The sequence below is a fragment of the Muscardinus avellanarius genome (genome assembly GCF_963383645.1).
Source record: "Muscardinus avellanarius genome assembly, chromosome: 3".
NCBI lineage: Eukaryota > Metazoa > Chordata > Mammalia > Rodentia > Gliridae > Muscardinus > Muscardinus avellanarius.
In genome coordinates, this window is record NC_137788.1 from 90,341,133 (window position 1) to 90,463,847 (window position 122,715).

General features: G+C 37.9%; 2 protein-coding genes across 2 annotated transcripts; one reads left to right on the top strand and one right to left on the bottom strand.

Annotated features, from left to right (window-relative positions):
- Positions 1-2,007: 2,007 nt before the first annotated feature.
- On the bottom strand, positions 2,008-6,351 carry EXTL2 (exostosin like glycosyltransferase 2; the record flags this gene model as incomplete). Its single annotated transcript, XM_080690489.1, has 3 exons — positions 5,922-6,351; positions 5,213-5,283; positions 2,008-2,496 (listed from the first exon to the last, which is right to left on the bottom strand). Exons 1-3 carry the CDS (start codon positions 6,313-6,315, stop codon positions 2,008-2,010), a joined length of 954 nt encoding a protein of 317 aa, XP_080546615.1. The 5' UTR covers positions 6,316-6,351.
- Positions 6,352-20,935: 14,584 nt separating this feature from the next.
- SLC30A7 (solute carrier family 30 member 7) lies at positions 20,936-104,581 on the top strand (the record flags this gene model as incomplete). The annotated part of the gene is made up of 11 exons (XM_080691826.1): positions 20,936-21,015; positions 21,194-21,295; positions 37,090-37,203; positions 42,614-42,701; positions 43,340-43,466; positions 48,534-48,677; positions 55,024-55,074; positions 60,535-60,670; positions 89,753-89,843; positions 93,896-94,045; positions 104,534-104,581. 11 exons carry the CDS (start codon positions 20,936-20,938, stop codon positions 104,579-104,581), a joined length of 1,131 nt encoding a protein of 376 aa, XP_080547952.1.
- Between the last annotated feature and the right edge of the window lie 18,134 nt (positions 104,582-122,715).

A 122,715-nucleotide genomic window follows, 5' to 3' on the forward strand; every position in this document is an offset into this window, starting at 1 on the left:
TTTTTAAAATTTGAAAACAGGGCTCTTAAGCCAGCGTGGCTGATTTCGAACCTGCGCGATCCTCCTGTCTCCACCTCCCAAGCGCGGGGATTACAAGCGTGCGCCGCCACGCCCAGCTTCATATGCATTTTTTTAAGCTTGAGCAACACTTTTCTGGTTCAGGTAGGGCAAGAGTAAAAGGTGATCAGGAAAAGAGTATTCTAGTAGGCATCTAGACAATGCATGAGTCTTTGTAATACGCACTGAACTACATTTTGGTTTTGTATTTGCCCTATAATTATCTAAAATCATGATATAACTTATGTCATGCTGAAGGTAAGTTTAAAAACACAAAATGGGAAATGATATCTAGGAATACTTTCCTAATTGGAAGTTTCCTCATGGAATACATTCTTGGCGATATAGTAGAGTATACAGAAATATGTAAAAAGCACTCACCACAAAAACATGAGTATATTACATAGAACACCTAGACGGTTAAAGTTTATTTTATTTATCTGAGAGTGGAGTACCAGGAGGCAAGAGTATTACCATGGCTGGAGGAAGCAGATAATTGACATTGATTTTCAGTGAGGTTCCAAGGTCTTGTTTTTTTTTTTTTTTTAATCTGTATTGTTACATATATACACTCCAATGTAAAGAAATGACATATACTGAACTAAGTGCACACGACCTCATTATTCGAACAGTAGGCATAACTATTTTAATATTCTCATAGCTTTGCAATTTTGATACTATACAGGCATTATGTAAAGAAAAGGAGAAGCAGCAGGTGGAAGGGTAGGAGGTGCAGGAGGAGGTGCAGGAGGAGGAAAAAGTAATGAGAGGCCCAAGTGAGTATTCCTTGCCAGCAGTAGTGAACGACAATTACACGCAGCACTGGTGGGACACACTCGGCTAATTCATGTAAGAGAGAAGGCAACCTTAACAATGATCCGATGTGGATCTGTACAGAATTCCTCTGCTATGACTCAGTTCTCATTTTTTTCTGGCATGATTGAAATTTCATCAAGATAAATAGTGCTTTGGATCTTTTTTGAAAAAAAAAAAAAAACAACACAACTCAGGTTTTGAATGCAAGCATTTGTGTGTAATATACACAGCTACTTAGTATCCATGAGATAGCCTATGCTTTAATAATAAAGATCTTTTGATGCCAAGGGTTTTAACTTCTGCTAGTTCCTACTTATGCATTCTTTCAGAAGTTGTTTTATACATGTTTCTTAAATGCATACTTCAGGTAAAATCCAAGAACGAATGTACATTCTCCAGGTCAGATTCGGTCTCAAAATGTATAACATATTTAGTCCTTGTGACATATAAGAAACATAGGCTGCAGTTTTTGGTTATCCATGCAGTAAATGCTTACAAAAAACAAGCAACTAGATACCCATTTACTAAAACTTGCTTTCCCGGTCACAACAAAGTTAACAACCCTCAAAGTTGCATCTAAACCATTAGGGCAGAGTTTAATTCTACTTGAAAGAACCATTAATTCGTGGCACTAGTAGCCATGAATTTCCCTTGTTGTCACATGGAACTGAGACTCTTCTCTCTTTACATAGGTTTCCCCTACTCTGCAGGCTTTTGCTTAAAGAGGTATTTCAGCAATCAACCTTTAGTGAAAAAGCTGAGAAATGCCTTTCTTGAGTTCCCAATCCTGGAAACAGCTTGCTATAGGTCCTTAAGGCAAATGCCAGGAATCAAAGGAATTGAAGAACAGTGTCATGATGTAAACAATAAAATTACTGACCAAGGAGTTATCGCCTTGGACGAAAACTCTCCATGAGAAGTACTAGTGGATAAGGCCAGTCTCTTTCTGTGTTTCTGTGTTATTGGGAACTTTATATCCTAGAAGCACTGCCTTTTTTTTTTTCTTTTTCCTACTGTAGAGATTTCTGGAATAGATCAAAGTTCATGATGTTGCTTAAAAACAAAAGTTACATAGCATGAAGAAGCTAGTCAAATATGAAGCAGTTTTCAAGCTTGTTTTTGTTTGTTTTACCTTCACATTTTACTTCTGTGGTTAGCATATGGAAACCCAAACTGTGAAATCATAATGTTGGAGTATTTTAAGGGCATGCTGTCATAGATATTAACGAGCTTATTTATACAATAAGACCTCTGCAGAAAATGCTCAGCTCGATGCCACATTCCAGAATAACCACTATTGGTTTCTTTTTCCATATTGGCTATAGTTACAGGTTTCACAAAGACCCCTGACGTCTTCCCAATGTGCTTGGAGATGATAAAATTCATAGCAATATCATCACAGTTTTGAGTTTCGTCTATCAGAGCATGGACGGCTGCAGGTTGTCTCTGAAAGAGTTCAAGGTATTTGCTATTGAAGAATGAGGCTCCAATCAGCACCATAGAGTACTGGTCGCCATTTTCAGACCCCGGTGTTTGTAGTTCGAAACCTCCATAGCTGTAGATACCTGATGAAGTAGACACATGCTTTCTAGGAATAAATCCTACAATTTGATCAGGAAATTGCTGAAAAGAGGGAAAAGGAACAATTGAGTATGGCATTTCTTTAGAGCAGACATGGTGAAAAGGGGTATTTACTATAGAGAGAATGCACTGACTAGTCAGCTTTTCCTTACTACCCATTTCTACTTTTTTTTTTTTTTGTACAAGGGATTTAACCCAGAGTCATTCTACCTCCAAGCTATACCTCAACCCTTTTCTTAATTTTTCTTTTGAAGCAAGGTCTCACTAAGTTGCTGAGGCAGGCCTTGAACCTGTGATCTTACTGTCTCAGCCTCTCAAGTACTGGATTTACGAGGATTGGGCCACGCCCGGCTCCATTTCTACATCTTAATTTCATCTAGCTGCAGGCAACTTAATATATCAGTGTCCTGACAAGTTACAGGCCAAATTCTATCACAACCCAAATCTTTCTGAAAAACAAAAATATTCTAACTTCACAAAATGTTTTCTAATCTTCACAAATTCCTATCATCAAAGAGCCTCGTCCTTTAAAGCTTGCTGCAAGGAAAGTCGATTGCATGATGCTCTTTATTGTAGGAGAGGAGATACAATAAAAGCATTTGGAAAAACTGTTCTCTTAGGAGTATATAAAATTATAGACCTATATGTATGGTTTTGCTGCTTTTCCATGCTGACTTTATGTTCATGGATGTCACTGTTGATTTTAAACAATGTAACATTTAATTCTTTAGACTCCACTTGAATATTTCCTTTTAAAAATATGAGGTAATATAAGTAAATAAAAATATAAAATTAAATATATTTAAATGAGAGATGTGTCAAGATCTTTGAAGAATAGAAATGCTTGAATACAAAGAAGAGACGGTAGTAAATAAAAGTGAGAATAATATTACGGTGAGGATGAATAATAGCAAAACAAAAATCAGCAAAAAAAAAAAAAAAAAAAGCTAGGCATGGGGAAGAGATAAGACTTTACAGGGTTGGAAAGTTTAGTTCAGCTGGGCATGGTGGTGCACGCTTGCAATCCCAGCATTTGAGAGGTTGAGACTAGAGGATTACGGTTTGAAGCTAGTCTCAGCTACTTAGTGAGGAGGCCCTTTGCAACTCAGTTGGACCCTGTTTTAAAATAAAGAATAAAAAATAGGGCTGGGGGTGTAGCTCGGAGGTAGAATGCCCCTGCGTTCCATCCCCAGTACTGCAAAAAAAAAAAAAAAAAAAAAAAGTTCATTCTTACAAATAATTAGTTTTATTCATGTATTGGACAGACACTAACTCAGGGCCATACACACGGCTGAGTTGAATATCATTTTGAGGCGCTCACAGTCTAGGGAGGGCATGACATGGATATGTGAACAAGGACAGGAGTGCTGCGAGGAACAGAGCGAGGCTGTGCGGCAGGAGCCGAGTGGTAGGTCCGGGTTGGGGTGAAGTTCCAGACAACTAGAGAGGGAACGGAAAAGCACCGGAAGTGCAGGCGGGGCACCTGCAGAGGTCAGCTGACTCTCAATAGTTTTACAAAGAAAACAAGAAAACTTAAGATCACATTTGTAACTATGGTTTCCTTGGATTGTTCTAATTAACCACAATCCTCTGCCTGCCCCTACCTTTACATTTTGGGTGAATTGATTTTTTTTTTTTTACGTTAAATAGGAATCTCGCAGCTGAAGTATTACTTTAGAACTTTTTGCCTAGAAGTTTTTACTTTCAGGGCTGGAAATAACTGCTGACATATCAGGAAAAAAGTTCAGTCAGTACACTAGGCATGGAGTTAAACACTGCGTCTTTTATAAGGCTAGTATCTGCAGATCCTGAGAGCACTCACCACCAATATCTAATGGTATATCCAAAGTAGCTAATGAAGGAGGGTTACCACAGTGCAAATTAAAGCATTTCTTAGTAGCACAGAGTTTTTTGTTGTTTTGTGTTTGTGGTGCTAGGGATTGAACCCAGGAGCATTCTACCTCCTAGGTACACCTTCTGCCCTATTTTATTTTTATTTTGAAACAAGATCTCGCTAGGTTGATGAGCCTCACTACTTGCTGTGACTGTCCTTGAACCTGTGAGCCTCTTATCTCAGCCTCCCACGACTAGGATCACAGGCGTGTGGCACCCCACCCGGCTATAGCACTGTGTTGAATCACTTTATAGGGCTCCATAGAATTTGTAGGCAATTCTGGTTGTAGATCATTGTGGCACAACTTGTAAAACCTATTCAGTAGGAAAGTTAGTGAGCAATAAATGCATGCTCATCAAGCTAGGATTCAGGAAAAACACAACACAAATAAAAAATGCCATCCTAAGGGTACATGCAGAATTATTCACTGCACAATTTCTAAATGATAATCTCAGAACCAGGATTAAATTTTGTTGAGGCAATAAACATACTATTTTCCAAAACTTTATATATATAGTATTACTACAGAAATACATTTCTCATTTGAGATACAGTTCTGCAGCCTATAGAAAATGCCTCTGCACTCTAGTCTTTGCTGTACCAGATAATTTTCTCAGTGTTCTCTGAAAAGGAATACTGGTTCTTCCCAGTATCCTAAAATAAAAATTAAATGTTGATAAAAGATACCATAACTTCCAGGAAATCTAAATAGGCTCAGGAAATCTAAACCCACAACAAATTTATCTATCTTTGAAATAAATATTGTCTACACTGTGTTAAGTAACTCCCGTGTTAAGCCTTGTTGTCTTGGTTTAGCACTAGGTAAAACTTAAACAGAAGGTTTCATAAAGGATATAACATTACCTGCCAAACTGAGAAAGCAAAAACAAGGTCCTGAGCACTAATGAGTGTGTCGTCATCTACCATTAACACCGCTGAAATAAAAAGAAAAAAAATTTATATTCGGAAATGAACACAAAATCAGTAAAACAATTGTGCCTCTATAGATCATTTAAGTGAGGCATTTTCTGACCCAATTAGTAAATAAGAAATGTATTCTTGAAGAGATTTGTCTTGCAGAAAAAAGCTTTTTGAATTATAATTGATTTTATAACTGCCTGAGGGGAAAATAATCATGTAATTTTTATCCATTATCCTAGAAAGTAATAACGCTATTAATAAATAAAGCCAAAGTTGTTTTAAACAACTTCATGAAGCTACTGCAAAAATGAGAAGAAAAAGTGACAAAATTACATTCCGTATAAGCTAAATGGCACTTCCGTACTTTTTGGAATGCAACTATATATATATGTATTACAAAATATCCTTTTTTTAAAAAAAAATGACTATATCTTATTATTACTGAAAGATGTATGTGATTTTTTTCCCTAGGAAACTGCTTCTTGACATCTTGGAAACTGCTCCTTAAGCTTTTCTAAGTGCTTTCTTATGATTAACTTCCCCTATTTTTCTCCAGGCAGTTAAGACAAGTAGAAAGCTAGAAATATACGTACCCACCCCCACCCCTGGTTAGCCACAACCCTTCCAGGCTTAGAATCCAGCTTCAACTCACCACTGGTTTCCAGCTCAGGGAAGACCTGGAGTCGATTTCTCATCCTGTTTGCTGTTTGTAGCTTGAAGATTACAGGGACAGGGTGAGGCCCTAGAGAATTCCATAACTCATCTGGTCCCTTCTCCCCGACGTTGTTCCACACCACAATCACTTTGTGCAGATGTGGCACTGCCTGATAATGATTTAGAAGTCTCAGTAAGAGATCCGTTCTGTTGTACGTCTGCATGATGAGAGTAAAAGAATCTAGGGTAGACTTGCCCTGCGATTTTATTTCCCTACGCAAAGTGAGCATCTTGTCTTCTTTGATACTGGGAAGTAAATTGGTCAAAGCTGCAGCTACCAGCAGTAACACGAGGATGACCACCAAAGAGAGACGAAGCACTCGAATCTCCATCACTCTCCCAGAAAATTTGCAGATGTGGCAACACCTGGAGTGGAAATGGGAATAAAATACCAAATGTCAGCATTCTGGCCAGTCATCATGTCTTTTATGTTTTATCAGTGAAAGAAATCATCTTTTAGTTGATTCAAACTTAATTCTCTCTTCCTGTGTGATAAGGTGATTTGAACTAAAAGATACAACATATGTTTAATATTAATATTCCTTTCCTTTGGTTGGTCCCACTTTCTTGGTTGTGTGTGTGTGTGTGTGTGTGTGTGTGTGTGTGTGTGTGTGTGTCTGAGGATGAACCCAGGGGCATTCAACTTCTGAGCTACACCTCCTGCCTTATTATTTTTATTATTATTATTGCAGGTCTGGGGATGGGACCCAGACCTTCAAGTTACATCCCCTGCCCTATTTTTTATTCTTTATTTTGAAACAAGGTCTCACTAAGTTGCGGAGGGCCTCACTAAGTAGCTGAGGCTGTCCACAAACCGCGATCCTCCCTTCTCAGCCTCCTGAATGCTGGGGTTACAAGGGTGCGCCACCACGCCCTGCAGTTGTTGCTAAAAGATTGTATACACATCATGTAGGAAGAAGTGCATATTTTAAAATTTATCCTTATCTTATTACTAAGAATCATGATCTGAGATTAAGTGATATGTTGTAATACATTAATTAATACAATAATTACTAGTAATACATTAATTTTAAAGTTACATTTTTGTAGACTTTTTTTTCTCAAATAAAACTACATGTAGAACCATAATATATAAAGCAGATACTAACGGTAACAACAGCAGCAAGCAATTACGGTGGGTTCATTACTTACTAGCCCTGTACTGTGTGCTTTGCATGCTGCCTTTTTTCATTCAGTAAATTAAACAGATACTGAGGGCTTACTTTGTGGCAGGCACTGTTCTACATTCTGTGGATACAGCAATAAATAGTGTAGATAAGGTGTTTGCAGAGGAGATGGTAGGGAGAGACAGACAAAATAAGCAAACCCAAAGATAATTTAGGAGAGTGATTATGAATACAATTCTGTTTATGAGGAGAATAAATTAAAGTGATGTGACAGAGCTAGGGCCAGGTTATGTGGGGCCTTCCCAGCCTCAATACAGAGTCTGGCTTTTATTCTGAGTGAGATGGAAAGCCTTTGGAGAGTTGTGATCAGGACACTCATGGCATCTGATTTATCTTTTCTTCTTCTTATTCTCAGTTAATAGTTTCGGGGCTTACCAAGACTAAATAACGTCCCCAAGATAACCAGGCAATTGAAGTAGAGGAGCTTAGGATTTGTTTTGGGAAAATGTGTGATAAGAGCCCAGGCTCTTTGTCATTTTGGGCTGTCCTCCTGAACCTCACAGTACAGATCACAAGGTATTGTACCCAGCTCTGGAGTCTCCCATCTTCCTCCCAAAGTCTAAGATGGCCAGAGACTAGCAAACCAAGAGAAGTGTGGCTTAGATATTCACTAGTCAATCAAATCTCTCAGTTACATATGTGAGAAGAGATTGAGTCTCACAGTTTTGCAGACCTAGAACTGATTTCCTGCCTTTTATATAATTTCATTTTCATGTTCACTGCCTCCTACGACAGCACTATGGCCTTGAAATGGCTTCTGTTCTTTTATTCTTTTGCTATTTCTGCTTCTGATTCCAGACTACTTACTCTGCCATAAGCCTTTCAGGTATGTCCTTGTGTTGTGTTTGAATCTTTACATACTTTTTAGCAATGTATGGGAGAAGCTTGGCATGACAGCAGCTATCTTGAGTTGTAACCACTATGATTTCCCCAGAGTAACCTTCGCTGGTTTCCCTGCATGATTTCCCAGCAAAACATATTAAAAAAAAAAAAACATTAAAGTGGTAGACTGAGCTTCTTAACAAGACCCTGGTCCAGGTTTATGCCTGGCTCTCTGATATTAGCTTAAGGTAAACGAGGTACATGACATGTTCTAACCCATAAGTACACCCTTCACTCTGACTAAAATTGTGAAATCTGTCTGGTCTTGCTGCCACCCAGGACCACACTTGTGAAGAAGTTCCCCCAATAAACTGCTCTGAGCAATCCTGGCTCTGTCTGTCTCTCTAAATCTGGCTCCTGGAAGTGGGCCTTCATACAGTAGGACCCGTGAATCTATTCAAGTACAAAAGCCAGAAATGATGAAAATGAATTATTAAAAAATTTACTTATAAAAATACTGGAAACAAAAGCCAACCAGAAGTATCTAACCAATATTTTAAAAATACCTTCTTGGAGTCAGTCTACCTCTCTTTGCTTCTTTTAAAACAATTTATCTTCCTTTTTTTTTTTGGAATGATACATCTTTATTCATGAATCCATATGTTCTTTTTTCTGCAAAATTATTTTTTTTATCAGTGCACTATATTCATACATCCTATTGGGGTAAAAATCTTGTGTGTACATACATGTACACATCACCGATTTATCCCCTACCCCATTTCCACCCCATTCCTTCTCCATCCCTCCTTCCCTTGCTTGGCTTAGTGGTTGACTTCGATATGTTTAAGTACATTCAATTTCTCTTCTTAACCTACACAGTAAACATATACTCTCATTTATTGCTTAAAACTGGCAAAAATGATGAAGCTGGAAAAGACTTCTCTCTGCTAACTGTACACAGCCACTGTCACTGTTCTCCTTGGTATAACACTGCTTCTGTGCATCTTATTTTTGGTTCTCTGCCTTCCTGAAAAAGTGCAGTGTGTGTATATTTACACAGAAATATCTAAGCTCTTGATTTCACATCTTGCGGTTGAAGTCATGCAATTACAGCTAAGCCATCATTCCATAGGCAATCCTGAGAATATGATATTGCAACTCAATCTCACTTTGCTTCCATATGACTTCTAATCAACCTTTTGATTTCCACGGAGACTTGGTAGTTGTTGGATTAAAGAGATCATCATATTCCCATGATCCTTTGAGGTACGTTTTATAACAGTAGCAAGTCTTCTCTCTACTTGCTACAGGACATAGACCAAATAGACCAACCCTTTACTGTCTTCCACTGAAGCTTATGTGAATGGTTCTCTTATAAGAATTACAAGAGGGCGTGACATACATGCCACAGTGGAACATGGGCTGGGGTACACACAAGAAGAGAAGTGTGGCTTAGATATTTCTTATTCACAGGGATAGGAAATGGTCATGATCACACCAGTGCGCACTTGGGCGGGCGCGCTTCTCTCTCCCTCTCCTCTCCTCTCCTCTCCCCTCCCCTCCCCTCCCCTCCCCTCCCCTCCCCTCCCCTCCCCTCCTCTCTCTCTCTCTCTCTCTCTCTCTCTCTCTCTCTCTCTCTCTCTCTCTCTCTCTCTCTCTCTCTCTCTCTCCTGGGATTGAACGAAGCAGCATTCTACCTCTGAGATACACTCCTAGGCCTATTTTTAATTTTTATTTTGAAACAGGGTCTCGCTGGGTTGATAAGTGAAGATAGATAGATGAAGGATTTTTCTCTTAGAAAAGAACAGTAGAAAGCTATAAACTGTGAAATCCAGATAACAATAAAATCGTTATGACTCTGCAAACCACATTAGAGCTGTTTTGAATGGGCCCACAACAGAGCCCTAGATCACCACTCTTCTTAATGTAGTAAGTCACTTCACAGAGGTCTGTAATAAAGTCCTTGCTTTCTTGACCTTTCATACAAACTAAAAGAATTTACATAATTTTATTGAGCTGCATTATTTAACAAATAACAAATGAAATATTTATACTATGTTTCTAAAAACATAAATCATTCATATCTCCTAAAACCATTCTCTTATAGCTAAAGTAGGGAATTAAAAGCTATCTGAAAAAAATTCTATGTGACAGGGAATAAACTTTTGTTTAAGAATATAGATAAAATTGAAGTCAAGCATGGTGTTCACATTACAGGTTCACACCTGTAATCTTAGTACTTGAAAGGCCGAGACAGAAGAATTGCAAACTCAGGGCCAGCCTAGGCAACTTAGGGAGACCTTATTTTGAAATAAAAAATATTTCAAAAAGCCTGGGGCTATAGCTCAGTGGTGGGGTACCCCTGGGTTTGGTCCCCAGTAACACACACACACACACACACACACACACACACACACACACTCTAGTTAAAAAAGAAGTAGTCACTTAGTAGTGTTTTGACATTGTATGTTTACAGTAATCTATAGTAATTAATCTTTATTACTGTCTCTAAATTGCCACATAGTAAGCTATTATTGTTTGTCTTAGAGAGTAGATACTCCTATATAAGTTTTACAACATGCTATTCTTACTTAGCTGCAGAAAATGAATACGAAGCTCTTGTCCAGGTATGTTTTAGTGCAGTTGTTGTCAGAACGGTTCTTTATTCTGTTTACAACTGGCCATTTTTGTGCAGAACTGAAAATACGTCTTCTGAGACCTGCTTTTGATTCAATATTAAAAGGATTCTAGAGGCCTTTAAATCAAGATTACTGATTCATATGATTTGTCTTGGGTTGACTATATTAACAGTAGATGTTGTTTCAGTAAGAGGGTACATAAAATGAAACTGCTGTACTCTAAAGCCTTAAATTACTGTCCTTGAAAAATAATTACATTAAAGCTGAGGTTGCTTAAAAAATAATTTGTCGGATTCATATCTTAAAGTGAGGCCATGATAGAAGAGGAAACATAAAATTGCTTTTCTTAATAGAACAAACCTCAGAAAAAGTCCAGGAGAGTAATACCCCTGCAAGCTTTCCAGAAAGCTTGCTATAAATGTAACACTGCTATGTACATCTAAACTATTTCAAATCTAATCACAAGAAGTCGGCTGTGGTGGTGGCACACGCCTGTAATCCCAGTATTTGGGAGACTGGAGACTCACAGGTTCAAGGACAGGCTCAGCAATTAGTGAAACTCTCATAAACCTATTGAGTTTCAAAAATAAAAATAAAAATAAAATAGGGCTGGGGGTATAGCTTGGAGGTAGAATGCCCCCGAGTTCAATCTCTAATACCAAAAACAAACAACAACAATAACAAAAAAAACCTTGATCTACACTGTAAATGTCAGCAAAACAAAAATCCTGTCTCTTTTCCTCATCTGAAAAAAATCAAAGATTCTTCCAATGGTACTTTTTAAAATCTTTATTAGGTCTTCACAGGTAGAGAATACATCCTTTAAATCATTTTTACACATTTTTATTCCAGCATCTTCCATGCCAGAGTTTTTCAACCAGGGATGACTATGCCCTTCAGAGGACATCTGGTAAAGTTTAAGACTTCTCTGACTGTCACAACTGGTGGGGAGATACTATTGCTATCTAGGTAGAGACCAAGACTGTTGTTAAAATATCATACAAAGCACAGGATGCCCCCCCACAGCAAAGAATTATCTGATCTTATATGCTGATAATGCCAAGGCTGGGAGACTCTGCTCCAGATAATAGTTGTCTAAGAAAACACGCTTACATAGGATGGTGAAGACTATTGGTAAAGTAGCCTCCGAAAACCCCAATGCTACTTGTTATACTCAAAACAATGAGAACACAAAGCCCTGTCTCTAAAACTGCCCCAATAATTATATGTCTCACTATACAAACACAAAAACTCAGAGAGCTGGAAGGGACCCAGGAGCCCTCCTAAGCCAACTACCTTGTTTCCCAAATAAAGAACTCAGGATTCAGTGCTAAGAAATTTGCCTAAGGTCACGCAGTTGCATTTAGCCTATCAGCAGCAGAGCCAGGAGAGAATTTCCTGACAGCAAAGACTGTAACTCTTTCTACTATGTTCTAGTAAATTCTGCAAGGATGTATCAAAATACGGATACACAGGACTGTCACTAAAGTACCTGTCACTTGGTCTGTTGAAAATTTTTTATAGCTTTGATGACATTTCACATGCCATAAAATTCACCCAGTTACACATCAACACAATTTAAAAGACATTTCCAATACCCCCACACCCAGGTCCATTAGCAGTCACTTCCTCTTGCCATTATTCCCAATTCTCGACTCCTCACCAGCCCCAGGAAACCACTAACTTACTTTCTGTCTCAATAGACTTCACTCTCCTAGTCATTTCATATGAATGGAATAATAAAATATGTGGCCTTTAGCCGGGCGTGGTGGTGCACGTTCCAGATAATGTTCCATTGTATGGATATATGACATTTTGTTTGTTCATCAGGTGCTGGTTATTTAGGTTGGGTCCACATTTTAGCTTTATGAATGTGGTTGCTAAAACTAAGAACATTCACATACAAATTTTTATGTGAACATACATTATTATTTATCTTGGATATATGCAATTGCTGGGAGATTATGTCGGAGCATTTAAATATTGAAGTAGTTTCTGTAAGAGCATTATTTGAAATTATAAGAAATTTTCTTCCTTTTTTTTTTGGTGATGGGGATTGAACCTAGGAACATTCTATCTCTGAGCTACACCCCAGCCCTATTTTATTTATTTTGAAACAGGGTCTCGCTAAGTTGCAGAGGGCCTCACAAAGTGGCTGAGGCTGGCTAAGAACCTGTGATCTCCCTGTGTCAGCCTCCCAAGTACTGGTATTACAAGCATGTGCCACCATGCCTGACGAGATTTTCTTGAATGTGGACATAGGGTAAGAAAATAAATAATGCATAATCTATACTGCAACAACTATACATTCTCTCATGTATGTCTTTGAATAACAATTTGAATTTTCACAGACCTGCTCTTGAGTTATTTGCTACATCATCTACCAAAGTTCCCTAGAAGAAACAATTGAAGAATTCTTTTCTCAGGGCTAGTTTCTTCAGATTGAAAGAGCAATAATTATTCTGAGGAAAGTTATAAACAAATATGCCAGAGCACAGCATGAACAAAAATTAGTTGTGTCCTCTGACTCATAAGACAGAAAAGCAATGAGCATCTTGGCATAGCACGACGAGAAACCATCATTATTATTTTGATGCCACAGATGGTAGAATGATAGCTATTCTACCATTTCACTATGAGATCCGTCTTCGAGTGTACAGATTGTTTCTCCTCTGGCTCATCCTCCAGGGTGTGTACTTGATTAAAAACTGATGATTATAGAATATAAATACTCAGAAAAGGCCTGCAGCTGCCAAGAGATTAAGAAACCATGCCAAGGTAGAAATTCAGAGGTCATTCAGAACCTGGGTTGTCTATGAACATGCAAGATGAGGGCTGGAAGAGACAGCTGTACAGCTGAGGAGCAGTTTCTGGACAGGTCTATTCCATGCAGATGATGGGGCTGTCCAAAATGAAGCAAAGCAATGTGTGGTGCTAAGTTCCAAAAGGACTTTCTCCTCTCTCATGATACCTACATATGGCAAGCTGATCTGTGACTTCCAGTACTGGCGTGTGCTATTTTCTCTGCCTTCAAAGTCCTTCCCTCTTTCCGTCTGACAAACTTCTCCTTCTCGCTCTGAGGTCCCGTTCATACATCACCTCATTTTTGAAAGTTGCCCTCATTGATTTCTATCCACAGTGCTCCTCTGAGCTTTGAACACAGTGCTACTAGACCTTATTTCCCAGGGATGAAAAGTGTGCCTCTCACTCCTTTTTCAGGTTGAATATTTTGTTACTAGGGATTGAATTCAGGGGCATTCTACCTCTGAGCTACATTCCTAGTCCTTTTTACTTTTTATTTTGAAGCAGAGTCTTGTTAAGTTGATAAGGCTGACCTCAAAACTTACAATCCTCTGGTCTCAGCCTTCTAAATACTGGAATTACAGGCATGTGCCACTGTGTCTGGCTTTCAGTTTAAATGTATCTTGAGGTGGCTTTTGCTGGTATTTATTTATTTATTTGTGGGTCTGGGGATGGAACCCAGGGGCATTCGACCTCCGAGCTACACCCTCTGCCCTGTTTTCTATTCTTTTATTTTTGAAACAGGGTCTCACTAAGTTGCAGAGGGCCTCACTAAGTAGTAGCTGAGGCTGTCTGTGAACTGCGATCCTCCAATCTCAGCCTCCGAATGCTGGGGTTACAAGCGTGCGCCTCCACGCCTGGCTCTGCTGGTCTTTATAATCCAGATCAGTGGTCCATTATGTCTGGGCCATTTTTTGAGTAAGTGCTCATAAATCATGGTATTGAATAGAGTGAGGGAATTTTTGTTTAAATTGTCCTAAGTTTCAAAACATTAACAGAATAAAGTAAAAGTAAATGCAAATTAGGACCCAATTAAGACTAAACAGGCACAAGTAGTGCAACAGATTTATCTTGTCATCTTGTGTTTATGATCAATTAATTACAAAGTGATATGAATGGATCATCAAAATCTGGATCAACTATGTTATGGACTATAGTGTTAAAGTGATCTATATTTTCTAATAGCAGTATAACTGAATACACACACACACACACACACACACACACACACACACACGAGTCATTGATAACCACTTTAAATTCTGTCATTTAGAGGGCCTAGCCTATCTTTACTGTATTTTTGAAACAAAAATAATGAAATAGAATGACTAATATAATGAGAAATAGCTCATTCAGTACAGTATCCCATTTGAATACATAGATGCTGCAGAAGTAACAACAGCATAGATGCTGAGAAGTAACAACAGGTTACTTCTCAGATCAGGCTGTGAAAAAAGCATTTCTGTGCTGATTACATTACACATCAAGTCCTCCTGCTGCCAGCCAGGTCAAGCGAACCAGGGATAAGTCAGGTTAGGATGAATAACAAGGACAACATTGAACGCAAGGATATCAGTAAATAGCCATGTCCCATCCCCTATCCACAGCAAAAGTTGCTCATCAGTCCTGATGTTTTCTATTTTTTCTCTTCCCTTTCCAGTACAAAGCATCAGATTCTTTTTCAACAATGCTTCAGGCAACTACTATCAATTAATTGGAGTTTGCTTTATTATCATTGTTCAAGGGGGAAATAACATATAAATACTATGTACAAAGTGTTTGTAAAGCACCCTCTGCCTCCTTCAATCTAGTCATTTGTTAAGAGACAGACAACGAGGTCCTCTCTACTCGCAGAGTGTGCAGGTATGAATTATGTAAGATGGAAGTTCTTTCTAGCCTTGCACTTTTCTCCTGAAATTGTCAATGAACTGTAGCTACTGATGATAATGATGATGATGTTTGAAGACAAACAACAATGGACATTAGTAGAGCAGGATTAAGAGTGGTTTTATTCCTAAAAGAAACATCGATGACTTGTAAGGATCCAAAAGTGTATGCGTTATAAGAAGAAAAGTAGAAATAGAAAACATTTTTAGCTTAGTACTGTCCAATGTAAAATTAGTTCCAGAAATGGGTCAAAAAGAATTTAAGTACATCTGCAAACACACTACTTTTACCATTCCAAGATAATGGAGAATTTCATTTGAACCTCTACCTGTTTTAGTCACAGTAAAATGAAAGTGTGGGTGTCGGGGGGAGACTGTTTGGCAACAGATCTTCAGAGTAGTCTATGGGCTCTCTCTTTTTTAAATCCAGTATTTATTTTTAGCACCTTCCAAAATAATTTCTCTAAGAGAAACAGATTTCAAACATCTGAATGATGGCTTAAAATAGTCTCAGATATCAAACCTAAGATGGAAGCAATCCCAATTCATTCATAGGTACGTTCTCATCTTCTTAGGGGAAAGTCAATTATCCCTGAAGTCCCTCAGTCAGCAAACACCATGCACTTAGTGTGGCGATGAAGCACAATGAGCAGGGAGGTGTGGTCCTACCCTCACTGAGCTCAGCCACAGAAAGCAGCGTTCAGAGCGCTCTTCCCTTTATAAAACACAGTAACTCAAAATCATAATGTTTTAAAATTTTAGAAGGAAAATTTAAAATGTAGAAGAAGAGAAATAAAATATATCCATTCTACTTTGTAGAAGGGGCTGCTGAGCCTGAGAATATTAAAAGAATCTTCTAAGTCAAAGAAAGACAGGTGGGTCGGAGCTAAACTTCTGACTCAAACACTTGAGCCATTCTATAGTAGTCATAAAAATATGATTCCATTTATATGAGGTATCCAGGATAGTCAAAGTCATAAAAACAGAAAACAGTCATCTGCCTGGTCTCTATTTTCAACTTTATTCTTATAGATAACAGAGGCAAAGCTCATATGTACTGACATTAAGTTTTCATCAGATCAGTTCTAAAAGAGGCCTTATAGTATTTTTTCCCCCCCTTTGGACAGGCCCTGGCTCAAGTAAGAACTCTTATTTTCAAAAAAACAAAAATACCTCTATAGAAAATATTTTTTTTTCTGCCGGGCGTTGTGGTGCATGTTTGTAATCCCAATACTTGGGAGGCTGAGAGAGGAGGATCTCAGTTCGCGGCCAGCCTCAGCTACTTAGTGAGGCCCTTCGAAACTTAGCGAGGCCCTGTTTCAAAATAAAGAATAAGAAATAGGGCTGGGGGTATAGCTCGGAGGTAGAATGCTCCTGAGTTCAATCCCCAGTACCATAAAAAAAAGGGAAAATATTTCTTTTCACCCAAATTTATAGAAGCATCATTTACAATAGCCAAAACGCAGGAGCAACATAAATGTCCATCAATAAAAGTATAAACTATTTTAAAAGTGGTATACATATATAATCAAATAGTACTCAGCCTTAAAAGGGAATTCTGATGTGTGATATAACATGCATATACCCTGAGGCTATTATGCTATGTGAGATAAGCCTAGTCATAAAAAGGAAAAATATGATTCCATTTATATGAGGTATCCAGGATAGTCAAAGTCATAAAAACAAAAAACAGACTTGTGGTTACCACTAAAGGTAGAAGTGGACGATTGTTGTTTAGGAGGTGCAAAGTTTCAGTTTTGCAAGATGAAAATGTTCTGCTACTTACCTCATTGTGCTATCAATTTTTTAAAAAACTTTCAAAACTGGCTTCAGTTACTGATATGAACAGGCTCGTTTGGCACTATTAAGGAAAATAAAAAGAGTTTTCTGTGATGTTTTTGTCAATCAGCAGACAATTTAAAAGACACAATGTTTTAAATGTCATTGTCCATAGCCTTTGAATTATTTTTAAACTAGAATTTGCTCTGTGTTTAAATCATTACATAGGCAATAAGGTAGGTTAGTGGCTTCCTGTTGGTTGGTGCTAACACTGTTACATTTAAAAAAATTTTCTCTTGGGGGTCCAGAAGCAGAATAAACCGACATCATCCCAACTATCTACACTTACACATTTGTCCAGAGCATATATGTCTCAGAGTAAAATCTCTGAACACTTAAGAAATTTGCACTCATATTTGCTTTCTAGATTTCTCGATCTGTACTCTTAACCCACAATCACAACTCCTTTTTTCACTATTTGTTCTTAGGCCATTTAACTTAATGCACCAAAACCCCCATGGGGTCTAAAATAGTGTTGCAGATAAATGCCAGGGTAGATTACGGAGGATGAGAGATGGCATCCTTCCCATTCTTGCTGACCGTTGCTGGAAAGGAGCTGGAATCATGGCTGGAGATGAGCTGCTACCCTCAATTTTCTCTGCTTTCATCACTCACAGTCTTCAATCATGTGCCTGAGCAGCTGCCCTCCCTACAGAATATACATAGCTAGCCTAATGCAATGAATTGCTAATATCAATAAATATCTTAAAAGCTCGTAGTAGAAACATGTTTATTAGTTTAAAATATTCATTACTGTATGTATATATTATATAGCAATACAAATCCACTGAATCTTGCAACATATGATGGAACCAAGAATTCTGACTGGAGACTTTCAAGATACTGCAACTGAATACAGACTTGCAAGATACTGACCACCTAAGTAGAGTTGATGAATCATTTTTAATTTTCCAAAATTACGTTCCTTCGTGATAAAAAAAAATATTGCAGGGACAAAAGAAATACCTTAGTGTACAAACTGAGTGATGGATGTCCCCTTCACTCTTCCAAGAACATTACGTAGTTCTAAAATACTGGACTGATCTGATCTATTGCCACCTCCCTCTAATATCAACTTTTTCTCTCCATAAAAAATTCTTCTGGGGAAAGAACTTTAAACTTATTTGGGTTTGCACTTCCAGTGCCCAATCCAGAGCCTAACACATAGTAGAAACTCATTAAATGATTTTTGAATGAATGAAAAAGTTAAACTGTGGCATAGCATACCAACATTTATAAGGGTTAACATGTGTGGGCCAAATACAATTTCAAGATAACAAAATAAATGAGGCAAAGAAGAATATTTTTCTTTTCCTTCCCTTTTGTGTGTGTGTGTGTGTGTGTGTGTGTGTGTGTGTGTGTGGTACTGGGGGTTGAACCCAGGGACATTTTATCTCTGAGCTACATTCCCAGCCTTATTATTATTATTTTTTAAATTTTGAAACAGCATCTCACTAGGTGGTTGAGAGTCTATTTGGCGAGGCTGACCTCGAACCTCTGATCCTCCTGTTTCAGCCTCTCAAGTACTGAGATTACATAAGTGTGTCACTAAGCCCAGTAGGAACATTTTTATTTTCACTCATAGAACTTTTCTTGATTTTTATAGTGTCCATATACACTTTATATGGCACATAAAAATACCTTTAGTATTGAATTTGGCCAGTATGCTGTCCAAGACGGAAAGATGTCAAAGAGCATTGCCACTTTTTGAAAGGAGAAAGTCCACCTGGAGATACTTATCTTAAATCTTTGAAAGTGGGATGTGGGGAAATTTGAAAGTCTCTGGAAACTGATATAACTAAAATTAAACTTCAATTTCTCTATTTCAAAATAGTTCGAGAAAGATTAGTGTAGTTTTCTCCATTAAACCTGCTGAACAATTTCAGATTTATAGCAGTACAGGTAAAATGCAGAATTTACTCTTAAAGGCAGAAAACAAAAACACAGGCTCAAATTGCAGCTGACCTTGATGAGTTAAGCAAAGGCTAGAAATCAGTTACCAAAATCTGATTATTTCTATATTTCCTCCCAGTAACATTATCATACTAAATACAACAATTGGAGAAATAGCCAATTGCAGTGGGGCTATTTGCCATTAAACTATCTAGTTTGCACCTTATTAAATTTCCCCAGCAGTGCAGTAGAGTAAAATTCCGTCTACTGCAAACATGGACTTCCTAAAAAAAAAAGCTACGAATTAAAAATATTTTGTTTAAATTAAAATGACGAAATATATGCGACCAAAAGCAAAGACAAAATACTCTCCCCAGAACTTAATTTGTGCAACCTAGCTGCATTTTACACAGCAATTTGAAATTATAAACAGTTTTTTTTTAAATGCAGAACTACATTGTATTTCGAAAATCAAACCACCGAAATAGTACCTCACACAACGCAAAGTTCCAAGAACGAGAGCAAAGCAAGCACATTCCCTCCCTGGAAAAACAATAACAACAAGAAAAATAAAACTGAAAACGAGAAGCATTTTGCTGTCTCCTCACCTCGAGTGCAGAAGCTTGCGGTCTGGCCAGCCGAGTTATCTGCCTGCAGTTTGGTTAGCATACAACAGAAGGGGAGTCTCGCTTGCTCATTAAAAAAAAAAAAAAAAAAAAAAAAAAAAAATCTCGTATCTCCTCTCTCTAAACCGAGCAGCATGCATCCACCCTGCCTCCGAGCATAACCTAGGTAACGCGCCGCCCGCAAAGTGAGCGCCGGGAGCTGGGCTCAGCCCCCAGCGGCCGCCCCTCCCCGTCGGTGACGCCCCACTTCCTGTTAGGCCAAAGGCATTCCCAAGAAGCTCGGTTTTGTAGTCTCCAGTCCACCTCCGAAAGCCAGTCCTTCTTTTCCCCATTTCTTCTCCAAGGTGACAACTTTTGGTTGTTCACGTGACGGACCACCTGACCTTACCCAAAAAGGCGCCTGATGGAGCTCGAGTCCGCACCGCCCGGGAATGGCCGGGAGCTTGTAGCCATCCCTGCCTGCGCCCGGGGATGACATGGAAGCGAAAGGGACGTGGATGAAATGGAGAGTTTCGGGGGGTCTCAGGGCATTGACACCTGAGTGCCGGGAAGCCAGGCACTACCCGAGCCTCAGTTCAGGCTCATAGGACCGCTCTGCAAAGGGCTCCTTTAGGAAGGCGCTGAGGGCTCGCCTCCCGCGCACTGGGAGGGCCAGGCATTGTTTTCGGGGACCAGATGCATGACAAGGGCTCAGGTCCCCAGAGGTTCACCCAGCACCACCATCACTCGCGCTTCCTGCGCACTGGCGGCAGAACGCGCGGCCGCCTGCTTCTCCAGCACCACCTGGCGCACCCGGACTTAAGGCCCGCAGCGGGTTAATGGCGGAGGGGCCGGCGCCGTCCCCAGCGCATCCCGGAAAACTAGAGGTGGGCGCTCGGGGCGGGCGCAACCGCTCAGCCAGCCCGTCCGCATCTCCCTCCAAAGTCCAGGTGACCCGACTCCACCCACAGCTGGTCCAGAGACGCCTCCACGTCGCCTCGGCTTTTGCCGCCTCTGGGCAGCTCAGGCCCCGCCCCGACGCAGGCCGCGCCCACCGATAGGCCACGCCCACTCCGGTTCCCGTCCCAGGACGCGTTGCGCGGCTCGGGCCGGAAGTGGGCGAGTTCCCGGGCGTGTGTCTGTCTGTCTGGGTCTCGCGGCGGCGGCGGCTGCAGTCTGGCGCTGGGGGTTCCCGTCCGAGGTCACCGCTGTCACTGCCGCCACCCCACGGAGCCACTTCTAGAAGAGAAAAGGCCCGGCCCTTCGCCGGGCGGAGAAGATGTTGCCTCTGTCCATCAAGGATGACGAATACAAACCACCCAAGTTCAATCTGTTCGGCAAGATCTCGGGCTGGTTTAGGTGCGGGTGCTGTTTGCTGGGAGAGGGTGTCCATAGGAGGAGAGAAAGCCCAGACCTGAGGACGGTCCACGGTGCTGGGAGGAAGTGTCAGGGACTGGGAGTGTCTTGGAAGGGGGATCCAGTTTCGGGGTCCCGGCTCCCCTTTGACTCCATCCTCTTCCCCATTTGTCATGCCCAGGTCTATCCTGTCGGACAAGACGTCCCGAAACCTGTTTTTCTTCCTGTGTCTGAACCTCTCTTTCGCTTTTGTGGAACTACTCTACGGCATCTGGAGCAACTGGTAACCAAAGGGAAAATGGTTGGGGCGGAAGCAGGGAATGGGGGAAGATCTAGCACTATTTGCTTAATGCCACGTAGCTCCTCACCTAGAGGTACAGGTCTTGCTTGCCCTTGCCGCCACCTCTGCTGCTTTCTCATACGCACACCGATCAGGCAGGACGATTTTCTATGATCCAGGGCCTATCTTTTTTTTTTCATCCCCATCCTCTTCCGCACAACTCAAACAAGACTGAGAAGCCAAGCTTATTTTGGCAGATGGAGAAAGTATTCCCTTTTTAACTCAGCATACTTTAGCTTTTTCCACTTGGACCTGGGAGATATCTGTTCCAAGCCCCTCTGGGGGCGTGGCATTTGGATATCACCCTTAAAATTCTGAGAGTGAATATCTGAGATTCTGCTTAGTTTGTTAGTAGGTCTTTGGTGACCTGTGAAGAGGTTCCTAAAAATGATATACAGGAATATGTATGCCATTCTCTTCTCTCTTTATGCTGAAACGGTTTCATGATTTTTCTGTGCTCTTGACTGCAGTAGTTATCTAAAAACATCTCTTCATTTGAGGGTTTTTGTTGTTACAGTTTTATGGGGGGGAGGGTTGAGAAAAGTCCAGTGTAACTCTATGGGAAAGAAATTGCTATTATGTAGATATTTTCTGTTGACTAACTTAAGGTTGTGTGAAATTGTTCTACCAAGATCCTCACACTTCTCCTAACTTCATACTTATTTATTTTTGTAGTACTGGGGATTGAACCCAGGAGCATCCTACCTCTGAGCTATACCCCCCCCCCCTCTATTTTTTATTCTGGGTCTCACTTAGTTGTGAAGGGCCTCACTAAGTAGTGGAGCCTGGCTTTGAACGTGCAGTCATCCTGTCTCAGCCTCCCAAGTACTGAGCTTACAAATGTCCCCCGCCGCCATCATGCCTGGCCTAACTTCACCTTTAGATTTTATACCCATTTACAAATCTGATTAAAGTCAACGCTTAAAATTTTGCTTAAGCGTCATGGTGTTCTTGTGATCCCTGATATAGATCTTCTACCTTGGATTGAGAACCTGTGCCATTTGTACTGTTTTTCTAGTGAGTAAACTTGTCTCTGCCATTTTATGGCTCATTTTCAAAGATAATATCTGTCTGATATTATCTCTATCAAGATTCAGTAATGATTCTATCACTGGGTTTTTTGACAACTATATATTTATGTGAAAAAAGGGCTTTTCAATTTAGTTTTATCAAAAATATTAAACAATCATCAGATATAAATGTTATTGGCTTAGTCACCATTTGGTTATAAAAGGCATATTGGCACAATGAAATTTTTATATATTTAATAACTGTTTTGGATCCTCTGGGAATCAGGTTTGTATAAGTGTTCGTATGTGTTTGTTTATGAAAGATGTACCATCATAGATTGTTTTATTTAATCCCATAAAATTAATACCCTTCAGTATTATAGATGGTAAAAGCACTATGTGATTTTAACTTTTTAAAATTATACTTTAATCATGAATGTACAATATTTACAATATATTTATGTGCCTATAGGTTCACTTAGCTTTTAAGTTCCTTGAGTGTACCCGAGCATGGTGGCACATGCCTGTAATTTAAGTACTTGGGAGGCTCAGACAGGAGCATCACAGGTACAAGGCCAGCCTCAGCAACTTAAATTTCTCAAGTTAATTTCTCACTAAACTCCACTTTGTCATAGTCATTTCTGCGTTCAACTTCATTCTATAAAAATAAGTTTCGCCGGGCTTGGTGGCGCACGCTTGTAATCCCCGCACTTGGGAGGCGGAGATAGGAGGATCGCGCAGGTTCGAAGCCAGCCGTGCGCGCTGGTTTAGGAGACCCTGTTTCTAAATAAAATAAAAACCTAAAAATAGGTCTGGGGGTGTAGCCCGGAGGTAGAAGGGCTTCCAGGAACCCCAGTACCACACACACAAAAAAAAGTTTCACGCTGTTGAGGGCATGAAGCACTCACTTCACAAATGAAGTTTCATAGAAATAGTGGATGTAGCTGAGACAAATATTAAGTTGTTTTGGTTCTTTTTCAGAGCTTTCATTTTAAAGAAAGAACTTAATTATAGTTGCTTTATATTTCTGATGCTGAGAAGGTGTTTTTAGTGGAAGAATAGCTAAGTTCTTTGTGTATTTTCCCCCACTAAATATCCACTTTCATATTTCAGCTAGAAAAAGTAAACTTTATTAAGATAGAGAGATCCTTAGCCAGGCGTGGTGGCGCACCCTTGTAATCCCAGCATTTGGGAGGCTGAGGCAGGAGGATCGTGATTCTCAGCCAGCCTCAGCTACTTAGGCCTTCTGCAACTTAGTGAGACCCTGTTTCAAAATAAAGAATAAAAGTTAGGGCTGGAAGTTGGGCATGGTGGCTCATGCTTGTAATCTAAGCATTTGGGAGGCTGAGACAGGAAGATTGCGGTTCGTGGTCAACCTCAGCTACTCAGAGGCCCTTTACAACTTAGTGAGACGCTGTTTCAAACTATAGAATAAAAAATAGGGCTGGAGTGTAGCTCAAAGGTAAAATGCCCCTGGGTTCCATCCCCATTATATATATATATATATCTCACACACACACACACACAGGTTGGGATCCTTGTCTGTCTTATTTAGTATGTGGCATATAGTAGGTGCTTGATGCATATTTGCTGAATAAAAGAATGAGGGAAGGATGAGTGTATGAAATTTATCTAAACTTAAACATGCTAATTACCCCTGTTAGAGAAAAAGCACTGTAAAACATTAAATTCCTTCTTTCTCTCATTCTTAGAGGTTGGGGGGGGAATGGTAGGAATATTGATGTGTGTTTTATTATCTATATAGTACTTTTTCTTTTGATATTTTTCATTTTTTATGTTAAGTAACTGTATAATTTCAAGATAATATAAGAATGTGGTTTTGTACTATTGAGGATTTCTTTCCAAAGTTACAGAAAAACTTTCAAATAGTTGTTTAAATAAGGTAATATTTCCCCTGGGGGTGTTGGCCCACGTCTACTAATTCCAGTTACTTGGGAGGCTGAGATAGGAGGATTGCAGATAGATTCAAGACCAGCCTCGGCAACTTAGGCTCTTAGCAACTTAGTGGGACCCTCTTTCAAAACAGAACAAAAGAAATAAAATAAAATAAAATAAAATAAAATAAAAAGGGCTGATGGTGTAACTTGGAGGTAGAATGCCCCTGGATTCAATCCCCAGTGCCACAATCAGTTGATTGATCAATCAATCAGTAAATAAAACTTTATTTCTAAGATGGCTGATAGAGTTCCAGCCATTCTACAACTGACTTTTTGCAGTGCAGAGATAAAAAAGGCAAAAGTTGTACATATTGTCTTTTAAAGAGTTGGATGGATGTCATACAGTGCTTTCACTAAAACTTTATCATTATCTATTGAAAATTTTATGTCAGTTATATTATTTAACAAAGCTGTTGAAACCATTTTTTCCCTTAGGCACAAAAGAAACTTGGGGAACTCTAAAGGTCAATGCTTCTGTATTAAGAAAGTAAATATTTGTTCATGAAATGTTTAAGGTAATACTGGATATTCATTTGGTCCTACTTCTGTATAATATGTCATAGGAGATGTCTATAAAGTAATTGCTGGGTAGAGAAAATTTCATTAATCATATATTTTTCTATTAAAGTAAAATTTTTATATGCCGTAGTCTTTTATCAACCTTTCCCTTTTTAAAAGATAGTATTACTTATTGGATATGGTGATGCTTTTCCCTTCCTGTAGATTTATTTTTTACCTTAAAAATTTAGATAAGCGTTCCATTTTGCTGAGGATTTTTAAGTGAGAGTTATGTAATGGAATGGAGTTGTGAGTTGTTATTTCACTGCGGTTCATGTTTATTTACTTTACTTATTTTGGAATTCTAAAGATTTTCTAATTTCTTGTTAATAACTTGATATATAATATTCCCTCCTCTTTATCTTATGGAAATCAGCTGGTAAGGAATTTGTGAATTATGATGATCCATTGTCTTCAATTTTGAATTGGTGTTTAACAACCAATATGAATATTAGCTTTGTTACCGTTACCAATCAACCCTTAAAAAAACATTTTTATCCTAGAAAACTTTTAAACATATATAAAAGTAGAGTGCTTTGTGGATCTCATGTGTCCACCACACAGATTTAACATTTACCAACACTTGGCCTGCCTATTTCATTTTATCTGTCATTCCTGCCCTATCATCGGATTGGTTTAAGCAGATACAAGATGTAAGTTTTTCTGTAACTACTTCAAGATGATCATCTAAAAGATAAGAGCCCCCCTCCTTTTAACATAATCCCCAAACCATTAACAGCTATAAAACTAATGACTTGTTAATCTAAAATGTCCAGTTCCTAAGTGTTCACATGCCTTTCATTGTCTTATAAATTCTTTAAATTTGGTTTATAGATCAGAATCCAGATAAAATCTATACACAGTGTGTGACTATTTGATATGTCAGGATCTTAAGTCTCTCATAATGTATTGGTTCTCTTTTTCCTTTTCTTTATTTTTGCCTCTGGACAATCTTAAATGAAATGCTTTTCAAAAGTTTTCTTTTGCCATATGGCCTGTTCACATTCATTCTATTTTGCTTCAGTGTTCTCATCTCTACTTTACACCCTAAGCTGTTTCTCATAAATGTCTTTAGACAGTAGTCACTAAAATAAATTTAGAAATATTTTAAAGAAACTAGTGCTTTAATGCCAGGCGTGGTGGCCCACGTTTGTAATCCCAGCGCTTGGGAGGCTGAGACAGGAGGATCACACAGGTTCGAAGCCAGCCTCAGCTACTTAGTGAGGCTCTCAGCAACTTAGTGAGAGCCTGTTTCCAAATAAAGTATAAAATAGGTCTGGGAGTATAGCCCAGAGGTAGAAAAGTCCCTGGGTTCCACCCTCAGTACCAGGAAGAAAAAAAAAAAAAAAAGAAAGAAAGAAACTAGTGCTTTAAAAAGGGCCAAACCCAAATGTGCTGGTTTTAGCAACTAGTTTTTCTTTATGGTGATTGACTGAAGTTTTGTTAGTATAAAAGTCATGTAATCTTCAATATTATCTTTGCTACTATTTTATTTTCTGTTAGTGCATTGCAATTATACAACCCAGTGAGGTTTAAAGTGATGAAAACATACATGCACGCACATTTAGTATGTTACCTTCTGGATCCCACCCTGCTCCTTTGACCCCTGCCCCAAATGTTAGTGAGATTGGTGTGATACCTTCATATATGGACATAGCATTATTTGAACTGTTTTCCTTATCAATTCTAATTTTCCCCTTCCCCAGTCCCCTTCCACCATTCTACTAGTATCTCTCCTTATTTATCTGAAGTGTGTTTTGTTTCCCATTTTTTCTCCAGCTTCCACATATTAAAGAAAACATATAACTCTCGACTTGAAGAGACTGACTGGTCTTACTTAGCACAATATTTTCTAGTTCCATCCATTCTGTTGCAGATAACATAGTTTTGTTCTTCTTTATGGCTGAGTAAAACCCCATTGTGTGCATATACTACATATTCTTTGCTCATCAACTACATATTCATTTGTTGATGGCCACCTAGGCTGGTACCATAATTTGGCTATTGTGAATTGTGTTGCTATAAATATGGATATGATGTATCACTATAGTATTCCGATTTTAATTCCTTTGGAAAGATAGTGAAGCGTGGTATAGATGGGTCATTTGTTGGTTCCATTCCTAGTCTGTTAAGGAACCTTCATACTGATTTCCATAGTGATTGCACTGATTTACAATCCCACCTACAGTATTTAAGAGTTCCTACTTCCCCAAGTCCTTGCTGGCATTTATTATTGTTTGTATTCTTGGTTCTTGCCATTCTAAGTGAATAGATGGGATCTCTGAAGTTTTGATCTGTATCTCCCTAATTGCTAGTGATATTGAGAACATTTTTTTTTTTTTTTTTTTGGTGGTACTGGGGTTCCTGGAAACCCTTCTACCTCCGGGCTATACTCCCAGACCTATTTTTATCCTTTTTTAAATTTGGAAACAGGGTCTCCTAAGCCAGCATGGCTGGCTTCGAACCTGCGCGATCCTCCTGTCTCCGCCTCCCAAGAGCGGGGATTACAAGCGTGCGCCACCACACCCGGCCGAGAGAACATTTTTTAAAATACTTATTGGCCACAGGCCGGGCGTGGTGGCGCACGCTTGTAATCCCCGCACTTGGGAGGCAGAGACAGGAGGATCGCGCAGGTTCGAAGCCAGCCGCGCCCTGGCTTAGGAGACCCTGTTTCCAAAACGAAAATGTAAAAAATAGGTCTGGGAGTGTAGCCCGGAGGAAGAAGGGCTTCCAGGAACCCCAGTACCACAAAAAAAAAAAAAAAAAAAAAAAAAACTTATTGGCCACTTGTATTCCTTCTTTTGAGAATTATCTATTCAATTCACTTGCCTATTTTTATTGGGTTGTTTGTTCTTTTAATGTTTAGCATTTTAAGTTCTTTGTATATTCTAGATAGAAGTCCTCTATCAGAGAAGTAGCTGGCCTAGACGCTCTCCCATTCTGTAGACTCTTCAGACTCTTGTTTCCTTTGCTGTGTGGAAGCATTTTAATTTGATGCATCCCAATTATTGATTCTCAGTTTTATTTCTTGACATGAAAGGAGGCCATCTTAATTTTTAAAGGAAACTTATGCCATGAAGTTCAAATTATTCATAATTGGGAACATTTGCTAATATTAAAGATGGGCAATCAAAATGGCATTCATCTAAGCATCATGTTTACAGTCATGGGTGAAGAGAGAACTAGAAGTAGGGTTTTTTCACATGAGTCTACATATTTGGAGCTGAGTAATTTTCAAATCATGATTATCAGGTTTAAGTGAAAAGATCTTATATCACACTGCTTTAACAGAACATGATGTTCTTCTATCTCAAAAGAGGGAGTAGTTTTTCAGGTAGGATCACATTTTATTTAATGCTAAAAGTCAGATAGTACTTTAATGAAGATAAAGTGTAGCTAAAATTCATATAAAATTTAAATTTTTATTTTGGTGAGTATTAAAATTGCCATGCTTTATCTCTACCTCTTTAACAGGGAACTGTATTTCTGTAGTATGCAGAAGGATTTACCTTTGTTCTTTTCCCTTTAAGGCAGCATTTGGCATCCACTGAATGTATATAAAATACATTCTTTGAAAAAACATTTTGTTAGGGTTACTGTAACAAAACACTGGCTTAGACAATAGAAATGTATTCTCTCACATTTCTGGAGGCAAGAGGTCTGGGTGTCAACAGGGTTGGTTCCTTCTGAGCACTACAGGAGGAATCTGTTCCAAGCACTTCCCCAAGCGTCTGCTGGTTTGAGAGTAATTTCTGACATTCCTTGGCTTGTAGAAACATCACCGTATCTTTGCCTTATCATCATATAGTAATCTCTTGTGTGTGTGTGTGTGTGTGTGTGTGTGTGTGTGTGTGTTCCTCTAGATTCTGTTTTTAATATGGATATAAGAGTTGGGGATTGTGGTACACATTGTAATCCTAGTACTTGGGAGGCTGATTCAGGAGAATAACAGGTTCGAGGGCAGCCTCAACAAGCAGTGAGACTCTCATCAACCTAGCAACACCGTTTCAAAATAAAAATAGAATAGAGCCAGGCGTAGTGGCGCACGTTTGTAACCCCAGTGCTTGGGAGGCTGAGAAAGGAGGATTGCACAGGTTCAAAGCTAGCCTCAGCTACTTAATGAGACCCTGTTTCCAAATAAAGTATAAAAATAAGTCTGGGAGTATAGCCTGGAGGTAGAAAAGCTCCTGGGTTTCACCCCCAGTACCACAAAAATAAATAAATAAAAATAGAATAGGGCTGGGGGTATAGCTCTGAGGTAGAATGCTCTTGGGTACAATCCTCAAAATTCCCCAAATAAGTAAAATATAGTAAGGGTTCAATTCCCAGTGCCGAAAAGCAAGCAAGCAAGCAAGCAAGCAAGCCAGCCAGCCAGCCAGCCAGCCAGCCAGCCAGCCAGCCAGCCAGCCATGCCTCTATAACTGATTTATAATCATTTAAAATTTAAAAATCACATAATAGGATAAACTCATATTTTAAGAAATAAAAACTTTTTTTTTTTAATGATGTTAGAGATTGAGCCCAGAGGCATTCTACCTCTAAGCTACACCCCAACCTTGTTTTATTTTTATTTTGAAACAGGGTCTTACTAGATTGATGAGAGCCTCACTATTTGCTAAAGCTATCCTCAAACTTGTGATCTTCCTATTTCTGCCTCCCAAGTACTGGGATTACAAGCATGCACCACCACACCTGGATGAAATAAAAACATTTAAAACCATGCCTAGGAAGGAAAGTTAACCTTTTAAATGTGTAGGCTAATGTAGTTACTGAAGTTGGCTTTTTAAATTAAAATTTCACAGTATCAGCTGGGTGTGATGGTGCACACTTTTAATCCTAGTACTTGGGAAGCTAAAACACGAGAATCACAGGTTTGCAGCCAGCCTTAGCAACTTAGTGAGGCCCTCCTCAACTTAGTGAGACCCTATTTCAAAACAAAGAATTAAAAATGGGTCTAGGGTGTAGGTCAGAGGTGGAATGCCCCTGGGTTCAATCCCTAGTACCTACAAAAAAAAAAAAAAAATCATAGTATCAACATTGTGTTTATAACTGTTTTATCAGAAAAGAAAAATAATTTTCTAGCCAAGCATGGTAGTGCATGCTTGTAATCCCGGTAGTTGGTAAGCTGAGACAGGAGGATTGCAGGTTCAAGATCAGCCTCAAAACTTAGTCTCTCAGCTCAGCAATTTAGCAAGACCCTATTTCCAAATAAAAATAAAACTGATTATGTATGTCTCGGTATGTAGCCTGGAGGTTGAAGGCCCTGGATTCCATTCCAGGTACAAAAAAAAAAAAAAAGAAAAGTGATTTGCTGAAACCAAATTTTAATGGTGTTTTGCCATACTAATTCTTTATCAGAGGATAGAAAACAAAATCATAGATAATGTCCTTATTAATGCTTCCATAACACAGTATAGAGAAATTCTTCAAATGGGTCTTTCATACTTTAAAATATAATAAAGTTGAATCATTATTTTCAGTGTTATATAGCCTCTGTGGTTCGAGTATGTAGTTTTTTTTTTGGCTATAACTATCCAAGAACCTATCTTAAAATATCAACTTTTGAAAGAATTGCATGAATAATTCCCATACCTTGTCTTCAGGTTTCAGCTTTTTTCTCTGGTAACTCAATTTCATTATGCATGGAGTTAGGTATCAAATGAGATGGTTAAAATACTGTATGCACTTAAACTTTCTAATTCATTTATGCCTGAATGAAATATAGCTAATGTTTATGATAAAATTTAAGATAGTTTACAAAATGTTTTGCAATGATTTGGGAGAGGCTTACAATTACTGTACTTTTTCTTGTGGGTAAAAAATGTTTTGACATCAGTTTCCAATCTATAATTATTTTAATAACTATCTTATATGAAGAAATTTAAAAATAGGCTCTCTCATGGTCTTGGTCTTTCCTACCCAAGTTATTCACTGCTATTTTGCTTGTTATCAGTGTTGCGTTTGTGTTGGGAGCAGCAGGGTGTTCTTTAACGTGACCCAATCTTAGACTTAGGCAGACACCAGAAGTCTGGACCTTAGGGGTAACTTAACATCAACCTTTTTACCCTTCTCTTTTGATGGCAAAACTCTACCGTATATGTGTGTGTAGTCTTGGGTGGTGACCTGCTCCTTCCTCGGTGGTAGTAGAACTGGATTTCCTTCCCCTGCTTAAGTGACTTTTTTGTAATTGTTTGGAGTGTATACTATGAACTGTTAAATTATCACATATTATTTCGTGTATCTTGTAAGAATCGTATAATAATACACTTTGATTTTCGTTTCATCCTGAGTGCTAGTATTGTCATACATTTCACCTTTACATGTTATAAATCCTATAATAACTGTTTCTATTTTTGCTTTATACCAGAGGTTAGCTAATTTGTATGTCAAAAGAATATAGTAAATATTTTAGACTTTAAGGGGAATACTATCTCTATCACAACTATGCCACTTGGCTTTTGTAGCACAGAAGCATCTGTAGATAGTATATATACTAATGGGGCATAACTGTATTCCAGTAAAACTTATAAAAATAGTGGCCTGGATTTTGTATGTAACCATCAAATCTTTCAAATCTCAGCTTTAGACAAATTTATCTTTAAAATAAACAATTGAAACTTTATTAAGATATAATTTATACATCATACAAATTGCTTTAAAGTGTAGAATTTAGTGGCTTTTAGTATATTTAACAGAGTTGTAAAGTCATCATACAATGTTAGAACATTTTATTACCCCCAAAGGAAATTATCTTTAGCTAGCATCCTCTGATTTCCTTGTCAGATCCTTTATTCCCTGACCTGCCCCAATTCTAGACAACCAGTCTACTGTCCCTATGGATTTGCCTATTCAGGTTCTTTTATGTAAATGGAATTATAAAGTAGATGACCTGTCCACATTAGTTTTTTCACTTAGTGTAATGTTTTCAAGGTTCATCCATGTTATGCATGTATACATATTTCATTTACTCTTATCAAGTAACATTCTAGCAGTGTATAAAGGGTTCTAATTTCTCTGCATTTTGGACAAAACTTGTTATTAATCTGTTTTTTATTATAGCCATGCTGGTGGGTGTTAAATTATTTTTCATTGTGGTTTTGATTTGCATTTTCCTGCAATTAATGATACTAAGTAACTTTTCATGTGCTTATTGGCCATTTGTTTATTTTTAGTTTTTTTATTGATATATACATCTTAATGGAGTACAAGATGGTAGAGGCATACATGCACACATCACTCATTCAGCCCTTCCCCAACTCCCACCCCATTTCTGCCTCCCTTCCTCCTTCTCATGTTTGGCTTAGTGATTGACTTTGATATGATTGTGAATATACCTGATGTACATTAGGGAATTTCCCTCTTCTCCCCTCCCATTATCCCCAGTTAGGTCTCCTTATTTGCTCATCTGTTTGCTCATCTTTCATATTAAGGAGAGCATCTGATTTCTTATTTTTGTGACTGCCTAATCTCACTTAGCATAATGTTCCCCAGTTCTATCCATTTCCCCACAAATGAAGTAATTTTGTTCTTCTTTAAGGCTGAGTAAAATTCCATTGTGTACATATCCCAGTTTTGTAATCAATTCACCTGTTGATAGACATCTTGGCTGTTTCTATAATTTGCCACTTGTGAATTGTGCGGCTAGATATGCATGCTTTAGTTTGATAGTTTGGTTTCCCTTCTTTTGGGTAGACACCCAGAAGTGGTATTGCTGGATTATGTGGCAGGTTCATTCCTATTCTGAGGATCCTTATACTGTTTTCCAAAGTGGTTATACTAATATCAGCCATTTGTATATCTTCTTTGAGAAAAGTCTGTTTAGATCTTTTGTCTATTTTTAGTTTTGGGTTGTTTATCTTTTTCTGAGTTTTAAGAGTTCTTCATATGCTCTGAGTACAAGCCCCTTGTCAAATATAGAATTAGGAAATATTTTTTCCCATTTTGTGCATTGCCTTCTCTTTTACGTAGCTGTCCTTTGAAGCAAACAGGTTTTAGAATTTCAATAACATCTATACTGTGCTATCTTTCTTTTCCTTTTGTTGCTTATGCTTTTTTATAAGTAAGAAACTATTACCTAATCCAGTGTTGTGAATATTTACTTCTACGTTTTATTCTAATGGTTTTATATAGTTTTAGCTTTTAAGTTTAGTAAGCCTTTGTCCATTTTTAGTTAACCTTTATATATGATGTGAAAGATCTATAATTTTTTTGCATGTGGATATTCAGTTGTACGAGTGCTATTGTGTTAAAATAATATTTGTTGAAAACACTGTGCTTTTTACCATTGAATTGCTTGGACATTTCTATACAGCATATAGTATCTAATATCTAGTTTATAGTATAGTATAAAGAGAAATATAGTCTATTTTGATACGTTGATCTTATATCCTTTGTTTCTGAATTCATTTATTAGTTTTAATAGCTATATAGTGTATTCCTTTACAGTGGTGTGTGTGTCTGTGTGTGTTACTGGGGATTAAACCCAGGGTCTTTCTACCTCTCAGCTACATTCCTAGCCCTTTTTAATTTTGTTTTGTTTTGAAACAGATTCTCACTAGTTGTTGAGGGCCTTGCTAAGTTGCTGAGGCTGGCTTCAAAACTGTGATTCTCCTGTTTCAGCCTCTTCTCAAGTACTGGGAGTATGCCCAGCCCCTTAATATTTTTATATACACAAATAGAGATAATTTGACATCTTTCCCTCTAATCTGGGTACTTCTTAATTTAGTTCCTGCTTAATTGCCTTGGTTAGACCCTTGAGTAAAATAGTAGAACTGTTGAGAAGTAACATCCTTGTCTTGTTTCAGATTTTTGGGGAAAGCAGTATTTCCCCCATTGATGATGGTGATGTGAGTTTTTTGTAGATGTCTCTCAAGTTCCTTCTATTTCAAATTTGTGGGGTATTTTTTTTATCGTGAAGAGGTGTTGGATTTTGGAAAATTCTTTTCATCCTTTATTGAAATGACTATGTAATTTTGTCCTTTATTCTACTGATAAAATTGCTTTTGATATATTAACTTTTCATATATTAACTCTTGTATTGTTGGGTTAAATTCCACATGGTCATTGTATATACTTATTCATGGTATATATGTAAATTTGTATATATTTCTCAGTTTGGTTTGCAAGTGTTTTATTGAGAATTTTTGCATGCATATTTACAAGAAATTATTAGTCTAGTTTCTTGTGATACTTCGTCTTGTTTTTGTATTAGAGTAATACTGGTCTTATCTTTGGGAAGTATTCTTTCATATTCTGTTGTGTGGAAGATTATAAAAGATTGGTATTTATTATTCTTTTAAATATTTGATAGAATTTGCTAGTAAAACCAGCATTGCGCTTGTTTTTGATTGGATGTTTTAAAATTACTAATTCAGTCCTTTTTTCTTATAATTGGTATTTATTTATTTATTTATTTATTTATTTATTTAATTTTATTTTTGGTGGTGCTGGGGTTCCTGGAAACCCTTCTACCTCCCGGCTACACTCCCAGACCTATTTTTATACTTTTTTTTTTTTTTTTGGGAAACAGGGTCTCTTAAACCAGCAAAGCTGGCTTAAAACCTGCGCAATCCTCCTGTCTCTGCCTCCCAAGCGCAGGGATTACAAGCGTGCGCCACCACGCCTGGCTATAATTGGTATTTAGATGATTACTTTTTAGTTTTCTAGATTGATTGTTTTTAGTTATTGTCTATTTTGGCTACATTATCTGATTTGTTGGCATATAATATTTTCTTATAATTCTTTTTAGTTTTTAAATTCTGTAATATAATAATTTCTGATTTTTACTAATTTGAGTATTCTTTTTTTTTTTTTTTGGTGGTACTGGGGTTCCTGGAAGCCCTTCTACTTCCGGGCTACACTCCCAGACCTATTTTTACATTTTTATTTGGAAACAGGGTCTCCTAAGCCAGGGCGCGCGGCTGGCTTCGAACCTGCGCGATCCTCCTGTCTCTGCCTCCCAAGCGCGGGGATTACAAGCGTGCTCCACCACACCCGGCGAGTATTCTTTTTTTTTTCCTCTTTTTTTCTCCATCATTCCAAGTAAAGGTTACTGATTTTGTTGATCTCTTGATATAGCCAACTTTTCGCTTTATTGATTTTTTTTCCATTTTTCTTTGCTCAGTTATCTTTAACAGATAGTAAAAGTAAGAAAAATTATCTTTTATAACCTGCAATCATCCTGTCTCAGCCTCCCAAGTACTGGGATTACAATTGCGTGCCACCACACCTGGCTAGGATGGTTTTTTTTTTTTTTTTTTTTTCTGTACTGGGGATGGAACCCAGGGGGCATTGTACCTCCGAGCTATACCTCCAGCCCTATATTTTAGTCTTTTTAGTTCTGAAACGGGGTCTCACTGAGTTGTGAAGGGCCTCACTAAGTAGCTGAGGCTGTCCACGAATGGTGATCCTCTGGTCTCCACCTCCCGAATGCTGGGATTATAAGCTTGCGCCACCATGCCCAAATGGATGGGTATTCTTAAAATTTTTTAAATTTTTTTGTGGTACTGGGGTGGAACCCAGGGGCTTTTCTACCTCCAGGCTATACTCCCAGACATATTTTATACTTTATTTGGAAACAGGGTCTCATTAACTTGCTAAGAGCCTCACTAAGTAGCTGAGGCTGGCTTCGAACCTGTGCGATCCTCCTGTCTCAGCCTCCCAAACTCTCTGGTATTACAAGCGTGCGCCACCACGCCCAGCTGGATGGGTATTCTTAATGCTGCTATGTCTCCTCTTCTCCTCAGCCTTGTATCAAGAGGGAGGTACAGGATATCTAATAATAGCAGACAGTTGCTTTGCATCAGTGTGAGATCCCAAGCCCAAGCAGGTTTCAGCCTTGCCCCCAGTAGCAGATGACTTTTTTTTTTTCTCTCTTTCTTACTGACAGCTGACCTTTGCTAGTGACTGGATTGGGCAGATTCCTACCTCTCATCCAGCAGCAGATGGCTTTAGCAGAAGGCTTTTTATACCCTTCTCAGAAGCAGTTGGGTTTTTCTTTGTGCATGGAGTAGGAAGGTTTTCTTTTTGTTGCTCAAATTTTTTTTTGTTTTTTATTTTTTGTTTTTTTGTTTTTTGGTGGTACTGGGGTTCCTGGAAGCCCTTCTACCTCTGGGCTACACTCCCAGACCTATTTTATACTTTTTTTTTGGAAACAGGGTCTCTTAAGCCAGAGCGGCTGGCTTCGAACCTGCGCGATCCTCCTATCTCCACCTCCCAAGCGCGGGGATTACAAGTGTGTGCCACCATGCCTGGCTTAGGTTTTCTTTTTGTATGTTTAAAAATTATCCTTGATATCTTTCTGTATGTCATACTTAAATATTATCTTTTTAGAAGGCAATTCATTTTTTTAATGTAGCATGGTTAAAAAATCTTTTATTTTTTTTTTTTTTGTAATCATACATCACTTTGGAATACAAGACTTGAGAGGATATACAAGCACATATCATCCAATCCCCATCCCATTCCCTCCCCCTTCCTCGATTCCATGCTTAATTGGTGATTATCTTTAATATAATTGTTTACGTACCTCCTGAGTTTTAGAGATTCCATCCTCCCCCATCCCCTCCCCTCTGATTGGTCACCTTAATTGCTTTTCAATAGGGCCCTTTCTACTACTCCACCTCCTCCTGTTACCCCTTTCCTCCTAGTTCTTGCTAATTAGGGGAAGCATCTGGATTTTATTTTCTGTGCTATTTCTCTGTGCATGCCGCATTGCAAGTTCCGATCCCACTCTTGACGGCCCCAGTAGTGGTTGGCCACCCGGAGGGCTCTGATCCCGACCTCTCTGGCTCTAGCACTGGCCTTGCCTCATGGGAGGCCCCGATCCTGGCCTCGCTGGCCCCCACACTGAACTAACCCCTTGACTGGCTCCTCTCCTGGCCTCAGAGGCTCCAGTACCGGCCTAGCCTCATGGCAGGCTCCGATCCCAGCCTCGCTGACCCTGGCACCAGCCTAACCCCTCGGCAGGCTTCTGTCCTGGTCTCGTAAGTCCCAGCTCCATCCTTGCCTCACAGCCGTTTCCGATCCCAGCCTCACTGGCCCTGGCACTGGCCTTACCCCTTGGCAGAGTCCGATCCCGGCCTCATAGATCCCAGCACCAGTCTTGTAGAAGGCAATTCTTGATGAACAGAGGCTGACCTAGTATTTTTAGAGGAGGATGCCTACTGTTTGTTTTTTATTGTAATATGCCAATGTATTTGCTCTTTTCCAGCTTAGGGTTGATCTCCGACTCTTTTCACATGTTTTTCGATAGCACTGCCATTTTGGCTGGATTGGCAGCTTCTGTTATTTCAAAATGGAGAGATAATGATGCTTTCTCCTATGGGTAAGACTTTTTTTTTTAAATGAATACCTGGATTTTATTTATATTGGAATGCATAAAAAGAAGTGGCTTTTATTGTACCTCTCATGTCTTTTAAGTATACCACAGTGCAAATTTAGTAAGTATGAACACTAAATATTAGAAGGAAATATTACAAAAATACAAATTTAACCCTAATTATACCTGGAAAAAGCTTAGGAAAAAAATAGAATCTATCTCTTATGCAATTATATTAATTTCTAGAACACAATAGGAACTTGGAAAATAAAAATTCTCAACTAGCTTTTTTGGTTGATTAGAATATAAGAACTATAAAACTAGGTTGTGAAAATAAACCAGGCACTACATATTTATTCTCACACCTAGACACTTTCTTTTTTTAAATTTTTTATTGGTGCATTATAGTCATACATCTTAATGGGATAAAACATAGTGGAGACATATATGCACACATCACCCAATTAGCCTTATCCAATTCCCACTCTATTCCCTCCTCCTCCCTCCTTCCCATGCTTGGCTTAGTGATTTACAAGAGAATGGGAGAAGATTTTTGCCACCTACCCCTCCGATAGAGGATTTATATCTAGAATATGCAGAGAACTCAAGAAACTCAGCACTAAGAAAACAAACAACCCAATCAAACTATGGACAAGTGAATTAAATAGACACTTCATGAAGGAAGAAATTCAAATGACCAGTAAATGCATGAAAAGATGCTCAATATCACTGGCAGTCAGAGAGATGCAGATCAAAACTACCCTGAGATTTCGCGTAACTACAACTAGAATGCCAGTCATTCAAAATACAAACAACAACAAATGCTGGCGATGATGTGGAGAAGTGGGAACTCTAAAATATTGTTGGTGGGATTGCAAATTATTGCAACCACTTTGGAAATGAGTATGGAGGATCCTCAGAAGAATGGGAAAGAACTTACCATAGGATCCAGCAATACTACTTCTGGGTATCTACTCAAAAGAAAGGAAACCAAACTACCAAACTAATGCATACGTATCTATGTTCATAGCCACACAATTCAAAATTGCCAAACTATGGAAGCAGCCAAGATGTCCATCAACAGATGAATGGATTACAAAACTGGGATATGTACACAATGGAATTTTACTCGGCCGTAAAGAAAAACACAGTTACATCATTTACAGGGAAATGGATGAAACTGGAGAACATTATGCTAAGTGAGATTAGTCAGTCACAAAAAATAAGAAATTGGATGTTTTTCTTAATATGTGAAAGCTAGGGAGAAATAGTTAACAGGGGGAACTCTAGATGAAGAAAGAGATTCTCTAGAGGAGCAAATAAGGTGACCTAACTGAGGGGATGGGAGGGGGAAGAGGGAAACTGTAAAGCACATGATGTAGTTAAACAAACATATCAAAAGCAATCACTAAGCCAAGCATGGGTAAAACTTTAAAAATCTTTTTCTTGAGGCTTTAAGATCTACACAGAAAAATACACAAATCTTTAGGTCAATTGAGTTTTTGCAAATCAAATACCCTTGTGTAACTCGAATCCCTGAAACATTCCTCCCACACCTCTTCTAGTTCCTTCCTTGCTCCTTCTTGAGGGTAACTATTTCCTTAACTACATGGATTAGTTTTGCCTGTTTTCAAACCATATATAATTGGAATCTGTAATATGTAATTTTATTTGCATCTAAATTTTTTTGCTGTTGAGCGGCCGCTAGGATAATCCAACATAGGCCCTTAGCATAAAAATAATCTCCAAATATTTTGTTAATTGTTCAAGTAAACAAGAATATAAAAGCAGAGCTGAAGAAGATAAAGCCTTATTTTGAAATGATTTTAAATAGTCAGCAAAGTATCCCTTCAATAAGAAGAAGAAACGTGACCATTTTCGTACGTGGAAACTTTTTCTTTTTCCTTTTAATAAGAAAAATAGGCTATAAAAATTTTCCCTATATAGTAGCATTCTCATTTAACTTAAAATTTTTTGGTAGGACCAAGTGCCTGCTCACAGGTAAGAGAATTTAGATGCAAACAAAATTGCCAATTCCCTCTTCCCCCTCTGAGTAACTCTTTCATAGCCTCTCCTTCCATGTGTGTTTTTTCCTTCCTCTCTGTCTCTCATTCTTGTTCCTGTCCTACTCATTTTCTCCTATCCTCTCCTAAACTTCCCTCGCCCCCTCAAGCCTATACTGTATCATGATCTGTGGATCGTCTCCCTTTCTCTCTCCCTCCCTTCTCTCCTCCATACCTTTTCTCTCTTATTTTTCTTTTCCCCTGCTCATCTTCTCTACTTTTTGCCACTGTATCTCTCATGCTGTTTCTTTTTTTTTTTTTTTTTTTTTTTTTTTGGTGGTACTGGGGTTCCTGGAAGCCCTTCTACCTCCGGGCTACACTCCCAGACCTATTTTTTTTTATATTTTTATTTAGAAACAGGGTCTCCTAAGCCAGCGCGCGTGGCTGGCTTCGAACCTGCGCGATTCTCCTGTCTCTGCCTCCCAAGCGCGGGGATTACAAGCGTGCGCCACCACGCCCGGCTCATGCTGTTTCTAACTCTCCTTCTCCCCCCTTAACCTCTCCTGCCCAGTTTCCTTTTTCCCGCATGTTCTAAAGATCCTTCATAATTTCCCTTCCCTGACTTCCCTTGCTGTTTCTCTCATTCATCCCTCTCCTGTTCGCCCACCCTCCTATAAGCTTTCTCTGTGTCTCTTGCTCTCTGTCTCTCCTTCACTGCTCTTCTCTCCCTCCAGCGCTGGTTTGCTCTTAGTGAGTATGCACACCCCTCAAGTATTTAGAGAGCGTCCACTAGGAGTTTAATATTTGTCTAGTTCTACTAAAGTGCAGATGAATACAACATGGCTCCTGCTTTGAAAGAACTTGTGATCTGATGGGAAAACAATTATATAAAAATATCACGATAGCTTACATTGTGACCAGTGCTAAAAAAGAGATACGAAGTTCTGTGATAGAATTTGCTGATTTTAATGACTAAAGGAATATGATTATTTGTAAAATGAGAAGTGACAAAAAAGCTAATTATATTATTTTTGTAGTTTAAAGCAAGAGATCTGTATACCTAGAAATTTAGACAGCTTGAAAGTACAGATAAGAGTATTTTCCATGGCACTATGTTTTTGGTGTTCAAATAATCTTGACCTATAGTTGCTAAGAGACTCTTAAGTATATCATCAAAAGAAGATTAAATCTAAAGTTATAATTTTTGCTGGAAAATAGTAATTAATATATCTCAAAAATCTAATTAGAACATCTTAGTTGGCAATCTTTTTGAGTAAAACAACAGGTGACTATTAAAACTCTTCAGTTCTTAATGTTATCTTTTGCTTTCTATTTAAAATGCATTGGCTCTCTCTGTGGGGTGGATTTTATGAGTAGCTTTGAATACCTTCAGTACCATAGCAGATTTTAATATGCAACTTTAGCTAGTTGATATAAAAGAGTAATATTCTTACCACTTTTTTCTTTTTTTCTTTTTTTTTACTTGTGTTTTTTGGGGGTAAGGTTAAGGAAAAAAAGCTTGTGCATATTTGAAACTGAATAATTGCTATTATAGTAACAACAGCAGTAAGCTACTGGTGCCATTACATAAAAACAACACTGAATAGGCTAAGGCCAGAGATGACTCCCTATAAGCTCCCAATCAAGGTGATCGTGATAGCAGACTGACTCTGTAATAGAAGAAACTGAGGTCAAGCGAAGTCTTTTCAGGATTTCTTTACACAGTCAACTTTATGTCTCCTTGGGTTTTTACATAGCACAGGCAACAGAAAAGTAATTTATATTCAATAGCTAATAGCTGGACAGAGACCATATACATACTTATAAACTCACTTTTACCCCCCACCCCCTCCAGCTGAAAAATTCAGACACCAGCCATACTTAATTAGGCAGTTGCACTTTCACAAATTACATGTTCTGATTCCACACCTTGCCTGTTCCAGTGAACATAGTCATTTGTAAAGGCAAGTGTGTCTAGTTCTTATAGGTTTTTCATTTTAAACCTTCAACCAAGTATAGATGATATATTAAAACGAATTATATGATGAGTGTAACAATTTATCAGCATTTATGGCACACCTCTTCTAAGCTATAAATTAGGGATAAAAAGACGCTTAAAAACATTCTCGCCTTTGATCACGAAATCTAGAGGAATGCAAGGACAAAAGGCTTTCAATCAAACATTAGCTATGGGAATAGAAGGGTAGGTTAAAAGAAAATACTTTTTATTTTTTGGACAGCAATCCTGCTGATTTATTATGTATTTCTAAGCATTGGCAATGGAAAGCTGGCTGCAAATTACTTTGAGTTTAATGAACATTTCTCCACAAAAAAAGGATATATGCTTTGACAAATAGTATAGTAATTTAATTTGCTTATAGGTACTAGAAAGTACTAGAAAGTAGAAATATGCATTGTTTCTGAGTATAAAAACATATGCTGTACTGGAATGTACTTGTTGGGACAAACTCCCAATATAACTGGCTTAGTGTATATTTAAAGAATTTGTTCTTCTTTACTTTAAAAATATTTGTATAATAAAAACTGTATTGTTTAGAAGCTGATAATAGGAAGCTAGGATGACCAGAGTGATGAACTGGTGTCAGCACACTTTAATAAAATATGAACACTAAAAATGCCAGGTTGAAGTTGTTTCTATGACTTAAGCCAGATATACCTTGCGGAAAAATAAAATCTTTCCCCAATGCTTCACACAGGTAGGAAGCAGAGAGTTTCAGAAGTCCATGGAGAAAAAGACAGGTATTTTGAATATAGTTTAATTAGAATTATTTGAAGCTAGAGATGATTCTGAAAATAGGCAATTGAAATTTTATGCTAAATTTATTAATCTTAGAAAAGCAGTGATAGAAATAGAAATCTCAAGTTGTCTCTGGGATAATTTAGGAATAATTTTATTTTGCTTGAGATCAGAGCTCTACGTTGCCAAAGATTTGAAAACTGAAAGATACAAAGCAGACCATATAAGAAGTTCTTTGAAAGGGAAGACTAAATAAGTTCTAAAACTCATTTTTCTAGACTTTTTCTTCTACTTTTTATCTTTAGATCTTTTCTTCTTGGCCCACTTGTCTGGTTCTGTTCTTTCTCCAATGGCAACTTGAGTTTTTTCATTTCTGTGACCAACCTTTCTAAACCTACTTACTCTATAAAGGTCTTTGGATTGACTTGTAGAAATCTTGAATTTTGTGGAATTTTGCTATTAAACATAATTCATAATGATTAAATTTATTTCCTCATTTATTTCCACAAAATATATAAAATAAATTGTACTTCTCTAAATACTAGGACATTGATAGCTCTTATAACCCCATAGGGTTCAGGATCTCTGAAATATGTAACTTTGTGATTTGAATTTAAGAAATAATAATTCAGTTGTTTGCTTTGCTCCTCTTTAGGTATGTAAGAGCGGAAGTTCTGGCTGGCTTTGTCAATGGCCTGTTTCTGATCTTCACTGCTTTTTTTATTTTCTCAGAAGGAGTCGAGGTATAGTAGATGATGATTAGAGTCAGTAAATTACATTTCTATAATGAAAATGTTTATTCATTAATGACATAATAGAATTTTTCTTAACTATTGTTTATTGAGGACAGTCTTTAATTGGACAAATATTAAGTTTGTATAGAAAAGGAGCTTATAAAATAGTTGAAAAAATTAATGTATGTGAATTTCCTGAAACGGAAAGCAATGAAATGACTGCTTAACAAGTCATGAGTAAAGTAATGACACTATGTAAAGGTATAATCTGCGTAGTAAGGTCTGTTGAAGTTTCGTAAAGGAAATAAAACCCTTGAGTTTTGATAGTGAATCTTTAATATTTGGTGTATTTCTTAATAATGAAAATGTAAAGATCAATGAACTTAGGAAAGCTACTATTTTAATATACCAAAGAGGAACGGGTTTGGGGCCCAATATGCATACTTATATTTATAATACATTTAAAAATTAGTAATTGCTATTTTTCTGCAGTGTGTGGGTACTGATTTCATTCCCTAACTGCTTTAGCAAAATAGTTTGCTTTTAATTCTTAAAGTGATTAAAACTTTTTATTATTGCTTTGTTTTTACCATTTGAGCAATCAGAAGTTATATCAATGCTATTTGTTTGTATTATGTGTTTTCTAGAGAGCATTAGCCCCTCCTGACGTACACCATGAGAGACTGCTACTTGTTTCAATTCTTGGGTTTGTGGTAAACCTAATAGGAATATTTGTTTTCAAACATGGAGGTCATGGACATTCTCATGGCTCTGGTATGATGGTTAGGACCCTTTGTTTCTTCATTTTCTACCAGGGTTTCTGTCATAATTATTTGCTATAGAAAGTTGATAATTTAAAAAATTAAACTATATATTTTTATTTTTAATTGCAAAAGTAATAGCATAAGACTCTTGTTAATGTCTTCCTGAACCATCCTTTCTACTTTTCATGCTCTTCTTTCAAGTGCCCTCTCAGAGGCATTTTACTAGTTTGGTGTGTGTCAGACTTTTGTAGCTCATCTGTTTCATATTATGCCATTCAGTTAAAGACAAATATACCAAGAAACCACAAAAGTAATCTAGTTACTAAAACAAATTATGTGTGTATGTTTTTGAGATCCTTCCATGTGACATACATCATTTTACCTTGACTTGTTAATAGCTGTAAAAAACTGATCATGATTTATTTAACCAGTGTATTATGGAGAGACCTCGAGTTTTTTCCATTTTTTTTTTACTAATCTACATACAGCTTATCCTTGTGAACACATATAAGTGTTTTATCAGAGGTTTGTTGTCCTGTAGTGTACCTATTAAGCACATAGGTATTTAAATTTACATTTTAGTTAATTAAAATTGAAGGTAAAATTTCAGTTCCTCGCTTGCACTACTGACCTTTTGAGGCTACCATTATTGAATAAGGCAGATACAGAAGAGTTCCATTATTACAGAAAGTTTTTTGAATTCAGTGTGCTAGAGCATAAGTAGTATTGCTGTAACAGGACATATACACTTTTAGTTTCAATAGACTTTTGCAAATTGTCTTCTAAAATGACTGTCATTTACATTTACTCCCAGAAATAGATGCAAATGTCCCCTCACCCAGATAAACACTTAGTATTGTGGGTTTAAGACTTTTTAGCTAATAACTAGATACAAATGGTTTCTAATTTTATTTGGTGTTTCTCTGATTAGTAATGAAGTTAAGCATATTTCTGGTATGTTTTTAGGTTATTTAGGCTTTTCTCCTAGAACTAGTCGTTCATATGTTTTGTCTATTTTTTGTTGTCATTTTTTAATCCATCTGTAAATATAAGTAAAATGCTCCTCTAGTTCTTTATTTTATGTGTTGCAGACATCATTTTTCAGTCTATGGCTTTTCTTTAAGCTTTTATATAGGGACTTTTAATTTGGATATATTCTAGTTTTCATCCTATACTTTTTCTTTAGGGCATTTTTTACTCAAGGGACATAACATAGTCTTTTTTATTTCAGTGTTCTTATTTTTGGTTTGATGGCTTTTTTCTACCCACTTTACACCTTCAATCTGTATATATTTATTCGTTAAAATAGGTGAGTTGGGGCTTAACTTTTATCTTCTCTTAGTACAAGTAAGCTGTTTTCTGATTAATTGGCCCTTTATTTTTCTTAAACAAACAAACAAACAAACAAACCTTTAAAGGTTGTCCTGGTCACAAGTATCATTTTAAAACAATTTAGTTAAGATGAATAGTAGGTTAATTCAGTAACACTGTATAATTATGTTCCTTCCCTTCCTTTGTATTTTTTATAAATACATGTTAATGCAAGACCATTAGCACAGTTTTATAATTATTGGTTTATGCAACTTTCAGATGGGAGAAGAAATAAAAATATGTGTATCCTTTTCTTCATACTTCTTTTGAAGTTCTCTTTACTGGTACTTTATATTTTTTCTTTGTGTGGGCTTGAACTACTACTTAGTCATTTTACCATAAAAGACTATCTTTACTATTTTCTCGGGGTGGGGGGGAGTTTTGTTCATCTGGAAATCTTCATTGGTTAGTTATTTTAAAGGAGAACTTAGTAAAATGTAGAATTCTTAGTGGAGTGTTTTTTGGTCAGCATTTTGCTGTCCTCCTCCTTTTCTTTTGGCCTCCATTCTTTTGAAAGTCAACTGTTAATGTTATTGAAGTTCCCATGTTCAGAAGTTATTTTTCTCCTGCTGCACAACTTTCAAACTTTTCTCTTTGTATTCTACTTTTATCAGTTTGACTGTGCTTTCTTTTTATTTATTTTTTATTTTTATGTGGATTGACTGTGCTCTTTCTAAATAATGGCTATGTTTGAAATCACTTGTAGTTTGATGAATCCTTCAGTATATTTTCATCAAATTGGAGTAGTTTGTAGCCATTACTTCTTCAAAAAATTTTTTGGTTTTTTTTTTTTTTAATCTCTTTCTCTTCTCTTAAGATTCCTGTATTCTTAGTTTGGTACATTGATGTTTCTCTAGTGCTCTGTAATTCTGTTCACTTTGCTTTCCTTTCTGCTTTTTGGAGTAGATCATCTCTATTGAATTATCTTCAAATCTACTATTATTGCAGCTCAGAACTATTGCTGATCCTCTCTAGTGAATTTTGGTTATTGTACTTTTAACTTCAGAATTTCTATATGGTTCTTTTTGCATAATTTTTATATATCTTTATTGATACCTCTATTTGATGACTCATCAGTGCAACACTTTCATTCTTAGGTATCCTTAGTTCTTTGAAGGTGTTTGTAAAAGCTGATTTAAAGTCCGTCTATTAAGTTGAAAATCTGAGTCTGCTCAGAGAAAAGCAGGTAGCTGCTTTTTTGTTCATATATGGCATAGTTTCCTGTTTATTTTTATGCCTCAGAATTTTCTGATGAAAATTGGACATTGTAGAGAATGTAACAACTCTTCCAATGTTTGTTGTTTTGGGTGGTTTTATTGCGCTATTTTTCTTTTTGGAAGGCTTTCCTGGGCTAATGTGGCAGATTATGTTTCTTGCAGTATGTGACCATTGAGTTCTCTGCTATTTTTTAAAAATTTTAAGATTTTGGGTGTATTCATTCGAGTCATCCCTCCATGCCAGTCTGGTATGGAGCTGTACCTATCCTCTGTATTTCTTTTAATAAACTTCTTTAAATCTTCAAAAAAAATTTTTAAGATTTTGGTTTTCTTTTTAACCTTGCTTCCAAGCAGTTACCGGTGAGCCAGTATAATTTAGTAGTCAGCCAATAATTAGTCAGAGATTGCCTTAAGTACGTTGCTTATAAATCTTCTACTTTCACCAACCAATCTCTGAAAAAAGCACACATTTGTACACTAGGCAGTTTGCCAAACATATAGTATTAGCTTTTCTTTTCTTTCTTTTTTTTAAAATTATTTTTTGTTTTGAGACAGGGTCTTGCCAGGTTACTGAGGGTCTCCCTAAGTTACTGAGGCTCTTCTTAAACATGCAATCCTCCTATCTCAGCCTCCTCAGTACTGGGATTACATAGGTGTGTGCCACCATGCCGACCCAGCAGCCTTACCTTTTCACTTTCTGCTTTTGTTGGGTCTCAGGGTCAGTGAGATCAGTGGTGATTTCTCGTTTCTCAGATCCTTCTTAGAACGTACGCAGCTGCATGCAGTCTATTATTCCCAGGAATATGCTGGTGCTTTTCAGAGTTCTTTGTGATTGGCTATGCCTGTAATACTAGTACTTGGGAGGCTGAAGCAAGAGGAACACAGGTTCCAGGCCAGCCTTAGCTACTTAGGCCCATAGCAACTCAACGAGACCTTGTACCAAAATAAAAATAAAAGGCCAGGTGTGGTGGCGCACGTTTGTAATCCCAACATTTGGGAGGCTGAAACAGGAGGATCTGGGTTTGCCAACAGCCTCAGCTACTTACCCTTTGCAACTTAGTGAGGTCCTGTTTCCAAATAAAGAATAAAAAATAGGGCTGGGGGTGTATCTTGGAGGTAGAATGCCCTGAATTCTATCCCCAGTACTGCACACAAAAATAAATAAATAAAAATTAACATTAAAAAAATAAAAATAAAATAAAAAATAAAAATAAAGCCTGGCATGGTGGTACATGCCTGTAATTTCAGTGTGTGGAAGGCTGAGACAGGAGGAGGATAGGAGATTTGCCACCAGCCTCAGTGACTTTTAACAGAATACCAAAAATGGTTTATCTCTAGCCGGGCCCTGGCGCACACTTGTAATCCCTGTGCTTGGGAGGCTGAGACAAGAGGATTGCGCAGGTTCGAAGCCATCCTCAGCAACTTAGTGAAACCCAGTTTCTAAATAAAATATAAAATAGGTCTGGGAGTATAGCCCAGAGGTAAAAAGCCTCTGGATTCCACCCGCAATACCACAAAAATAAATAAATAAATAAATAAATAAATAAATAAATAAATATGTAAGTAAGTAAAATAAAATTATCTATCTCTCCATTGCCTACAATCCTGATGGCATTTCTGGCTTTTGGCTACTTTACTCGTGGACTAGGGAGGGAGGTAAAATGGTAATAGCGCTAAGGTATAATGCTGTCTTAACAAAGGTCACTAATTTTTCTTGGATACACGATTTTCAGTTTGTTTGCCAAATAATTAATTGCCAGAGTTCTAAAATGGTTGCTTTGCAGTTGTTTTCTACATGTTTTTGTTGTTTTAGAATAGAGATAGTTTACCAAGGTCCTGTTCGTCATTCTAGAAGTTAATGTTCTTTCATATAACTTAGTGCTGGATTTGCTTTTCTGGTGTCTAGAATTTTTGTACATGTAAGTGATAATTTTAATTGTTTTTTTCTGTGCTTTTGAATAGCATTAATATAAGGTAGTTCTTAATGGTTTGTAGTTATGCTATGGAAAGAGGATTCTGCATTCTTTTGTATTGGGCTTTGTCTATATGCTTTGATGTAATTTTACTGCTCCTCTTATCAAAGGTAACGGCTTTCCTGCTTCTCCTTCACTGTGGTGCCTGTATCTTGTTTAATCTATATTAGTGGATATAATACTATTTTGCATTTTTACGGATTCATCTCCATTGTCTATCACATAGTATGTTTATTCCAAATAAGTATTTTTTAGATAGATAGCATTATTCTAAATATTTTTCTGTATTTCTCATCAGTATTTATTTTAATTCCCATTAAAGTCTGTCACTTTCCTCTGATCTTTTATTTATTTTCTATACTACTTAGCAGAAACTCAGGATCCTTTTAATAAACTTGTAACACTTTTCACCAGTAAATGTTTATTGCAATGAATCTGGGCTTAGAGCTGATTACTATTACTAGTATCTTACTGTTGTAATCATGCACACATTTTTGCATACTCTTCTTCTTTTAGGCCATGGACACAGTCATTCCCTCTTTAATGGTGCTCTAGATTCCGCACATGGCCACGGGGATCATCACCATAGTCATGAAGTGAAACCCGGTGGTGTACATAGCCATGATCATGCTCATGGACATGGGCACTTCCATTCCCACGGTGAGTACAGCCAAGACAGTTTCATTCAGATGGACAGCTGTCTAAATAAACAAGAATTGGGTAGATTACTTTTACTAGTTGAAATGGTCTATCAAAACAGTTGCCAGATGTGGTAGTGTATGCTTGTAATTCCAGTATTTGGGAGGCTGAGACAGGAGGATCACAGTTTTAAGGTCAATCTCAGAAACTTAGTGAGACTTTCAGCAACGTAGAAAGACCCTGATTCAAAACAAATAATAAAAAAAGGCTTGTGTTAGGAAGGCCGACACAGGAGGTTCTCAGTTCACGGACAGCCTCAGCTACTTAGTGAGGCCCTTTGCAACTCACTGAGACCCTGTTTTAAAATAAAGAATAAAAAATAGGGCTGGGGTTTAGCTCAGAGATAGAATGCCTCTGGGTTCCATCTCTAGTACCATACACAAAAAAATAATAAATTAAATAAAAAAAAAATAAGGCTTGTGGTGTAGCTCAGAGGTAAAATGCCCTGGGCTCAATTCCTAGTCCCACACCACACACAAAAACTATAGTCAACTTCCTTTCTAATAAATAAGTGTAAATAGTTGCCAGGGTTGATTCATTTTTAGCATATCATGAAAGTAATTCAGTACAAGGTAATGGATATAGGGTTTTCCCCAGGGATTTTATCATAATAAAATGTCACTATTTTTTTTTTTTTTTTTTTTGGTGGTACTGGGGTTCCTGGAAGCCCTTCTACCTCCAGGCTACACTCCCAGACCTATTTTTTACTTTTTTATGTGGAAACAGGGTCTCTTAAGCCAGCGCGGCTGGTTTCGAACCTGCGCGATCCTCCTGTCTCCGCCTCCCAAGCGTGGGATTACAAGCGTGCGCCACCACGCCCGGCAATGTCACTATTTTAATTGTATGTCAGTGGACAAGAAATAATTTCAATTTAGTAAATGAAAATCATAATTGTTTTAAGGATGATGAGGCCTTTTGTGCTATATAGTCCTATAAAATTATAGTCATTTTTATTTTTTACATTTTTATTCTAATTTTTATGTTTATTGCCTGACACTTACCTCCATCTTCCTTTAGAACTCTGTATATGCTAACTTGTATATAATTAAAGACTAAGTTATAAGGTATTTATCACCTTAGTATTTTATTTCAAATATTTCATTTATGAATAGCAGAATATAGATTAATAAAATTGCTTCAATGACACAGTTTGACTCATCTTTAATGCTCAAATATTTCCTGTATTTGCCATATATATGACCGAAGTCTTAGAGATTGAACATTTTATTTTAGCAGTCTTTAAATTTTTTAAACAATCGAGACACAATTGATAAACAAAAAGGTGTATATATTAAATGTATACAACTTGATTAGTTTGAAAAAAGTATATACTTAGGAAAGTATTGCTACAGGTCAAGCCCTAAGTGTTTCCATCACCACCAAAAGTTTCCTCCTGTTCCCTTTATTCTTATTCCAATTAATTATTTATTGTGATAAGAACACTTAACATGCCAGGGCGCATAGACGCATGCCTGTAATCCCAGTACTTGAGAGGCTGAGACAGGGATATCATGGTCGAAGCCAGCCTTTGCAGTTTATTGAGACTCTCAGCAACTTAGTGAGATCCTGTTTAAAAATAAAAATCGAAAGGTAGGGCGTAGCTTAGAGGTAGAATGCCGCTGGATTTAGTACCCAGAATTCCCTCAAAAAAAAAGAAAAAAGAAAGAAAAAGATTACTTGACAAAATCTACTCTCTTGGCAATTTTTTACTCATACTCTACAGTACTAACTATAACTACTACTATGCTGTAAAGATCTCTAGGACTTATCTAGAAAGTTACAAAGGTTATAACTGAAATTTTGTATCCTTTGATTAATATTTCTCCATCTCTACCTCCCTCCAGCCCCTAGCAATCACCATCCTGGCCTGTTTCTGTGAGTTTGATTCTTTAGATTTCTCAGATAAGGGGTATCATGTAGTACTGGTTATTCTGTGTCTGGCTTATTCACTTATCAGAATGTCTTCCCAGTACAACCACTTTGTCCCAAATGGCAGGATTTCCTTCTTTTATAAGGCTGAATAATATGCCATTGTGCGTGTATGCGCGCGTGCGTGCGTGTGTACCAGATTTTCTCTATCCATTCATCCGTGGGTGCGCACTTAGGTTGCTTCCATGTCTTGGCTATGGTGACTAATGCTGCGCTGAACGTGAAGTACGGATGCATCTTTGAGATCCTGATTTCAGTTCTTTTGGATATATACCAAGTGTGGGCTTGCTTATCATATGTCAGTTCTATTTTAATTTGTTTGAGGAACCTCCATACTATTTTTCATGGTGACTGCACCAATTTGCATTTCTACCAACAATATACAAGGGTTTTCTCTTCTCATTCTTGCCAATACTTGTCTTGTTTTTAAAATAGCCATCCTAACAGGTATGAGATAATTATCTCTTTGTGGTTTTGATTTGACTCTCCCTCCTGAAATTAATGATGTTGGATGTCTTTTAAAATGCCTGTTAGCCATTTGGGAATCCTGTTGGGAGAAATTTCGGTTCAGTTCCTTTGACCATTTTTTATCAAGTAATTTTTTTCTTTTTTTGCTCTTGAGTTCTGCATGTATTTTGGGTATCAGTGATCAGATGTTTGGTTTGCAGATATGTTCTGCCATTTCATAGGTTACCTTTTCCTCCCATTGTTTGTTTTCCTCGCTGTGCGGAAGCTTTTCAGTTGGATGTAGCAATCCCAGTGGTCTGTGTTTGCTCTTGTTCCCCGTGTTAGTCTCTAAAACTTGCTGTTTGGCATCTATCACACTGGAATGCTTTCAAACCTGGCTTTACGACTTTTTTTTTCACATACGTCAGTCCAGAATAATTTTGAAAAACTTCATTCCCTTTATACATTTATAAAGTGATTTCTAAATAATTTCTGGTTCAGTAGTTATAAAGAATATAATTTCAGAGCTGGGCGTGGTGGCGCATGTTTGTAATCCCACCCAGCATTTGGGAGGCTGAGACAGGAGGATCGTGGTTCCCGGACAGCCTCAGCTACTTAGTGAGGCCCTTTGAAATTCAATGAGAACCTGTTTCAAAATAAAGAATAAAAAATAGGGCTGGGGGCATAACTCAGAGGTAGAATGCCTCTGGGTTTTACGTCGTTTGGTTTCTCCTTGAAGTTTTACTTCCTTTTTTGATAGTAACAGACCATGTTTGTATTGAGTCTTCGGGGTGAAGAAAAAAGAAGATTTGACATGGCATTGGGCCATTCTCAGACAGATCAGTTTTAGAAAAGCTTTTGAATTTTGTGAATCTAGAAACTGAGTCACTTACATGTATTCCTTCTCCACATTCTTAGGCTTTGTGGAATCAATGACTGTATAAGGTACACCGTAGCATATATGACTCTAGAATTAGTCTAAAGAGAGTTTCAACTGATTGTTTATAGAATTCAACATAGACAAAATTGAAATTAAAAAGAAGAAACTGTTAATGCAACTATTTCATCTTCAGTGGACTGTGAGTTCCTTGAGCTCAGTGGCTATGCCTTACTGCCCTTTTTATAAACATGAAATTATTCCTGGCATATAGGAACAACTCGTTAAATATTTACTGGGTTCAAAAGTGTATGTGTGCTATATTTATATTTTTTTGTAAGTCTTTTGGTGAAATAAATTTTCTCCAGATTTCACTCCTTTCTTCTTTTCATTCCTTATTCAAAATGCTTGGGACCAGAAATGTTTCAGATTTCAGATTTTTTTGTGTTTTGTAATATTTACATAGGTAAAGGATGCTCATAGGTTGAACATCCTTAATCTGAAAACTGAATTCTTTTATAGATAAATCTGGAGAATTTGGAGTGCTTTGGATTTTGGATTAGGGATTCTTATCATTAAAAAAAATTTAAGTCTGTTTTTAATTATTATGATTACTCGGTGAAGTAAACAAGGAGGATTCTTAAAAATTTACTAGAGCTGGGTGTGGTGGTTCATACTTGTAATTCCAGTATTTGGGAGGCTGAGACAGGAGGATTGCAGGTTCATGGCCTGCCGCATCTACTTAGGCCCTCTACAACTTAGGGAGACCCTGTTTCAAAATTAGAATAAAAATTAAAAAATAGGGCTGGGATATATCTTGGAGGTAGAATGCCCCTGGTTCAATCTCTAGTACTATAAAAATTTTTTTTATTTATTTAAAAAAATTTTATTGGTGCATGAAATGACATATTTTAAGGCAGGCATGGTGTTGCACACTTGTAATCCCAGCATTTGAGAAGCTGAGACCGGTGGATCGCGGTTGTGGACAGCCTCAGCTACTTAGTGAGGCCCTCTGCAACTCAGTGAGACCTTGTTTCAAAATAAAGAATAAAAAATTGGGCAGGGGGTGGAGCTCGGAGGTCAAATGCCTCTGGGTTCTATCCCCAGACCCGCGAAAGAAAGAAAGAAAGAAAGGGAAAAAGAAAGAAAGAGGGAAGGGAAAGAGAAAGAAAGAAAGAGAAAGAGAGAAAAGAAAATACATATTTTGTGTTTAGGGTTTTTTTTTTTTAAATAACTTTATTGATGAGCTAGGTGTGGTGGTGCACACTTGTAATCCCAACATTTGGGAGGCTGAGACAGGAGGATCACAGTTCCTAGACAGTCTCAGCTACTTAGTCAGGCCCTTTGTAACTCAGTGAGACCCTGTTTTAAAATGAAGAATAAAAAATAGGGCTGGGGGTGTAGTTCAATGGTAGAATGCCCCTGGGTTCCATCCCCAGTACTGCAAAATAATAATAATAATAATAATAATAATAATAACAACAACAACAACAACAACAACAACAACAACAACAACTACTACTTTATTGGTGTGTTACAGTTATACTTCAGTGAGATTGAAAGTGATACATACATATGCACACATCACTTAATGTAGTTTCCTCTGTATATGTTTAAGTTTTAATAAAATATATTTTGTTAAATGGGAAGCAAATGTTTTAATAATTCATATATACTTTGGGGGAGTTAAACAAGTATTTATGGTAACTTTATATAATATTTTAGCAATCTTGGTAATAAGCAATACTGATTATTGCCAGGTATTTTGAATGTTTAACGTGTACCAGATGTATTCTAAGCACTTTCCATGCATTCGTTTTTTTAACTTTTCTCACAGGGTAATGAGGTAGGTACATCTATTGTTCCCATGAATTGAGGCACAAAGAAGTTATAGTAACTAGCAAATTAAAAAGCTAGCACAGGAATTTGAACACAGGGAATCTGACTTCAAAATCTCTGCTCTTAACTTATTAACTCTTATTTTGCTTTAGTATTGTGTAAGCCAGTCAGGGCATACAAAAAGTACAAGTGTCATGATTTCATTGTACTCATAAGAGAGAGTTCATACTCCTTTGTTGGTAGTTCAGCCTTAGAGCACCACTTAATCTAAGGGAGCCTAGGAAGTATAGTTTAGTTGTATACCCAAGAGAAGAATGGCAATGAGTTTGGAAGGCAACTAGCCACTCTGCAACAGATAATAAAGTATATATACATGACATGTAATTTCAATTTTTAACTTTAGATTTCATATAGGTGGTGGGAGTTATGCTGTCTTTAGTACAGGAGACCATATCTTTCAAGATACTGAAGTTAAAGTAACAGTTTTGTTTACATATATTCCATATAGACAAATCTGGTACCTTGATTAAGAGCTGGATTTTTAAAATAGTTCTACTTTGGACTATCTTTAAACAAATGTTGCTCATCTTTTGTTTATATTTTCTTTTTCAACGTGAAGCTTATTAATAATTTTCAAAGTATTTAAGTATAGGAATTTTAGTATTCTTATCTTTTAATCATAAAAACAAAAAAGTTTTCATCTCTGCTATACAGAAAGCTTGCCACATCCATCTAGAAGCTATTGAATAACTACTATTTATTATTTTGTGTTTTGTCCCTGCTTCATTTCATGGACTTCTTTTACCTTCAACCAGTATATTTAGTTTTATCTGAATTTTCCAATTGTAAAATTATCAATGAGAACTGTATTATGATGTGAGACTATTATGTACCAATAAAGGTATAAAAATGTATTAGAATGTATTTTATGATTATTAGCAGATCTTGACAGTGTTTTGAGTTTCGAGTGCTTTTTATTTTTTAGTACAATTATTTCCAAAATACTCTGACCCTGCATGCATTTTAAAATTGCCTCCACTAAATTTACCTCTATTCAGTCACTTTATTAAATACTAAAAATAATTTCATAGGTCTGATGTGGCTATACAGTCACATATCCTTCAGGATACATTTGAATGAAAAGATTCTTAGTTGCAAAATTTGAATCAGAAATTGAGGACGTATTTTAAAATCATTTAATTTAATTTTCTACAGATGGCCCCCCCTTGAAAGAAACAGCAGGACCCAGCAGACAGATTTTACAAGGTATGAGAAACAATTTGTATGATTCTCAATTTTATGAAACTGGTTTCGTAGTTTTCAGTTGTCTGAAGTTTTTCTTTCAGAAAAATTCATGATACAATATTTATTTTAAAAACGCTAGCCTTCTCACGGGTTATTTTATGTATATTATTAGGTATATTAGCAGATATGCTTTTGTCACTTGACTCTTAAGGAAAACAAAATATTCAGAAGCTGGGATATTTAAATAAAAGTAATACTCAGGCCTATGACTGTAGTAACCTATAATGGTATGCTTTTCTTCATAGGATGTTTCCCTTACACAGTCCTTCCAGGAATAACAATCAGTATGTTTTTATGTTGTGGGAAAATGTAGAGGTAAAAGTGTAATACAGAGTGAGATGCCTGTAGTATTTGTAGGCATCAATTGATGATACCTAAACAGGAGCTTACTTGACATATAAAATGATCCATCAGGAAGCTTTACAAGCAAGAGAGCATCAGTCTTGTCAATGAACTATCATAATTTCCTTTTTTTGGGATTTGAACCAGCCTTCTGCTGTGAATATCCACTTAGGTGTTATTGTCAGGATTTCCCCACTGTCTATGTTCTTGCTTTTGTTAACCTTTGACTTCGGCCCGGCTTTTTCAGTAGGTTCTGACTCAGTCTCTGCCGCACCTGTTTTCCTCACTGTTTCTTCATCTAATCCTGGTTTTTGTTTCTTTCCTGAGAATATGCAATATGTTCCTCTATACTGAGGAATTATCTTTAGAAGGCATAAATATGAGCTGGCCATGGTGGCGCACGCCTGTAATCCTCGCGCTTGGGAGGCAGAGACAGGAGGATCACGCAGGTTCGAAGCCAGCCGCGCGCGCTGGCTTAGGAGACCCTGTTTCCAAATAAAAATGTAAAAATAGGTCTGGGAGTGTAGCCCGGAGGTAGAAGGGCTTCCAGGAACCCCAGTACCACCAAAAAAAAGAAGGCATATATATGCCTTTCAGTCTCAAATTTTATATGTACAAAGTATATAGAATTATTTTAAAGTAGACTTTGTGGAATTAGCTAGTAATTATGCATTTTTATTACAGCTATACTATTTGCTATAAGTTTACCTTTCATATCAAGAATTTACTTTTCAAGAAATAGTTTTGAAAATCATTGCAAGTGAGAGGAAGGAAGTTAGATCTGGCCTTCTAACTTTTATCTTTTATACAAGTTATTATAGAAATAAGTTTATATTTTCTGAATATCAATTTAGTGTACGTGAAGCAGGCTAGTAGATAGCTAAAGGAAAGAAATAAATGTCTGCTTCAAATGTTCTTGCAAAAACTACCATGTAGGTGCTCACATGTGAAAAACTGAGTTATCTGAAATTTTCAATTATTTGTTAATCTTGATTTGGATTCCTGGCTACTAAATTTTGAGGGAGTTAGATTATGAGTATCCTACCAAGTCTTCCAAGGTTTGAACTTTATATAAGTTAAACATACTGTTTAAATGTCTTTCTTCAGTGATATTTATTCCTTCTGTAAAGTAAGATGTTAATGGCACTTGCTAATAAAACCAGTTTTCAGGTTAACAAATAACATGTGGGTGGAGACTTTCCAAACTATGAAAAATCAAGGATAAATCATTCTTGTCTTTTTCCTTTTAGTGTCTAAGACTGTTTTTTATTTCTGAATTTTTCAGAACACTGACTAAAGAGTATTAAGAGCCTGGCATGGTGGTTCATGTGTACAATCCCAGTACTTGAGAGGCTGAAACAGGAGGATCACAGGTTCAAGGCCAACCTCACTAACTTAGTGAGACCCTGTTTCAAAATAAAAAACAAAATAGGGTTGGGATTGAGGTTGTAGATAGAACACCTTTGGGTTCAGCTAGGCATGCTGGTGCATACTTGTAATCTCAGTTTTTGGGAGACTGAGACAGGAGGATTACAGGTTTGAAGCCAACCTCACATACTTAGGCCCTCCACAACTCAGTGAGATCTGCCTTAAAGAATAAAAAATAGGGCTGGGGGTGTAGCTCGGAGGTAGAATGCCCCTGGGTTCAAGCCCCAGTACCACAAAAACAAAACAAAGGTTTAAAATCATGTACTGCATATAAATTTGTTGTTTAGGGACCTTCAATCCACTTGGAAGTTAAAGTGGTTCTTTTGGCCAGGTGTGGTGGCGCACGCTTGTAATCCCAGCATTTGGGAGGCTGACACCGGAGGATCACGGTTCGCAGACAGCCTCAGCTACTTAGTGAGACCCTCTGCAACTTAGTGAAACCCTGTTTCAAAATAAAGAATAAATAGCCGGACATGGTGGCGCAAGCTTGTAATCCCCGCGCTTGGGAGGCGGAGACAGGAGGATTGCAGAGGTTCAAAGCCAGCTACGCTGGCTTAAGAGACCCTATTTCCAAATAAAAAATGTATAAAATAGGTCTGGGAGTGTAGCCTGGAGGTAGAAGGGTTTCCAGGAACCCCAGTGCTACCAAAATATAAATAAATAAAATTAAATGAAAAATTAAAAACAATAGGGCAGGGGGTGTAGCTCAGAGGTTGAATGCCCCTGGGTAACATCCCCAGACACGCAAACAAACATACATACATACATACATACATACATACATACATACATATATACATACATACATAAATAAAGTGGTTCCTTTTTTTCCCGTGTGTGTGTGTGTGTGTGTGTGTGTGTGTGTGTGTGTGTGTGTGTTTTACTGGGTATTGAACCCAGACAGATACATTCTATTTTGAGCTACACACCCAGCCCAATTTTATTTCTTTTTGGAAACAAGGTCTCACTAGGTTGATGAGAGTCACTACTTAAGTGCTGAGGCTGTCCTCGAACTTGCAATCCTTCTGTCTCAGCCTCCCAAGTACTGGGGTTACAAGCATGTGCCACCAGGCCTGGCTCTTAAAGTGGCTCTTAGGCCAGGTGTCATGGCACATACCTGTAATCCCAGTACTTGGGAGGCTAAGACAGGAGAATTACAGGTAGAGGACAGCAAGTAGAGAGACTGTCATCAACCTATCAAGATCTGTTTCAAAATAAAAAATAAAATAGGGCTGGATGTGTAGCTTAGCGGTAGAATGCCCTGAGGTTCAATCCTCAGTACCACACAAAATAAAAACAAAGTGGTTTTTATACTTAGTAATCTATTTAATTATTTTCCATTTGAAATAATGTTAGAGAAACAATATTCTATTTCTCTGACCAAATTTTTTATGGAAAAATGTCTCTTAAGGTGCCAGGTGCTAAGGCTCATGCCTATAATCCTAGTAGTAGGCAGGCTGAGACAGGAGAATCACAGGTTCAAGGATAGTACATGTAACTTAGTGAGTCTCTATTTCAAAATAAAATAGGAGCTGGGCGTGGTGGCGCACGCTTGTAATCCCAGCATTTGCGAGGCTGAGACAGGAGGGTCACAGTTTGCGGACAGCCTCAGCTACTATTTAGGCCCTTTGCAACTCAGTGAGACCCTGTTTCAAAAAAATAAAGAATAAAAAAGAGGGCTGGGGTTATGGATCGGAGATAGAATGCCCCTGGGTTCCATTCCCAGAACCACAAAAAAATAAAATAGGGCTCAGGGTGGAGCTCAGAGGTAGAACAGAAAGAAAAAAAGAGAGATACAGGAAGAGAGAAAGAAAAAAAGAAAGAAGTGAATTAGCTTTCTGAAGAATGACTAATAATTCAAAACTATGCAAATGAAAAGATATATGTAGGTAGCGAAGGATTTTATATTTAGTATAATGCTTGATGTAAAATTCCACAATATATAATTACTTTGCACACATTAGATTTAATTGGACTTAATAGTGGTCAGTTTTTAAATTATTAGAAACTTTTTCAAGTTGAAGTTAAATCTGTTTCTAGACCTAAAAATAATTATATTTTACCTTTTATTCAGGAATAATAAAATTTTTTAGTGGTACTGGGGTTCCTGGAAGCCTTTCTACCTCCAGGCTACACTCCCAGACCTATTTTATACTTCTTTTTCTTTTAATTTGGAAACAGGGTCTCTTAAGCCAGTGTTGCTGGCTTCAAACCTGGGCCACAAGCGTGTGCCAACACACCCATGGTATCTGAGTTCTTGAGCAGTAAGAATATCAGTATGAGTCCTACCAATTTTGTATTATTAAAAGTTCAACATGTATTTTACATTCATTAAAAAAAAATTAAGTTCCTGCTTTTTTTCACATTGAGTTTGAGCATACTGTGTAACTAATTTAAAGAAAAGAACCTTTAGTATAATTGAGAAGCATATCAAGATAAGCAGAATTAGGGTCCATAAGAAATTCTAGTTCCAAATGATAAAATTTTTATACCAGCAGAGGGCTCTGTGTATACGTTATTTTAACGTTTTTTCTGAACCAGTTCTTTTAGCTTATTAATTTGAGCATAGTATGTAGCTAGTTTAGGTTATGAAACCTTTAGTAGTATTAATAAATATATCAGGATAAGGATAATTCCATAGTAAATCTTAATCTCATGGTAATAATTTTAATCACCAGCAGAGGGCAGTGTGTACACATGTATTCATAATTATGAACTTTTCTTGACCAGTTCTTTTAGCCTAATGCAGTTTCTTTCCCCAAATTATTAATGTACTTTTGTACTCTTTCCAGCCAGCGTTGAATGCTTACAATTTAAAAAATCAATTTCTCTATTTTTCATTTATATGTATATATGAATGATTTTTTTTTGGTGATACTGGGCATTGAACCCAAGGGCATTCTCCCTCCAAGCTGTACCTCCAGCCCTTTCTCAATTTTTTGTTTTGAAACAGGATCTGCTAGGTTACTGAGAGTCTCATTAAGTTTGCTGAGGCTGACCTCAAACCTGCGATCCTCCTGTCTCAGCCTTTCAAGTACTGAGATTACAGTTATACACAACCATGCCCGGCTCCTCTTCATTTATGTATTATCATTAAGAACAAGACTGATTTACCAGTCAGATGGTTTAACCTCTTGATTTGAAAAGGAGTACTCTAATTCATAAATGTGCCATTACATAGTTATTAGACAGTGGATATACTTGCTTGTTGATCGTTCAAATTTAGTTTTTACACATAAAATTGAGTCTAGTTCTAAGTTTTTGTGTGTGTGTGGTGCTGGGGTTTGAACTCGGGGGCATTCAACCTCTGAGCTACACCCCCATCCCTACTTTTAGTCTTTATTTTGAAATGGGGTCTCAATAAGTTCCAAGGCCCTCACTAAGTAGATGAGGCTGGCTGCAAACCTGTGATCCTCCTGTCTCAGCCTCCCAAGTACTGGGATTACAAGCGCTGGCTTAGGAGACCCTATTTCCAAATTTAAAAAAAAATGTAAAAATAGGTCTGGGAGTATAGCCCGGAGGTAAAAGGGCTTCCAGGAACCCCAGTAACACCAAAAAAAAAAAAAAAAAAAAACCAGAACAAAACTTCTAAAAAGTATTTAAAATTAACCAGAAGATATGATACTTATTTTTATTATGCTTTATCTCTAGGTGTATTTTTACACATTCTAGCAGATACACTTGGGAGCATTGGTGTAATAGCCTCTGCCATCATGATGCAGAATTTTGGTTTGATGATAGCAGATCCTATCTGTTCGATCCTTATAGCCATACTCATAGTTGTAAGGTAAGTATTATGATATTACTTTCAAATATTAAAATGAGAAATAAGCAATAAATATACTACTTAAATTATAGATCTAAAATACAAGCTATTATGTCAGCTTTCCTTTGGTCTTCAAGAAATCTTTATGTGAATTCTCTTTTTTCATTTTCATATATATATATATATATATATATATATATATATATATATATATTATATATATATGTTGTTGTTGTTGTTGTTGTTGCTTGTTTGTTTCCCATTTATTTCTTGTCTGGAGTTTGAACTCAGGGGCCCATACATGCTAGGCAAGCATTTTACCACTGGGCTACATTTCCACCTCTTTTTAAGAATCTGTCTCTTAGCTCTTCATCTTATTTATTTATTTATTTATTTGGTGATACTGGGGTTCCTGGAAGCCCTTCTACCTCCGGGCTACACTCCCAGACCTATTTTATTTTTGGAAACAGGGTCTCCTAAGCCAGCGTGGCTGGCTTTGAACCTGCGCGATCCTCCTGTCTCCGCCTCCCAAGCGCGGGGATTACAAGCGTGTGCCACCACGCCCGGCTGCTCTTCATCTTTTTTATTCCTTACCATAGTGTCAGTACACATATGAAGGTATTTTTGTCATAGGTGTATACATTCTTAATCAATGTTTGCTGAATTAGGTTGTATAGTTATTATCTAAGTTTCTCTCATCCTTGAGATATATTTAAAATTTGCATATGTCTCTTGGAGTGTTTCTTATTTTTTCCTTTGATTTTACTCTGAGCAATTTTTTTATAATGATAACAAAGGCCTACTAGAGGTGAGAGTATGATTTTTTATAGCTTGTAGTTGACTAGAGTAGGTTTAATAGATTGTGATAAAATTATAATGTTAAAATTAGTCACAAATGGTCATTTTCAAGTTTCTGCCTAAAAAATATAGGACATATATTTTAAACATGCAGATTGTTTTTAAATTTCATCAAATTACGTATGTAAGGAAGCAGCTCTGCTATATACAATTCTTTCTAAAGTAGGGAATGCTTTTTATTCATCCTTTGTAATTTTACTATACTTCTTTGAAAGTTCAGCTTAGATGTTGTGTATTCTATAAAATCCAACTCCTGATAAATTTGGTAACTCTTAAATCTATACCTCTTTATGAGTGCTTCCACTGTGTGTGTGTGTGTGTGTGTGTGTGTGTGTGTGTGTGTGTGTTACTGGGGATTCAATCCAGGGGAATTCTACTTGTGAGCTACCCCTAGCCCAGTTTTACTTTTTATTTTGAAGCAGGGTCTAAGTTGCAGAGGGCCTTGCTATGTTGCTGAAGCTGGCCATGAACCTGCGATCCTTCTGTCTCAGTCTCCCAGGTATTGGGATTACACCAGGCTGGTTGCCTCTAATACTTCTTAGAATAGCCTTTTAATATTTACTTTTCTTTGTCTGCAGACCAACACTGCCCTCATTATGGCTATGGTTATATCTTGCTTGGAAACTACAATAGTCTCCAGTCTCTAACCTCTTCATACTGGCTAAAATGATTTTTTTTTTTTTTTTTGGTGGTACTGGGGTTCTTGGAAGCCCTTCTACCTCCAGGCTACACTCCCAGACCTATTATTACATTTTTTTATTTGGAAACAGGGTCTCTTAAGCCAGCAAGGCTGGTTTCGAACCTGCACGATCCTCCTGTCTCTGCCTCCCAAGTACGGGGATTACAAGTGTGCGCCACCATGCCCGGCTGATTTTTCTTTAATGAAGATTATGTAACATGTGAAAATTATCTTGCTTTAAATCCTTCAGTGACTCTTTCCCTCAAGATAAAGCCCAAGGTCCTTAGCCGGGCTTCACCATGTCGTTTGCCCCTATTTACCTCTGTAGTCCCTCTTCAATACTTGTAAATTCATGCTTTGTGCTCCAGCTACAGTAAATTACTTTCATTTCCCTAGATATGCTTGGAGTTCTGGATTCCAGGCTTTGATCATATTATCTCTATTCAGAATACACTTTTTCATTCCTCCCATCCCCAGGACACAGGCCAAACTTATATCCTTCAGATCAGATTCAGTTTCAAGTGGTGCCTATTCAGGAAACTTTTCCTGATCGTCTACCTTCTGCTTGGTGTAGTAGATCTCACTAGCACCTTCTAGCACTGTACCATTTCATGACGTTTAGTTACTAATACAGATAATCTATTTTCTTGTCTTTCAAGCTCTGTGGCGATAAACTGGTTTTCCATTGTTTTAAAGGGAACATCTAAGCATCTAATTCTGCCCGGTGAAAAAGTTGGCATGCTTGGAATTTGAATGAAATAATTTTATGTTTTTATAACATGTCGGAAATTATTTTCTTTAACTCTCAATAGGGAATCCTGACTTAATTTTGTTCTCAATTTGCAAATATAAATAAATACACAGAGAAAAGCTTTTTTTTTTTTTTACTAAAATGTAACACACATTTTTTTTTTTTTAAAACTGCACAAGCCGGGCCTGGTGGTAGCTGTAATCCCAGTATTTGGGAGGCTGACACAGAAAGATTATAGGCTTGAGGCCAATCTTAGTAATTTAGTAAGACTCTGAGTAACTTAGTGAGACCCTGTTTCAAAACAAAACAAAACAAAAGGGCTGGGGTGCAGGTCAGATGTAGAATGTCCCTGGGTTCAATCTTCAGTAACAACAACAAATATATATAGCACAAGTCATGTTCAACAAATACTTATTATGTAGCCCCTTTCGGCAAGTAGTGAAAAAGACAAAATCTCTACTGTTTTGATATTACATTATAATGAAGGAAAGAGACAAATTACTATATGAATCACTGAAGTATCAAATAGCTATTTTTGTTGTGCAGAGATTTAAGGTAGCATAATGTTATGGTGACTGAGTTGGCACTTTAAGTTGAATGATAAGGGAAGGTTTCTGAAGGGCCTATGGGTTGAGATCTGAATGTTACAAGTGAGCTTGTCAGAGGAAGAACCTTTTAAATATAAAAAAGCCTCATCACAAAAACAATGTTGGTACTGAAAGGAGGCCAGTATGGCCAAAGCATAGTGCGTAAGAGATGAGAAAAGTTAGAAAAATAGGCCGGGGGATCCTCTGCATGGTTAGGAGTTTGGATTTTAAGTACAAGGGGGAAATCACTAAGGAGTGGTAATATTTGATTTTTATTTTAAAAATCATTCCTACTAAGGGGTCATTAATGGAATTAGTGGGATCACAAATACAAACAGGCAGACCAGCTAGAAAAAGATTGCAGTGGACCAGGTAAGAGGCCATGGTAGCTTGGACTAAGCTACTTACTGATCTAGGAAATGGAGAGACGTGGATAGAATTAGACAGTGTTTTTGAGGTAGAGCTGACAAGATTTACTCATGGATATGAATATATGGGTCCAGTTGAGTGAACAGGGAGTCAGGGGTAATGCCTAGAGTTTTCACCTGAGTAATTGGGTGAATAAAGGTGTCATTACTGAAAGAAAGAAGACTGACTGAATAGTGCTTCTGTTTGTTAGTGTTTTGAATGTGGCTCCTTTTTCAGAAGTTCTGATTTGGTTGTTGTAAGTTTAAGATCACATTAGACATTTAAATGGAGATTACAAGTAGGTAGTAAGTGTACAAATATGGAATTCTTGGTAACAGTAACTGAACATAAAGTCATGGGGTGGCATCATTCCCACTCCTCCTGTTTTCCTTGAAAATACCTCTCAATATAGCACTTCTTCCTGCTGAAACCAATTTAACTTCAGGATCTCTTTCAGTGTGATGCTTTTAGCTGCCACAACCAGCCAACTATACTTGGCTTCCACAGTGAAACCTATTTGTCATCTTTGTCTGGGTCCTACTAATCTCTATATAAAAGTTTTTGTAGTATGCATAGATATTACATATGTGCATATGTAAATATATAAGTATACACACATACAGTTTCAGGTCCTAAAATTGGATTTCTTTTCATTATTGTAGCTTCCTTTTCATTACCTTTAAGCTTTAATATATTTATTTATTTTTTAATCTGAAAAACAAATACATGAGGATTGTAAAAAAAAATTATTGCTGAAATGTATGGCATAGCTATTAAAATGCTTCATAATCCTACCTTCCAATATAACAGATAACTTAATGTATTTAAAATTATTCATCAAATGCTGTGGCGCCCACCCGGTGCCAGGCAATCAACAACATAGGCAAATACACCATCATGGAGCTTACATTTTAAAGGGGGAGATAGTATAAAGCAAATGAACATGCAGACAGATAATGTAGTTGCAATTGGTGACAAGTGCTGTGAAGCAGGGTAAGGAGAGGCTGTTTTAATGGGCCTGAGAAGTCTGTTGCATAAAATGACATTGGAGCAGAGAACTGAGAGGTGGAGGGACATGGAGTGTTCAGAGGAAGAACATTCCTGGTGGGGGCCTTCCTTCTGAGCACACTGAGGCCGGAGCGTGCCTGGCATGTTTAAGGAACAGTGAGTGGGGCAGTGTAGATGGAGCACAATGAAAGCAGAGCGGCGGATCTATTTCTAGACTTCAGGGAACAGGTTGAGGTGGAAAATAGGAATGTGGGTGTCATCTGCTTACACATGGTTTTCAAAGCCATGAGATTGGCTGTGTTCGCTCAGAGCAGGAGGAGAGAGGCCCTGAGGTCTGGGGGAGGTGAGGAACGGGCAGCAAAGAAGAGTTTGGTTCTGGGGGGTGGAGGGAGGACTGGAATGCACGTTATTTTAGATGCCACATGTAGAAAGTGTTTCAAAGGGAAGGGATAATCAACCCTGCTGAATACTCCTGGGATTAATTGGTAATTTAGGCCATACACTCAGAAGAGTGGCGAGGAGGAAGGCCTGATCAGTGCAGCTTTGAGAGAAAGGGAGAGTAAGAAACTGAAATAGCAACCACAGTCAACTCTTTTCAAAGTCTTTTGCTATAGAGAGAGCAGTGTGATTGCCTGGTAGCACTGAGGACCCAGTTTGAGGTTTGTGGTCATGAATTTAAAGTGAAAACAACTAGCACCCTTGCATGTACTTCTCCAGCCTCGTTCAGCTATGATAAAAGCTGTTGAATAGTGTTGGATTAAACAGGTTTGCAGTTTTGTTAGGTGAAAAAGGGGCAGGGCAAGGAATAAGTTGGCAGGAAATTAAGATTTAAAAGTTAGAGTGGAAGCCGGGCTCATGCTTGTAATCCCAGCATTTGAGAGGCTGAGACCAGAGGATCACGGTTTGTGGACAGCCTCAGCTACCTAGTGAGGCTCTCCATAACTTAGTGAGACCCTGTTTCAAAATTAAGAATAAAAATAGGGCAGGGGGTGTATCTCGGAGGTCGAATGCCCCTGGGTCCCATCCCCAGACCCACACACACAACAACAACAACAAAAAAGAGTGGAGCTACTGAGGGAAGTAAGTGATCCAGAAATAGACAGGATTATTCATTTTGTGAAATGCTTAAAATCCAGGTCTTAAGGCCCACGGTATAACCATCAGAGTGGAGGATAAGATTATCCTATTGAAGCCAGAGGTGGGATAAGAAGGGGTAGAGGTAGAAAGATAATGAGCCCATTGGTTAAAATCTTCTTAGATGGTAGAGGAATGATCAAGAATGATAGTGCTAGTTACAAGGTGGTTAGAGGGTGGGACAGTTAGATGGGTGTGGACCTGAAGGAACTGTGCTGGGGGTGGGAGGATGTGGGAGGAACTTTGATCTGAAAGTAGTAGAAATAAGCAAGTAGGACATCTCTCTGATCATACGTTCCAGTAGTACTCAGGATGTAGGAGAGAAAAATAGCACTTAACAATGCTCGAGGGAAATAGTACCCTCAGGTTATAGCCAGTCTTTACGTACAATTTTCTCTGCATAGAAGGAAAAAGGCAGAGGACTTAATTTATAACATTTAAAGATATTTTTAATTATAGAAATTCAGGCTGATAAAGAATATTGGTAAAATATAGAAAAATATGAGGAAAATTTAGCCATGGTTCTTCCAGTGAAGTGACCCAGACTACTATTTGTGTGGATTTGCTATTAGATTTTTTTTTCTTTTTTACTCTGAGCCTCCTTAAGATATTTTTTATTTTGTTTTTGTATTATTTAAATCAAATTATACTTTAGTAAGATTATTTTAGCTTTTCCAAATTATAAAAGTAACATAATTATGGAAACTTTGGAAAACATTATAAAGTATAAAAAGTAAACCTATCAGGATCATAATGCTCAGAGGACACATAACCACTGGTGACATGATTTCTTTTGTTCTTTTTTTTAATGATTGGTTTGTTTTGCTGGGAATCAAGCCCGGGTATGAGAAAAGCAGTCTACTTCATATAAATAGTCCTGACATTATTTTTTTACAATTATATAAAGGCATAGTTTTAAAAATTATTGAGCTTCAAATATAATCATTAATTGTTCAGTTTGGTCTCCATCAGAACATTCACAGGATTCAGATGAATCTGAACTGTACACTCATTTTTTTTTGTGTGTGTGTGTGTGTGTGTGTGGTACTGGGGGTAGACCCAGGGGTTTTTCTACCTCTGGGCTATACTCCCAAATCTATTTTATATTTTATTTGGAAACAGGGTGTCACTAAGTTGCTGAGGCTGGCTTCGGACCTGTGCGGTCCTCCTGTCTCAGCCTCCCAAGTGCTGGGATTACAAGCTTGTGCCACCACACCCGGCCACTCAGAATGTTTTAGTAGGTAGTAAAGTGTGTGTGTGTGTGTGTGTGTGTGTGTGTTTTGCCGAGAATTAAACCAACAGGCATTCTACCTTTGAGCTACACTCCCAGCCCTATTTTATGACTTTTTAAAATACTTTTTTACTTTTTAAAATTTATTATTTTTTTATTGGTGCAATCTTAATTTAGAACAAGATGGTAGAGGCATACCTGTATACATCACTCATTTAGAATTTTCCCAATTCTCACCCCATTTTTTCCCTGTCCCTTCTTCTCAGGTTTGGGTTAGTGATTTACTTTGATGAGTTTTATTTTGAACAGTCTCACTAAGTTGCTGAGAGCCTCACTGAGTTGCTGAGGCTGACTTCAAACCTGTGATCCTCCTGTGTCAGCCTCTCACACCCTGCAGTATTTTTTAAATTATGCATATTTTCTTATTTCCTTAAGATAAACCAATATTTCTGACTCATGCTTTAAAAGCTTAAGTTTTTTAAATGTATTTTTTTTAAAGTAGGTCCAAAGCCAGTGATGCTTGTAATCCCAGGACTTGGGAGGCTGAGACAGGAGGATTGCAGGTTCAAGGATAGCCTCAGCCAATAGTGAGACTCTCATTAATCTAGCAAGACCCTGTTTCAAAATAAAAACAAAATATGGCTGAGTATAACTTGAAGATAGAATACCCCTGGGTTCAATCCCCAGTTCCACAAAAGAAATTAAAAATTAAAAAAATAAAATAGCTCCAAAGTACAAAATAAACCTCAGCTATATTTTTCTGTTAAGAACACAAACTTGCCGGGTTTTGTGTTTGTGGTGCACACTTGTAATCCCAGCATTTGGGAGGTTGGGACAGGAGGGTCACAGGTTCATGGACAGGCTCAGCTACTTAGTGAGGCCCTTTGCAACTCAATTAGACCCTGTTTCAAAATAAAGAGTAAAAAATAGGGCTGGGGGGTGTAGCTCAAAGGTAGACTGCCCCTGGGTTCCATCCCCAGTACCGCAAAAAAAAACAAAAACAAAAAAAAACAAGAACAAAAACAAACAAACAAAAAATACAAACTTAATTTAGTTGACTGTTCACAAGATAATGAAATATTTATAGAAAGATTACCCTGCGATGTTTATCAAATTGGTTAAGAATTTGTCTGAGTAGCCAAAATGAACTTTAAGAAATGCATGAAAACAGCCAGGCGTGGTGGCTCACGTTTTAATCCCCGCGCTTGGGAGGCTGAGACAGGAGGATCGCACAGGTTCGAAACCAGCCTCAGCTACTTAGTGAGGCTCTCAGCAACTTAGTGAGACCCTGTTTCCAAATAAAATATAAAATGGGTCTGGGAGTATAGCCTGGAGGTAGAAAGCCTCTGGGTTCCACCCCCAGTACCATCAAAAAAAAAAAAAAAAAAAAGGCATGAAAACTATTAAAGAACTCAACAAAGTAGAGTACAAAAAGTGATTTTCTCTACCTTTGAAAGCAAAATGATGACATTTTTATATATTCTCTGAGTGTGATATTGCTCACTTGAAAACATGCCATGGAAATCTGTGTATTTCCCTTCGAGGCTGCCTGACGTTTCATTTTCACTCCCACAGTGAAAGTGATTTCTAGAGAAAAAAGTTTTCTCTCAGCTGGCATGGCAGCTCACGCTTGTAATCCCAGTACTTGGAGGCTGACACAAGAGGATTGCAGGTTCAAGGATAGCCTCAGCAAGCAGTGAGACTCTCATCAACCTAGGGAGACTCCATTTCAAAATAAAAATAGAATAGGGCTGGGAGTATAGCTTGGAGTAGAATGTCTTTGGGTTCAATCCTCAGTATCAAAATAAATAAATAAATAAAGTTTTCTTACACAGAAGAAAGGTGATAAAAATTTCTAGGTAAAGTTGCTTTGTATTGTGATGCATTTTGTTTCCCTGTTAAGCAATAGGAGATAGAAGATCAAGTGTAACAATATAATTTTTTATTTTCTGAAAAGACATCTCCGATAAGAGATTTCAAAAATGGTTTTGCTTCTTTTCTTCCATTATTAAAATGAGTTGGAATTGAAAATGAATTCATAATCTCAAATACAGAATCTGAGCAATTAGTTTTGGCTTTGAATCATGCTCTAATTTTAAAATGATACTATTTACATAAATCTGTAGTTTGATTTTTTTACTCATATGAATAAAAGGTGGAACCTGTGCATGAGTAAAATAAAAATGTAAACCAGACATAGAGAGTGGCTTTGTTGCTAGTGTGATATTTCTGAAACCTTGTTGGATTTTTTTTAAAATTGATTTTCTGAAAGCGATTCACCAGTTATATCTTGTGGTACTTTGTACGATTTTACTGTAACCATTTGAATATACAAAGAAAAAGCTTTCTAACCAAAAAGGTTTTTAAATAATATACTTATTTCTTTATCATATTGAAAAAATACCATTTTTAAAAGCAGACTGCACAATTTTTAGAAATGACAAATAATGGTCATAGAGGCATGAAATATAAAGAATATGCATTAATGAAAACAAAATTATAAATTTGACATGCTAAATCATAAGTGATCACCGTTGTTTATGCACATAGATACTGATTGAACAAGATACTTATTTTGATAAATCGTATGGATTCCTAATTATTTGTGGCCTATATTAAGTAAAATATAAGCATTTTTTTTAACATGTAGAAAGCTGTCAGATCTTCAAAGAGTAGTCATATAGGATTATTTTTTTCAAAAATGTTTTTGGGTGTTCCCTAACAATTTCCGCTGTGGTTTGTCTTTCAAGTGGTTAAATTTATGAACTATACTTTTGGGAACTAAGATAATGGTAAACAGTTTGTCAGAGTTTTAACTTGCTTCTTATATTTCTATGCATATTATAAAATTGAACATATTGGAACATTATTGCCTAGTAATTATATTTTTAAATAATATATGAAGCCATTTTAGTGAGAACATTTATAGTGACTAGTCTCACAGCCATTTTCTTTTTTAAAATTTTTAAATTTTTTTAAAATTTTTTATTTTTTTAATTGGTGCATTGTAATCATATGTCACATTGGAATACAAGACTTGAGAGGATATACAAGCACACATCATCCATTTAGCCCTCATCCAGCCCCCACCTCATTCCCTCCCCCTCCCTCCATCCCATGCTTGTTTGGTGAATAACTTTGATACATTTGTTTATGTACCTCCTGCGTTTTAAAGAGGCTCCATCCTCCCCTATTCCATACCCTCTGATTGGTCACCTTAGTTGCTTTACTGTAGGGCCCTTTCTATAGCTCGACCTCTTCCTGTTGCCCTTTTCCTCCTAGTTTTTGCTGATTAGGGGAAGCATCTGATTTTTATTTTCTGCGATATTTCTCTGTGCATGACGCGTTACAAGTACTGATCCCACTCTTGACGGCCCCAGTAGTGGCCTGGCTACCTGGTGGACTGATCCAGACCTTGCTGGCTCAAGCAGCGGCCTTGCCTCATGGGAGGCCCCGATTCTGGTCTCGCTGGCCCTGATACCAGCCTCACCCCTCAGCTGGCTCCGATCCCGGTCTCGGAGGCCTCAGTAGCGGCCTTGCCTCCTGTCAGGCTCCATTGCCAGCCATTGGCCCCGGCACCGGCCTAACCCCTCGGCAGGCTCCGATCCCGGCCTCGGAGGCCCCAGCACCAGTCTAGCCTCACGGAGGGTCCGATTCCGGCCTCGCTGGCCCCAGCACCAGCCTAACCCCTCGGCAGACTCCGATCCCAGCTTCGGAAGCCCCAGTATCAGCCTTGCCTCCTGTCAGGCTCAGATGCTGGCCGTTGGCCCCGGCATTGGCCTAACCTCTCGGCAGGCTCCAATCCCGGCCTTGGAGGCCCCAGCACCAGCCTTGCCTTACGGTGAGCTCCAATCCCGGCCTTGCTGGCCCCGGCACCGGCCTAACCCCTCGGCAGCCTCCGATCCCTGCCTCGGAGGCCCCAGCACCGGCCTTGCCTCACGGCAGGCTCCGATGACGGCCTTGCTGGCCCCAGCACCGGTCTAACCCCTCGGCAGGCTCCGATCCGGCCTCAGAGGCCTCAGTAGCGGCCTTGCCTCACGGCAGGCTCCAATGCTGGCCGTAACAGCCATTTTCAACTAGCATTCTGGGAGAAATGTCCTAAGCGTTCATTTGTATATAATTACTAACTTCTCACCTAGAAAAGTACTCGTGTCCCTTATCGTTAAAGGAATTGAGGAGGAGGCTCCCAAATCCTGTGTGTGTTTCATGGTTCACATGAAGAACCCTAATTAAGAAAGGCTGGTAAAGGGTCTTTGAAATATTAGAACGAACAGAGCACCACAGCAGTGCCCAAAAGAACTTTAAACCTAAGAACCTAAGTATGTAAGAATATCATTTAACCAAACGTTCAGTAGTTCTTATTGAACCACATGCTTTATCCCCTGCACTTTCTTAGGTTTTAAGGATACAATACCATGAATTAATTCAATTTTTGCCACCACCAAAAAGCCATAATAAATATTTTTAGAGTCTCCTGACTTAAGCAAAATCTTTTTTTCCTCCCATCTGCATTACTACAACACACACACACACACACACACACACACACACACACACACACACACCATAAATATGCCTTGTTAGTGTGTTCCAAGGATTGCAGCTGCTGGTTTTATGAGGAGGCTCTCTAGGGGTGGAGTTATCTCCTGCACTGAAGAAGGAACAGGCTTTTGGTTGCAAGGATTATTGTACTGGAGCAGATCGTTTTTCATGTTCTCATTTGAAAGTCCTTGAATTTTTTTTTCTTTAAAAAGATTGTTTCTAGTTCAGTTACCAGAGTTTTATACAAGAGTTTAGCACTGTACTCTGATTAAGATATCCACCCTAGAACCTAACTGCTTCTTGTATTGGGGTGGGGGTGGGGAGGAAATAGCTTTCCATCAACTTAAAATACCTTAACATGTAGCCAATTTGTAGATTAAAAGTCACCTTAACCATAGTTAATGTGTTTAGTCATTATTGAGGGAAGCACTTTATTACAAAACTTAAAGTGGTTGCTTGGATGCAAAGAGAAAAGATCCTTCTGAGATAACCGTCTTCTAGTCCATGTTATTTAAGATCCACTGTTGCCATTCATTTATTACCTTTTTAAGCATCAAGCACAGTATATTTTTCCCCTTTATCATAAAACCAAAAAAGTTCACAAAATGTCATGTGAATTCTAATTCAAGAAACAGAAGTATAACATCAGACTTTATAAATCAGGTCTTAAAAGCAGTAGCTATGGTAAGATAATTTATACTTGATTACTTTATTTAAAGTAGTATTTGTGGACATAGAGAATGCTATTTCCAGTTTTAGTCTAATACTGTTTTTTTGTTTTTTGTATATTTTAACTGTAGCTTTTCTGAGGAGCTATTATATATTTCATTATTGATTTTATTGAGGTATAAAAGGTAAAATGAAGGAAGACATTCATAATTAGAACGTTAGTCTTTTACCTACAAAAGTCTTAGAACTATAATCCAATAAGAAACTGTTTAATGTAACTGTTTCATGGCTTGCAATTTGTATATCTATTACGAAGAAAGAAAACAATTTGATATAATAGAACTAGGCATATGTAGTGGTTTAACATATAATGGTGGTATACATATACAGTTCTTTTTTTAAACATCAAACCCAAACATTTTTTTCTATTTTCTTTTATCGATACTATATCTTGTAATGTAGAATGACTTGGTTTGGGAAGTTTTACTTCTGAATTAAGGAAACTTATTTGGGAGCATGGTACAGTGTTCTAGAACTGTAGAATACAAATATCTGACCAATTAGTGGAAGAGACTTGTATTTGAAGGAAAACAACTAGAGGGACTCCAGATACTGGAGAAGAAACCTCAGCGAAGCCAGGGAAGAAGGGGAGGGAAGGAAGAAGGCTGAGGCTTATTAATGGAGATGCTACATGCGACTATGTGTTTACATGTGAATATAACATTGTTAACCTGGGCACTCAGTATCGGGAGGGAGGGAAATGGGGAAGTGGGGGGACCAAGTACTGTGTGAATATATACCATTGTCAACGTGATCTACATTATGATATGAGACTATAGTATACCAATAAAATATATATATACATATATTCATACATACATACACATAAAAACATACAGAGCTAGACTTTAAGAATGAGTAAGTGCTGTAGTATGGATCTTAACCCTCTTTAACATGTTTGTGGTAAAGGCTTGGTTCCCAGTGTGGCACTATTGGGTAATAGTGGCCTTTAAGACATGAAGCCTGTTGAGGTGTCCTTACATCACTGGGGGTTGTGTCCTTGCAGAAGTAATGGGACCCCCCCCCCCGCCTCTTCTTCCTCTCTTTTGCTCAGAGCTCACCATGAAATGAGTAGTTTTGCTCCACCAATCACTTTCTGCCATGACGTGCTGTCTTACCGCAGGCCCAAAAGCAATGGTTTGTGTGATTGTGAACTGAAACCCCCAATACAATGAGCCAGAATAAACCTTTATTTTCTTTATATGTTGATTATCTCAGGATATTTGTTGCAGTGTCAGAAAGCTCACACATCAAGGCATAGTATAAGTATAAATGGTAATTTGATTAAGGGACTCCTAAAACTTTTGGTATCTTACTGCTGCTTACACAGTAAATCTCTTATGATCAAAGTGCTCTGTTATCTGCTCTTACCTGCCTTTCAAACTTATTATTTTTTATGTATCTCTTGTATATCATTCCATTCTTTACTTGTTATTTGTGGGGGATACCCTAGACTTTGTAGTCCCTGCTATGCTTTTGCTCATAATATTCTGATCTGGAATTCCTTTCTTCTGCATTTATCTCCCATCACAGTCTTAATATTCTTTAATGTTCAACTCTGTTGCCCTCACCCTTCTGTTTCTAAACTATTTATACCTATAAACTTATCAAGTTATTGTTTTCTAAAACAACGGTACTATATAGAGCTCTGTGTCTTCCACATACATATACCTCCCAGTGCGTTTAAATAGGACTGGGTTCTATTCAGCTTTGCAGTGTTGTGCTTTGGGCACAGTGATGCTTATTGCATTCTGGTGGTCTAGATTGGGAATCCGGAGGCCTGGGTTATGTTTCTGTCTCTGTAACACTTAATTCTCTGGACCCTGTATCTCATCAAGTGTAGATTTTTAAACTCTTCTAATTTCAGTGAGTGTGTGCTTTACGTACCTCTTTATGGAGTGTTTACATGTGATACTTTTAACATGTTAAAAGCCTAGAATTCACAGAATATAAACTACTTTAAGAATGTGGAGTTTGTGGGCCGGGCCTGGTGGCGCACGCTTGTAATCCCCACGCTTGGGAGGCAGAGACAGGAGGATCGCGCAGGTTCGAAGCCAGCCACGCTGGCTTAAGAGACCCTGTTTCCAAAAATAAAATAGGTCTGGGAGTGTAGCCCGTAGGTAGAAGGGCTTCCAGGAACCCCAGTACCACCAAAAAAAAAAAAAAAAAAAGTGTGGAGTTTGTGATTTATCGGCACCAGAGAACAGAGATTAGTAGAACACAGGAACTAATTAGACATCGAAGATTTAAAGAGAAACAAGAGCCATCTGTAAGCATGCAGAAATCTCTTCTTTCCTCTTTAAACTAGATTGAAAGTTTAGATATCTTCATATCATAAATAAGGAAGTCAGAGACTACATCTTGTTAAATGTGTCAAGAAAATATTTTAAGTTGACACTTTGTTAAACTATCTCATCGTATAAATGGAAGGAGTAGCACCCATTCAGTAAGGAGATTTGTAGAACGCACACACTGTGTGAATGCTTGTGTAGCTCTTCACTGTCGTTCAACATTTTACATGTCTTGTAATTTATAGGCCTTCCCAGTATTGCTGGGGAGAAATTAATCAATGTTAAAAGCTAATAAAAATCTGCTACTACTGCTTTCAGAATCTGATGATATACTCATGCATTAAATTGCTCAGTTATAAACTCTGCCTATTATTCAGAATATTGAATGTTAAGATTTTTTATTTGTAGCTCATATTTAAAATTTTAAAACTTTGTGTTTCATATGTTTTAATCAAAACCTTCAGAATGTAGATCATTTGATTTATGGAAATATCTTCTGTGTAAACTAGTGGTCAAAGCTGGTCATTATTGTCAACCCAGTTGGTCAAATCAAACGTCAGCAAAATTCTTTACCGTGTGAGAAAGTCTTATTTTTAAAATTTATTTTATTTTATTTTATTTTACTGTACTGGGGATGGAATCCAGGGGCACATACCTGTAATCCCAGAATTTAGGAGGCTAAGACAGGATTGCAGGTTTGAGTCCAGCCTCAGCAACTTAGATCTTTAGCCTCTTAGGGAGACCATTTCAAAATAAATAAAAAGGGCTGGGGGTTTAGCTAAGAAGTAGAATACCCCTGGGTTCAAGTCCCAGCATATATACATATATACATATATGTATATACATGCAATAATTTTATAACTATGTATATAACTTTTGGAACAATACTTCATATATTGGAAATAATATTTCATGTTTACTTTGGGTTCATTCTAAGGCACAGAGATAATTTGGTATCACAGAGTTCATGGATATTTTTCATCACATTAAATCATTTAGAGAGAAAACTGTCATCATTGCTGTGGATTCTAAAGAGGCATTTGAAAAAAAAAAATGCTAGGCCCATTTCTGGTTTTTTAAAAATATCAAATAAAGTTGGAACTCAGTGGATTTGTCTGTAACATGACAAGTTGACAAATGACATGCATTACATACATTGCATTTCCAGTCATTCTCTTTCCTAATGGGGTGACATTAGAGGCATTCCCACCAAAATCAGTAATGAAACAACAGTTCTGTTTCCTCTGCTATTTGGTCATTATCTAATAAAATTAGGTAAAAGAGAAGGTATTTGAGGCTTGAAATTTTAAAAGAAGTTTTCTTCTTTTATTTTATTTTATTTTTCTTTGTGGTACTGGGGATGGAAACAAGGGGCATTCTATCTCCAAGCTACGCTCCCAACCCTATTTTTTTATCCTTTATTTTGGAACAGGGTCTCACTAAGTAACTCAGGCTATCTGCGAACTACAATCCTCCTGTTTCAGCTTCCCAAATGCTGGGATTACAAGCTTTGCACCACAACGCCAAGCAAAAGAAGAATTTTCTTCTTTTGTAAATCTGTAAAATTCATGGGAATTGAGAGAAAAATTGTTGTACAAAAATCAATGCCCATTATATATAAGCAAAGTACAGTTGAATGATATATTTGTGAAAAAGTTTCAGTAGCAACAACAAAGATAATAGATACTTCTAAAAAAAAAACACCCTAAAGTAGATTTGAACAGAGCCTTCTTTGTCAACTGTGATACTAAAGAATCAATGTCATAAATATGTCAAATATTCTTTTATTTATTTAGGTTTAAAGCCATCCTAATAAAATGCTATCAAGCCCTTTTTTTCTGGGGAGAAGGTAGTAAAAATTATTTGTAGAGTTGGTAAAGAAAAACAAGCAGGAGGAATAACCAAGAGGAAAAAAAAATATGAAATATAAAGCTTTTATAACTAAAAATACCACTCATGGAGCAGATTAGAAAATCCAGAAATAGAGTTAGGTATATATGGACATTTAGTAGTGTTAAAGGCAATATCTCAAATCAGTGGGTAAAAGAAGACTTTCTAATAACTGGATAGCCATTTGGAAAAAAAGATAAAATTTGAATTATATCTAATTCTGTATCCCTGAAGAAATTCCAAGTGGATTCAAGATTTAAAAGTAAAACATGAAGCTGTGTGTGGTGACACATTGCCTATAATCCCAGTACTTTCGAGTCTGAAACAAGAGGATCACAGGTTCCAGGTTAGCCTTAGCAATTTAATGATGCCCTCAGTAACTTAGTGAGACCCTGTTTTAAACTAAAAAACTAAAAAGGATCTGGGCGTGGTGGCACAGACTTGTGATCCCAGCATTTGAGAGGCTGAGACAGGAGGATCGCGGTGCGAGGACAGCCTCAGCTACTACTTAGGCCCTTTGCAGCTCAGTGAGACCCTGTTTCAAAATAAAGCAACAAAAATAGGGTTGGGGATGTAGCTCAAAGGTAGAATGCCCCTGGAATTCCATCCCCAGTACTGCGAAAAAAAAAAAAAACCCCAAAAAACTAAAAAATGACCGGGGGGGGGGGTTATAGCTCAGAGGTAGAATGCTCTTGGGTTCAAAATCTAGCCCCCCCACACACACACACACTATGAATGACGGCATTTTAGTACTGGTACCAGAAGGCAGCAAAGCTATATGACGTAACAATTTAAACAGAGAACTTTGGCACAGGAATAGAAGGACCATAAAGAAAGTAAAAAGCATAATAAACTCAGATAAGCATAATAAGCATAATAAACTAAGCTTCCTATAGAGAGAGCTCATAAAAATAAAACTGAATTAGGAGCTGGAGGTGTAGCTCAGTGGTGAGCACTTAGAGAGCATGCACAAGGCCCTGTGTCCCATCCCACAGTACTTCAGCAAGAACAACAAAATAGACCAACATCCTGATAGAGAAAACAGAAGTGTAAGTTTATGTCGTTCACAGGAATGACTTTCAGACATACAAAAGTAGTTCAGTGTCAGTGTAAATTAAAACTACATTGCGGCATACTTCACACCCATCCGCTGGGTAAAAATCCAAGAGTGAGCCGGGCGTGGTGGCGCAAGCTCATAATCCCTGTGCGTGGGAGGCTGAGACAGAAGGACCGCACGGGTTCGAAGCCAGCCTCAGCTACTAAGTGAGGCTCTCAGCAACTTAGTGAGACCCGTTTCCAAATAAAATATTTTAAAAAATAGGGCTGGGGGTATAGCCTGGGGGTAGAAACCTCTGGGTTCCACCCCAGTACCACTCCCCCCCAAAAAAAAATCCAAAATAAACATCTTTTGGCAAAGCTATGGGCAAAATAGATACTCTCATACTTTGGCAATAGAGAATGGTGTTGTCTCTGTGGAGAGAAATTAAATATGCATTTACTTTTGATTGTGCAGTCCTGTTTCTAGGGTAGATTGGCAAAAACAAGAAAGGGCATATTTATAAGGTTATTCTTTGTGTCTTTATTTGTAATGGCAGAAGCTTGGAAGGAATACAGATGTCCATCATTAAGGGAGTTCTATGTAACTCTAAAAATAGAAGAATGATCTTTATGTGGTAATGTGATTATTATTACATGATTAATAGAGATACATTATTAAGAAACAAGATAGTATTTGATAAGCACTTAATATGTACTGCATGATATATAGCTAACAAAGTTATATAAAAGCATTGCTAGTTTTTATATAAGAGGGATATACATATTTTCATATAATTTTTTAAAGAACCACCATAAGAATAATCAAGATAAAATGTAATAAATATAGTTACCTCTAGGCAGAGGGGAAGGAGATTAGAAGTCAGACTTTGAATATATTTTTAATATACTTTGACTTTGGAATTAACAACTTTAGCCTTTCTTTTTTTTCTCTCTCTCTCTTTTTTTTTTGGTGGTACTGGGGTTCCTGAAAACCCTTCTACCTCCGGGCTACACTCCCAGACACCTATTTTTTATATATTTATTTGGAAACAGGGTCTCTTAAGCCAGCGAGGCTGACTTTAAACCTGCGTGATCCTCCTGTCTCCGCCTCCCAAGCGCGGGGATTACAAGCATGCAGCACCATGCCTGGCCAACTTTAGCCTTTCTAAAAATAAGTAAAAAAATGTGGAAAGAATATAAAGACTTTTCAACGTTTTTACTAGCTACAAAAAGAAAAAAATATCAGTCCTGTTTGGTTCTTCAATGTTAATGTTCATTGTTAAGTTGTGTTTAATTAATTTCAAACTTTCTACCACTAGGTATAGTCTAGACTTAGTTATTTACTCTTTTGCTTAATTAATCCTTTTAAAACATGACTTCTCCTATCTCAATAACTAAATGTTTCAATGTAGTCAGCATCCAATGTAATTTAACAATTAAGAACCTACTTTGAGATCATATATAAGCATACACACACACACACACACACACACACACACACACACACACACATATGTTCTCACAGTGATTTGGAGGGGAGTGTTGGGGATTGAACCCAGGGGCATCCTACCTTCAAGCTATATTCCTGCCCTATTTTTAATTTTTACTTTGAAACAGAGTCTCACTTGGTTGATGGGAGTCTCACTACTTACTGAGGCTGTCTTTGAATCTATGATCCTCCTGTCTCAGCCTCCCAAGTACTGGGGTTACAGGCATGTGCCACCATACCTGGTTCTCACAGTGATTTTTTAAAAATGTGTGTGTGTGTGTGTGTGTGTGTGTGTGTGTGTGTGTGTGTGTACTCTGATCTTTTTGTAAAAAAAAAAACTTTAGGTAAAGTTTTAAAAAGATTATTTTATTTTGTACTTTATTTCATAGGTTTTGTGCTAGCAATCATGCAGCTTTAGAAGTCAGCACAGAGTGTGGACCCATAGTGGAAATGGGGTGTCTGGGATTGATACTGGGTCAGACTTACCATATCGGGCTGCTTGCAGATGGTGGAGAACTTGCACATTGTTAGCTGTCACTGCCTGTTGCCAAGGTCCTCTTGGGTCGTGTTTACTGTTCATATTTTTGTGAGCTTTTCCCCTTCTTTTTGTGGTTCAGGCTTCCTGTAAGTTCTGAAGACAGGCTTCTCAAAAGTCAGGACTTTGCTGCAGGCAGAGGTGCACTAAAAGCCGGAAAGGCCGCGTCCTGGCTGCATTGGGGCAGGATCAGAGTGGGTACCGTGCTCCCTAGGGAGCCATGCTGCCCAAGTTCAGGTCCTGCTTTTCCCATTTAGCTGTGTGACCTTGAGCAAGTCACTGAGTTGCTACATGCCTCACTATTTCATCCTTAAAGTAGGGGTGCTAATAATGCCTGCATCACAATTTGTTGAATTATATATACATTAAGTGGGTTAATTTATATAAAGTCTTATATAGTACCTGCCATAAAAGAAGTTATGTGCTAATTGCCTACTTGTCTGCATGATGCACCTAAATGCAGTCTTTGCTGCTTACTACTGTGACATGGTCTTTGTCTTGTTAACTGACTTACATTCACTCATCAAATGAGGCAGAAGGTAGAGGGACAGATGCATCTCATTTAACCGACTTGTTCTGATTGTGATGGACCAGAGACAGAGTAAACCAAACCCTAAATAGGTTGTTCCACCTCTATCATTTAGGAGGAAAAAGTGGTTGCCACGCTCACTGATGCCCATTTCTACTTTCTCCCATGCCCCCCCTCCTCTTCCTCTTCCTCTTCCTCTTCCTCTTCCTCTTCCTCTTCCTCTTCCTTTTCTTCTTCCTCCTCCTCTTCCTCCTCCTCCTCCTCTTCCTCTTTCTCCTCCTCCTCCTCCTCCTCCTCCTCCTCCGCAGTACTGGGATTGGAACCCAGGGGTATTCTCCCACTGAGCTGCACCCCCAGCCCTGTTTTTTTATTCTTTATTTTGAAACAGGTCTCACTGAGTTGCAAAGGGCCTCACTAAGTAGGTGAGGCTGTCCGTGAGCCAGAGTCCTCCTGCCTCAGCCTCCCGAATGCTGGGATTACAAGTGTGCATCACCAAGCCTGGCTCCTACTTCTTTACTTGTATACTTTCTAAAATGCAGATTTTCATACAGAACTTCATTTCCGTCTGTTTCCATCCTAGTGTATCCTCTGCTTTCATTAAGTTACAGGATAGTGGGGCTGTTCTTCCAGGTCTCATTATCTTGTCAATGAAAATGTGAACATATTTAATACACATAATGGGAGTTTATTCATAATAGGAATTTATTCCTGTCTGATTTTCTCACATGGCTATGTACATTTTGGTTCTGGGCTAAAATTTTGTGAGGCTTTTTGCTCTCTTCATCGACTCCATTGTCTATCTCCATTTTAAGATTATTTTAAACTTATATTGCTAGTGTGATTATTTCTTATTCATAAAAGTAAAGAAATTTTATTAACATAATAAGTTGCACATTAAGGTTTGAGAATGCTAATTTGACTCACCTAGCTGAGTAAAGATAAGATACTTTGCCTGTTTTATTGGAGGGATGGGTTTTGGTAATTGAACCTACGGGCATTCTACCACTGAGCAAATCCTCACCTGTATTTTATTTTATTTTTGAAACAGGGTTTTGCTAAATTCTGAGGACTTCGCAGTGTTGCTAAGGCTTGACTGAAGCCTGTCATCTTCCTTGTCTCCGCCTCCTCAGTTCTGGGGTTGCAGGCATACACACCATGCCCCGCTTACTTTGCCTGTTTATTACAAGTCCCTCTGTCCTCCCTCCCTCCTTAAGATTATTTTAAACTTACATTGCTAGTGTGATTATTTTTTATTCTCTCTTCCTTCCCTCTTTCCTTGGTAGTCAGGATTGAACCCAGGAGCATTCTACCCCAGAGCTTTTTTTGTTTTTGTTTTTGAAACAAGGTCTCACCAAGTTTCTGAGTCTTACTGTGCTGCTGAGGCTGTCCTCTAATCCGTGATCCTCTTGTCTCAGCCTCCCAAGTACTGGGATTAAAGGTCTACATCATCATGCCTTGTGACTCTTTTTTAGGAATGACTTGATTGGGAACTTTTGACTCTTTTTCTATTTAGTTATTGTTGAAAGTCATGTGAATGGGGGCTGTTGTATATTCCAATAGTTTCCATTAGCATTGAAAATTTTTAGATAGTACATTCAGCAGATGTGTGTTAAGTGCTTTTTATGTTCCCAAATACTGTGCTGGCCATTGGGAATAAAGTGAGTGTGCCGCAACCTTGACTGTGATGGTGCGTACACAGAGGGCTTCAGTCTTGGCATTGTCACACCAAGCTGCTTCCTACCCAGGTAGAACACATAAAGTAGCTGTGAATTCTGAATTGGTTTTCTCAGCAGTAAAGTTTATCCTAAATGACCTTATATTTATTTATTTATTTATTTATTTATTTTTATTTATTTATTATTATTATTATTATTATTATTATTATTATTATTATTTTTTGTGGCACTGGGGTTCCTGGAAGCCCTTCTATCTCCGGGCTACTCTCCCAGACCTATTTTATACTTTTTATTTGGAAACAGGGTCTCTTAAGCCAACACAACTGACTTTGAACCTGCGTGATCCTCCTGTCTCCGCCTCCCAAGTGCGGGGATTACAAGCGTGCGCCACCACGCCCGGCAATTTTAAAGGGTCTCACTAAGTTGCTGAAGGTCTTCACTGGCCTTGATCCTCCTGTCTCAGCCTCCCAAGTGCTAAGATTACAGACGTGCACCACCACGCCAAGCCCTAACTGACCTTTTAGGATCTTGCCTCTTTTTAATAATATGCTGTGATTCCATCTTTTTTCTTGTGTGTGTGTATATAACGCTAGGGATTGAACCCAGAGGTATTTTACCTCTGAGCTATACTCCGCAGCCCTTTTTATTTTTTATTTTGAGACAGGGTCTGAGTTACCCCATGCTGTTTTCGAACCTGCAATCCTCCTGTCTCTACACACCAAGAACTGGAATTAACAGACATGTGCTACCATACGCTGCTCCAACATTTTCTTAAGGTTACTTAAGGCCGTTGTGAGGATCCAAATAGAAAAATTGTATGAGAACATTTTAAAAGCTATGAAGTGCTATCTAAACAAAAACATTGTTAATTATTTTCTTATTTGATATTATATACTGATAATTTTGTTCCAAAGACCAGATATATTAGGTGTTATAACTAAGTTCCAGAAGCGTAAGGAAAGGAGCAACTTTTTCATGACTTTGGCTCCAACTTCTAGAGATACTGTAGGATATCTTATTATCCCCATTATTGAGCAAAGTAGGTACTTTGTAAATATGCATAGATTTAAACCATATATTTCAGGCACTCAGTATAATTGTAGAGTAAACCACATTCCCAGGTAGTATGGTTTTGGGCTATTTGTTCTCTACTTTGCTTATGAAATTCTGGATTAAAAGGGTTAATTGGATTTCCTAAAATGTGACTGCACATTCAAAATTTAAATATAAATTGGATTATAATTATAGATCAGTTTTCTTTTTGTCTGTTAAAAGTTTTTTTAATATATGACATATACTAGACCTTCATATTGATATGTTATTATTTAAAACACAGGTTTTTCCCCCTCTGTTTATAGATTAAGGAATACTCCTGACAATATGCAAGGGGGCTTTAGCCCATAAGCAAGTTCACAGAGTTGAATCAGTAATCATCTTTTATTTATTATTACTGGACGTTTATTCTCAGACCTAAGAAGTATTTTTTTATTTGGTTTAATTTGGTAGTAGGGATTGAACTCAGGAGCATCCTACCTCCAGTCTATATTCCTAACCCTTTTTATCTTTTACTTTGAAACAGGGTCATACTAAGTTACCCAGGCTGGCCTCAAATCTGCAGTCCTTCTGTCTCAGCCTCTCAAGTACTGGCATTATAGATGTACGTCACCACACCCAGTTTTTAAATAATAGTTTTAACTCTGAAAATTTTTATTAAACATTATGCTTGTCCACTAGCCTAGTTTTTCTTCAAAAGTTTTCATAATGCATAGCCTTTTGTTTGCTTTCTTTACAATTACTGCTAAATAATTTTATTTACTGTTGAAATGGTGTCTTTCCCTTCTAAAAAGCCACTTCTGAGATCTGAATATATTTTTATTTGCAAAGTTCCTGACATAAAGAGTAGAACTATTGTCCATTTAATTTTTATAATTTAAGATTAAAAGTTTTCAAAGTAATTTTATGATGATATGATTATAAATTTGATTTACCTTCACCTTTTGAAGAATAAAATCATTACCTATTTTACTGGCAAAGTTGCACCTAATGACTCATTCTTTTTTGTATATGATAGGAAAATAGTGTTTCATTGTAAAAGCTGGAACTGAGTTAGTCGGCCAGAAGTGAACCTCTAATTGTTTCCAAATGCCTATTTTTGGGGTTTGGATACAGCTCTAATTCTTAGCTCAGTTAGCTCAGTTAGGAATTTGCAAACTTTGTCTTTTTCTACATATCCTTTCATTATGGCTAGATAGACCCATGCTAAAATTTATTTTATGATTCTCTATTACTATACTTAATCTGAAAAATGTGGACACAAACTCCTGAGCTAAACACAATTTTAAAAGGCAAAAACTAGAGTTTCTCCAGGTTTCTTTTACATTTCTATGACTTTGAAATTATTATAGAAGTTGCCCTTGGTTCTAAATTGCTATCACCATGTAATTAAGCAAGTACTTTTTTCCCTACCACAATTTTATGACCTACTAACAGTACCTACAGCTGAAATTCTTACATTATTTTAAAACTGCTATTGAAGAAAATTAGTGTGATATATCCATATGCTTTGGGACATGCTTGCTGCTGTTGAAAAGAAAATTTTATTTAACTTCTACTTAAGAAGGCAGCTATTCCAAATATCAAACAGAAGCCACTTCAGTAAGATCAGTTGACTCTTCCTTTACAAATATACTCTCAAATTTATTACCCCTGCTTTGCACCTTTTTCCCATAGTCTTATTTCTGGATATTGCTATGTTTATTTCAAGTAACGTTCTACTTGCTTTTTGATATGTGTATAGTTTATTGATACTCTTTCCTCTCAAACAACAGCTCCATTAAACAAATATCTATTGAATACCTGCTCGGTGCAGAGCAATGGATCGTCTATAGCAGGGGCATAAAGAATGAGGGACAAAGAATGGGAGGCGGCTTATGGCATGATTTAAATGAAGGAAGAACAGAAATATATTATTTGAGTTTCTTAAAATTCACAAATATTGCTACTCCGTATGAACTTACCTCTTTGAAAATCATCATTTTTGAGAGCAGATATACGCAGAAAACATTTTTTTGGATTTTCAGCCAGCTGTCTCAGATCAAACTCATAGGACCCAATCTTCACGTATTTTTAAAGAAAGTGCCCAGTGTTGTATTTTTCTGACGTAGACTATACCTATCTTTTATATTTAGGTCAAGGAGCTTTAGTCTAATTACCAAAGGAATGCCTCTATCTTTTAATGATAGAGAAAGTAAGAGAAAAGAACCGTGGTTCACATCTCACAGTGAGGTATTGATGAAGCTGAGGCCTGGACTCAGGTTTCTTGACTCTTATGAGAACATCCTCACCAAATCATTTCCGCCTGGCCAATGCCTTCTGCCATCTCAGAAATGGGAGAATTAAGTCTAGTCCCATTATCTGTGCAAGCCTTTACCTTGTTTAATTACAGAGGAAAGGTCAACTATCAAATGGACTCAAAAACTGAACTCCATGGCTTTGCCTTTATACATAAAAAGGAAAAATATTTTGACTCACTTAGATCTACTTAAAAAATGAAAGGTCAAGCCTCACTCAAGAAGTGAAACACAGATTGTTCTAATATTCTTTCTCTATAGTGAAATTCTCAAATATAAGTATATTAAAGTGGCAATAAAGGAAAGGTTTGAGATTAAAAAAATAAAAAATATGCTCTCAAAGGAGCCTGGGGGAAGCTTACCAGGTGCTATGTGCATGTATGTTACTATTGTTTTGAACTACATTATAATGCAGACTACAGTGCACCAATAAAAGTAAATAAGACAAATGCACTCTCAATCTTATTTTCTTATATTACAGTGTCTAATGTTTAGTTATTTTAAAATAAATATTTGAACCATTGATCTCCAAATCCTTAATAAGGTATTATCAATTACCATGTAACATCTTTTTTTTCCCCCTGGTGGTACCTCCAGGCCACACTCCCAGACCTATTTTATATTTTATTTGGAAACAGGGTCTCTTACACCAGCGCGGCTGGCTTCGAACCTGCGCCATCCTCCTGTCTCTGCCTCCCAAGCGCGGGGATCACAAGCGTGCGCCACCACGCCCGGCTACCATGTAACATCTTAACCAATTCTAGAACCTCAAACTAAGGGCTTCATTTAAAGTAAAATTTAGGAGAAAAAGTGAAGCCCTAGATCCCTTTCTAGAAGTAGAAGACTTTGGGAAGCAGTACTCATGAAATATACACATTAGAAAGCAGACTGAATTTGGATAACTCTATAGCTGGTGGTTCTGGTGACTCAGGAAGAGATTAGGACTATATGGGAATACTCAATGTTTTCAGGCTGATCTTGCTGGGTAGTATAGATTGGACTCACCATCGCTTATTATATTTTAGCTTCTTGGAGGAAACATTAAACTAAGGGTTTTTTTTGTTTTTGTTTTTGTTTTTTGTAGTACTAGGGGTGGAACCCAGAGGCTTTCTACCTCCGGGCTATACTCCTAGACCTATTTTTATATTTTATTTGGAAATAGGGTCTCACTAAGTTGCTGAGAGCCTCACTCAGTAGCTGAGGCTGGCTTCGAACCCGTGCGATCCTCCTGTCTCAGCCTCCCAAGCGCGGGGATTACAAGCGTGCGCCACCACGCCCGGCTAATCTAAGGGTTCTAAAACAGTAACGGTTTTTAAAATTGCATGCAAAAAGACATTTCATGTCTGTTGCATGAGTGAGTTCTCTGCCCATTCTGTGTGTCTTCTGTTACAGTCAAGTCCATTTCCTTTTCTGCTCTTTTATTTGTAAAAGAGCATGTAAAAGTTGTCAACATTATCATAAAGAAAACTGTTCACCAAAAGCTCATTTGAGCTCATATGTGCTCTCTTCTAAATGGTGGGGCCTAAATCAGTGTCTGTTGCCTGATTTCCATCGCCCTCTTTATAGACCTTTTTTTTAAAGTTATGGATTTCTTTGAAGTATTGTGTATTTTTTTATTTCCCATACTTAGCACATGGTAGGCATATAATAAATATTTGTTGATCTGAACTTCTTTTCAAAAGTGAACTTGACGTCAAAAAACCTGGTCTGTTGTAGCTCTTCTGCTCACAAGCTGTGTTCTTTGGCAAGTTACTTTGGTGCTCTAGGCCTCTTATTCTGAAACAGCTAGGTCTTAACATATGAGAACTGGCTTCGAGGTACTGGGAGATTGAAGAGAGGTAGACATCCAGGGGACTCACTAACTGACAGAAACTTGGTCTCAAGTGGCAGCAAGACCATTTGGATCCCTACACTTTGAGTGTAGAAAATGATATATTTGTGAATAAGTTCACAGTCACTTTATTCTGGCTAGAAGGTACCTGGTTTATCTTTTTTTCTTTGTGAAACAGGGTCTCCCTAAATTGTTGAGAGTCTTGCTTAGTTACTGAGGCTGGCCATGAATCTGTGCTATCCTTGTCTCAGCCTCCCAAGTACTAGGATTACTGCCATGCACCACCACACTGGGCAATACCTGGTATAACTTAAAATAGGATCAGAGAGTCATATGCATCTCTGGAAGCAGGGTCTGATTGTGTTGTAAAGGTCTGATGTGTTGTAAAGCAACACATTTGACTCTAATGGTTTTATCTGTTTATGCTTTGCTGGGAAACTCTTTAGGAAAAACCAGCTGGAGTTACTCAGGGGTAGTCACAGTGGTTATGACTCAAGATGGCTTCACTCATGTCAAATTGTATTCATACAACTTTAGAATAAGATCCCATCTGGTTCTAGAAAATCTGATGCTAACTATATAAGAGGTGCTTGATAATAGCTTGCTTTATATTGATTAATACAATTAATTTGTGGCATAACTTAAGTAGCATAGAGTAAATGGGTTTTCCAACTATTTCTTTTTTTAATTTTTTATTGGTGCAATAGTCATGCATCTTAATGGGGTACAAGATGGTGGAGGCACACATGCACATATCACCCAATTAGCCCTACCCAACTCCTTCCCCATTCCCTCCCCCTCCCTCCTTCTCATGTTTGGCTTAGTGATTGATGTTGATATGTTTATTAAAATATATCACGTCAGCTGGGCATGGTGGCGCATACTTGTAATCCCTGCGCTTAGGAGGCGGAGACAGGAGGACTGCATAGGTTTGAAGTCAGACGCACTGGCTTAAGAGACCCTGCTTCAAAAAAAAAAAAAGTATAAAATAAGTCTGGGAGTGGTAGCCCGGAGGTAGAAGGGCTTCCAGGAACCCCAGTACCACCAAAAATTAATTAATTAATTAAAATAAAATGCATCATGTCCATTAGAGAATTTCCCTTTTCCCCTCTCCCATCTTCTCAGGTCGACTTATATTTGCTCATCTGTAGTATCTCCTTCGTCATCTAGAGTTCCTCCTATGATCGATTTTCTCTCCCTAGCTTCTTAATATTAGGGAGAGCATCCAATTTCTTATTTTTTGTGCCTGACTGATATCACTTTAGCATAATGTCCTCCAGTTCCATCCATTTCCCTGTAAATGATGTAATCGTTTTTTTCTTTATGACTGAGTAGAATTCCATTGTGTACATATCCTATAGTTTTGTAATTCATTCATCAGTTGATGGGTATCTTGGCTGGTTCCATAGTTTGGCAATGGTGAATTGTGCAGCTATGAATATAGATACACATGCATTAGTTTGGTAGTTTTTTTCCCATTCTTTTGGGTAGATACCCAGAAGTGGTATTGCTGGATCATATGATAAGTTCGTTTTCATTCTTCTGAGGATCCTCCATATTGTTTTCCAAAGTAGTTGCAATAATTTACAATCCCACCAATAGTGTATTAGAGTTCCCACTTCTCCACATCCTCACTAGCATTTGTTTTTGTTTTGAATGATTGCCATTCTATTTGGAGTTAGGTGAAGTCTCAGAGTACTTATGTTTCAGTTGGTGATCCTGCCTTTTCTTGGTGTGTAAAACCTTTTTATTTCCAAATACATTTTTTCCTAGTATTCCTTGTTTTTCTAGTATTCTACTCTTTGAGACATATGCTAAAATAGATGCCTTGTGGCATCTAATTATTCTTGGCTCTTAAATCACTATCTGACTAAAGAATATTTTTACTTAAACATAACTGAAACTCCTTTCCACATTGAGCTTGTCATCTTCATACTGTCATCGCTCTATACTTTTAGTAATTGAAGTTTGTCATGGTTCTCACTATGTCTTTCACTATATCTAACTAGACACGTTATTTTTCTTATAATCCTCCAGTTGTCTATTTCATAGTTATATAAGTACTTTTCATTGTTTGTATACCTAAAGTAAAGAAACAGACTTCTAATTTCTTCATGCATTCTTTCTTTTTTCTTTAATCCAGATTCAAAAATACTTGATATCTGTGTGTCTTTTATTCATTCAGCCAACAATTATAATGGGCCTCCTTTGTGACTAGCACTGTAGTAGGCCTTCTTGGGAATATGATAATGAGGAAGATAAACATTTTCTCTGTTTTTTTTTTTTTTTCCTAGCAGTGCTGAGGATTGAACCCAGGGCTTCACACATGCTAGGCAAGCACTAGTTACACCCCAGCCCTTACTTTTACCTTAGATAATAGCTTAATGATCACATGAAAAATTTGGACCAATGAGTGGTGCATTCTTTTTTCTGATTGTTATTCTGGTAAATGTTAGTCTGTTCTACTGTAGGGAAATATATTACTACTGTCTTGCAGAATGAGATTTTCAGAATGTGGTTTTAATAAGTTTGTTGTCTTTTGTTTAGTGTTATTCCTCTTCTAAGAGATTCTGTTGGAATATTAATGCAAAGAACTCCTCCGTCATTGGAAAATACTCTGCCTCAGTGCTATCAGAGGGTAAGTTTCAGAGCTCCCAAACGGTTTGGTCTTATGTTGTTTCCAAATTGTTAGGGTTTTCAACTTTTATAAATATGGGTAGCATGTGTGTATAATTTAGTATTTCTTCCAAGATTGAATGCTGACCATGAATGCCATTTGCACAAACCAGAATAAAATCATTGGAAAATATTGAACTTTACTAAGAAAATGTGGTAGAAATTGCCCTCCTCTAGAAATTAAGCAGTTCTTTTAAAATATAGAAAAAGAATAGCAGATGAAATAAATACGTATTCGACATTTACTCTAGCTCCTGCTCCATACCAGATACACTTCTGAGACATTGGGGATGCAGTGGTCAGCAAGACAGACATTGTTGCAATTCTTATGGGGCTTACATTGCAAATTAGTGGGGAAACACAGGTGCTGGACAATAAGATGATCAGTAAAAAATATTCAATAATCATTATAAAAGAAATAAAAAAAGCCGGGCGTGGTGGCGCACGCTTATAATCCCCGCGCTTGGGAGGCAGAGACAGGAGGATCGCGCAGGTTCGAAGCCAGCCGCGCGCTGGCTTAGGAGACCCTGTTTCCAAATAAAAATAGGTCTGGGAGTGTAGCCTGGAGGTAGAAGGGCTTCCAGCAACCCCAGTACCACCAAAATAAATAAATAAATAAAAGAAGAAATAAAATGAAGTGATGTGGTCAACATGGATGGCTACATTAAATTCACTGAGGAGCTCATACTCAAGGAAACTGAAACCTTGGTGCCAAGGTTAGCCAGCCACATCACAGTCCTGAAGAGAATGTCCAGGCAAAACACTAATGTGACAGTGCCTGGTTGGAAGTAATTTACTGAATTTGAAGAAGGGGGGGCATTGTGGTGAAAGCATAATAAATAAAGGAAAGAATGGCTCAAAAGCTTTTGAGAGAAAACAGACTGGATTATACAGGGGTTTTGGTCATACTGGGCGGCTCAGACTTAATCCTGATTCAGTGGAAAACATTGGAAAGCTTTGAGGCATCGGGGATATCATAAATCTTTTAATTTTAAAAGACCATTCTGGCCGGGTGTGGTGGCGCACACTTGTAATCCCAGCATTCGGGAGGCTGAGACCGGAGGATCGCGGTTCGCGGACAGCCTCGGCTACTTAGTGAGGCCCTCTGCAACTCAGTGAGACCCGGTTTCAAAATAAAGAATAAAAAATAGGGCAGGGGGTATAGGTCAGAAGTCAAATACCCCTGGGTTCCATCTCCAGACCCCGAAAAAAAAAAAAAAATTCTGTCTGTGTAAAGAATGAATTCTGGGAGAGTGAAAGCAAAGGAAACTAGCTATGAGGTGCTTGTCACTTAAGTAGGGGGAGATGTTGGCTTAGACAAGTCATATTGGTAAGGGTAAAGATAAGTACGTTTGGAGTATTTTTGGAGGTGGATTATCTTCATGAAGGGGAGGATAGTATTGACTCACAGGGTGGTTGCTGGTAATTCTACTTGTTGAGACTAAGTACATGTTTGAGGATGGAAAATCCTATCAAATCAAGAGCTCTGAGATGTTAAAATTAAAATGCCCATTATATTTCTAGGGAGTTAGGTATGTTAATTAGGTAGCAAATCTGGAGTTTGAAAACAGATGGGGACTAAAGAGTTTAAGTCATTAATACATAAATAGCATCTAAAATATTAAGATTGCATGAGATTACTTTGGGAGTTTTGTTCTTAGTTCTACTTTCACTCCAGATTTAGAGCATAAGTAGAAAAGCCAGAAAGGGAAGTGGTTAGTAAGGAAGCTGGAGAATCAGAAGATAGGGGTGTCTCAGCGTTGAGGAAGGAGAAAGTGATAAACTGCTGACTATTTCTGTGCAGGTCATATAAAGTAGGAACAAAGAAGTGACCCATGTCTGACCTCATGAGCATCATTACTGATGTTGATAAGAGCAATTTATTGTGCTGGAAAGAAGAGCATGATTAGAGTAGATTAAGAAGAAAATGAATAGGGGAGGTAGAGACAGTGGTTACAAACAGTAGCTGATTTTTTAAAATTTTCATTTCATTTAAATAGTCACTTGTGTCTAGTGATTTTTGTATCACACAGCACAATCCTAAAACGTGTGTGTTACTGATGGGGTAGTCCATTGAGAAGAAGAAATTGATGATGAAGGACATTATTGAAGGAATAAGGTTCTTGAGCTGGTGAGAGGGTAGAACCCAGATCCCAATGGAAGGATTAACTGTAGCCTGGAGCAGCGGTGGTACCTGAGGAAGGCAGAAAGTGCCGACACTGATGACAGGAGGGACCTGCTAGACTTGGTGGTATAGAATAAGGAATTGTCTCTGTTGTCTCTATTTCCTCTATGAGGTAAAGGTAGTATCATCCTATAAGGAGATTGGAAGGCTACAGGAGAATGAAGACAATATAAAATAGTTTTTTGAGATAGGGAGAAGAAAATGTTGCTTATTTAAAATTTATTGTTCAGATTTTAAGGCAGTATCAGCCAGTGTCATTGTGGAAGAGAGAGGGCCATTAAAGCCAGTTTCCGTAGGAATTATTCCTTAGCATGTATTTTAGGACCCTTGTGAGAATTTACTAGGGATGCTTTTTCTATTGGAGGAAATTTATTTAGTTTTGTTGTCGGTTCATAACAGTGAGCTACTCCTTAAGGACACAATTTTACAAAAATATGGAGGGATATTAGGTTGAAACTGCTGTTTCATCAGTCCTAATAGAGGAACAGAAAATTTACTTTGAACTCTTTCTCCAAGAAAAGGAGTTTTTTATTGTTGTTGTTTTTGTTTGTTTGTTTGTTTGTTTGTTTGTTTTTGCAGTACTGGGGATGGAATCCAGGGATATTCTACCTCCGAGCAACACCCCCAGCCTTATTTTTGTTTCTTTATTGTGAAACAAGGCTAGAATTAGATCAGTTAAGAAGCTTTTATAACAGTCTAGATTAGAGACAGTGCTGGGCTATGTTTGAACTTGACTGATCCCACTGGAGGACTTGGTGAGAATTGTATTTTTCCCAGTTGAATTGTATATTCATATATTGATACGTTCAGTATTATTCATAGAATTCCTGTTGTATTCAGAGGATTTCCACTTATGGTTTCTTAAATCTGTTGTATTTGTAGTTGTCTCCCCTTTCATTTTGTTTAATTGTATCTTCTTTTACCTTTATCAGAAGTTGTATTTCCAGTGGGTTTTGGCCAAAAAACTTAGTTGTATGTTTTTGCCATGAAAAACTTAGGCCATTGGAAATATCCCTAATAAGAGACATCCTCCTCCCCCTCTTTTGGGGTTGTCATATGATTTTGGGAAGGGTATGTGCTGGCATTGGTTTCAGGAGACCCAGAGATCCAAAGCTTCTGTAGGTCATTAGATAGACACACTGTGAAGAATTGTCTTGTTCAGTATACATACTATTGAGAAATATTCCTCTAGCTTATTAATTTTTTAAAGGACTAATTCTTTGTATTATGAATTCTGTCATTTTCTAAATCTCTATATCATTGGTTTCTGTTCTTTATTTTTTCTCTTTCTTTGGGCTTACTTTATTATTCTTTTTCTAGCTTCTAAGTTCATATGTATGTATGTATGTATGTATTTAGTACTGGGAATTAAACCCAGATGCAGTCTACAGTTCTACCTCTGAGTGACACCAGCAGCTCCTATTTTTATTTTTTATTTTGAAGTCTCTCACTAAGCCTCAAACCTCTGGTCCTCCTGTCTTAGTCTCTCAAGTACTGGGATCTCGGGCATGCACCACGTGCCACCAGCTAGCTCACTTGTATTCATACTTTTCCTTGATCAGTGTATTTGAAACTCTAAGTTTCCCTCTAGGTACTTTGAGTTGTACCATACAAATTTTGATAATGTGTTCATTCTTCCCAAATACCGCTTAGGGTGTTATCTGGCAGATCCAGAGTACTCCACTGATTTTAGTCAATTCAGACATCTTCCTCTTCCTCTTCAACTAGAGGGTGTGAGCCATGCTTACTAACATATTGCCTAGTAATATCAGTGGAGGGCCACTGAGGTCACTTTGGATAATAAGCCCTCTCTGCCCTTTTTACTTTAGGTGCAGCAGTTGCAAGGAGTCTACAGTTTACAAGACCAGCACTTCTGGACTCTGTGTTCTGATGTTTATGTGGGGACCTTGAAGTTAGTAGTAGCACCTGATGCTGATGCCAGGTGGATTTTAAGCCAAACACATAACATTTTCACTCAGGTAAGACTTTCCTATTAAATTTTACGGGTCTTAAAATGTACATACTAGTTTTTAAAATGTTTACTACCTAACATGGTAAATATTTGGGCTACTAAACTATAAGGGAAGCATAAAACTACTTTTTTTCTCCAGAGTCAAATGTAGGAGAGCTTTATTTTAGTTAATACTCTGAAGGACGATTGTTTCAGTTTACTCCTTGTTGTACTGATTTGATTTCCTTCCAAAAGAATTCTCCTTTGATGCACTCTCCTTACGAGACCTATTAGATGCTATTTGAAGCCAGATTTCTAAAATAGCATTGGGAATAAAAATGATACTTTGTTGGTAGCATTAGCCAAAATCAGTTAACTTTTTTTTAAGCATTATAGTTACCTTCTATATGATTTAATAGCTCAATATGCTATTGGATTTTTTTTTTTTTTTTGTGGTACTGGGGGTGGAACCCAGGGGCTTTCTACCTCCGGGCTATACTCCCAGACCCATTTTATATTTTATTTGGAAACAGGGTCTCACTAGGTTGCTGAGAGCCTCACTAAGTAGCTGAGGCTGGCTTCCTGTGCAATCCTCCTGTCTCAGCCTCTCAAGCATGGGGATTACAAGCGTGCGCCACCACGCCTGGCTGAATTTTTCTTAATTTAGATGAAGAAATTATCCAAAATGCTTGGGACCAACCAGAAATATTACAGGTTCCATAGTGTTTTGAATTTGGGAATGTTTGCATAGACTTTACCAGTTTAGCATCCCTACTCTGAAAATCTGAAACCCAAAATATACCAAAAATCTAAATTTTTTCCTTTTTCATACTTTTATTGGCATTATAATCTGACATCATAAATGTTTGAGTGTCACATTGGCTTAAATATGAATGTGGATTGTATAATAGTTCACATAATTGTATAGGTGTCAAATTTCTTGGGTATGGCAATGATATTGTGGTTACAGATATTTCAGCAAAAAATAAAATAGACTATAGATAAGTATATATGTACAAAGATAAATATGATGAAATGTTAACAATTGGTGAATATAGGTTAGAGTACTTAGTGTACCATTGTTTTTTAATTTAAATTTCTTCAAGATAAAAAGTTGAAATATAAAACCTCTAGGTTTCTTCGTTGCCTTTAGGATAAAGCCCAAACTTCTGGCATGGCTCAGTTGACTTTTCAGATCTCTCTCCTGCTTTTCATTGCCTTGTGCTCTATACTTGAAACCCACCAGACAGTTCACTTTCCTGTGTGGACAAAAACCTTGCTCCAAATTAATGTTCTTAATCACTTGTGTGACTCTTTCTGAAGCCTTAAAGAACCCTATAGCAAAATTACTTAAAAGTCTTACCCTGTTCATAGTCATCTATTTCTTTTTCTTATTCATCTTTAGATTAGGCAACAGAATATAATATGCAGTTTAGTTAAATTCATAACATTAGCATAAATTAATCTTTCTCTCTAATAAAGGGACACATATGGATTAAGTCTTTGGAAATAAATTAATGATGTAATCTTATGTGTAATTAGGATTTACTGTAATCCTAATCCTTTATGCAATTAAGACTTACTCTACTGCACAGCAATATATGGGTACCTATTTAATCCAGAATTTTAACAGCTAGGTCTCAGTCTCTCTCCCCTCTCCCCTCTCCCCTCTCCCCTTTCCCCTCTCTCCTCTCTCCTCTATTTTTGTGCTACTGTGGTTTGAATCCAGAGGTGTTCTACCTCTGAGCTATTAACCCCCACTCCCAGCCCTTTTTATTTTTTGTTTTGAAACAGGGTCTCACTAGGTTACTGAGAGTTTTGCTAAGTTGTTGAGGATGTAACTGAACCTATGATCCTCCTGTCTCAGCCTCCAAAGTACTGGGATTATAGGAGCGTGCCACAACAGCTAGGTCTCTTACTTAGTAAACGTGTTACATCTATGTTTGTATTGTTAAGACTTGCATAATGAAGCATGTGAAACTCTCACAGTCAGTTCTTCCCATGCCTTCCCCATGTTTCAGGGGCAAAAGGAGAATAAGGCAAGCAGTACTCTGTCTCTTTACTGCTTTTTCCAGATCATTTTGTTCTCCTTTCCCCGCATTTCTTCCTAGTTATACTGTGCACTTCTGTCCCCTTAGTGTGGGCTTCCACTGACCTCTAGGACACCTGTACTCTCCAATGACTCCCCAGCACTGAGTCATAATGCTCCCTCTAAAAGAGGAGTGCACTTCCTGGGTTGAGAAGTAGTGCCAGCAGCTAGCTGTCTGCACTTAGGAACTGCTGAAGTTGCATTGAAGTAGGTAGAGGGAGGTTCTTCTGGTAACCTTAGAATTTTGGCTTTTAAAATCACTGAAGTTGAAAGTTTATTCAGCTGCTCCTTTGGTTTCAGAAACTGCAATTGGCCCATGAATATTTTAAGCCATGAAACATATGAGCTATCAACCAGGAATTGATGAAATGAAAAATTTATCTTTTGTGGCTAGTATTTGAACAGAAAAGGAAAGTAGGGTATTAAGAAGATAACTTAAACACTTTCTGTTTGTTTATATTAAGCTGGCCAATATCATGTGTTAGTTTTTTAATAGCATATTTCACAGTTTTAATTATAACCCTAAAAATTAAAATATATTTTGTTAGAAATAATGTTTGAAGAAAGCATATGGAAGAAAAAATTTAAATAGTTTTGAAGAGGCCAGGCATGGTGGCACACACTTATAATCCCAGCATTCAGGAAACTGAGACAGGAAGACTGCGCAGGTTCGAAGCCAGCCTCAACTACTTAGTGAGGCCCTTTGCAACTCAGTGAGACCCTGTTTCAAAATAAAGAATAAAAAATAGGGCTGGGGGTATAGCTCAGAGGTAGAATGCCCCTGGGTTCCATCCCCAGTACTGCAGGAAAAAAAATAGTATGTATGTATGTATGTATGTATGTATGTATGTATATACATACACATATATGTTTAATTTTTTATATATATACGATCTATACATATATATACTATTTTTTTAAGAAAAATCTTGAATATGCTTGAGGTTCATTATCCTCCTCTGTTCCACAAAGTACAAAAGACAGTCAAGCCTAGTGCATACTATTTACTCCCTGCGGGAACTTCTACCTCATCTCTTCCAGTTTTCACTCTTCTGCCTTTCACTGTTACGTCTGTTAATTCTTAAGCCCCCAGCTTCCTGCTTCAGCTTTTTGTACTGTTTTCTCTGGCCTCAAAATAGATGTTAACACTGATACCCAGGAAGGAACCAAAGGGCCTCCTCACAAACCCAACCGGGAGTGCTCCTAAGTCCCAGAAGCCCCCCGCCCCCACTCTGCTGTGTTCCTGATCCTTTCCTGTCTCTGGCTCTGACCTCACCACTGGGTTCTGAGCCTGAGAACAGCAAGTGGAGGTCTCCACCCCCTTCAGGTGGATGGCTGTTTCTCCACACTTTCTCTCCCCTCTCTTTTTGGAAGGAGCTTTACTCTTTTATAGGTATTGATTCTGCTTGCCTGTTTTGAAAACCTTTCCCCAACCCTCTTTCTCTGTCTTCTTCATTGTATGTACTTGTAGTCTAGAACTCAGCCTACTCAGGAGGTAGGAATTTAATCATACACAGGTTTTTATCCCTAAGTTTATAGTTTCTAGTTGTAGATATGGCTTAGGTGTTCATTGGTTAGTTGATGGTAGAGAAATAATAGCAGCAGTTAGCTTCTTCTATTGAGGGCCTACCTCAGTAAAAGTACCACACACTGATTGGAACCTGACATCTTAATCCTCAAAAGACAATTTCCAGAAAAAGAAATTCAGATCCATGTTACCATTCTTGACTTAAACTTAGTTGCATTCACTCACCTTTTTACTAATTCTGAAGTGTTTGAAAGCAATAGTTTTCCAAGACTTATTTACAGAGCTAAAGACTTAATAATATATGTTTAGTTAAAAACTAAAATAGAAGATTTCTATGAAATTGATTAGTAGAGAATACAAGTTAACCAATAATTTTCTATAGTCATTTCTGTTTATTTTTATTTTTTTTTTTTACTTCTTCTTTCTTCTGCTTTGGACAACAACAAATATTTATTGAAGATATTCTAAACCTGTGGCACCAGGTTAACTTTTTCTTTTTTTTTTTTTAGGAGCTTAGAAGCATTCAAAGTGGTTAGCTGTCTTTGCCATTCAAAAAATAACGACTGAAGTAGTTTATTATTCTCAGGACACATAATGAGTGCTGTATGATTTTCACATTGTAAGGACAACCGCTCAGCCAACCTCTGGCTCTTGGAGTTTTTCTAGTGGTCAAACATTAGATGGGGCCAAGTACTTTCATATAATCTGTCATGGCGTTGTGGTGTGAACAGATGAGAGGATACCTAGTTTGTATTCATGGAGCAGGTGACTTGCAATAGGATTCATTGGCAGTTCTATATTTCTCTTTACTTTGAAGGAAATTGAAAAAGGGAAATGGGAAGCTTGAGAACTTGAAGCTTTCCCCATTGGGACAGATGAATGAAGCAAAAAATTTTTTTTCCTTTTTTTTTTTTTTGCTATGGGCCTGAGCTTTTGTTGAAAGCTGTAGCCCCTCAGGGATTGATATCAGCTTGAGTAATTAACTCATGATTATGCAAAGTTAATTTACCTAGCCCCTTTGTTTTTCTTCTTTCTTTTTTATTGCCTTAGGCTACTTCATTTCTTATTACCATCTTCATTGTATTAAGGCCAGGGATACAGAAAATGGTGACACAATAAAGGAGCTCAACTTATTCTGCCTATTTTCTTTCTTCAACAATTTTATTAAAAGAGAAAATGTATTAAGACAATTTATTTGGGCAATAGTTGATTTCTTTTAAGATTAGCTATAAAATTTTACAAAATAGTGTCTAAGTCGAGTTATTTCAGGAGCCATCTGGATTGAATAAGTCAAATCATATAATTGTGATTGATCAGAATAATTTGCAGTTGCTTTTATAGCATATGAAATTCTTTCTCTTACATTTACACATAATCCTCATAATGGTGCCTGCTATATAGCAAGAATTTATTAAAAATTGTTTGGAGGCTGAGACAGGAGGATTGCGGTTTGTGGACAGCCTCAGCTACTTAGTGAAGCCTTCTGCAATTTAGTGAGATGCTGTTTCAAAATAAAGAATAAAAAATAGGGCTGGGGCATGTAACTCAGGCTTAGAATGCCCTATGGTTCCATCCCCATTACCGAAAGAAAAAAAAAAAAAAAAAAAAACGGTTAAAGTGGGAATGGTGGCACATCCTTATAATCATAGTACTCTGGAGGCTGAGATAGAAGGATTGTAGTTTCGAAGACATCTTTAGCAACTTAGCAAGACCTTGTTTCCAAACAAAAATAAAATAAAATAGGATTGGGGGTATGGTCCAGAGGCAGAAGGTCCCTCAGTTCAACCCCCAATACCACAGAAACAAACAAAAAACCTTGTTAAATATTGGATGGATATGTAACAGTTCTGTGAGGTAAGTAGTGTTGGTATTTTTTTTTTTATTGGTGCACTGTATTCATACATCATATTGGGATACAAACTTTTGTAGACATACATGCACACATCGCCCAGTCAGCCCCCACCCGATCCCCACCCCATTCTCTCCCCATCCCTCCCTCCCATGCTTGGCTTAGTGGTTGACATCTAGTATTATAGCAATTTATCCAAAATTAAAAATGGTAATCTCACATAACAGTTTCATTTGTCTGATACCAAGCTTTTGATGACTTAAAGATAACATTTCAATATTTCTTTTTACTTTCTTTCTTACCAGAGAATATTTTTTTTTCTATTTTTTTTAGGTGAAACTATCATATATTTATATATTTATTTTTCAGAAAAAAAACTCTATCCTAATATGGAATATGGATTCTAGATACCCAAAACGATCTTGAAAAAGAACAAAGCTAGAAGATATATATTTTCTGATTCCAAACCATATAAAGCTACAATAATTGAAACAGTGTAGTACTCTTCTAAAGGCAGATATATAAACCATTGGAGTTAATTAAAAGCCTAGAGCTAAATTCTTCCCTATATTGTCAAGTTATTTTTGACAAGGTTTCCACAAACATTTGGTGGTAGAAATAATAATCTTTTAACTAAATATTGTTGAAACATAATAATTACATGGAAAAGAATAAAGTTGGACCCTTACCTAATCCCATATACAAATATTAACTCAAAATGGATAAAAGACCTAAATATAAATCTTAAGACTATAAACTTTTAGGAGAAAATCTGGGTCATAAAACCTCACAACACTGAAATTGGCAGTGATTTCTTGTATATGATTTCAGTGGCACAGGCAACAGAAGAGTATACAAACTCCCTAAAATATATATATATATATATATATATTGTATATCCAAAGACAATGTAAACAGAGTTAACAGTTACTAATAGAATGGGATAAAATATTTCCAAATGCTATATCTTAAGGTATATTAATATTCCAACTAGAAATCCTAAAAATTAACAACAATAAAGGCAAACAATACCATTTAGAGATAGGTAAAAGAATAACATAAGTAATGAATCTCCACAGATAACCATTCTTAGTTTACTGTTGGATGGAAACTCTTGTTTCTCTGGTTCTGGTGTGTGTTACCTATTTCTTCTTTGTAGTTAATCTCTTTGAGTATTTTCTCTAGTGCTGGTTTTGAAGACAAAAATTCCTTCAGTTTCTGTTTGTCATGGAAGCTTCTTATTTCTCCATCTAATCTGATAGAAAGTTTTGCTGGGTAGGAAATTTTTGGCTGGAAGTTGTTTTCTTTCAGAGTTTGGAATATGTTACTCCAAGCCCTTCTGGCTCTCATGACTTGGTTTGGGCAGTCTGGAGTGATTCTAATTGGCTTGCCTCTGAATGTCACTTGGCCCTTTGTTTTTGTTGCCTTTAAGATTCTCTGCTTGGCTTCCACATTGGTCATTTTGACGATTATGTGGCGTGGGGATCCTCTTCTCCGATCCTGTCTAAAGGGAGTTCTATAAGTTTCCTGGACCTGTGTATCAACCTCTTGCTCTATGTTTAGAAAATTTTCTGCTATTACTTCCTTGAAGAGATTGTTGATCCCTTTGGTTTCACTTTCTTTTCCCTCTTCTATTCCAATTATTCTTAGGTTAGCTCTCTTAAAATGGGCCCATATTTCTTCAATATCAGATTCCTGCTGTCGGATATTTTTTCCTAGATTAGAAACTATGCGTTCATTTTTGGAATGATCATCTTCTAAGAGCGAGATTCTGTTCTCCATGTGGTCTAATCGGTTGTTTGTGCTTTGAATTTACTTCATTAATTGCATCCTTTATCTCTTTTTGGCTCTCTCTGAGTTCTTTTCGAAGCACCTCTATTATTTCTACAGTTATTTTCCTGATTTGATCTTCTAGAAATCTCTGATTTTCTGTTTTATTGGGTTCTGATGTTGTGGGGTTGTGGGCATTCATTGCTCCAGTGTTATTCCTCTTTCCCATGATTTCGGAAGTTTGTGCCTTCTCTGGGTTCTTCCCTTGGGTCACTATGACTTCACTTAAGGTGTTCTGGATCTCGAGTCTGTAGTATCTCAGACCCCACTACTCCTTTACTGGGTTGTATCACAGAGTCTCCGACCCAGGGAGTCGATAGAGGCTGCTTTAGACTATGGGGGGTGCCAGGTTGCACGTTCTCCTATGGTGTGATATCTCTGCCACCGCCCCTCCCCCACTGGGTCAAGTCCCAGGGAGTACAGTACTGGGATTTCTCCTCTGTGGCCCGCAATTTGACTCACTGTTCTTGAGTACGCAGATGTAGCTGTACTCGATTCGGGTGAATTCTCTGCTGCTGCCGCCGGTGGCAATATGGCGTCGCTGCTACACCCTCGGCCTTGAGGCTGGCGTATTTCTTCTTGGTTTTGATTTCTACTCTGAATCCCTGCAGCGTGTGCTGAGCTCAGCCACTGGGAGCTTTAGATGCTCCCTGCGCCGAAAGATCCCGCCTGGCTGTTCTGCAGCGGCTCACCTCGGCTTGCTGTCGCTGTCCGGTGAATTTGCCACTGCCACCGGCAGTATGGCGCTGCTGCCGCGTCCTCGGGCATGAGGCTGGTTATCTCCTCTGTGGCTCTGAGCTCTGTTCTCAGTCCGCTTTCTCTCTGGAGCTTGGTGATTTTTTTGTTTCTCTGGTGATGGTGTTTTCTGGCTATGAAAGGCGCTGATTTTGTGGTAATGGAGATTGTTGTTAGCAGGGCTCTTAAGCCCCGCTTTTCTCGGTCGCCATCTTCCCGGAAGACAGTAGTGTTGGTATTTATCCTCATTGTTTTAAATGCGGAATACTGAAATTTGGTTTTAATTTATAGTTGAAAGATCATACAGATGAAATGGGAGTATGTCTTCTTATTAGGGTTCTTGTCTAGTGGATCTCAATGAAGTCCAAAGGACTAGTAAAGGGTATAGGAATACGAACATTTATTTTAAGTTAGGGAAAAATAGAAGACAAAGCACCTCCCCCCAGGGGGGAGATTCCAGGAAGAAGCGACTTTGAAGCCCATGGAGACTGAGCTTTTCAGCCTTCCTGAAGTTTTCTATCTGTTCTTTTATGATTGGTCAGAATTGGGTTTTGGAGACCAATGACTTTTGTACAGTTTTAATCCTTAATTTGAATGATTACCTGTGGGCTGGTCAGGTCCCTGATTTTCTAGCGCCCAAGAGTCTCTACCTCCCTGCTCACCTCCCCCAACGTCACAGAAAGGGGGTGCAGATGGCTGCTTTAATCTTTTCTATTCCCAGGTCCTCTTCTCTGCCTCACAGATACTAAATTCTGTCATTTTTCTGCCGCATGCCTCTTAACCAAGGAGAAGAAGGTACTAGTAAATGTCCTTTTAGTTAGTTTGATTCACAGTTTTGACTTACCATAGGAAGGCTTTTTTGCTGGGAAGTTCTAGGGTCTACTTAGCTTTTTATTTCATTAGAGTAGATCCCAACTCTGCTCAAGCATTTGTCATTGTTGCTCAGAGCCCTCCCATCTGAATGCCAGGGGGGAAAAAGCCATTCTAGAAAGCAGTGTTTTAAGGAGCCCAGAAATTACTGTAAAAAGGGAGTGTTGATAGCTTTTTTCCCCTGCTCTTTTTTTTTCTAACTTATTTGCAGTATTCCAGTTTACCTTTCATTCTAAAGTACTAAAAGGAAAAAACTTGCTTATGACTGATTTGTTTTAATTTTAAAAAATCATTTTGGGCTTGACATGGCAATGAAGATAAGATGAGAACCAACACTAAGAAAGTTACAGACCTTAAAACTTAAAGGCCACAGGCCTGAGAAGAGCTGGGGAAAAATATTATCCTCTTGTGTAGATGCACAGTATTGTCCAGATGAGGAAGACCAGAGAGGACAGACCCTGTTTCCGGTCTGGAGGCCCAGGGGGCATCTAGGGTAAGGAGGGCAAGTAGGTAAGGAGACTGAAACGCTGGAAGCCTTTCACTCCTCTGTGCCAAGCCTTGTCTTTTCTCCATAGCGTTACCATCCAAAATCCTATCATGGGCAACACGATAACTTCTGTGGGTTCTTTACTTCCATGGCGAAAAGAATTTCAACACCCGCCAGTCAGATAAAGGCGTAGGTTTTAATATAAGCAATAAAGATACATTCTGGGGGAAACGGTCATCTCCAGAGCATGGGCGCTGCTGCAGGGAGAGAAGCAAGAGCTTCAAAAGCTGCCTCAGAGCTGCCCCAAATGGCCCCCAAGTCACGCAATGGCAAAGAACTCTTTAGAGCTATATTTTTTATCATTTAAGAGCCCTCTAGAGAGGGAAACTGGTAATACAGATGAGACAGGGGACAATTTAGAGGGCAGTATTCTACATTAGTGAGTTCCTATCCAAAATTAAAGAGAGGAGTCACAATGTAAAATAATTAGCCAGTAGATGGTTATGCTTATTAAAGGTGCACATTGATCCTTTATTATGGCAAGATTTAAATTGGAGCGATTTGATTTTAATAGTTAACCAGACAAGCATTGTGGCGTCCTCCAACGGAAATGTAAATGTGTAACCTCATTTTTCTATTATCACTTGGACCAGGCATATGACTAGCAGCTTTTTTGTTTTTTAAGTGATTTTGTACCTTACAAAGGTGATTTGTTTCCAGTGTAATTTTCTATTGATTTATGATTTTAAAAAGAACAATCATTCTCCAGAGGCAGGAAAGACAAATAATTCTGCTTTCAAAAAGAAATTGAGGCTGGGCGTGGGGGCGCACGCTTTTAATCCCAGCATTTGGGAGGCAGAGACCGGAGGATTGCAGTTCATGGACAGTCTCAGCTACTTGGCGAGGCCCCTTACAACTCAGTGAGAACCCTATTTCAAAAAATATGAAGACTAAAAAATAAGACTAGGGGTGTAGCTCGGAGGTAGAATGCCCCTGGGTTCCATCCCCAGTATCGCACAAAAAAAGAAAGAAAATGAGATTTATTTTTCTCTTGCTTTTTTTTTTTTTAATGTGGAGTCTGTTAATGGCATCATTTTCTAATTTTATTTTATTTATTTTACTTTTCAGGTTGGAGTGAGACAGCTTTATGTACAGATTGACTTTGCAGCTATGTAGTGAATGAAAAGAAATTAAGTTTATTTGTTTTTACCAAATTTTCTGATACTGTACAATCCAAAACATTGTACACAGCTCTTTGAGGTAGAGATATCATCACTGTAACTCCCCAGCACCTGTGGACCAGGTAGGCTCTGCCCTTTGTGCTCTGCGGGAGTTCACAGCTAAGGGACCCCAGCTAAGAGCATTGAGTCGCTCCCGGGCTATGGTCTTTTCCTTTGTGCTCTTCACTCTGAGCCACTCTGATTTCTGAGGCTTCTGATTTTGGTTTGGGGTGTGGGTTTTTCCTTCTTCCCCCGCCCGGTGGGGGGTCATGCTGAATGCCCTGCCATGTCCCCTCGGTCCATCCAGTGAGAAATTCAGATGGGGGCCTCCGGTCATCTGGAACATCTTCACTGAAGCTGCTGGAAACCACTGCTTTTATTCCCACAAAACCAGTGTTATTTAAAAAGAAATGGAAATCTGTTTTATATGTAATGTCACAGTTGTTGACGTTCTTCAGTATAATCATATGTTTGTAAAATTGTTTGTACCTTGCAAACTTAAGAACCAAACCATATTGGGTTTTCAAAGTGCCTTTGTATCAGAAAATGTATTTGCCAGCATAGAAATGTACCATCAAAGGTCATGTATTATTTTTAATGGATATTCTATAATCTGTTTAAAACAAGACTCGTGCTAGTAAAGTATACAGATTGCCTTTTGTGTACTTCCAGCATAGGTTTAGATATGCCAAAAGTTTCTTTTTGTTTTATCTCATCAAAAAATAAAAGGTATTTTGCTTTTTAAAACAGATTCAGTGATCATATTAAATGACTGTAGACTGTGTTTTCAAAACTTTGCAAATGTATTTATTACAGAGAAAATTGTTTGACATAAACCATCTGCTAAATTCCAAATTTTATAAAAGCTCTTTGTCTAGGATACATATAGCTCTCCTTGCTATTTCTGTGGACTTTATTAATGTTTGGAAAAGTTAATGTAGACCGAAAGCAGAAGTGGTTGTGAAAGCATTGTTATAGCATTATTTTGCATTTTCATTTGTCAAATGCTAAGTCATACAATTTGTTTTTTGTTTAAGCTCTGCACAAATATGACTGCTTTCAGGAGTCCTATAATAGCATTTGATTGAGTTTGAACCATTAAAGGTACAAAGCAAATGTGATGTGGAACTCTTCCTAACACAGGTATCTTAAAAGTAAAAAAAAAAAAAATGATTTTCTAGGTTCTTGTATATTTGAATAATAAAATTGCAATTTGAGATGACAAGTGCTTGAACACTCTACTAAGCATTCTCTGTGTTTTATGAAGAGATTCTGGTTTGGATGAACATTTCTCATTGTACTTTTTTATTAAAACATATTCCTTTTAACTTTAAAAAATTGAAATTTTGGGGGGAAAAACGTGGCAGAGTGAAAATGATGAGAGATAAGAATATAGCTTAATAATAAGCACTTTCTCAGTAAGGTGGCAGAAGTTTTACATATGTTTTAGAGTATCTTCTACTTTGAGCTAAAATTTATGAATTATTCAATATTAGGGAAACCACTACTTTCTTCATGCTTTTCTAAACTGCTGCAGATTGCTGTGAACTGTCATTTAAAATGTGTCCGTTTACTACGAGGCAGTTCCAAAGCTAAAAATTCCTGAAGTAGATTGTGTTTAATTGAAACAGTTATCAAGGCCCTTCAGAAGGAAGAGTACAAAAGGAAATGTCTTAATACTTGTGTTGCTCTTTCATTACAAATGTAAGTAGTCATTTGGAAGTTGGAACCATTAGCAAGTCTGGTAGAATTCTGGGATAGTCTGTGGGTTTTGGCATATTATAGAAAATGACATGTCTAGATAGGGGCAGAGATTTTGGATGTATGCCTTTACAAACTAATTATGTGTAACTATACTGACATTTCACATATGGAGATAATTGCAGTTTTTTAGTTTACCAGTGCGTTTGGAAGACCTGCGTTGAGTCTGCCTTTCATTGAGCCTTGCAATCCAAAAGTGCAATTTTTGTCAAAATATGTATCACTATTTACTGTACCCTCAATGCACAAATATGGCAATTTCCTTTGATAAGTGTTTGATGTGCAACTCTAATTTTACACTTGTTATAAAGAACTGCCAGCTCAGATTATTGAGCAGGTTGGCGTTAACATTTATGCTTTAATTATGTATCGGTATATTTGTGTATAGAGCAGAAAAAATAGTGTGAGAAAAGGCAACTTTTTAAAATAGGGAATACTTTCTTATTAGTGGCCTTGGCACAGATGTATTACTGACGTAGGTAATTTCACTAAGAAATTTTACCTGTTCATTTATAAAGTAAATTTAGAATGTCCCTAACATTGGGCTAACTCCTGCAAAACAAAACAAAAACTGTCTGTATCTGAGTGTAAATTTGCCAGTATTTTTAAAACCAAAATATTCTCTGGAAAACAAATTTGTATTACTCAGGGAACGGTTACCTTGCCTGGTAAGCTTCCCTAAATATAGAAATATGTAGAGAGAAATTTATCTGTGTAAGGTGTGTGTGTGTGTGTGTGTGTGTGTGTGTGTGTGTGTGTGTGTGTGTGTGTGTGTGTTTTAACCCATCGTATTACTCAAGATGAAGGGCTACGTATACACAAGTTCCTCAGTTTGGAAACTCCCTGTGCATCATGGAGAAGGACGGTGTCTAGTTTATCTGAGGTTAGGTAGTATGTCTTATGCTGCCATTTGTACATTCTTCGGTAGTGAAGGCATAAGAAAGTGGTGACATATGTTATTGGCATTGTGATTTCTCTGATATCTGGAATGTGTTAGCATTCTTCAAAGCCTACACATAGACACCAGTAACCAAAATCCTGTGATTTTTGTGCACCACTGTAAAGCAGCTAAATTAATCCAGAAAACAGTTGAACAGAATTCTGTAGTGTTTTTACCTACTATATAGAATAAGCAGTTTTTATAAGTACTAATATGGTATCACTCTTCTATATAATGCTGGGATTTAAGAATAACAATATTATCTTGTTTAATGTAGAATTTTCCAGTCTAAGCGAGGACAGTGCTTAGAAGCAGCCTGGTTCTACCTCTCATTATAAAGATGAGAAAATTGAAGCCCAGAAAAGCTGTCAAGGTACAGAGATAATTAGTGGCAAAGCCAAGACTAGAATTTAGTTCTTTGGGCTCCAAGTCAAAAGTTCTTCATTGTGTTGCCTCTCCAGTATATTTGCCTTTCTGTAAATGTGATTGTTTGTAAATAAAGGATATCTGACCAACATTTTTGGTACATTAAGGCATTTTATAAATGGAATTTTGTCTCATTTTTCATATTTAATTACAAACTTTATATTATTTCCATAATATTCTTTGTGGAAGATGCGTACTTTTTTTGTTTTGTTTTTACTTTTATACTCTTGTGAAACCAATTCCTGAATTAAAAATAAAAAAGACATCTGTACAAGGGATACTTGTGAGTGAAGTTTTCTAGTAAGTATCCAACTTCCAGCTTAAGGATTGTTTAGTTTCCTCATGTTTTGTTGCTATTGTATCAACTGGTACTTTTTAGAAGCCAGGTAAATTCACAGGTCAGATCCTTTCAGTCTTGACACCTTGCTTTTCAGTCACTGGAGAGCTTTTTAATTTTAAAATTCTCAGAGCTATATAAAATTCTCAGAGATATGTTGTATTGAACATACCTTTTAATTTAGAAGAGTAAAGTGTGAAGTCTTATCAGAACTCCAAATGTTAAATCACTACTTCCAGCATTGCCTTGGGAGAGTGGCAGTCTTGTTTTTTTTTTTTTTGTTGTTTTTTTGTTTTTAACAACACTTACCATTTTTAAAACAAACTATTTTCAACTTCACAAGAAACGTCAAAATCTTATTTCTTGAAGAACATTCATTAAGACTATGCAGGCTGAAAGGAGTTTTATCAGTGGGAGATTGTTTGAAGACCCGATCCCCAGAAGCCTTAGTGATTCAGATCTGCCACAGAATCCAGACAGACTCAAAGATAATGAAAAATTATATGTCGAAAAAGTGGAGAAAAACAGAGTAGTTCTATTTAAAGGACAAAATGGGAGTCTTTTTGATGTAGGCATCTTTGGTTTATGTTTAAATATTTCCTAACTGCAAATCACACAGAAAGTAGGGGTAGAGAATAACCCATTTTTTAGGTGCCCAGGCACTTAGTGATCTTTCTCATGTCACATTTCATCCTCACGTTTCTATATAGAATTAATTTTGCATGACTTGATTATTAGCAAAGCATTTTCAAGTTATTATAACATGAAGAAAGAATTCATAGCTCCTTGTAGACGAGGAAGCTGTGTGGAGAGAATCTAAGTGACCCGCCTAGGGGAGAGCCAGTGGTTGAGCAGACTTGAAATCCAGTACAAGGTTTTCAAGATCCAAGGAGTTGCAGCAGATCTAAACAGACTCACCTGGAAAACCATGAACAATTATATGAAAAAATGAGCATGGGGGAACAATTGTTATAGTTATTTAGACTCGTTCCTTCTTTCTCTGTTCTCTCATGCTTATTTCCTACCTTTGTCATTGAATCTAAGACTGTGCAGGCTAAAATAAGTAATCATAACTACTTAACCACTTCTAAGACCATTAAAAAGAAAGCTGTATTGGCATTCACATACAAATTGCATACGGGACTGACTCAAAAGATAATGCTCTCTGTGCTAATGAAAGGAACTCAACAGAACTTAACTTCTTTTATTAGGGAATCGTCTTCCATGAAATACAGATAATTTTGTGCTTCAATAAAAAGATGTGTAAGAAAGCTGGGCTTGGCAGCATACGCTTGTAATCCCAGTACTTGGGAGGTTAAAACAGGAGGATCGCAGGTTCGTGGCCAGCCCTAGCTACTTAGTGAGGCCCTCTGCAACTTAGTGAGATTCTGTTTCAAAATAAAAAATAAGAGGGCTGGGGTATACCTCAGGTGAAATGCCCCTGGGTTCAATCCCCAGTCTCACACACACACAGAAAAAAAATGGTGATTTATGCATTCCATTTTATAAATACCCTTTCAAAAAACTAAAGATTGAGCCGGGCGTGGTGGCGCATGCTTGTAATCCCAGCATTTGGGAGGCTGAGACCGTAGGATTGCGGTTCGCGGACAGCCTCAGCTACTTAGTGAGGCCCTCTGCAACTCAGTGAGACCTGGTTTTAAAAAAAAAAAAAATAGGGCAGGGGGTGTAGCTCGGAGGTCAAATGCCCCTGGGTTCCATCCCCAGACCCGCAAAAAAAAAAAAAAAAAAAAAAAAAATTAAAGATTGTAATTTTCAAAATGAAATTTCATAAATACAAATGTATGCTTTCACCACCGCTTTTAACATTTAGTACTTATTATTTTGATCATAATGTTGAAAGACTTGTAAACAGAATACCTTTGTCTTATATATCCTTTTACCCCCAAACTGAGCATGGATTTACACTTACATGCTCACTAAATATTTAGTTAAATAGTAACTATTGTAGATAGTAGGAGATTTTAAAAAAAGGGTTAGGGACAAGTAAAATGTGTGATTTTGCTTACTATAGAGAACACATCTCAGCATTTGGCATTTTTGCACAAATAAGTGACTTTACATTCACTTTAGCCATTTTTTTTTCCAAGTAACCCTTTGAGCTGCTCATTTTTTTTGGTTCACAAACAGTGGAAATATACAGATGTTATCCATTTTGCATATTGTTGGGGAGAATTTTGGCAGGATTGGGATTGTGCAACCTGGGTCACCTGAATTTTTGTATACCCAAATGAGGACTACATTGTCTCCTTTGTTTTTAAAAATGGAAAATTGTCATATTTGTATTACTTCAAGGACCTATATATGTATCCTATTTCATCCCCAGATGTATTATCATCTCAGACTTTTTCAGAGGTGTTTCCTGAAGGTGCTTTTATAGAAACATTACATATGTTAATTGATTTAAATACTCCTACAGTATTTTTACCTTTTTTATCGTGTCTTCTCTAAACACTAAATTTTAGTGAAACATTCCTTTATTTCCTCACCCTTTTTATTTTTAATCTTTTCATCATTTCTTCCACTGCTGAGCTCCAACTTTATACTACTGGGAAACAAGCTTTTTTTGGGTTTTAGGAGTTGAGCTTTTTTATGTATCACATATTAGATTCTATTTTGAACTAGATATCCTGTCTGTCAAGTTAATTTGATTGTTTTCTCAAATAGTAAATTCAGTAACAACCCCCAGCCCCATGATACTTTTCCAACTTATTTGAGTTTGATAAACAGAACGGGTGTGTTTATTGGAAATACTGTGAATTAAAAATTGCCAGGTCCCTTCTTAGTATATTCTAAACACCCTTATAACACCTTACCTCCCTGCCTTTAACAGTTTTTACATACCTGGTCAAGTTTGGATTTGAGTTTGATTCCTTTGGTGAAGATTCTGACATCAAAACATTTCTGGAACTCTTTGCATACAAGGCTGAATGGAAATGTTAACATTTCAGAGACTGTGATAACATGGCTTAAGGATGCTAAAGTGAGCCGTTGTGATTTGTCCGAGTGCAATAAAAATCCATAATGTATATTTCCCTTTTTCTACTTGTGCACATTCATATATAATTTTATTTAACCTCAGATGTATTTTTCAAAAATCATGAACAACTGTATCGAAATTCTTTTCAATAAAATTTATTTAAAAATTTGTATCTGAATGATGTCTATGAGTTTGATGAAATAAAAGAGAATACTGTTAAACTGAGCCATTAATTGAACAGATTGGAAGATCTAAGAAATGAAGGCAAAAGAAATTCTCGGAACCAAGAAACAGCGGAATTCATTAGGAGAAAATTAGGAGACATGAGAAGTTTGAAACATCTTTACACTGCACAGAGCTTCTCGTTGCTCTTATTCATTGCTTTGCGTCATAAACGTGTTTCAAAGTACTAATGCCAAATATTTCCAAAAACTTTTTAACCTCTGAGCCAAACCCTAGCCCCATTTTTATTCATTTATTTATTTTCAATAGAAACAGGATTTCACTAAGTTGCTGAGGCTGTTCTTGAATTTGTAATCCTCTTGTTTCGGTCTCAAGAACTGGAATTACAAACATGTGCCACCATGCCCAGCTAAATTTTTTTTTTTTTTTTTTTTTGCAGTACTGGGTTTGGAACCCAGGGATATTCTACTTCTGAGCTATGCTCCAGCCCTATTTTTTATTTTTTATTTTTAAACAGGGTCTCACTGAGTTGAAAAAGGCCTTACTAAGTAGTTGAGGCTGTCCACGAACCCAGATTCTCCTGCCTCAGCCTCCCAAGTACTGGGATTACAAACATGTGCCACCAAGCTTGGCTGCTAAAATATTTTTTAAGTTTTGAAACAGAGTCTCACTAAGTTACCTTGAGCTGGCCTCAAACTTGTGATCCTTCTATTTCAGCCTCTCAAGTGCTGAGATTACAGATGTGTGTTACTGCTCCAGACCAGCAGTTCCTGTTTAAAATTAACTTCTACCACAAACTCTCAGGCCTGAGCTGGGTGTGGTGGCGCACACTTGTAATCCCAGTTTTTGGGAAGCTAAGGCAGGAGGATCACGGGTTCAAGGCTGGCCTCAGCTACTTAGTGAGGCCTCTGCAACTTAGTGAGATCCTGCTTCAAAACAAAAATAAGAATAAAAAATAAAATAAGAATAATAAATAGAATTGGAGGTATAGCTCAGAAGTAGAATTCTCCTGGGTTCCATCCCCAGTACCAGGAAAAAAAAAAAAAAAAAAAAATCCCAGGCCCTACTCAGCCTACCTTCTCTTTTAGCAAAATAGCCTCTTGTGTCAATTCTAGCCACACTAAAGGTTATTGGCATGTCTGCTGCTGGATTTCTCTCAGGTGAGATTTTCCTTTCTCTTTCCAGGGCCCCAGCAGCAAGGTTTCCCTCCTCCCTTTTTTGTCCAGGTTGTGTCTAAGGCATCAGCAGATTACTTGGCACATTCATGGCAGAACTACCAGCAAGGCAAATTCAAATTAATGAGACAAAATAAATTCACCTTTGCTTTCAAATCCCTTTTCAGCTACCAATTTCTGCCAGAATTCCTTACAGAATTCTTAGAAATCTAAACATTGCCTACATTGCCTTTCCCACCTTTCCCACCTTCCCCCCCCCCACTCCAGTATTGAGGATGGAACCCAGGGGCATTCTACCTCCAAGATACACCCCCAGCCCTCTTTTTTATGCTTTATTTGAAACAGGGTCTCCCTGAGTTGCAAAGGACCTCACTAAGTAGCTGAGGCTGGCTGCGAACCTACGATCCTCCTGTCTCAGGTCCCAAATGCTGGGATTACAAGGGTGCGCCACCACGCCGGGCTCCCACCTCTACTTTCTGAATCCCTATCATAAAGTCCTTCCTTTCCTCTCTGAAGTCCACCCTTTCTCTTCCCACCGTCCTATTCCAGGCCTGCATCTATGGCTGCAGCAGATTCAGCTTGCGGAATCATCTGGCTTCCAGCTCTTCCATGCCCAGTTTTATGTCACCTCTGCTTCGGCCCCTCACCCACACACAAAAACAATTCCGGCTTTAGCTTAGGGCACGAGGAATTTCTGCTGAATCCAACTTTCGCCCAGGGATTCTAGAACCACCACCCTAGCCTGGCTTCCTGATTTCTGTGTGTGGGGCCTGCTACTTGCTTGCACTTGGGTATGGCTGCTGGTCCCGAGCTCTCTGGAATTAGCCCCTAGTCTAATCAGCCTTTAGTGGCCTGTCCACACCTCTTTAACACAGCCTCTTCGGTTTACACACAGGTTCAGATAAGCTGTTTACTGCAACACTGCACCAACCCATCTAGAGTTGACTGCCTTCCCTCTAGGAGCCTCCCTCTGTTGGCCAACAGACTCAGCCTCCCACTTTCCACTTTCAGTCTCTAGCTCAGGATCTTGGCTCTTGAGCAGCCCGCTAATGCTCACCAAGTACAACTTCCTCTGAACAGCTCTGGAAACTCCCAGTGCTCTTTCTCTCCTCATTCAATCACATTATCCATGCTGTGGCAAGAAACAAACTCTTCATTAGCCTAGGCCAGAGAAACAGCAGACAGGGAGAAGCAAACAAGCTCAGTAGGTATAAACAGAATGACAATTAGTAATTTAGTTATTTTTCATTCTGTCCAAGCAGGAGAGAAAACAGCACTTTAAAACAATTCTAGTTCATTCAAATACTCCCTCAGCTCATCCAACCTTACCTCCAAGCTTAAAAACAACAACAACAAAAAACTTCTGTAAAGTTCAGGCTTAGCACATGTTACACACATCCAAATGTAAAATTCAATTTTATCTGCTAATTTCTATAACCAAGATGAGTACCAATGAGATAATACTCAAATGCATAAAGCCTGACATTGTAGGCAATGAAAATTTACTGAAATAAATGAAAGAATTATGCTTTTCAACAGAAATTTTAAAAGGTCTTTGAAAAAATGGTTCTGTATAAATTATTAAAGTGAACTATATTTGGTGTAAGCCAGCCACTGCTAAAACTAAATGATTAAAAATAATACAAGCCAGACGTGATGGCACATGCCTATAATCCCAGTACCTGGAAGGCAGAGACAGGAGGATTGCAGGTTTGAGGTTAGCCTCAGCAATTTAGCAAGACCCTTTTCAAAATAACAAAAAAGACCTCAGAGGTAGAGTGCCCCTGAGTTCAATCCCAGTACAAAATAATAATAATAATAATAATAATAATAATAATAATAATAATACAAAACCAAAAACATTCCAAGAAGTGTTTTCTGAATTTAGACACTAAATAGTATTTTCTGAACATAAAGGCTCACAAGTAAACAATCAGATTTACATATAAATATAGGTATAGCTTCATGACAATTATAGCCTTGCCATGTAATAATCAGTTCTAAAATCATGAATAATGTCTGATCAACTATCACTGTCTTTCCATCCAAGGCAAAAAGTTAAATCATAATGTTCAGTGTTACTGAGGTTATATCCTGTAAGGGGCATCAGACTCCTTCCCCTTGAGCAATAATTTGCACACTAGTCATATTGGCTTCTAGACTTCAAAGTTAATATACTTGTGGTTGTGTTAGTTGGAACAAAGACTTCTGTTGGCTTCCAAAGACTTCACCCAAGAAATCCTGTGGTGGTGACCAGCAGCCATGGAACCCAACAGAAGCTTCTACTTTGAAAGAAGGTGGTTCTTTTATTTCTCTTCTCTTCTCTTCTCTTCTCTTCTCTTCTCTTCTCTTCTCTTCTCTTTTCTTTTCTTTCAGTACTAGGGATGGAACCCAGGGGCATTCTACCCACAAGCTACACCCCCAGCCCTATTTTTTATTCTTTATTTTGAAACAGGGTCTCATTGAGTTACAGAGGGCCTTACCAAGTAGCTGAGGCTGTCCACGAACCGTGATCCTCCTGTCAGCCTCCCAAGTACTGGGATTTCAAGTGAGCGGCACCATGCCTGGCTTAGGGTGATTTTCTTGACCGGTAGAGCTAAGGCTTCAAAAGCACAGAGCAAATTCCCATTGCTTTCTTTCTCTGCTGCTCCTCCACATGGGTCAGGATAAAAGTCCACTCATGAAGGTATGAATTAGAAAGCAGCAGAGTAGAATAACTGGACCCCCCGAGCTTCTGGCCAAAAGGACCTATGGAAAAAGGGAGCCCAATGAATCAGGAAGTAGTTTGGAGATTTGGACAGAGAGAGACTCAAGAGAGCCACCTCATAAAACTGTTTAAGAACCTCAAGTGAACCCTCAAATCATTAGTGCTTGGATGTCACCCTCCTTAGCATATTAAGAGACCTGGAGAACTATCCGACAGAATATATCCTAAATTCCAAACTGAGCGGACAAACCCAAGGTAGACCCAAGGAGATTTGCAATCTTTGAAAGCTGAACTGACCTTGAAATCAAAGCCCACACAAGGCAGACTGGTAATTTTATCCTGAACTTCATCTGTTTCACTGTCTACAAATAGAATGCCTTTTCCAGAAAAATTAAACAAGAGTTAGAATCTTGTCACAAATATTAAAAACATCCAATTCACAATCCAAAATTACTTGACAACTATAAAAATTTCAACAGACAACAACCAATCAAAAGATGCCAAGGCTGAGACATCAATCCTGGCATTATCTAATAACTACTTTAAAGTAGCTATTATAAAATCAAACAATCACAAATAATCTTGAAAAAAGTTAAAATTAGAAGTAGATATGTTAAAAACAGAAATAGAAATGAAGAGACAACTGATATTTTTAGAACAGTTATGAATCGTTTTTCAAAAAACATACAGACTAAACAGCAAAATAGAGAAACCAATGAATTTAAAGACAGATGATTAAAAATTATCCACTCTGAATAACAGAGAAAATGGATTTAAAAACAAAATTAAAACCAATGACTGAGCTCGGGGACACGTGGATCAAGAAATACCTAACATTTCTATTATCAGAGTTTCCAAAGCTGGGCATGGTGGGGCAAGCTTATAGTACTTGTGAGGCTGAGACAGGAGGCTCACACGTTCGCAGCCAGCCTCAGCAATTTGTGAGGCCCTCCACAATTTGGTGAGACCCTGTTTCAAAATAAAGAATAAATAGATCGGGGGCGGGGGGATAGCTAGGAGGTAGAATGCCCCTAGGTTCCATCCCCAGTACCATAAAAAAAAGTTTCCATGCCGGGAGTGGTGGCGCACGCTTGTAATCCCCGCACTTGGGAGGCAAGTGACAGGAGGATTGCACAGGTTTGAAGCCAGCCGCGCGCTAGCTTAAGAGATCCTGTTTCCAAATAAAAAGTATAAAATAGGTCTGGAAGTGTAGCCCAGAGGTAGAAGGGCTTCCAGGAACCCCAGTAACACACACACACACACACACACACACACACACACACACACACACACACACACTAGGTCTGGGAGTGTAGCCCGGAGGTAGAAGGGCTTCCAGGAACCCCAGTACCATAAAAAAAAAAAAGTTTCCAGAAAATAATAGTATAAAGCATGGAGCACATTATTTTGAAGATAAAAAGCACAGACACCAACCTCCCAAGTTGGTGACCTAAACAGATTCAATAGGATAAACCACCACCATATCAAAGAGTTCCATTCAAAATCTCCCAAGCTCTTCCAACAGTTACAGAATTATCTGGGTCTTTGGGGGGTTATGGCAGAAACAAGGTGCTAGAAATAGCCCAATTGGATTTTGGTCAGTTATGGAAAAGGGCAGAGACCCATTATTCTCTCCTTGAGAAAGAGCGGCGGCAGTATATACTGTTCTTCTGTGGTCCCATGACAAGTACGGGATCAGTGATGGTGCAGACCACCTATCTTATTGAAGGTTGGCTAAGTCCTAGACTCTCCCAAACAGGGCTAGCCCAAAAGCCTTACAAAGTGGAGCAAATATTTAGGGCAACAAGAGTAGTTTTCTAGTAGCCCTTTGGCTGAGCAGCTAAGTACTCTGTTGTGGCCAGTACCGTTTTTTTTTTTTTTCCTGGTTTTTTTTTTTTTTTTTTGGTGGTACTGCTGGTGGAACCCAGAGGCTTTCTACCTCCGGGCTATATTCCCAGATCTATTTTACACTTTTATTTAGAAACAGGGTCTCACTTAAGTTGCTGAGAGCCTCACTAAGTAGCTGAGGCTGGCTTTGAACCTGCGCGATCCTCCTGTCTCAGCCTCCCAAGCGCAGGGATTACAACCGTGTGCCACCACGCCCGGCTCAGTGGCCAGTACAGTTCTAAGCGACAGCCCCCTGGGAACTCATGGAAGCGGGAGAAGCTCCAAGCCCCTGTGAGGAAGGGAGCTCTGATCACTACCGAGGCACTAGTAAAGTAACTAGTAAAGTAACTTTAAAGTGCTTGGCACTTTAAAGGTAACAAGGAACTCGAAGACTCACAAGGTAATAGCAGAAATGTCCACATTCTGAATATAATAGGGAGCTCAGAAGATTCCTGAAGGTGTGACTAGAGGTGAGCAGAGAAGCCCTCTTACTCTCTGCACCCAAACCTTTGCCCTGGGATGACAAGATGTCTGGGAGTAGCCCTGGTCAGCAGAGAAGTCTCAGGAGTCATTGATTACATTTCTGGAGCCATGAGGCCTGGGAGAGAAAGTCCAGTTGCTTCCTCCCAGAAAGCAAGGACTTACGTAATGGTTTCTTTCTGCCTTGTCCTACCATCCTACTTTTTTTTTTTTTTTTTTTTTTTTTTTAAATTTTATTTTATTGGTGCACTGTATTCATACATCATAGTGGGATACAAACTTTTGTAGACATACATGCACACATCGCCCAGTCAGCCCCCACCCGATCCCCACCACATTCTCTCCCCATCCCTCCCTCCCATGCTTGGCTTAGTGGTTGACATCTAGTATTATAGCAATTTATCCAAAATTAAAAATGATAATCTCACATAACAGTTTCATTTGTCTGATACCAAGCTTTTGATGACTTAAAGATAACATTTCAATAATTCTTTTTGCTTTCTTTCTTACCAGAGAATATTTTTTTCTTTTTTTTAGGTGAAACTATCATATATTTATTTTTCAGAAAAAAATCTATCCTGATATGGAATATGGACTCTAGATACCCAAAACAATCTCGAAGCAAAAACAAAGCTAGAAGATGTATATTTTCTGATTTCAAACCATATAAAGCTACAATAATTGAAACAGTGTAGTACTGTTCTAAAGGCAGATATATAGACCATTGGAGTTAAATACAAGCCTAGAGCTAACTTCTTCCCTATATTGTCAAGTTATTTTTGACAAGGTTTCCACGAAGATTTGGTGGTGGAAATAATAATCTTTTAACTAAATATTGTTGAAAAATAATAATTATATGGAAAAGAATAAAATTGGACCCTTACCTAATCCTACATACAAGTATTAACTCAAACTAGATAAAAGACCTAAATATAAATCTTAAGACTATAAACTTTTAGGAGAAAATCTGGGTCATAAAACCTCACAACATTGAAATTGGCAGTGATTTCTTGGATATGATTTCAATGGCACAGGCAACAGAAGAATATACAAACTCCCTAAAAAATAAAAGAAAATATTGTATATCCAAAGACAATGTAAACAGAATTAAAAGTTGCTAATAGAATTGGATAAAATATTTCCAAATGCTATATCTGAAGGTATATTAATATTCCAACTAGAAATCCTAAAAATTAACAACAATAAAGGCAAACAATACAATTTAGAGATAGGTAAAAGACTAACATAAATAATGAATCTCCACAGATAACCAATCTTAGTTGTCTGTTAGATGGAAACTCTTGTTTCTCTGGTTCTGGTGAGTGTTACCTATTTCTTCTTTGTAGTTAATCTCTTTGAGTATTTTCTCTAGCGCTGGTTTTGAAGACATAAATTCCTTCAGTTTCTGTTTGTCATGGAAGCTTCTTATTTCTCCATCTAATTTGATAGAAAGTTTTGCTGGATAGGAAATTTTTGGCTGGAAGTTGTTTTCTTTCAGAGTTTGGAATATGTTACTCCAAGCCCTTCTGGCTCTCATGACTTGGTTTGGGAAGTCTGGAGTGATTCTAATTGGTTTGCCTCTGAATGTCACTTGGCCCTTTGTTTTTGTTGCCTTTAAGATTCTCTGCTTGGCTTCCACATTGGTCATTTTGACAATTATATGGCGTGGGGATCCTCTTCTCGGATCCTGTCTAAAGGGAGTTCTATAAGTTTCCTGGATCTGTGTATCAACCTCTTGCTCTATATTTGGAAAATTTTCTGCTATTACTTCCTTGAAGAGATTGTTGATCCCTTTGGTATCACTTTCTTTTCCCTCCTCTATTCCAATTATTCTTAGGTTAGCTCTCTTAAGATGGGCCCATATTTCTTCAATGTCAGATTCCTGCTGTTGGATATATTTTTCTAGATTAGAAACTATGCATTCATTTTTGGATTGCTCATCTTCTAAGAGCGAGATTCTGTTCTCCATGTGGTCTAATCGGTTGTTTGTGCTTTGAATTGAGGCCTTTACTTCATTAATTGCATCCTTTATCTCTTTTTGGCTCTCTCTGAGTTCTTTTCGAAGCACCTCTATTATTTCTACAGTTATTTTCCTGATTTGATCTTCTAGAAATCTCTGATTTTCTGTTTTATCAGGTTCTGATGTTGTGGGGTTGTGCACATTCATTACTTCAGTGTTATTCCTCTTTCCCATGATTTTGGATGTTTGTGCCTTCTCTGGGTTCTTCCCTTGGGTCACTATGGCTTCACTTAAGGTGCTCTGGATCTCAAGTCTGTATTATCTCAGACCCTACTACTCCTTTACTGGGTTGTATCACAGAGTCTCTGACCCAGGGAGTCGATAGAGGCTGCTTTAGACTGTGGGGGGTGCCAGGTTGCACGCTCTCCTATGGTGTGATATCTCTGCCACCACCACTCCCTCACTGGGTCAAGTCCCAGGAGGCACAATACTGGGATTTCTCCTCTGTGGCCCGCAATTTGACTCACTGTTCTTGAGTACGTAGATGTAGCTGTACTGGACTCGGTGAATTCACTGCTGCTGCCGCCGCCGGTGGCAATATGGCGCCTCTGCCACGCCCTCGGCCATGAGGCTGGCGTATTTTTTCTTCTCTGGTTTTGATTTCCTCTCTGAATCCCTGCAGCATGTGCTGAGCTCAGCCACTGGGAGCTTTAAATGCTGTCTGCGCCGAAAGATCCCGCCTGGCTGTTCCGCATCAGCTCACCTAGGCTTGCTGTAGCCGTCCGCTGAGTTCGCCGCTGCCGCCGGCAGTATGGCGCTGCTGCCGCGTCCTCGGGCGCGTGTGTCTCCTCTGTGGCCCTGAGCTCTGTTCTCAGTCCGCTTTCTCTCTGGAGCCTGGTGGTTTTTTTGTTTTTCTGGTGATGGTGTTTTCTGGCTATGAAAGGCGCTCTTTTTGTGGTAATGGAGATTGGTTGTTAGCGGGACTCTTAAGCCCCGCTTTTCTCGGTCGCCATCTTCCCGGAAGTTTCCTACCATCCTACTTAATGTCAGGGAATAGCCTGCTTTCCTGGACACACACCTTTGCAAGACTGCATAACATCTCCATTGCTGGGTCTGCACTGAGCTACCAGTGGAGGCAGCTGAAGGCCTCCCATTGTGAATCACCTCTGCTACCGCAGACAACTGGACTACTTTGTGAACTTGGATCAATAGCAGCCCAAAATGGGATGAACGACATTTCATAATTGGGAACTTGTTTCGCTGAGACAGTAGTAACACCCCTCTCTTGTTAGGAAATGCTATTAAAAATGGGTTGGACTGGTCAATGCATGGTGTGTAGAGTTTATAAACATTGCATCTTTTTGTACAGGTGAACTGGTCTGTGACTGCTCCACAAACTGTTAGGTTTGTTCCAGGAGGTGGTACTATAGACGCAGAGCTGCAGGTGGAAGCCTTACCTAACACACTGCAGAAGCTTTAATATGTCCCGATGGTCTCTAGGCCAGTGTAATGTTCCTGGGTCAAGTCACATGCTGCCACCCTGTAGGGGTGGAGTGTAGGGCCCTGAGGGAGTACAGCAGGTGGTGATGGCATGATGCTGTGCAGACACACATACATCTCATGTGGTCTCCGCATGGCCGCGGGCACGTACGAACACCACGGTTGTGGGTGCGTGCGCATCTTGTGCGTGCATTGTATATAGTTATGTGCAATGACTAAGGAAAGTATAACACACAGCAAACATCACGCTGATGTGGGTGGTCAACATTTTGTGCAAAACTCTGTATAAGGAATGGGTCTGCAGAATAAAGTTGTGTTTGCTGCTGGTTTTACTCCAGATGGCAGCTCTGTGTACTTTCTTCATCCTGGGGATCTTACTGCCTGCAACCACAGCTGGCCCCTAACGGGACCCCTGACATACAAGTTAAAAGTGAGCTGAGCTCATGAATCACATGCCTGTAATTCTAATACTTGGAGGGCTAAAACAGGGGGATCACAGGTTAGAGGCTAGTGAAATCCTGTTTGATGAAACCTGGTGAAACCCTGCTTAAAAATAAAATGAAGCCGGGCGTGGTGGTACATGCTTATAATTTCAGCTTGGGAGGCTGAGACGGGAGGATCGCACAGGTTTGAAGCCAGCCTCAGCTACTTAGTGAGGCTCTCAGCAACTTAGTGAGACCCTGTTTCCACATAAAATATATAAAATAGGTTTGGGAGTATAACCTAGAGGTAGAAGGCCCCTAGATTTCTTCCCCAGTACCACAATAATTAATAATAATATAAATAATAAAATAATAATAATAATAATAATAATAAATAAAGTGAAACACAGGGCTGGAGGTGTAGCTGGGAGGTAGAATCCAAAGACATAGAGATACACAGATTAGAAGACTCTTCCCCCGTTGGCACTTTCATTTATAAAATCTCCTAATTTGGCTTCCTGCATTCTAGCAGCTTCCAAGCCCATCCTCTAACACCTCGAGCCAGCAACACTGAGTTTCTGCTGGGTTCTAGCCTTTCTTCACTAGAAGTCTGGGAATGCCCTGAGGGAAGCCTCGCTAGTGCAGCTCCCAGCCTGCTTTGGGGGACTCCCTATTGTCTCCAGACAGTTACTTATAACTGGGAGGGGCTTTGCAAACATTACAAAATTCTGTAATTACTAAAAATCAGAAGTTCTTCATAGTTTTTTCAAAAAGTTTAATACCTTGTAAGAAAATAATATAGGTCTGGAATTTAACTGTACTTGGCTCTCTCCCTTTTTGTGCCCCCCAAATTAAAAATGGGATGTATCATATATACTAAAATCTTTATTTCTGTATGCTTTTATTGGTGCATTGTAGTTTCACATCATAAGGCAGCTCACAGCGATAGTGATGTACATGGATGTAGCAACTTGGTGAGCTTTCCTCTCAAATAAAATACATAAAAATAATTTCTAGCTAAATGATTTTTTTTGGTAATACTGGGATTTAACTTCTGACATTCACCTCTCGGTTACACCACCAGCCCTATTTTCCTTTTTGAGACAGGGTATCTATAAGTTATTGAGGGCCTCACTAAGTTGCCAAGACTGGCCTCAAACGTGCAATCCTCCTGTCTCAGCCTCCCAAGTACTGGAATAGTGATGTGCATGCCTGGCAGTAGGAAGATTTTTGTTCAACTCTCAACGAATTTATTAAACAAAGAGGTTAAACTAATTAGGCCATGAAAATTACTCAGAGTTGGACAAACTGAAC